The 128643-nt window shown below is 40.1% G+C and overlaps 1 protein-coding gene across 1 annotated transcript; it reads left to right on the top strand.

Annotated features, from left to right (window-relative positions):
- The first annotated feature begins 10294 nt into the window (after positions 1 to 10294).
- On the top strand, positions 10295 to 93988 carry TTC39B (tetratricopeptide repeat domain 39B). The gene is made up of 19 exons (XM_076363397.1): positions 10295 to 10384; positions 36341 to 36375; positions 63827 to 63931; positions 66441 to 66572; positions 68521 to 68597; positions 69700 to 69767; positions 71773 to 71837; positions 72003 to 72108; positions 73538 to 73603; positions 75278 to 75386; positions 76281 to 76348; positions 76436 to 76495; positions 76804 to 76965; positions 78050 to 78141; positions 80298 to 80418; positions 82567 to 82678; positions 86002 to 86119; positions 89058 to 89174; positions 90215 to 93988. Exons 1-19 carry the CDS (start codon positions 10340 to 10342, stop codon positions 90309 to 90311), a joined length of 1755 nt encoding a protein of 584 aa, XP_076219512.1. The 5' UTR covers positions 10295 to 10339; the 3' UTR covers positions 90312 to 93988.
- The last annotated feature ends 34655 nt before the right edge of the window (positions 93989 to 128643 follow it).

Here is a 128643-nt window from a genome sequence, read left to right as displayed (position 1 = left end):
GCAGCTTCTGAAGCAGTCTTGGGATTGTCCTGCACTCCTGGTCACTGTACAACCACTACCACTGCCAGAAGGGCGAGAATGTGAATTGCTGCTGCCATGGAAGAAGCCAAGGCATTTGGTGCTGAGGAGCCTGAATGAAACATGGATCTGTGACAAGTGTTTGGAAATGCATGCTATGCATGCTAGCATGGGGAGCACCGCACTGATTGCTGTCAGCCCGTCTTTTCCCTTCTTTTATGGTGTCTTTCATGACCTCCAGGCATTGACTGATCTGATTTGCAAGATCGAGGATATGGACAGCACTTGGAGTCCCTTGCCTCTTGCCACATGCTTCCTGTGTGACTTCCTTAAACTGATACCATGTAACTGCTCTGCTTAAGCCTTAACTATTTCTTGTTCCCTAAGTGCATTGAGAATAAAGCTTTATGAATCTTATGAAATATGAGAAATGCTTAGAAATTACCTGAAGTGCTTGGTTAAATAAAGCAAATATGCCATAAATTTGGGGCAGATACAAGTGCACAGGATAGATAGACAAACAGACAGGAAAGATGGAAGGACACGTCAGACACACTAATGTAAGCAGATTATGGTAAAGAAAACTATGACGATTTATAACACTTCAGGTAACAATAACTTGGTGCTTACCCTACTGGCCTTCACATGACTTGCCTTGCAGTTTTCACAAGTGAGGTTATTTGGATGCGTAGTCCTGTATAGTAGCTAACTCACTGCGCGTTCACATCTCATGGTACCTTGTTCATGCACCCACATTCTGGGAACAGAGTCGGCGCTTCATGTGCTGGAGCTGAAAAGGCCCAACCTGGTTTAGTCGCATGATGCTGAAGTGTTTCTCTGAGTGACCGCACTAAAGATGTACTGATTTTAAAGATCCAGGAGTAAAATCAGGACTTCTAAAAGTGGGAAATGACACCAGAACAGCTCATACAAAACTGGAAAATGTTCCAAACTTGACCTTCTTAAAAATTCTGAGAGCAGAAGGTGAAATAAAAAGTGTAATTGTTTCTTCCTATTAATGATTCTTATGTTCTTTAGTAAAAAATAATTTTTAAAGCATTTTTAGCTAATCAATATAGAAGCTAGAAACAGGCAAAATGTCATCTTGTCTATGCACTAGTTACATTCTGCTGCATCACAGGAAAACAAATGTGATCTGTTCTCTTAGAAAATTCACTTGTTCAGTTAAAATAGTTTTGTGTGTTTGTATGGAAACTGTAAATATTATGAAAATTCTGAGCTGCCTCTTGAGCAATATGAGCCTTAATTTTCTTACAAAGGACCTGTTCACTGCATCACTGATAGGAATACCAAATCACCTTGTCCCCCAAAGGATCTCATATCCTAGTATGACTTGGACAAGGACACAGTCATCAGGTTTTTTGTCAGAATGCCTGTGTGCCCCAGCCCGCCTATTTCTCAGATGAAAGCTTCTCCTTGTATCTTTCTGTAAATCAAACTCAGAGCATTCAGAAAACATTTTCTTCATAGCTTGTATACAGTCTAGCAATCCCTGACTACATGCTCTTCAACATGTTTGGTATCTTGCTTGTGCATGAACAGAAATTTTCTTTTGGTTATATGTGGTCAGTAAAGGAAATGATTACTTGGGAAATAGCCACCTTTTGTTTGATATTTTGACATCTCCTGGACTTGGGCCACACAGTGCTGAGGATATTAATCAGGCCAGAATTACTTGAGAGAATTTCTCTTTATTGCAAACAGAAGCATCCATCTGAATTCCATCCATGCAGGAGAATTTTTACTGGTTTTATGACTGGATCAAATCAAGGCAAATGCATACCCTTAATACACTGATTTCCCCATCAGGGCCTGCCTGTGGCCTACAGTTAGCATAAGGCTAAAACAAATATTTTCACAAAGAGCATAGCTGCAGGAGAGCTTTCCACAGGATGTATTAGCTCATTGCTCTAGGAAGCCCCAAATCAACTACAAAGACTGTAAATTCACCAAATGCTTTTTCTGCATAGTCCTCCATAAATCCACCCATCCTCAGATCCCTTTTTGAAGTAGTTATCTTTGTGTCTCAGTTCTTCCGTATGGTCTGCCAAATCATTGGCCAAGTGAGCTGCCACGAAGTACTATGTGAAGATTTTGATACAGAACGCGTACTTTCAACTCTAATAGAGGAACATTTGAAAACTGCTGCACACCAATCTGCCATGGAAGCATATTAGTTTGGGCACAGCATCATGCTAACATGCCTACGGGGCTTTTGATTAAGAGTTAAATCGGATACAACCAGCGTAAAGTGTGGACAAGGCAAGCTGGGGTTTATCTCTAAATCTGTTTATTGAATTTTACCTGATAAAGTAAATAAAAGCATTTTGAAGAAATTTGTTTCTAAGTCTTGCATTTTTAGGACTTCTTAAATAACAGGCTTGAATGAAATGATTAAATCATCAATACAGTTAAAATTCAAAGTAAACTCTAGAAACAGAGTATTTGAAACCTACAGTACTTGCATTTAAGTTATTAATGAATACTGTTCACTCTAATAAATATTAGTAGGATAGTACAACATTTCGCATTATTCTTAACACGTGTCATTCTCTCCATTGGCTAATGTGGAATTTTGGAGCCAGAAGAGTCACATTCAAGCTCCAAGAGCTCTTACTAATATACCAGCCAAATGCCATGATGTACTGAACAAGGTTTATGTCCCCAGATGAGACATCTTAGCCTTTTCTCAGCTAAATGTATCCATTTAGCTGCAAAGCACAGACAGTCCCTACCCAATCTGCAGCAAAATCTCTTCACTGAACAGAGGGACTCAGACCTGCCATTACAGTAGGAGCTTCTGAACACTGCAGCCTACATGACAAGAGGAAGGAAGCACACATCTGTTTTGCAGGTCTTTGTTTTTTAGAAAAAGTACCTTTAATGTGGATATTACATCAATCAAGAGGAGTGAAAATACAAGTAAATAAATAAATAAATAAAAATACCTATTTTCCTACAGTGTGAAGGGAAGGCCTTTGGGTACAATTTAGCAATTATAAATTGCTATCCTATCATTAAGTCATAGGATCCTCACCTGGAGATACAATTCCTGTTTCCTTGTGGGAACAAGAACATTGTTATGTATACGTGACGTTTTGAGTTTAGTTTGGGGAATTTTTTTTGGTGGGGGGGGAGGAAGGGGATGCATCCAGGCATTTTCATTCCCTGATGACTTGGACACATAACAACCATCTGTTCAGATAGTTCAATCCAGAACATGTTGTTTTCAGAGCAATGAAAGAATAACAAAATGAATAGGCAAAAGATGTAACATTTTCTGGCAAACACAACTTTGGAAACTTTTGTTAGTAAGGCAAAGAAAATTTCTGTAAGGTGAACTTAGACTTTTTTCCTTTGCTTTTTCTGGTACAAATAGTACAGTATGTGAAGAAAAAGCACATGGAAAGGATTCAGCTACATAAATTATATCATTTCAAAGGTGCAATTGGCTCTAGTTACTAGAGGATTTACAGGTAAACTGCTCCATTTCTTGAAGCTAATAAAAGTACCACATGACAAAACACGGTTCAGACTGTTAATAGGACCAAAGGTTTCAAAGGGAAAAAAGAGCCAATTAAAAATTATCCCTATTAAACAGCAGCAATGCACCAAAATCCTTAAGGGTTTATTTATCAAGACATTCTGTGAGAAGAGGTGATCAGTCATTCACAATACACCATGAAAACATCAAGCATCATGCTAGTATCAGGGGGAGTGATGACACATTAATCTCTTTTATTTTCTAAACAAATACCATAACTTAGTGTGGCTTTTTATATCTTAAAAAAAATGGAGGGTTGGATGAGAACAGTTGCAGGGGTCCTTTCTGACCTTTATTACTCTATAATTCCCTGAAACATGCACTTTGACAAGAGGCTGGGAGGAGGAACATCGAAATAGTTCCAATGAAAATAAATAAGATGAAATGTAAAGATAAACAGGAGGAAGCTTAGAGAAAAGACTGGGAGAAGTACAGAGAATATCTTGCTGAAATAGTAAGAAACTGCTTAGCTGTAAAGGAGAGGAGAGAAGGGAATAAAACTGCAAAGAGATGAGACATAGCATACCAAGATAAATAAACCATCTGCTGTAGGACAGGAAAGGGTTAATCGCCTGGCCTGATGGAAGGAGTTCTGGGTAGGCAGGGCCCCTTAAGCACCTGCTAGAAAAGGGCCTTGGTTGGATGAATGAGCAGAGGAGGAGACAAGCAGAAAAAAACCAAAGGGAACTTTTCAATTTTTTTTTTGAGGGGGAAAAGGGAATGGAATGGAATGTCAGAGAGTGGGGTGGGGTGGGATATGCATGTTGAGAAGAGAGAATGCTGCTCAGTAAAGATATCATCAGGAGAAGTTTAGGTGATGGGATGCTTACCTGCGCTTCCAAATGTAGTAAAATATCAGCTAGGTCTTTGGCTTTGTTGTCACAGTAAATTGGGTGACTTTTAAATCTCCTAAGAGATAATAAATGCTGTGGTGTTTTGTTGTTGTTTTTTTTGTTTGTTCGTTTTGTTTATTGCTGTTCTTTACTCTGCATGGCTTATCGATTTCCTGATGTATCATGCTATTGAGTCTGACTCATTACTCTCATGTTTTGCTTGGCGGTCTGTATTTATGTGGTGTGTTAGGTGTTCTCTGTTAAGGCATGTGTATAATGCAGTATAAGCAACCTGCTCTAACCTTGAGCCTCGCTGTACTTTCAGCCGTGGGTGGATCAGGTGACCTCCTGAGGTCACTTCAAACCTGAAGTATTCTGTGACTTACCTTATTACACTGTTGTGAAAAGTGTGCACTGGCTGTGGATACATCCAATTTAAATTGTGTCAGCCGAAGAATAGCTTGACTCTGCCTGGAGCAGGAAAGATGTGGTATGTAAGTGTTGGGGGGGGGTATGCCTGTTTCTAGGGCTAAAAAAATTTAGTCATTCTGAGTGACATCTTTTAGGGTTCTCCCTTAAGAAGGTGGTAAGGGGATACACAAAATAATCCAAACATAGCCCATAAGTTAGAGGTGGCACCTGTAGAACTGTTGCTGGAAACTAGTATGCAAATAAAGTCTGTGTAGATACATCAGTAAAAGCACTAGAGGCTGACTGAAAGCTAGGTGCATTAATTCCATTATGCTTTCACTGAGGATCACTTATACAACCTGTCTTAGGTACACGGAAACAAGTCACATGGTAATCGAGGTAAACCACCGTACCTTGTCCAAAGTTCATTACTGTCCTTTCCCTGGCTTTGGGAATGAGGCAGGGCTTCCCTAAGTAGAGGAAGCTTTCCTATGGGGATTCTTCACGGTCCTGTTTATGCCAAAATGTCTGGTAACTGCCTCATCACCCCACTTCTCGTCTCAGGCATGTGAACTAGCAGTTCTGTATGTCTTTTCACCACTACAGTATTTGCTACATGCTAGTATGGTGAGTGAAGGGAAATATGGCTGCCTGACTGAAAGTAATGGTGGCTCTACTTCAAGATGGCTACCTGATCTGGGAGTTTGAAACCACTGTGGCTCTCTACAAGTGCCTAACAGAAGGTGAAAGTCTAAGTATTTAAATAAAAATACTGCATCGATATATTTGTCGAAGAAATAACGCTTAGGTTCTTCACTTCCAAATAAAGTTCTTGAGAGGTCTAACAAACAGGATTTAGATGAAGCAGCTTATTGAGGGTTGAAAACATTCACTCCTAACTGTAACAGCCCAGTATTTTAAGCTTTATTTGATGCCTGTATCTGTAGTCTCTGCAGTACATGAATACTCTGTGCCATAGTACTGTCTCCATGCATGCCAAGGTGTCTTGGAGAGGCTGCTTTCTTTTATGTCTTTCAGAAAAAGTGTATGTTGGTGTGCTTGTTTCAGTTCCTTATGCCCTTTTGTTGGAGCCTGAGGCCAGAGAATGTATTTTGAGGAGACTGACTTTCCTTTTTTTTAGTGACTTTTAACTGTTGCATTTACTTGACTAGGTGGGCTGCTCTGCGGCTTACAGCTGGGTGTGGGAAAACAGGTGCTGGGACCGAGAGTTAATATTCCTTCTAGAGACTAAGGTAAAATCTGAGACTTGTTGTTGCACGGCTGGTTAGTGGCAAAGGACCGTGTGTGTATGTGTGCAGGAAGGGGGCAGGTGACAAGAAAATAATCTTATAATCGGTCTTAGCCTTCTCATACAACTACACGTATGCATCAATGCACTCTCATATGTTTCAACTCTAAAGGGGTTACTGCTGTTGCTATAGTAATTTCTGAAACACTTTGTGAGCCACAGACTGACTCAGCTTATGGGAGGAAACAGTGTTTTGATACTGGTCCCTGCTAGGAAGAGGCATTGCTTCATCTTAATTGGCAAAATTAGTGCTGGCTAAAAAAAAATAATTGCCTAGAGGTTATGGCATGGCTGTTACAATCTATAAGGAAGTACACCCTCATCAATTTTTCTGTCTTGGCTGTTACATCTTGCTTTTGTTACAGTTTTTTTGTGAATTAGTATCTCTGCTAAGTTACCACAATTTTTTTTTTTTTTTTGCTTAGCAGGCTTCTAACTCAGTGCAGCAGTAAGAAATTTCAGTCTCTTGATCTTGAAAGGTATTCCTCAAACATGGTGATTTTTACTCTCAGCAAATCTTCCACAGTGTATTTATGTGGGTAGATTCACATGCAGTTTGTACTGCTCAGAGTACTCATTGTTCTAATCAGTAGTTTATGAAACAGTACTTCTGGAACTAGGTGGGACTTGGTTTCTGTCTTGCTCACTTGCCCTACCTCCATCAGGGAATCTGCTAATTGTTTAATGACTGTTATCTACAGTTCTTCTGTTTGGGTGAGTCTGAGAGAGTCTAACCCTACTGGAAAGTAGCTGCAGGAGTGCTAAGGCAACTTCCTAGGCTTCTTTTACAGTGGGCCTATTCTCAGGGACTATTTTCTAGTCCTCAAGAAAACTAGAACAGTACCAAGTGTTTATACCGAGGTTGATTTTATTCTTCTATATTATCTGATCATGAGGGGCAGAATAGGGCTTTTCATCCTTGTCAGATCTGTATTTGATTACAGAAGCTCAAAAAAACCATTTCTTTTTCCTCATTGTCCCATGAATTCTTATAATGAGGCAAAGTCCCAGTGAATAGTTATACTGCAGAAGGAAACACTAGCAGACCTATCAAATATCCAGGTAGTGTCAACACAGCAGCATGCAGGTGATGGCTCTGAAGATGGGGGAAATTGCAGGCAAGCTTTTCCTGGGTGGGAATTCTATATAGCTATGCCAGCCAGAGGGGAACGGTCTCTCAAGGTCTTGCCTCCTCTGTCAGATCTCAGCAAAACCCTTTCAACATGTCCACTGGAATGCTCTCTGAATGCTCTCTAGAAGATTAGTAATCAGGTCATAATCTTCCTAATTCTTGCTGCAAAGATACCTACATTCAAATTGAGAGAAACTAGAGCTGGCTGGGAACTGCGGCAGGCTTCTCTTCTCAGAGGATTAAGACCTGTTAATTCTTGTCCATATTCCTTCAGAAGTTGCATTGTTTTGTTTAGTTTTTTGCAAATGGAAAACTGTAAGAGGAAGAGGAATTTGCAAGGCTTTATTTTAATGCTTAAATTTCAAGGGAGAAGGGGAAGAATGATTGAACTGATTAAAGCCAATGGGGTGTGTGTGTGTGTGGGGGGGTGGTGTGTGTGTGGCTTTGAGCTGCCCTTTTGACTATTGTTACAATGACTTAAATGGGAGCATGCCCTGTGGCAGCCTGTCAAAGACCAAGCAAAACTCAGTAATGGTTCTGCCATTCACAGGGCCTGTACTCAGACTTCAGCAGCAATTTTCATGCCTTAGCTACCTGGGTCAGGAACGGTATGATGTAGTTATCTCTACCATGATTATTTTAGCATGCATCTTTGTTCTGACCAGAGAAAGGTCACTGATAGATACAGACTTAAATCTGCCCAAGAGAGTATATATAGACTTGGTGGGGAGGAAAGAATGCAATAATATAAATGAAACCTATCAAGAGCTAATCATGACAAAGTGGTGTTGAACTAGACCTCGGTCTTGAACTTGCTGAGTATATTAACTGAACCTCTGATTCATGCAGTTAGTCTCCGACACATAGAGTGACTACGAACTCTGCACATTGGTGTGATTTCCCCCAAAATCTCTAAAAGCGCTGGTGCTATAGTCCATTAACAGTTTCTACAAGAACCTAAGGGATGAGGCTAAGTTTTTATCCTCTGTAGCTAGAACTGGCAGTGCATAACTGTCTAGGTGTGTGGCTCCTACAGAATGGTGTAAGTGGTTCTCATCTTTAAGGACTGTGTTTCTAGAACTTGGAGACCTTATGTGTTAGCTATCCTACTCATGTATTATGTACCCCATAGTATTCTGTTATAGAATAATACTGGTTAAAAACTGTTTTTGAAACGGAGGTAGTCTGCTGCTCTAAGCAAAAGGACATCTCAAAGGGATTGCCTTTGGAGCTGAAAAATAGAAAGGGAGTAATGTTTTCAACAGAGAATGGTAACTTGTATAACCCTTGTGAACAGTAAAAATTCTGATGTAGTGGTAACATGTTTCAGGTGGAGCCGCGTGGGCAGACATGTCTGCTGTGAGTCAAATACAAAGCATGCATGGGCCTGTCTACTGTGTTTGCAGTGCTGGTATGTTTCATGTGCTTCAGATCAGTCCTGGAGTAGTATATTAATATCACTGGAGTATCTTCCAACAAGTTGCCAGTGAAGAAACATACTCAAGTGCAATAGGAGTATGGGAGAACAGTGTGTTCGTGACACCTTAACTAAGAAGAGTGCAATCTTGCAGGACAGATGAACACATTCAAGTTAGGTTTCCCTCCCCCTTTTACTTAGCTCAGCTGGGGAAAAATAGCAGAGTGGATACAGCAGTACAGTCTACGTAAGACTAACGGGGACACTTAAGTTGCTAGCCTACACTGAAAGCCTGTACTTCTGCCTCTTCTTAGACTGGAGGACTTTGCTTATCTCTAGACTGTAATCCCAAATCTTGCAAAAAGCTCTCAGGCTGTGTCTACCACCTAGTTAGCTGAATCTGTTCACTTCTCTTTCTCTCCTCATCTGCCTCTGGTTCTAATCAAAGCTAGTATATCAAAACTATTCATATTTTTTAACAGGGGCTGTGACAGAGAAGTAACCTGTAGGAAGTGGAGACGGGCATCATGCTACCTACTTTTTAGTAGAACTTGACCTCAGCTGGCAGAATAGGGAAAAGTAGAAACTGGTAGATTTTTAGCAAAGAGCATTATGATACTGTGAACTAACAACAGGATAAGGCAGGGTGGGGGAATTGAACAGTCCTTCTCAGAGAGCTGGCTGCTTTGCAAACTTTCTTCTGAAGTGGTAGTCAGCATGGTGATGAAGCAGCTCTTCCACAGAGCCTGGTCACAGGGTGCTGAAGGACTGTAGGCGCCAGTTTCTCCAGGACTTCAGGTAGTGAATGCCTGGAGCGGACTGACAACAATGGACTCATCGGGTGGCCCGCTTGCACGCAGTGCTGTCCGAGGTCCCTTCAGCCGAGCTCCACAGCAAACACAGCAGCACAGCCCGCGCTTTCCTTCCTCTGCAGCAGCTGGCCGGGCTCCGCGGCAAGTCAGCGAGGAGGCTGGTAGTACCCAGCACAGAAACACCGATCCGGCGGTGCTGGTTCAGGTGTTCTGGGCACCGTTCAGGTAACTGAGGGGACTGCAGGGACACTGAGGGATCGTAGGAATGACTGGACGAAGCTTCACTGCACTTTGGCCGGTGTAGCTGGTTACGGTGGCGCGGGGCCGCAAAGCCGCAGGCCGGCTGGACGTGGGGCGGCAGGAAGGAGCACGGTCTCACGGAGAAAGGAGACCTCGGGATGAGGTGGGGACGACACGCCGCTTGCCCCAGAGGCCGAGCCGGCCAAGCTCGTCCTACCAACGGTCCAAGAGGCCGGGACGGTGTCAGGGGCACCCCTCCGCCGCCCCGGCCGTGAGGCAGCTTTGGAGGTCGGCCAGGGGTGCCGGGGTCGGGCCTCAAGGGCAAAGGGGCGGCCGGGGCGCCGCCCGAGCGCCAGGGCGCGACCGGCGGGGGCGGGGCCTGCCATGCAAATGAGGGGGCGCGGCCACCGGAGTTGGGGGGCGGCCGGGTCGGGGAGGTGGCGGCGGGCGCGGCCCTGCAGGGACGTTGGGGGGCCGGGCGGCGCGGCCGAGCGCGGGCGGCCGGGAAGCGCGGGGGGCGGGGACCGCTGCCGGGCCGTGGGGAGCGGGACGAAGCGAGGCGGCCGCAGTCATCCCTGCGCGGCGGGCAGCGGAGCGGGAACATGGCGAGCGTAGGAAACGGCGCGGAGGAGAGCGGCGGCGAGGAGGTAACCGGTGGGAGGCGGCGAGAGGGCTCCGGGCGTGCGAGTCAGCGGTCGGTCGTCCCCTGCCGGCGCGGCGGCGGGGGGAAGCGCGGGCGGGGGCCCGGCTCCGCCGGCATCCCGATCGCCCACCTGCCCGCGCCGCCGCCTGCCGCCGCGCTGGGGCCGGGCGGGCGGCCAGCCGGGCGGCCAGCCGGGCGGCCGCCTTTTCCCAGGGCCGGCCCGGCCGCCGGCGGAGCGAGGAGCCGCCGGGAGTTGGGGAAAGTTGTCCCGGCGGCGGGGCCGCGGGCAGCCCTTTCCCGCAGCCCCCGCCTTTGTTTTTATTTTTATCTTTTTTTTCTGTTTTCTTTTTTCTTTGAAAACCCAGCTCCGCGTCGGAGCTCCGCTGCTCCGTGCGAGCTTGCTGCGCCGCCTCCCCGGTGCGCGTTTCTCCCGGCGGCGGGCGGGAGGCGCGACCCCCGCGCATCCCCCCTCGCCCGGGCGGCGCCGGGCAGGGGGGGCGCGGGGCGGGTGTGCGGGCAGCACCGCTGCCTGCTGCGCGGCGGGAGGTCCGGCGGAGCTGCGCCGCCGGGTTTTGCTGCCTGGCGGGGACGGGTCGCAGGGAGAGCCTTTACTGCCCGGGTGGTCTGGGAGGGTGCCCTTCCTCCTTCGTAGGCCCCGTGTGCGTGGGATCTTCCACGGGCGGGTTGGGCAGGGTTTGTGGCTGGGAAGTGGAATCGGGTAGAACAGATCGGAGTTTGTAATTTCCCTGTTGTTTTGGTTAAAGGTCCTTTAAACAGCCCAAACGCAGATCCCTTAAAATGATCACCTGAACTTTTAGACTTTCTTCGTATCCTCGCAGTCCAGAAAAATGCGATAGCAGAATCGTTGGTAACACCTCTCAGGAAGCTGCTGGTAGTAAGGGATCTCCTAGACCAGCTTTTGAGAAGGCTACTGCAAAACCGAGGCAGTTTTAACTGGAGGGTGCTTTTAAACTCGGTAGGTCGCAGTCCTGGCATGCGTATGTGGGGATATTGACTTGATTTCTGACTGTATAGTCTAAAATGAACGATTTCTGTGTTGCATACATTCGGCAGCTTCTTCAAAAAGACTTGTAAGGCGTGCCTTCGGCTGAACTTTGTTGAAGAAAACTTATGAATCATATGATTATGTAATAGTTTTTTAAAAAAAAAAACAAAACTTGTTAAGATGAACTTTGAAAACAGGTATGTAACCAGTGCCCCGTTTCTGAAGTGAGGCAGTGTTTCAGGGCAACTGACAAATGTATATGTAGGACTTGGGATGCTGTGTAGTTCAGTTGAATCCTCATGTTTTGTATTTGGCAGTTGCAGAAGCCGTTCTTGGAAGAGATGATAAAAACCAGCTTGTTCTTTTTCTCCGTTGGAAGGTGGGGAGATACACTAGTCTCTATTTCAGAGCGTGTTACAAAAGTTGCTACTTCCTAAGGTTGTAGTGTGGAGGCATAATGTGAAGAGGATGTGAAATGCTTAAATCTCATTGTATACTGAAGTGAATCACCGCAAAATCATAGAGTGATCTCTGCGGAGCTGAGTTTTGTTTCTGATATAAGGAGTAGTACCAGTGAAAACAAGTTACTAACAAACTGTTGCTGCTCTCAGCAAGCAAGCAGTTGAAATTCACAATTGTTAAAACGGGTATTTAGCAACCTAGTTGTAGCGCAGCTGCTCTGTGTGAACAATAGGGAAGACTATTCTTCACAGTTACTATTCTTAACAGTTTGCTGTTAAGTGTCAATGCTTTATCAGAGGAAAAGAAGCTGGCATGCAAACAAATGGAAAGTTAGGCATAAAAGCACCTGGAAGAGGCTTTATTTGAGCAGTACTCTGTGAAAAGTGCAAAGCTTTTTCCAGATGAGCTTGAAAGACCTCATGCTCTTTGCAGAGGCTTGTGCTTGGTTCTCTGGAGTCTGAAACAGACCACAATTGGTAATGGAGCAAGTGCTTGGATTTTTCCTGCTGAGATCCCAGAGTTCAGGAAGGGAGGGCAGACAGTGGCTTGATCTTGGGAAAAGTCACTGCTTCTGTAACAGAAGTTGTCGAGGCCACTGTAGGCTGCCTTTGCCTACAGGTTCACCACAATCTCTTTACTAATAAGCTAGATGTGATTTCAGCACTTCAAGCACAAGATAGTTGTTTTTAAGTGTCTTAGCTTTTTTTTTTGAAGTATGGTTATGATGTTGCGGAAGGTTACTATTAGCTTTGTTCTTAAGAGCTGCATGCATTAATAATGTTGTTTGCATGCAACATGGCGGATGGGAACTCTGCTTCCTGATTTAAGTGTACATGCTTAGTGCTATATGAACATAGCTTTTAGCATAGAATTTTGCTTTGCAGAGACTTGTGAATACGTCTTCATCCCTGAAGCTTTGAAGAAGGATATGTTAAGCTAAACCTTGAAGTTGTTTCCTGCTTAACAGGACACTGACCAGCAAGAATCCTGCTTCTAAAGTCAAAGCTTAAGGTAGCAGGTAGCTGCCCCCTGCTCTAGTCCCTGATGAATAAAATTTGTGGTTTTCCTTATGCTTTTTGCAGCTCAAGGAAGTGCCAGATACCATGTTTATCTATGTTTAATTTATTAAATTTTTGCTGATTTATGCCTCATTGTCCTGCAGCTGTGGTTTTCCAGTGGGCATGGCGAGGAAGTGGTATGAAGTGTAAATAAGTCTTTGGTTTTTTCCCCCAGCTAATGCAAGGGTAGTAGTCTGGTGTGGTGTTGTTTGGTTTTTTTTTTTAAAAAAAACCACCAACAGGAATTGGAGACCTAAGCCTAAGAGGCTGTATTAATGAGATAGTGTTATGGGTATACTCATCTGGGAAAACAAATGGTTTTCCTGTGCAGTGTTGCTTCCTGGGTGTTTGAGTGTGTGGGGCCATCCTCTACTAGGAAGCAGTTTCCTGGATGCTATGTGATCAGAGTAAAAGTGCCCACCTGTGGTGTGCCCAGCTGTGAACTCAGAATGTGATATGCCATTGGCATTTAAACCACTATATGACACTGAATTCACCTACTGGAAGTACTCGTACTATATTCTTTTGGAATAGGTTGCAAATCTAGTACAGTTATGCTTAACTTTAAGGGCAAAATAGCACTCCCAGCCACTGCAGAGTCTTCAAGCAAAACTTTAAGCCTCTCTGCATGCGCACCCCCCTCCCCCCGGTCTAAAGATTACTTAAAATAGTGGGCCAGATCTGCTTCCCATTAAGTTCACTCTGTGCTGCCCTGGTTTTTCAAAGTGTTAAAGCCAGCTTAATTGGTTACTTGGGGATTCCCTATCCATTAAAAAAAAAAAACCAACAAAACAAACCCAACATTGGCCTTTGTGCATGTGAGGGTTGTGGTGAGACAGAAAGGATCGTGATCAAGAAGTATCTAGATGCTAAAAAAATGCCTTGTTTGGCCACAGTCAGCCAGACTAAGGATTACATGCAGATCTGAAAGTGATTGGGTGCCCTTGCTGTGGTTAACTCTAAGGCTTCTATTAAGGACGGCTTGGCCAATTCAGCTAATCTGTGCCTCAGCTCTAAACTAACTTACTAAGGAAAATTTAGGTAATGAAGGTCTGATGATGCATGCTATACTCTCTGGAACTGCCCAAGCAGGGACAAACACTAGCCTGGCTTTATCAGCCTAGACAGTTTATCTTCAGAGCTAATTTAAAAAAGAAACCAGCATCGTCGTTAACTCAAAAGCTTGTTAGTACTCTGTTTAAGTACTCAAGCTTTTCATCCACTGCTGCAGCAGCTGCTGAAGTTACAATCAAAGAACTTGCTAGTAGTGTGCTGCTTTCCACCAGTGGCTTGATATAATAATGTACTTTGGAATAAATTATAGAACCGTGCAGCACTGGCTGTTCTCTCTCTCAAGTTTATGCTGAGGACTGTTCACCGGTTTTGTATGGTAATTCCAGCCTGGAAACAGAGTCTCAGTGGTGAGAAACAGTGGTAGCTGTACTCCCCTGGAGACTTTGAGAAGCTGGAAACAAGCCACTAGGCTGCCTTTTTCACATTAAAAAGTGAAGAATATGTTGGGAATATGGGGTTGGGAAGGGGTAGTGAGGGCACTTCCTCTCATGAAGGATGATTGTTTTTAACACATTCTAGTCTGATTTGTATGGTTTTGTCTCTTTGAGAAGTAGATCTTGCTCAGCTGAAGAACGTAAAATTTGAACTCCTTTTGTCAGCTTATTCCAAAGGCTTGTGCTTTGGCACATGGCTCATCTTTTTCCTGTTCCTGTTTTGGCCTTTCCTGCTCTCAGAGCACACCTACATCTAAGATGAGGAGCGAGCTATTCCAGCAGCACAGATGAGAAAAGGACCATGGGAAAACTAAGCATGGCTAGTGATTTCTTCTTTATTTAATAAAAATTAGGTTGCTGTCTCTGCTTCCAAGGTTCTGAGGTTCTTTATTTCAAATAAAACTTTGTTTTACCCTTGGGTGTACCTGTTGAGAGGTACTATTTTTCCTTCTGACCACCTATTCAAGGTAAGGATGTGTACTCCAATTTTATATTACCTATATTGTTCTGAGATGGCTGATTTTTATTGTTCACATTTTTCCATTTCTTACTTGGCTTCCTAGAGCTTGCTTCATTCATCCGTTTGAGCCCCTTAGTTGACTGTGACCAAGTTTGAAAGTGGGGTAGATAAAAAAAAAAAAGTGGCTTAAGTCTTTATTGGTTTCCTGGAGGGGAAAAGGAAGTGAATGTAATGTGTTCCAATTAAACTTTCTTATTTAATGTTCATTTTGGTTAATCAGTGTGGTGTTCCTCCTCAGGGTGAGGGATAAAAGATACAGGGGATATGGGAAAAGGTGGGGTTACTGTGGAAAACGTCAGATGCCTCTTAGGGAGGCAGAGCTGACAGCTAAACTTCTGGGAGAGCGAAGTAACTATGAAGTGAAACTGTTTGTATGTTATAATTTGCCTTTACTTCTCTTTTCTGTGTTTTTTTTTGGGGGTGAGTGGTGAAGTGGTGATATGTATTTTGTATATAGATGGAAGAAAAAGCAGAACAAAGAGGAAGAGTCAGCTTTTTTCTTAAGGTTTTCTTTTTTCTTTGTATATTGAACTGCTGCAATTCTGTTATGGAAAGCAGCATCTAATATCTTTTAATGAAGCCTTTACTTTGAGCAGTGGAAGTTACTGTCCTTATGGGTACAGCTGTCTTGGTAATTGTAGCTAAAAGGTTGCCATCCGCTGTATGGAAAGACTGCTCTACTTCATACATAAACTTAAAGGGGGATAGATTGCTTCTTGTAGTTCTAGTAAATCTGTGTGAGAATTACGACTTTGTGGAAACACGTTTGTTTCTGCAAATGTATGTTCCTCCTTTGTTGACATTTTGGTGCCAGTATACTTGGAAAAACCTCTAGACCTGATGGGCTTGTTGGAACTGCTAGAGGTAAATGACTTGGCTTGGATAAAGGTTCTTGTTGGGCCCCTCTCTTGGCAAAGAGGTTGCATGTTGAAAGAGAAAAAGAACTTAATTGCTTCTTGGCAGACCACGTGTGACATAGCAGCATGGACCAGGATGACTCAACATATGAGTAGGTGATAAGCATGTATGATCTTATGCCTCCTGTCTTGTTAAGTAAGTTTCCTATAGCTTACCTAATCAAAAGGACTTGCAATAGCAAGGAAAGTTTCAAATAAGTAATAGGGCATTCTCTTCCTGTGTGGCACCAGCACAGAAGGTGGAGATAGAATCATAGTTGCTGGTGACAGGCCGGCAGGAATACAGCTTGACAGACCACATTTATCTGGTGGGCAGTGATTTTCACACATGCTGTTTCTTCTGGGTTAAAAGAAGCAATATTATACTTGAGGGAGCAGAAATGGTGGATCACTGCTCTCATTTTGAAAAGAGAGCAAAATCGTGCAACTAAAGACCTGAGAGTCGGCTTTGAGGTGGATCTGTGCTGCTGTTGATGTGTGTTCTAGTTAGAGCCTCGATGTGTCCAAGACCCTTGTGCCATAGGTGGTCAGGTGCCTGCTTAGATGGTCAGAAATGTGAGAATTTGTGCGAACGCTAAAAATGTCATCTTCTGCTTTTTTTAAGCCCTCTCAGGTTCAAAAAACATTTCAGCAAAGTCAATAGTAAGTAAATATCACAGACCTTTGGACTTATGCCCAAACACCAGGTGCTAAAAGCAAGATTTTCTTACCAAGTAAGTGAAGACTTGCCTGTCATCTTATTCTGGAGTAAGGAAGCAACACTGTTACCACACAGTAAGGCTTGACAATCTAATACCTCAGACGTAGCAGCAGTGATATTTTTTGTTATGATGCGGTGAGTGTATCATGTTTTTATTCCACTTCTCTTATGCATTCACTGTGCAACACAGTAATAAGTAAACTTTGCAAGCCGGTGTTTGGGTGTGCAGTACTGCTTTGATTTCTTCTCGTCCCCAGGAGCCAGCATCACAGGCACTCTTGCTCTTCAGAAATCCTCTTGTTGAAGGATGTACAAGGACAGCATGTTGTCAAAACAGAGGGTAGGTTTGGAGGAAACCTGTTTCTGAAGACAGTAATTTCTGTGTCTGGCACCTATTGGCAGTACTGGTTGTTCTAAGAAGTGTAGTGTTTAGTAGGTGAGTAGTAATACTTGGCTGTAACTAGTAGTAGGTGGCCAGAAGAAAGAAGAAATATTCTATTAGCTTTAGTTGAGGTAAGTGTGATTATAAAGGTAGAATATGTCACACTGGCTTTTATTTTCGCCAAGAAATAATGGACTAGGAAGAAGATGTTTTATCTGGGTTCTCTCCCTTAGCACTGTTAATACCCAATCGAGTGGGGCAGCTAGCTAAACTTGTTCTCTGTCGTGTTTTATTTTTTTTTCTTTTCTGCAAACTTAGTAAGCTTCCAGGGCTGGAGCAAATTACTATTTTCATTTTTTTTTAAAAGAAGTATGAATAGTAATTCACTGTTAAATGGCTACTCTGAGGTCCTGTGGCAAAACCTGAGCTTGCTGCTGAAAATATTGCGGAGATGTAGAGTTAGCAGTTGTGGCTTTGGTAAAGAGGCTTTTTAGATGAGGCAAGCTTACGCAGATCTTTAGGGTTCTTGTAGCTCACCTGGCTAGACGGTGCTGAAGAAACATGTCAAAAACTGAAGTATTCCACGTTCTCTACAAAACTCTTTCCCACTTTACTTTGGGGAGATGATAACCTGTCGTGAAAACAGTTACAAATAATGACTTTAAAGAGTCATAGTACATGAAGTGAAGCTTAAGTGCGTCTTGACTTCTTTTTAAATAAACTGTAGCATAGCTGAATACTTCATGAAGTACAGTTAGTTAGGGCCTTCCCAGCAAGAAAAATATTTTGAAAAGTAATCCTATTGACTGCATTGAGGGAGAACGGGGGGGAGGGGGTGTTTGAGCCATTTTAATCTAATTATTACATTATTATATCCTTACATCTTTATCATATATTAACCATGTTAATTATTATGTTCTTTGTCAAGGGAAGTGTGAAAAGCATAGGAACTAAACTTTGGAGACAAACCAGTTTAGCTAAATTTAAGTGTGTGACTTGGACCAGAGGAGGAGCTTTAAGGTAAGACTCAGTGGCTTAAATGTAGTATTAAAGAATATCTAAATCTGTGCCTTGTTCAGATGGAGAATCTTAACATGAAAATCATGTGCAACTCTGGAAAATCCAGTTAAACATACCTGCCTGTGTACTACTACCACCAAAGTAGCTGGCTCTGTTAAGCTGTGTTCTACTGAGCTTAAGCAAAGTGTCTCTAAAACCTTGGGAAAGAGAGATTCAGCAGCAGCTCAGTGTCTGTGTCTTTTAATGTAATTTGGATTAAAGAGCTATATATGGCTATAGCTCCCTCTATCAGTGGAAAATATGGGGTAGCTCATGGCCAGTCACTTCTAGAAGGTGGAATGATTAGTCTGACACTTTCCCAAAATGCTGCAACTTCTGCTATATGTGAACTATGTAAATTCAAGTCATGCTGAGTAGAAGGGATGGCACAAGTTGTGTAGTTAAGTTTCAGAGTAAACATATTTCTCAGTAAGTGAACACTAAAGGAGTGTTAAGGTCCAAGTAAAAAAGAAATACTGTGGTGGGCTGTTTGGAATTCCGTTTTGCTTATTTGAATGGTGGGATTTTTATCTTCCATTTGAGTTGATTAAGTAATATGTTCGGAGTGGAAGTGCAAAGTAAATGCAAGTTGTCCCAACTTTGTACTTTTTTGGCAGGACGCTATACTTCTGTTTCCAGTTCACAATGTCACAAATCAGGTCCCAGGTAGGAGGATCCTCCTGGAAGTCATGCTCTGTATTTATTTTCTTCTGCAGTTCAGAGTTCTACCGTGGAGGACTCCTTCTAACCGCTTTCTGAATTAGCGCTTGTTGTAAGTTTGTACATTGGAGTAGTCAAAGAGTGAGCTTGCAGCTTTAAGTAGTGATGTGCCTGAGTGAAGTGTAGGATGCTCGTGTCTCTAACAGAAAGTAGGCAAGTACTTGCTGGAGAGACTGTACAGCTCTGTGTCCATGGTGCCTTGCTTTTGGGGTTTCATGCTGAATCAACTAAGTCACTCAGTTTACAGGTGTGTCATCAAAGGTAACTGCACTGGCACAACTGAAGGAGTACTAAAAAAAGAGCGTGGGGACAAGGACTAGAGATTGGGTAGCAGGAAGGGGCTTATGTGCTTTCTCTGAATGGTTTGAGTTGCAACCATGGGATGTAGTTTATAGTCCATTTTAGCTAGTTCCTCTACAGAAAGCAGCCCCACTGGGCCAATGGGATTTGTGCAGTTGCCTTGAATTCCTGTCAGTGTTTGTGTGTTCATGTTCCTCCGGTGGAGCAGAGACGGGAGCTCACCTGGCATCCCTGAAAGAGCTCACTTTTCCAGTGTTGTTAACATTTTGGGCTGGTTTTGCTTTTTTTTTTTTTTAAACCCATGAAACTTTTCTGGTGTGTGTTGCTTTGTGTTTGTAGAAGTCTTCTGCTGTTAAAAGGACAGTGCAAGAAGGGGAAGCTGAGGTTACATCTTTTGATGGCAACCCAGGATACAGGGCTTGCCTTCTCAGTTGTCTCTGAAGCACGCTCCTCGTGTCCTTGACTGAAATCAAAGACAAAGCTTTGTGTTTGGTCTTTTGTGTCTGTTTTAGCTTTGGTCTGTACTGTAGGGGCAATAGAGCATGCAGGTTTATGCTGGGAAGGTAAACTTCATATGAGTTTTGTATCTGTGTAGATCATAACCTTGCAGTAGCAGTTGGTCTCTTTAGATTATGTAGGCAAGTTCTGGAAACTACTGAACTTCAGTTTTAATAGTTGCAGAAATTGGCCTAAATTGTATCTTTCTTACTTTGAAATCTTGCCTTTTTGGTAAGTGTTTTTTGCATGGTCTGAAGAAGTAATTAAAAAGTCACATGTGAAACTTTAAAAAATTTTGCAACAGCCTTCACAAATTAATAAAAACTTTCTAGTATATAATGACCGTGGGCTATAGTGAAAATGGATACGGATACCAGCAATGGGCAGAGATCAGTTCTGACATAAATAGTTCCCTGGCAGCCTGGAATAATTGTCTGGCTGATACTTCTCCTTCCATAGTTAAAAGAGGTACTCTCTGCCTTGTGTAACGTGTTCGTCTTTTCTGGTTTTGTGTCTCTGGGTGCTGACGGGAGGAAGTGGTGTGCAGAGGTTCAGTGCTTTGGATTGGACCGTGCGGTCATGTGGGATTTCCTTTTGCACAGTGTGAGTCATGATGGCCAGTTCACCGGACACTTGCTGCAGTGTGGGCTTGGTGTAAAGGAATCAATGCTCTGATTGCCCGTGAGTACGCAATGCAAAGCACCAAAAGAGGGCTATAACCCTCTCAGGAGGAGGAGGGAGTGTGTGTGCATGAGTGGTTGCCTAGAGGCATTGACATACTGTAACCTTAGATTTGTGGTAAAGTGACCCTTTGGGCAGAAGAAGTGACCAATCTGGTAACAACTGTATATTTACTCTGTCCTTATTATTGCACTCCAGCTAGGACTTCCAAAGGCTGTAAGTTCCTCGTGACATCAGTAAGCTGTACAGGGAGTGTGCATGTGGTGGGGGAACTGCACCTTTCTGACAAGCTTCAGTGTGTAAGTAAACATTACGACTTCTATATGGGGAAATGCATGCTGCTTTCAGTGCACCTGTGTAGTCTATGCAGTGTGTCTCTTCTGGATCCTGCAGCTGCCCTGCAGTGCCTGAGGAAATACCATGCTCCGTTTGGGGATAGACGGGATGAAGAATTAAAGTAGGGGGAGTCTTGACTGACGAAGGAAAGCCACAGACACTTGACAGGTTAACAAAACTTAAGGGGGACATTAATAGGTTAACTCTTACTTTACGCTAATGAAATTTGAAGGTGTGTTTAATTGTGATTTTTTTTTTTTTTTTTTTTTGGTAAGGGTTATCCTCATAAGTTCAGATGAGAATGTGTTCTCTTTGTGTTTGTCTGTAAGTAGCCTAGGAAGAACTAACACTTCAGCTTACTGCCTGGTTAAGTCAAGATCTGATTCTGCTTAGTATAATTTAATGTGACACTTGGTCTGAATGTGACACTGTATTTCTGCGTTAGGTGTTTGTCTGTCTCTCTTTCTGGTGGAAAGACAACAAACTCTCTAGAACACAGGTATAAATCAGCTAATAATTAGTTAATTTTATACCAGTAATGAAGTTAAGTTGCTGTGTCCTTAAAAGGATGCTTTTCTATTAATGAAAAAAATCTGATTGTTTCTGGGAGAGATGGAAGGTGGCCTGTGTCTGTCTTGCACTGGGGGAACAAGCTGTGCTCTGGACAAAAGTCATTGCTTTAATCCCATATTGCAGACACTTCTAACTGTAGATAATGTTGGCTTCTAAAGCTCTGCTGTTTTGTTATTGCAGTTAGTACTGCTGGTGGATCAGAAGATACCTGTAGAGACTTTCAAGTTTCGAAATGAGAACAACATTATTGTAAATAGGGTTGTGGAATTACTGTTATTGCAGTAAGACCTTCTTTTAAAGAAAATGAACCAGTTAAGAAAAGTCACTTAAATTGCTTTTCGCTATAAAATAGAACTTTGTGGTGCTAAATGTGCAGCAACTGCTCTTGCATTCTGTACAAATGAGTAACCAGCTGTGTAGTCAAGAGGATGTTTAACCTGAGGGAGAGAGGGGGAGATTAATACCCAAGATGCTCATATTAATGTCCCTTTCATATTTTTCTTTTTTTGATTAGTTATAGGCAAAGCTGGCACTGAATCATCTTTAATATGAGGTAAACATGTTTTGTTCCCCAGCTTGGGGTCATCTCTGAAAAGTATTAATATCAGCAGTTCCAAGGTGGTGCCTCTGTAATGAGACTTATTTAGGATTGTTGATTACATTGTAATTGGTAAGTGTTCTGGAATGTTGCCAAAATATCCCTCTAGGGGAACTGTAATTTGTAAGAGATGATGCTTTTGTCTGGGTAAGTCTGTAGTAGTGCATGGTGAACCTGTTACATAATTAGGATTTTTCTTGGTAGATTTAGAAATCTATGGAAGTAGTGAGTATCGAGCATCTTTGTTTGAAATTGCCTGGGAAAGTTCAGGACAACACAATGTGCTCTTCCTCTTAGCTATTTATAATTTACCCTTTTTCCTTTTCTGGGCAGTGGTCCCCACTGTGTCTACTTCTTATGCTGAGTCAAGGCTGACTCTCAACGTCTAATTGCAGCTTGACTTACACTATGTCTTTCTGTTTGATCCATCCTGATACGTGTGAGATTCTTCTTTTTTTTAAAAACGACAAAATTATGTCAATTTTTTTTTTTTTTGGTTGGAGTTTTTTGTCTTCAACATGGTACATTGTGTGACAAACAGGTACATTGTGGGGTGAGGACAGAGAGGCCGGAACTGCAGTTTTGCTGATTCCTGCTGAAAGCCACCCATGCTTAACATTAACTTGATTGTGGAATTAGAGACCTCATCAAAGCTTGGAAACTGTTGTATGCTAACAAGAGATCTTTGCTGGGGAAGGGCTTGGAAATTTACTAAATGCATTTAAATCTCAACCTCAAATACTTTTTTTAGCATAGTTTTTTTTTCTAAAAAAGCACCACCAAACAGTGACAAACCTTTTATGCCCAGGACTGACAGAACTGGATGCTAACTCCTGTGATGATGAGAACATATTATTAGTAATTCTGATACTTTTTTTTTAAAATGTATCTAATGACAAACTGATGGAAAACACTGATACTCTTCTTGCTTGTACTTTCGTAGGTGACTGTTTCTCTTTGTGGTACAAGCACACTTGATGTTCTACTTCAGAGACCTCACATTCTGTTCAGAAGTGCTATTGGTGTGTCACGACACTAAGATAAAACTGCAAGCTTCTTATTGTTACTTAAAAAGAAATTATTTGAGTCTTGTTCTTTAAGCGGCTTCCAGTTGTATCAAATACCAGGCAACAATAATGGAACTGTCTGTGAAGTATGTGAATGCTCTAGCAACAGCACTCCCTTATGCTGGTCACGCAGTCCTTTTTTACAGCAGATTGTAGTATAGCTGTGACTTGAGCAGTTCTTATTTTCCTGGTTGGACTAATCTGTGTGTGGTTTTTTTTTTTTTAAAACCCATAAAGTGCATTGTTGTGTGACTTGAGATGAGAAGTCTGTGGAAGTATGACAACTGAAGTTGCATTTAAATGAGATCTTTAGAAAACCTCCTTGTATAAGCTATGAAATTCTTCATGGTAGATGAGACATCACTTGTCCTGAAAAAAATTATACTGGAAGAGTTCCAAAGCCTACAGCCATGGCATCAAGCATTACGCCATCAAAGCATAGCTGATACCCTTTCATCTAGTGAAAGTGATGGCATTTGTTTCTCTTTTGAGCACTGGAATTGGGGAAAAAAATCAATGATTGATTCTTTGTTATGGCAAGCAGGTATTTTGGAAAGATGGTCTTCAGCATAACTCTCAAGTTGGTTCATGGCTTTTACAAGACCAGAGAAAAGATTTTTTTTTTTTTTAATGCAGTTTGTAGAGTCTTTTTGACTTCCCACACTTGTTTATTACAAGATTAAGCCTTGCCTGTCAAGAAATATGCACGTTTCCATACTGCTTGAAGGGTAGAGCTGTTCTTACTTTTTGCTCCTACCACATGTTTTGACTGGTGGCTTAAAACCTTTGAAATGGTCTTGATTTATAATCCGTTACAGCATTAGATAGTTGTGTTTACTACCTTCTCAATGCTTTTTGTTTTACCTCCCAGTTCTTTAGCCCCCTGTTCTTGAGTACTGGTTGGTTGTAGTTTTTTGCTGTCTCTAATGTTGATCACCTGGGTCAACAGCTCAGTTCAGGTACAGCTAACAGCACTCCCACTAAAATGTATGTATTCAATTGGGGGAGGAATAATTTCTTGTCTTTGGTTCTGAATAAACCTGAATAAAACTTGACATCTAAGGATTTAAGATTTTTGAAATGTTCGTTCAGTAGCTAATACTTATGCTTACTAATGAACTTTGCAGGGCAAAAATAGAAGTTGTAGCATTCAAATAATGAAAGAAACAGCAATGGAAAATATTTTTACTTGCCATAAAATAACTGCCAGACAGTTTGGTCAATGGTCATGGTGGCAACATATCTAATGTGCAAGCAGAAAGCGGGTAAAGTTAACTGTATACTGTTTCCCATCCAAGGCCGTTTGTATGGAACAAGTGATTTAAGGCACTTGTTTTCTTTCTCATTCACTTCTCTCTGCTTTTCCAACTGATGGAGAATCATTTTCAGTCAGCAAACTGAAAATCTTTCAATAGTGGATTGGAGACCTTGCTACATTGGCTGTTGTGGCTTCCAATTCTGCTACAGTGTAAAGTGCTACACTTTTTTTGAGTGTCCCCCTGTAACATAATGCATAAGGCAGCCTAGATGAAAACTGTCAGGTTTTGCCTCATCATCCATATCAGGAACACTGAAATATGGGAATAAAGGTGGGAAGGTTAGGTGAGACTGCTGAACAGATCTACTGTCGTGAGAGTGGAAGAATCGGGGTTCTCCAGCTCCAAAAAGAGCACAGATGTGTTGTCTGGTGTTTGTCAAATGGATCTTCCAACTGTGGTTTTCTTTCCTCTTCACGGTAACTTTTATTTTATTTGACAGGTTTTGTTGACTCAAATGAGTGCAAGTGGGCATCTTACCTCCTTATGCACTAGGATCGTATCTCTTGAAGTGATTCTGTTAGCAGCAAACTGTAGTGATCCTTTGTCTAGACTGAGCTGAAGTTTCTGTGAAGGTTAGCCGTCATGGAAAGTTAAACTTGATAAGAGATGGCCAGTTCTGGACTAGAGTGGGTGAAATGTCACTAGCTGTGAAATATTAACTTTGCCAGAATTGATAAGACCAAGTTTTTTGATTTGAGTCGCAGGGAGGCTAGTGACTTTCAAGTTGCTCATGCCTTGGCTGTGTACAAACAAGTTAAGAGAGTAAACGTTCGTTCTGTTTCTGATGCTCTCTACCTAATGCCTTACTTTCAGTTAGTGTCTGAAAGTACCCTCTGCTTGTGTCTCTGAAACCTCTCATTGTGTCTTTACCTCTTCTACTGAATGAAAAAAATTAACTGAATAGTCTATTTGGAAGCTGTTAGAAGTTTGCTAAATGTTTGTTGCTATCCAGATGACTGGAAGCAGGAAACTCTTTACCAGCTTTGTCTTTCAACAGTGGTATCTCATCCATGCTGTGTCCAGTGTCCTGGAAAATACAGATGTACGTAGTACTTATTGGTTATGGTTATGTGTCGGAAGAATTAGGTCTAGAAAGATGTAATAAGGGTCTTGCCAACTTTATAGACATAATAAATGGCATACTAAAGTTCCTTTTGATTTTAATGGGATTTTCTGTGAAATGATTGAATGATGACACTGAAGTTTTTATAAAAACTTTAAGGAGCTTGACACAAATTTTTTGCAAGACTCGGAGGCGTGTCTGCTGCAAGAGGAATTAATTTGATTGAATATTCTTTCTTACGGCTAGAAATGACAAGCTTACAGTGTCTTCCCTTGTGTAGTGTCTCTTTTGAGAAGAATGGTTGTGTGTTGCCTCTCCCTTCCCAGTCTCCTTAGTAGCCTTCACATTCTTCTCAAATCACTCTTCTTACAGTATGAAAAGGAAGATGTATCCAGCCAAGGTGCATCGGTTTCTATTTGGCTTTCAGTTTAGAATTGCTTGGCAATCAGTGTTGTCCAATGAAATTGATCAAGAATAGTGACATACGCAATCTCTGCAGAGATTTTCAATGAGGAGTGTACTTTGGCGCATTTGTACTGGACTGGGAACTCCTGATTGAGTGTGTGGTTTGTTTGTTTTGTTGTGTGGGGGTTTTTTTGTGGTTTTTTTTTTTTCCCTGGTGCCACTCGCAAATATAAACCTACATGACACTCCTTTGGACTCAAGGGTTTCCAAGGGGGTGTGTGTGTGAGACAGACAGGAAAGATGGTCAACTAACTTAAAAATGAAGGAAAAAGCTTTATTGCAGCAATGATGCTACCCTATTCCTCTGGCTCTTAGAAGTGCTCTTTGTGTAAAAACAACTGCATGTCAAATAGCAGGAAGGTGCCAGTGTAAACAGTAAGGGAAGCCAGCTTGGTATTCAGCCAACTTTAGCTGAAATTGTACTCTTGCTTTTATGTGCAAAATATTGGATATGAATCTGAACATGAATAACTGTTGACAGCCGCCATTTGCAAGTCAATTAAAGTGAAGTATATTGCCATCCTTTACTTGCTGAGTACGTAACTGGATCTGCTTATTTCCACTTTTCAGTCATGAGGGAGAGGTGTCGTTTAAAACAGCACAAGCTCAGTCAATTCTGTTCAGAGCAAGCAAGACTGATGTCAGTTTACTAAAGTGTGACTGCCTTGTGCCCCGTCATTAGAGGTAGGTTCAGAAAAGCCTTCATCTTGTTGCTCCCTCTGGTATATAACTGGTCCAACCCACAACGACTGACATTGCTGAATGTAATTCCTTCAGTTGATGTTCATTCTCAGTCCTGCCCTGGTTTATACAGTGTGGCTGGTACGCTGTTTAAGAGTAATTGTCCAGCTTGCATGCAGCTGAAGGCAAAGTAGGAATTGTCCACTTTTTAAAACATGTTGATTAGTTGCACTTAATTATGGCAGGCACTTTCACTACAAACATCTGTTCTCTATAAAAAATGGCGGGTGGATTTTTTAAGACTCAATATTCATATGTCTTCTGGTAATTTTGGGGTGACCAGCTGCATTGAAAGGCCACTGCTTTCAAGACTAATGGAGAAACCTTTGTTCTTGTGGGTACTGACATTTAATTTTTGAGCTAAATGACACTGAAGTTTGTTTGGACTGCTAACTGTTCAGCAACTCTTTAGTTAACCAAATTTCTAGTAAAGCAGGGTTCTACCTTACTAACTCCTGTTTTCTTTTTGGGGTGTAGGTTGTTTGTGGGTTTTTTTGTTTGTTTGTTTGTTTTTTTTTTGTTAAAGCATGGCCCCTGACGAAGTCACCCACATTAGTAAAGATCTTGAATGTGGCATACTGTTCTGCGTGGATGAGATTGAATAAGTAAGTCTGAACTACCAAGCTTGATCTTTGGCTTCGACAGCTGAGGTTCTTCATCTGCAGTGGAAAAAATCTAGCAAAACACAGCTCCTCCAAAACAGCCATCAATCAGTCCACTCAGCTCTCTGGAAAAACACTGATATTTTATGCAAATATTCTTGAGAACAATTTTTAAAAAGCAGATGCATTCTATTTATAGTTCAAACTAATAAGTTTGAAATAATAAGTAAGCACAAAAATATGTGCATTTTTTCCCTTTAGAGAAGTGAATTTCATTTTTTAGTTTTCATGTAAAAATTCGTTGTACCGAGTAGAACAGAACTTGTGCATTTCAATTCAGTTCTTGCTGTGTCAAGGCTATTTCTGTCTCTGTGAAGGGGACATCATTTTCCTCTTTTATAATAGCTACATTGCCTCCTTCCCCTTTGACCTGAGTGTTTTTCATGTGTTTCTGTTCCTAGGCTATGAATTGTTAATACCAGGATCTGGTGTCACAGTGGCAACTAAAGTGTGTGTAGGTGACAGAGAAGAAGGGTTGGGGATGTATTCTCCTCCCTCTACTTCCCCCAGTTGTTTCTCTGCCAAGACAACATCGAAATGCCTTTTCTCTCATGTTTCCTTTTTTTTGACAATAAGCATTAAGATGTAGTTTAATTCCCAGGTTACTTTTCTTTTCTGCTAGTTTGTAAAGTGGACTGCTCTTTTCTGTAAGATATGGCTATGTTGTCATGAAGTAGTTGTCTAATGAAGTTGTATCTAGAAAGTTGTGATTTTTAAGCTCTTAATAGTGCAAAGTACTGTCGGTTCTGAATAAGTATTAGGAATTGAAAAGCATCTATGTTTTTGAAATGAAAAGAAATATGAATGTTATTTGGCTCATCAAAATGCTAATTCTTTACATCAATACTTTATGAATTGGCTCAAGATAACTGATACATTAGCTTCTGAGTCCTGCTGTAATGCTGGGAATTACTTTCTCTCTTAACATCTGGAAAAATACGCAGACCTAGGTAATGTTTTCTCATGCCACTGCCCATTTGAGCAACAGTTGAATTCTGTCCTTATGTGACACAGTCATCTGATTGTTAGTATGCAGGAAAGGTGTCCATAACAGATTATGTTTCATAGGTCAAGTTCTCAGAATTGCTTGTCTTTTTTTAGTTCGTGCAGGTTCTGTCTGAAGTTTGTAGATGTGTGTAGACATGTTACCTGACTTCTCTTAGTGCAGATGAGTAAAACCCCCCAGTTTCCTTAGCTGAATGTATTTTTAACTGAGCAGTATTACAAGCTGAGCTTTCACAACTTTAGACCAGTGAGCTTGCACTGTTGTTCATCTCCATCATTCTTTTTTGTGAAGCAGTCATTTCTGATACTTGATGCTTCAGTGGAGTGGTTTGGGGGGTGGGGGGTAGGTGTTGGTTAAAGCAACAAAATCAAATCCATGTAATCTGTGGAAAAAATATTTTGTGTTACAGGGAGGATGAGCATATTTTGCTGGGAAAGCGCAGTATTCAGAAACTACTTAAAAAGAAATCTATACATACATTACTGTTTTGATTCTATGAAAGGGATTCTGACAGTAAATTCGATAGTGTGAAAGCATCTTTGGCTCAAGTCATAGCCTATGAGTTGATTTGAACAAATTCTCCATAGAGTAATGTCAGAACTACAGATAATTGCTCCTTGTGTAACAAAAGCCATCAGTTTTGTGAAACTTGGCTGGTGTCAAACCTAGTAATTTGTGCTTAGCTGAACTGTAATGCTGTGTTCTTTTCAGACTCTTAATTTGGAGACATGAAAGACAGTGTCCATGGTTATTCTCACTGGTGTGCTCCAGTAGTTAGCGCTTTGCTTGAAAAATGTGAATTTGACGCAGCAGAAAAAAGGCATGATGTTTACAAGAAACCAAAGAGGTTTTGCCTGGTACTGATTTTGTTTCTGTGAGTTTGTTTATGTGAGTCAGAGATAGTAAGTACTTCTGCTGTCCTGCATTCGATGGATCAAAAAGACTGAACTTTGAACTAGCTCTTACAGTAAGTCGTGTTCTACCTCTTGAACTATTTTCATGGGATCTTTTCTGTTATCTTACATACTTACCAACATTCAAGAAGGCTGAACTCTAGGAAGGTACAAAATTTTACAGTTTTTATCCTCTTGGTGTTGGACGCTAAAACTTTGTTTTCTACTGTTTACAGATTAATTTAAGGATCACACTAGCGACAGGAATTCGTATTGAATTTCTTGTCAAAATGACCTTTCAGTCTTTCTTGGGATTGTTGCTTTCCATAATAGAACCTCAACCTGTGTGTATGATTTCTTTGATTTTTACATGTGCATCTCCTCATTTGAGACTGACTTACTCAGTGATCCCAGTCACTTAAAGGGAGTGTAATTTTTGTTATTCTGATTTGTATTCCACTAATTCTTTATGGCTGAGCATTTCATTAGCATTATGTTCATTTCGAGAGTATTGATTAAAAATTGTATTGAACAAAAGAAGCCTTGGAGAAATTCTGTTAGAAACAATTTAATTACGGTCTTCCACTGACAACTGCTTTTCCTCTTGTTTGTTCAGCTAATTCTTAATGTAATGTATGTTATGTTAAGATACCTTTTAAAAACTAGATCAGCATAGCATGTAAAAAAAAAAAGGGCTTGTCAAGTCTGAAGTGTTTGTCCTTCCAGTTCCTTCAACCAAGAGTGGTTTTTAGTATACTCAAATAACCATTTTTTTTAAACTGTGTCAATTTTGCTGTAATTCTTTGTTAATTAAATATAATTTTTGTGGGGTTTTTGTTTGGATTTTTTGTGGTTTTTTTGTGGTGTTTTTTGTTTTGTTATTTTTTCCTGAGATTGGTGTCATGTTAAGCAGTTTATAGTAACAGAGGTCTTTCAGTTACTTGTTGCTTGCTGTGATGCTAGCTCTAGGCTATTCTAGCACTTCTTTGGCTGAAGTTTCAGAGTCTACTTGAAAGACTAAGAAAATCTCAATATTTTTATAATGCAAATGCGAAATGCTTGAGTAGAGAACTGACAGTGGACTTGTGCAGCTACATGGGAGCATGGCTGACTCCATCTGGGAGTTCTGCTAATTTTGTTGCTGTTCACTCAGGAGATTTTCCAGCTTCTATTAGTAGTTCTCAGTTCAGTCAAGTCAACTAAGGGGATAGACGATATGTTGTCCTTTTGTATCCTTGAGTAATATTCTTAGAAGCTTGCCTATTGCTATAACATCCAGTAAGTTTTAAATGCCCAGTGATTTTTAAGTTATCACTCCTGTGGGCCTGGAGTTTAAAGTTTTTAGCCACTAGTTTCTTTGAATAATTTTTAATGTAGCCTTGGCTAAGGAGAAATGAATATTTACAAAGTTGCATAATAGGAAAGGGGAAAAAAAGTGTATGTACTTAGATTTTGTTCAAAATACATATTTTTTTAAATATTCTGTCCCATTTGGTAATAAAACTGTGTGGTGACTGACTTATAGAAACTGTCTGGAAACTGGTTCTGTTGTAGAAACAAAGATCATATGGAAGGCCTCTCTCCCGTAGTCTCAGTGCATAGTATGAGTGTTGTAGATCAGTTTCTTCTTATACCTCCCCCATTCTCTTCCCACAGTCACATTTTTTTCCTGTATTCAATATTAACAAGGAAAAAGATTTAGTCCATACTCCCACATACAATGGATATGCTATTGCCCTTTCATCTGGGTCTGGACAGCTTTAGTCAGAGGGAATAGGGTGCATTTTCCCTTATTTTTTTAGAAAGCTGCTTCTGAGCTTGTCAACTAAGTTATATTTAAACTCACTAAAGTCCTGTGAGATGAATCCCTATAAAGATTGATAATTTTCATGTGAACGCAGTGCAAGGTGTGTTATCCTTCCTGTTGTGTTGAGAAATTTTAGACCTCTCAGTGAAGCCTCTTTCTCTTTATGTAGAATCCAGCCACTGACTTCCAAACTGGCGACTGTGCTTCCCATGGGCAGGTGCAGGCACAAAGTATGCAGGGCAGCATGGCTACTGGCAGAGGCTGGGTTTGCTGTGCATTGTTTTCACCTAGCATTGATTTTTTTTTTTTTTTTTTTTTGAGGGGAAGGATGGTATGGGGCTGAATTACAGAAGACAAAAGAGGACAAAAATAATTAGATGTGCCCATACTTGAATAGAAATTTGGACAAAAGCATCAGGACTAAAAGCATCAGGTCTAAAAGCATCTTAAAGTTTATCTGCTTGCTAAATATGTAACTGTCTTCATAGATTCCCGTGCTTTGCAATATGTTAATATGTGGGCTTTCCAGGGAGGGGAGTTACTGTTAAGTTTATGGTTCTTCAAATCTTTCCTTAAAACTGTGCTCTATTTAGTACCTAGAAAATAAATCTGAGAGGTAAATGTGGTATAGCAACAGTATTTAGTTGATAATAATACTGGCTAGTATTATTTCACCATTATCTTGTGTGGTCTCATTTGCCTGTTGAATCAATGTGCAGTCTTAGTCATGTTATGTTGATATTTTTGAGATAAGGTGGGTTTTTTTTCCCTTGCCCAATCTAGTATGGACTCCAAATTATGGCTAGTGTTCCTAGATACTATTGGTCTTAGTTTTCTGAAGTTATGTTGTTATCAGTGCGGAGAATCTAGATGGTTAATACCTTACTTGGTAATCATACCTTGTCATAAATCTGGATTTTAAAGGAATAGTTTAGATTGACCAAGTTTGCCTACTTTGAAAAGACCAAGTGTTTAAACGCTTAGCTTGACAAAACAATTAGCAAACTTAAGACAATAATTTACAAAGAGTCACAGGATATAGTCTAAAAGTTGCTTAAAGTTAAATGACTTACGATGAATGTGGAAGAAAGGAGTTCACTTTTGATGCTAGGATTTCTGTAATAATCAAGGCAAGCGGTTGTTTCCGCTTTCTACCAGTGTATTAAAACAAAAGTACAGTCACTGATAAACGTCCTATAGTAGTTTAAGGGTCTCACTTGCATGTTGTTTTTCATGAGACTTTATAGGTGAACTGTGGTCTGCTGTGAATGGTTTCTGCTCTCATTGCTAAAGAGTACGGGAACTTTGGTCAGTTTTCCTGCATTAATACACTGCGTCCTTTTATGTCTCTGTCTGACTTCCTTGGATTTGCAAAACATTAATATCTCTAAGTTGTGTAAACTTAACTCTTTTCAAACCTGCTCATATCTTGAAAATGATGCATCAAAACCATGTGAAATAGTACAATAATCAACCAGCAAAAAATGAAGATGATGTAATTCAAGAAAAATTATTTTGAGACAACTTTTTTTTTGTCAAATCTTGTGCCAGTTTTTTCCCAAACTTGTGGAAAAGTCTGAATCGGTTTTTGTCATGCCATCTAGTGGCAGTTTCACTTACATTCATGTGTTTTAAATTCTTGGATTGATGTGTTCTCTGGAAAAGGTAGAATAAAAATCTGTGGGTTGCAGCATTAGCCAGCATTATGTACAGAGACACGGTTGTTAACTGTTTCTCTTGATACCGACTTCCATGTTAATATATTTCTTTTTTTTGAGTAGAATATCTGAAAAAAAGCTCTGTTGCCCTTTTTGTGGATTTAACTGCAGTTTGTGTTTCCTGAAGATTTCTGCTGAATGTCTGTGGCTGTTATAACAAGGACATACTGGAGCAGGACCTTTGGGGCTTGCTGCAGGATGGACCTGAGTCAGGTGAAGTAAATGAATGCAGGACTGCATTAACCTCAGTCTAAGTCTCTCCAGCCATGTAAATAAAAAAAATCGTATTCCTATGCTAACACTGCTAAAGTGTAGAGGTCACAAATATGGCTGGTTTAGTTGCACGTGACTTTAGGCTTGAAGGAACTTGTGTGCAGGCTGTCATCGTTGCTAAGTAAAACTATTTAGCTTGAATTAAGTAATCTGCTTTGCTGTAGACTGGAATGGACAAGCACCTCTGGAAATCGGTTATGGCATTTCAGCTGTATCAGCTGGAAGTTGCGGTGTTGGGATGAGCAGTTGAAGATGGGAACTTTACGAGGCTTTAACCAAATGTGCAAGAATGTGTCTGTCCATGTTTTTGGGCTGCTTCTGTACTCTGAAGAATGGATAAACTTTATCAATCACTTGATTTTTTTTTTTTAATTGACATAATATATATTATAATACAAGAAAGCTTGTATTTATATGCATACCTATACACGTGTGTGTATTATACAGCTTGAAGTCTTCAAGATGTTCTGTATTTTACGTAACACTTCACTATTAATTTTTTTTCTCTTCTTGAACAGGCTTAATTTACAAGTAAATTTTAACAGACTACTGGAGAAAAGTGAATATGTTCTGAGTACTTCTGAAACCGTTTTATATCTTGGTAGGAACGTGATGAATCCCAGAACTTGATCTGGGAGGAGCTGTTCTGGGTACTTCAATTGCAGTCTTTTCCCTTACATTTTAGGATGATACAACTTTTTTTGCTGTAATAGGCATGGAATGGAGTAGAAAATGGCTATGCTTCTCTTCTAGTGCCTTCAACTTTCTTCTATATATAGGGAATCTGTGAGAGTCTGTAGGGCCAACTACAGATTTGTATGAGACAGTTAAGGAAATGAGAATAAGATGTCAAATTGAATGCCTTCTAATACCTGTTTTGCATGCAGTGGGAATGGGAAGGCATGGAGAACTTCAGAAATATGATGCCTTTTTAATTTTTTTAGCACAGAAGGAAGTGACCTTCAGAAATGTTGTTTTTAGCTCCCTTGAGGAATCTCTTGAGAGACCATGATTATTCCCTATGCTTTGGTATGTGGGAAATATACCAAGTATACCAAGCTTGTACTTCATCTTCTAAATGTTTAGACATGCATTTGACCAGTGTGAATAGCAGGGAACAGAATTCAGTAGGAGCCAGGCAGAGGAGGCCCTTATCTAGACAGAGTGCGAATTATCTTTCCCTTTCTTCTTGTACATAGCTGCTGCTCTCAGGTTTGAAAAAGCAGGCAAGAGGTTCACGTCACAGATAATTTTACATCTTGGTGTAAATTTCTGATTGTTACTCTTCTTTATAAGTACTTGACAGGTAAAAGTACCTTGACTTTTGCTTGTCAAGTTTGTTCTCATAGGAAAAACGGAGGTGTGCCTAAAAAGCTGTCAGTGTGTTCTGTTTATTTTGCTGAATTTCTCCTCGTCTCTAGAAGTGGCTCAAGGAAGCAAACAGTCTTCAGAGAAGCTCTTTATTAGAAGACTGATGACTTCTATCAGTGTCTGGGTTGAGATATGGGTAACAAGATTTCTGTTCAGGATGTTTTGTTCCTGTTGGTTTGTGTCCAGCTTTTCAAAACTCAGTTCAGCTCTCCTCACATCAGGCTTCATTTTATTGGCTGCTTCTGTGTTGATTACTGTATTCTTCACAGTAGGTCTTGTTCTGCCTACTGTAGTATTGTCAGCCAGTAAATTTAGCTTGAAAGAGAGCATTTGGGCAGTCTGTTAATATTTCTTTAAATACATTCATGTTACTCCTTGGCAGTGGCAGCTGCAGGCAATAAAGAACATGCAATTGCAGTAGTTCAAAACTGATGTAGTAGCATATTCTATCTGTGAAGGACGATGAAAGTCCTGTCCTTTTGCCACAGTTTGTTTTTTTTCCTGAACAGAAATTTTTCCTCAGTTAAAAATGCAAGTAAAGTAACATTTTCTGGAGGGTGGATCACAGTCATGTAGCATATTGCTGAATTTGTCCTGTGGCAGAGAAACAGTATCTAATGCATCATTATAATGTTTGATTATTTATCAGTTGCATTTTCTGGTGAGTGCTGAGAAATGCAAAATTCATGAAGCATAGGTCTGTCTTCTGAAGTATTACTGAATGTTAGCTTCAATCTCATGTTACCATACTTAAGCTAAATACCACTAAAACACTAATCCTCCACCTCACTGCCAGTGAGTCGAACAATATTCCAAGTGTGTGCATTGTCTTAACTGAGTGGACAGCCTTGAAATAAGCTGCAATTGTTTTAGCAAGGCACTTAAGTTGTTTCTTTTATTAGTGTTGGGTTTGGTTTGAAAACTTCTTTTGGAAGGTTTGATGCAAGCACTGTAGTGCTTGTGTCATTGGTGGTTACATACCCTGAGAATGCTGTGTGAGATTTGTATTATCTTACTCCTTTACACACCAAATTCCTGGGATTTGTTAAAAATTGGAACAATCTGTTCCATCATGCTTCCAGTTTTTCTGGTGGAAAGAGCAGAAAGGACAGTCATAAATAGGAAATAGTTTCTTTTAGAGGAGTGACTGAGTAAGGTAGCAGTCTTTGGCTTGGAAAAGAGATGATTTGGATGATATAACAAAGGTTTTCAAAATCCTAAGTGTCAAGGTAAGAGCAAGCAGGAATTGATTGTTCACTGTCCTCCAGTTCAAAAGCTAGGGACTGTTAAAGAAAGGTAGTAGGAGCCAGGTTCAAGTAGAAATGATTATTTAGCAGAAAATGGGTAGCAGACTTGTGAAATTCCTTACTAAGGTTATGACCTCATGAATAAAAAAAAGTCTACATGGGATCAAGGGGAGACTGGACCGGTACTTGGAACAGAGATCTACTGAAAATCACCAGATGGAAAAACCACATCAAGGCCTGGAATTCCCTGAACTGCTGAAGGCTGGAAAGTGTGGGGTGGAGAGAAGTATGTAGGAGGGAGGGCTGCTTGCCCTGTTGTCTCTGCTACACACTTCTACAGACCAATTTTGAAAACTGGATACAGAAATAGATGACCCTTGAGCTGAACCATTCTGCCCATATTTACATTTGTGCATCTCTTCCTTTATTTTAATTTGAAATTTGAACCTGGGTGGAAAGAGGTTTGAATGTAGGTGGACAGAGACATCCTCCAGATGTTTGGACCAAGCTGTTTGCATAACTGCTACTAATGTGTGATCTGGCTGTATATGCATGCTATCTGTAATGCATCTTGGACCTAGTATATATACTCTGGCCAACCTGCATATCAGCTATATGCTTAGAACACTTCATTTTTTTTTTTTTTATTTTTTTTTAATGTGTAGATATACTGGTCAGCTAGTGCATCCTGGATACGTCAGATGTGCTGCACAAACTCCTGAGGCATAAGTCTGTATTGCCTTCTGTGATATATATGGTGGAAGTCCATATATATCTGTCTGAAAAGGAAGAGGTCTTTGGTTTAACTTAACTGTAGTCTGATGTGGTAGGCCCATAGGAAATGTATCTGTTTGGGTAATGATTTGCACTGAAAGCGTAATAAAAAGCCAGTAGACTGAATATTGTGATTATTACTGTATGTTGCAGAATTAAGTGCTATCTGGTAATGGTAACTTTCTGCTGTTCCAAAACATGCACATTTGATTGAAACAGGTTTTTTTCTTTTGCAGGAAAATTTTGAAGATGCCTTTGAAAACATCCCTGTGTAAGTAGAATTTTTTTTAAAATGTGTATGTTTTTATTAAAACTATTTATACAGCAATGAAATACTGCATGCACACCATTCCAGGGAAGCTTCATTTTATATGCACTGACTACATTCACATTTTCCAGAATAGTTAAGGTCCCCAAGAGTTGAGAAATGGAAGTGTAATTAGGTTGATACATGTGATGAAGTATTTGTCAACAAATGTGAAAGTTGTAAAGAATTAAAAATAGCAAATTTAGTAACTTTTAGTTACATACTGATGGCTCTAGACACTTCTGCATTGTGAAAAATGATAGCTCAGCATTAGTGAAAAAACTTTGGATCACACATTATGCAAGACCATCTAAGGAAGATTTTCAAATGGAAATTGCTATACCTCATAATGTACTGCTGCACAGATGTTTTTTCCCTAATGAAGTGAGATACAGTCACTTCTCTGGCATTAGATTTCATGCTGAAGCAACACCTTACTTAAACTGTGATGGAAACAGATGATGCTGTTCGTAAGTGGTTTTAGTTTTTCTGTAGGATTTTATTGCATTTTTGTGCCATGCAGCACATGAGAAGGAGACTCCTAGTGATATCCTCAGATTGCTAAAACACTTCTAGACCCAGTAGCAGTAGCTTTGGACTGAATTTAATTGCCAAAATCTCCATGGCCTTGGCAAACTATACTTCACAGATTTGCCAGACGCTCTATTTGTATCTTATGTAGAGTAGTAAGGTCTGCTTTCTAAGTAAAACTGTAGTTGAAAAATCAAACATACAGCTACCTGAGACTCAAAAGGAAGGAAATAAGAATCTGATATATTTATGTTGAGAACTTTTCATGTTAATGATTACTTTTTCTTCCTTTGACTCCCTAGCAGTTGCTGTATGAACAGATAACTTCTCTCTCTGGCCCTTGCTTCTCTTGGGATAGGGAAGAAAGTGACTCTGTAATATTTACTTTATGAGAATATTTATCCAACACTCATTCCTTCTATGAGAAGATTGTTTTATTGTTTTTATTGATATCTGAGCTGGGCATGGATGTTTATCATTGGCATATAGAGCTTTGATTTGTTCTTCCCAAGTCTCTCTTTTGTGATCATAGCTGTCATACAGAGACACTTTTTAGTTGTAGAAGTTAGACTGCTGTTAGTTTATTCTGGCTGGTATTGCTTCTGTCTGTAATAACCATTATGTAGAAAAGTAAATGCGGGATGATGGAGAGAATATTAGTGGGACAGAAATTGTGTTGTTACTTGATGTCTCTAGTTGAACAGTTGTCACTGTGGTTGCTGTCCTTGTCCACTGGCCAAAAATACTATGGCTGTGCTGTTATATTGTTGACTGATTCTGGTACATGTGTATTCTAAAACTAACTTTCCACTTGTTCAGGTTTCACAGTCTTTAGTTCAGCCTGTTTCAGTAACGTGGGACCACCCACAGGTTCTTGTTTGGATGGTCTTGCACAAGCCTAGGAGAAAGCACAGTGTGAGTAACTGCATTCCTTGAGCTCTTACTCATTGTTGCGGACAGAGTGAGACTGCACTGCACTTGTAAGAGAGAGAAGCAACAATACACTTTATTGATAGAAAACAGTGAGTTAAAGTGTGAGTTAACAAAGTTCAATGGTAAATGCGACCGAACAAGATTCAATGGCAAGGTACACTTGATTATTTACTGCATAGAGGACAGTGTCAGACAAATCTGTCAGGGAGACCCTCCTGTTGAGTCATGACGTTCAGAAAGGACCCCCTTGCTTTCTAAACTCCTTCTCAGAGAGGAGTGTAGGCGCAGCTGGATCCAATCCTAGTCCCAGACTTGGTCAACGGTTTATGTCTAAAGGATTACATATGCACAATTAATCCTTTACATCACTTAGCTAGGGCTTCAAAGTTTACCACGCTGTTAGTCACTTGCCCAGTATCTGTTGCGGCAAGGAATCTCTCAACCTTGAGGAGTAACCTTGAGAGGCGTCCCTACTCAAGGGGAGATCCCGCTGTGCAGCCCACTGCCGTGCAGGAGAGCTCAACGAGCCCTGGGCTGTCCATTATTTATAGAGTAAGGTGATTGACTTATAGTCATATTTGCATACCAGCAAGTCGTTTGGCTCACTGCTCCAGACAGCCCTTGGCTACTGTGTTGCCATCCTTCCCCAAAGTCCAGCATAAGCTGGATGCAGCCACCATGACCCCCACCAGTGGTCGTTGCTTATGCCGGGGCCCGGGGGGGAGCACAACGCCACACTCATCCCTGCACGTGTCCTCATGACCTACTTACCTCTCCCTTCACCCAACTGCATCTGTGTCCTCCTTACTCCTGGATGGTCAACGAGTAGCTTGATTTTTCAGCAGGCCAACAAAACAGAAAATCAAGTATTATACTGTAGTCTTTCCCTCAGTAGGTACCCTTCAGGTATTCTGCACTGTCTAGATATTTACTTTTGTCTCAAGTCCACTGCTTCTCTGTCAAATTTGGCTGATTGAAACTGGCCAATCGGTTAAAATATTAAGAGCACGGGGACACGAGTGGAGAGTTGGCATAATTGTGTATGTTGTTTCCTTTGAAAACGAGGTTCATAGAGAGGCAGTTCAGTTTGTAAGTGTTTGAGCAGTAAGAGTAGGATAATCTCAGGTGGAATACTTGCTGCTGATGACTTGCTCTGTGTTTAGACAATTAGCTACTCTGTAGTTATGGAAATTACATAGAAATGTGCATATTATTTTGTATCTGGGCAGGATTCTTCACTTGATTAGACTCTCTCCTTTCTCAAATTCTTCAGAAGTTACAGCTATTTAAAAAAAAGTGCCTAAGGAACTGAAAAAACCCAAACCTTGGGACTTTTTGTGGAAGTCTTAAATCTTATCTTCCATGAAACTCTTTGATTGTAATTTTCAAATGACACTGGTAGCTCACCTGAGGGGAAGCCTTTCCCAAATCTAGTGCCACACTGGTTATTCTTGACCTTTCCCTGTCTAGAATTAATGGTAGTTTTTTCTATTAATAATACAGTAGTAGAAATTTGGAAACATTACTGCAATGAAACAATGAATTACCAGAGGTTCAACCTTTTGGGAAGCTGTATCTGGTTTTTTGATTTTGCTGTTGATAACATTTGTCTTAAAATTTTCCTATGTATCAATGTTTCAATCTCTTATTTTGGATAAGAAAGTGGCATTGTTACAGCTCTGTGATGATATGCCTGGCATTGGTTTGAGTGGCTTATTGCAGTTCGGTTATATCCAATTGAATTTAACTAAAATGGACCTTTTTTTATAGGGAGTTGTGTCTACAAAGACTGTTGATGTTTACTTAGGAGATCAGATGTTTCAAATTCTGTCAGATCAACTTGTTGGTTTTAGAGAATTCAGAAATAATGTGTGAGAACTATGTCTTCATAGTATTTTATATACCACTCTCTAGTTCTTCATGTAAAATATGTATAGAGTAATACTGCTCTGTACATTGCTCCAGTAAATGCTAGCAAATGGTTTTGCTAATCTAACTTGGCTTGAACTGGCTTTATTCCCTGAGTATTATTGCTTAACTTGTAGATACCAGGTTGTGCAGGTTAGATGTTAAAAGGGCAATGAGTTATCTGAATAGGGTAAAATCCTTCCCTAAATCTCTAGTGCTGGCTGTTGTATCTGAGGACAGGTCCAGGAGGAAATCAGTCTCTGCTTTGATTGTCTAAATGGATTAGATTCTTTATCTGGACTCTTTTGTGATCTTTTACTCATGGTGGCTACTGTAGGTATACACAGCAACTCCAAAACAGTTTTTGTAATGAGCCCAAAATACTTGCTTTGTAGAAATGTGGAGGGACTATTAGATGGAGTTCCACCTGTAAATGCTCTTCTTTACTTACTGGTGCTAAAGCCAAAGAAAGGCTATTACAGTAGGTTAGTCTGCCATTTTGCTTAAAGCAAGCAGTAGCATTTCACCTAGTATCTTCTCTGCCAAAGAGAGTTACTAAGTTTTGAAAGTACTGGCTTGGCGGTAACTTCTGATATAGCATCTTCAACCTTACAAAGAGGATAGGTGGGATATATGTGAAAGTAAATTTGCCATTACATGGTTGTGTTAACTCAGAACTGGTTTCAGATTGGCATATTCTGTTGTAAAAGGAACCGAGTAACTGGAGACAAATGGTTCTTTCTGTTTTGGAAATCCAGGCCTGGGCCAAGAAGTTTTGTGGTGGTAAGCTACTTTTTACCAAATATTTCCCCATGTTTCCACTGGAGTGTCTGCTTACTTTAAGTTTTGGGCAAATCTGTTTCACAAGGTAACCTAATGCTGTTACCTACCAAGCATCTACAGGTTCAAAAACGTACATGGATGGAATAGATTTATATGTGTTTTGTTCTTTTATTTAACTCTTGCTAAAAATGCTTCATCAGTACCTGAATCATATTGTGGAAAAACTATGAACTCTAATTTCAATCTTACTGAACAAGGTAATTCTCAACATCTATGACTTTTTTTCCTATGTATTTCTGCTACCTTAATTTTTCCCCAAATTATGCAGAAATTCTTTTTGTGGAATGCAGAGATCCATGTTTTCTGTTGCCAGAGTATAATTTTGTAAATTATCTCTTCTTTGGTTTTAGAAGAAGATTAAAAGAGGTTTGAGTTGTCAACAATTTTTAACCATCACCATATTATGCCTAGCATATACTGACCTTGTCACTGCTATTTTGATTTCTGTATGTATTTTGTCCTCTGAACTTCTCAATTTGTTAGGAACTTGTGTGAAATTTTAATTGTATTTGGATTTCCTCCCATTTCATTTTACTTGCTGTTCCTTAAAATGTCATCTATATGTGACAGGAATAAGTTACCAGTAAATTATTTAGCTTTTCCATGGTACTGGATGGCATGCAATCTTTTTCTTTGAGGTAAAGGCAAGATGGTGTTTTCAATTACCACCCCATTATCAGAGGCTTATGCAACAAGTAACAACATTTAGAGTAACTGTATTATGGTAGCTGCCTGGGTATGTTTAGAAGATGCTTTGTAGTTGTCTTTGGGAAGAAACATAATAGTCTGCCTGACTGCTGCAAGCAGTTCATATGCAGAGGAAGTCTTCATGTTGCACTATTTGTATAGAAATTTCTGATGCCAGACCTTGAGTTATAGCATCAGTGGAAAGATAGCTAGATCTCATTTAAACACATTTAAAAAATGAAATAGTGAAAAGGTGGAAGCTAGAACTCTGTAGAAAAGCAGACAGATGATTTCTGATGAATAATGAAATTCTTAGCATTTTCTATCTTCATCAATTTCAGCAGAAAGAGGCATATTTCATTGCTATACTATTATTCCTCTTTTGCATTTCCTTTTCCTACCCAAAGCTGGATACTGTTAATCCTTGATCCTACCAAAGCAGCTCTGTGTGGTATTACTGGGGTGATAGATTAAGGGCCAGAAGTGTTTAAGGAAGTTGGAGCAGGTTATCCTTGTAATCTTAGAAGTGTAGTTAAGATTTCAGTTATACCTGCACATGTGTGTGTTTTGTCAGTGAATGAAATTGAACAGCTGAGGAAATGGCCCTAAATTCAAATTTGAATTCAGGGAGCCAAAACTTTTAAGAGCAGTGCTTGTCTCCGTAAGTTTGAACTCAAATTCTGACATTGTCTTGAGATGGTGAGAAACAGGTGTGACAATTTAAGTGATCAAAGTTTTACTTTCTTATGTTTGGTCCTCAAGGTCAAGGGGAAAAAAAAGTCCAGTAAAGGTGACTTTTGTATCCAGTAAAAAATATTTTCGTAGCTAGATAAATATGAGACAGCAGCTACTTTATATTGTCAGTCTCAAGATTTGGAATAGCAGTAGTGAGACACCAGCCTAATCTCGCTAATCCTTCTCTACCCCAAACAGTTCTTAGATTATAATTTGTTTAAGTTTGAGGGGTTTTGAGTGGGCAATAATTACGTCATTCCTAACTCGTCCATATTTATTGCAGCTACACCTTTTGCTTCTGGTTTAAGATTTCTCTGTGTGTTTGTATTTGAGTAGAAGTCTTCAGGCCACGTTGTGCAAATCTTTATATTGGTATCTTCTGTTGACTTTGAAATGTGCTATTCCACCTCTGTCCGTAGCTGCTTAGAAAGCAAGGAGGGGAAAAAACAGGAGAGGGGGGAGAAAAAACAAACAAACAAACAAACAGAACATCTCAGGGACATGCTACACAGAACTGCCCGAAACTCTGCATCTCTTCCACACCATGCTACTCTCTTGCAAGCCTTCACTGAAAGGCTGGCGCGCACAGAAAGATATTACAGCCTGGTTTTCTGTGATCCAGTGTTCGCCAAAAGAAGTTTGTCTTAACTGAGCTTAAATATTTAGGTTGCTGCTTGTGGCTTGCTCTTCCATGAAAAATAAATTAACACTGTGGCAGTAAATTCACATATTTTTGGGGTGGGGGTTCCTGGAGACTTCTGGAGTCTATTAATTATTGTGTTGGAATCTCAATGTTGTGCTGGAATGCATGATCTACTGATCACATCTGTGTTTTCTTCCTTTAAATTTCTTTCAGGAAATCAATGTTTATCCTGTGCTTTAATAAAGACTGTATAATGCTATTTGCAGTCATGCAACTCAAGAATTGCCTTCTCTGAATAACTTCAGAGACTTTGAAAAGGGATGTAGACTCTTAATGTTTTGGATTGGTGGTACAATCTTTAAGTTGTTAGTGCTTTAGGTAAGAAAATGAAAAGATGAGCTCTAACTCATAGATGAAAAAAACCCCCAAACTCGTAGGTTATGACTTGCTCAGATATTGAGAAGGAAGATTGTTTTTAGGGAAAAAGGATTGAAAACCAGATTTGCCACGTTCTTTTTTTTTTAAACTATCAAACGAACAAAAACCTCCCTGGTCTCTAATAATGTCCTCCTGTTGGTTTGTCCTCCACCCCCACCCCAACAATCTGAGTGGAAGGTGGCTTGAGGGTGTATTAGTTGTTTTTTCTCTAAGACAATCCAGGGAAAATCTTTTGAACATGTGTTGATATTTGCAGACAGAAACCTTGCTTTTGTCAGTTTTGTGGAAATGTGCTCCTGACTCTTTCTCAGTTTTTACCAGGAAATACTTTCTGAGGCCTCAAGTGTGGCCTGTCTGCAACTTACGCTGAGTTAAAGACAGAACATTGTATGTTTTTGAGTGTGAACTGAGTTGATTTTTATGTGATTCCTCAACCTTGATTCAAAACTGGTTTACCTTTCATGTGCAATCAAGGTGAGAGAAATCCTGGCACTTTGACTCTCCCTGCCCCAAATAATAAGCACAGCTTCCAAATCACGTGGTGGAGAACTCTGATATCTCTGAACTCCTTGGTCTTTAGCACTATCAGGCACAATTTCAGGGAAGAGGTTAGAAACATCCTGATTTCAAAGGTGCTGTTGTCCATAAGTTACAGCTGTCCATCTCATCTCTGTCCTGCAAAGCCTGTCTGACCTGATCATAGCCCTTGGTTTCCTCAAGTGTTTTAGGAAATACTGTGCAACTCTTTTCTAGTATGTTGCGTTCTTACTTGTATTTTCAAAAGTAAATTGTTTAAATAGATTGGTTTGAAGTATTACTGCTTTTGTTACTTAGCACCCATCTGAAATGAGTAAATGCAAATCTACAGTTTCCTGCATTGTGTTTTTAAAGGCTTTCTTTGAGGCATTTTTCTGAGTAAATCTCAGTTCATGACAGTAAACATAGCTAGGAATAGGTACTATTAGCCCAGGTGGTACAGCTTTAAAGAACACTATTAGAAGGTAATGGTGGAGGACATAGTTTAATTTTCTGCTGCTTAGCTCCCATGTGCTGAGCTTTCCCATATCTCATCTGGAGAGATTAGACCAAGGGGACGAAACTATCTCTGTTGCAGCTGTTTTGCTTCTGACTCCTGCTTTCTCCTATTGCTGCTGATATTCATGAATATAACTGTTTATTAGCTGCCTCTTTGTGCTATTGATTTATTTTGGTCATAGGACTCTAGCTAAAAATTTGGATTTCTGGGGAAAAACATGTCAAAGGCTTAATTAAAAAAATTATGTTGATTTGTTTGAGTACTATCAAATAATGAAAATCAAACATGAGCTAGTTAGTTTCCTTCGGTGATTCTTGCTACCAGCTCTTGTATGTTTGATCTATTTTTACTGCAGTTGCTTTAGTATACTTTTCTGTCTGATTTTAATTGTAGCATCTTTTTTTTTTCCTTCAGGAAATGCTGAGGTAACTCCCTTTTTGCCTTTAAATATAAATCACTTTGCGTTCCTCATGTCTCCATTTTCTCCGTGCAGTTAGGAGTGATGGATTAGAATTAGGCTGCAGCACAGATTGGGAAAATCTCCCAGCATCCTCTTCCTGCAGAGGTATCAGCTTCCAGCATTGACTGTAGCTGCTGCCACTCTAACTGACATTTCTTTTGAATTCGGCTATGGATGGTGCCTGTGATGCCAGCTCCTGGCTTGTGAACTTTTATCCTTTTATTCTTTTTGCTTGATAACTGACTAATGAAACCTCATGGATATTGAGAAATAAAACAGAATCAGTTTTCTCTTTATGCTTTTCTTCTGTGGGTTTTTTGTGTGTGTGCAGTGGAAAAAGAACAGAGTGAAAGAAGCCGCACTTCTTTTTGCATAAGGACTATATTTACGTACCTGAAGTTAACTGAATTAATCCTGTAAGTATATTATCTCTGCCTACTAGTCCCTGAAATCATGAATGCGGTAGTCAGATTTATGGGGCTTTATCTGTGAAAATTTACTTTGGCGGGCATGTTGAACGCTTAAACTGCAAAAAATTTTTTTTACATGGATTTCCTTGAAGAGGAGGCAAAAATTATATATTCATAGTGGGTTTATGAAAAAATTGTTTTTCCTCTGCACTTGGCAGTGGTGAACAATGCTTTTAGAGAACAGAAGCTTCTCTGCTGATGTCAGTGCTTAATCAGCTCGGATGCTGTAGGTTGTAGAACACTGCAAGGTGTGTATTTTGGGATGCCATTCTTTAAAATGTGGTAGTTTAAGGACAGTATCAGACTTGTAGTTATTTTCTCCATTTATAGAGTATGTCTTCTACTCTTGGTAGCTGCGCTCATTTAACCATTTGAGGTTATATAATTTTTGACTTAAATATAAATAAATTATTTCATGGGATGCAGTTCTGTACTTTCGATGTACTAAATGTTAAGTATAATACAGCGTGCTTTTAGGGGTATTAGTAATTTAAGGTCTCCAATATTAGCGATAAGTTCACTGTGTAATAAATTGCAGTAAATTGGTTTGAAGTTAAGGAAGAGTGTCTTACTAGGATCACACTGTCCTAATTGTCTCTTTGAATCTGAGCCAATATTTGTGTGACGCAGTGTTAGTCCCATAAAGATCTGGCCTGATCTGGTGTCCTACTTGCTGCATGATTTATTTCTTGTTTTCTCCATAGCAAGATAAGTGGAATTTTTATTCATTTTGTGTAAAACTGTCAGTAAACTGTCATTATTATTTAAATATGTTAGCTCTTTCAGGAGGATCTTTTTTCAACCTATTTTCTTGTCAGCATGTCTTATTTAGACCTACTTTCTAAGGGAAATGTTGAACAGATTAATTTTTTTTTTGTGAATCTCTCTTTAGCTATATCTACATATTGTATATTAAGTTTTGGCAGTATCGCTCTCTGGCGTATTCAGGTGCTCATTTTTCTACACAGTATTGCCTGTATTGACCTCAGCTGGATTATTTGATATAAAATATTAGTTTGATAAGGGGTTTTCAAACACAGTAAATTCTCAGTTTACTTGCAAGGATCTCATGTTAAAACATACATCTAAAAATACTGTTGAACCACTGAGTTCTATTAATAAATCTGATAACAACCTTTTATAGTGCTGTGCGTTTCCATTAGTGTCCAGCAGAACAGTGTAAAGCAGATTTTTCTCCTACCTGCAAACCGACACTGACACTGCTTTGTTTTTTCTTTCTTCTCTGTCAAACTGGTGACTTCTAAATACCTGTGATCTGATTGTTTTGCTGCCTGTTTTTAGGATTACATATATTTTGCAATGCTGTGTCAAATTCATGCTGAAGTAGCTCGATACGCTTGAGTAGGATTATTTCACAGTCATTTTAGTGATCAGATAAACTGTATGTGCATATTCAGGTGGGCAAGTAGTAACCCAGGTAGTTGTCATGTCTTGCTCCCACAATATGGCTGATTAATTATGGAAAATTTGCGTCTTGCTTATTGTACATGTGCAGTGCAATTCACTGTTGAATGTAAAGAACTTGGTGTCAGATAAAGCTGCTGATGTTTCCTTTTCCCCTCAGGCTGTAAAAACACCTGACTTGCAATAAATTGATTATTGGCTTACTGAATCTGATGAATGGTCAGTCCAAAACTGAAACATTTGTGAATGGTCTTTTTTAAATAGTATTTTTTTTTAAAGGAAAGAAACAAGTGGCTAGAAATGTAGCCTGCCTTTTTGTTTTTCAGAGGGGCAGACCGTGATGTTGGCAATGGTGGGTGCTGGTCAGCCAGTATGATGAGTTTAGTCTTGGCACTATTTCCAGTGGCACCTGAGACTCAAGCAGATGATAAACTTTGCCTTGGTTTTCTTCCTTTGTGCTTATTCATTGCTTTGTTGCATCTGTAGAGTAGTAATAATATGTGAGGATACAGTAATCAGTATCTTCTTTTGGTGTTCAGATACTGCACTGATAATAAATATATAGCTAAGCAAATTCCATGTTTTCAGTAAGAAAGACCATCAAGAAAGTTCCTTTATCTCATCACCCCTCCCTGCTCCCTCAGTCATGTACATAAAGTAAATGTTTGGAGACAAAACCTTTCGATCATTTGTATTCCATTACGAGATTCTCATGAAGCAGCACTGTAGGTGCTGGGCTGCTTTCTAACTAGAACAAAGACAGTCCTGTGCATGCCCCCAAAGTTTGAGATCACAAATAAGACTCACATGCAGGATGTAAAGCAAAGAAACGTTATCTGTCTCCTGACAGGTGGTGGTCTGACATTTAAAGTTTAAGGTCAGATGAAACTTTTAAGAAGGAATTTTTGTTTGTGTATAAAGTTTTTGGTGTGTTTGAGGGTTTCTTTAATGCATTTCATTCATAAGACAGTATTACAAATATTTCTATTGCTGTGAGCAGCAATATAATTCCTAAAATAAAACAGTTGTCTCCTGTAGCTAAATATGGATCTGTGAAGTTTAGAAAAGCTAAAGTTAGAGCTTGCTTTTCTAAAAAGGAAGAGAGGGCAAACATCCCTCCTAAAATGCCAGCAGCTCCCCCCGCCCAGCTTCTGATCTGTGAGGAGCAGAGCTTTATCTGCCTTCCATCTGCCTCATTGTTAGATTACATGTGTCTGGTAAGGTATAATGATTGATCAATTAAAATGCTCTCTTAGTGAAATACCAATAGTCTATGAAAAGCTGTCAGTTTGAACTTTTTTTGACAATGCTAAGGTAGAGATAAAAACTGTAAAGTCATTCTCAGCTCATTTTCATGCATATCATTTTAATAATTGTTGATTTTCAGCTGGGGCAACTGCCTTTTCTTCCTCACTCAGTTAACTCTTCCCTTCTTACTGTCTCTGTTTTTCTGAGAGCTCCAACTCCTTTCCACAGCTGTTCCTTTTGAAAAATACGGTTTTGGTGATTTCTCTTTATTATGTATACAAATATATAATATCAGCTAGCTACTGTTTCTTCTTTTTGCTCTGCCACAGCTGTAAGATGAGGGAGAAGAAAGAATTTAATTTAAAAAAAAAATACCAAACCAAAACCAACAATAAACAAAACCCCCAAAAAACAACCAAACAAAAAACCCAATGCTATTAAAGGAGAATGCCCTAGTGGTGAGATTGCTTGATCATGCAAAGGATAGTATAGGCAGATCCCTTGGTATTGCGACAACAATCCAGGGATTTACTGATACAGACTTACAAATAATTGGCTAAATGCTACTGTCTCAGCCAGGTAGTATTGAGGAGGAAGGTACAACCTCACTGAACTGAATTGCCTTGTAGCGTTGTGTTTCCATCCTCTGCGTTACCGGTTCTGTGGGTGGATAAGTGTTTCCAAAGTTCAAGTGAAAGCTAGTACCCAGGAAGGGCTTGGGTAAGAACAAAGCTGTTTGGCTCTGCTATAGAATGTCATTTTAAATACAGTGTGCAAGAAAGTCCCAAGGGAGGAAAAAGTGAAAATAAGTGTGTTACCCTAATGGTTTTGCCAAGATACTAGGCCATGTAAACTAGTATTGTTTACACTAAATTACCATTGTTAGGGGGTGTGTGTCTCTTGTGTGTTTTTGGGTGGGGGTTTTTGATTCTTTTTTTGTTTTTAAAAAACTGCCTGTTTTTGAATGGATCGTAATATCGCAAGCTTTTGGAGTAATTTCTGTCTGTTTGCAAATTTGGCTAGCGCAGCACTGGATAGTTTTGCTGCCAGTTGGGTTTCCTTAAATGAATGTTTAGCACACAGACTACAGCATGCGTTGGTGAAGTTCTGAAACAGTGAAGACACTACGCCTTCAAAGGAATAAAGTCTGTCTTGCATCAGCATGAGATTTTTTTTCAGTGCTTCCCATAAGCTGATAACATTTCCATTGAATATGTAAACTACACAATTTTATTTATCTAAAATTCATGCTTCTCTTAAAAAGGGATGTGTGCATAACGAATGTAGACTTTGCTGTGGAGGTGAAGTATGACTAGTGGATTTACTGTACAGGTAAAAAAAGTTAGCATTTGCTATACTGATCAGATAGCTGTAGTTTGTAGACTTTCTATATTATGAAGATTATGGAGCGGTTCATCTTGAGGGCGCTCACAAGGCATGTGCGGGACAACCAGGGATCAGGCCCAGCCAGCACAGGTCATGAGAGGCAGGTCCTGCTTGACCAACCTGATCTCCTTCTATGACCAGGTGACCCGCCTAGTGGATGAGGGAAAGGCTGTGGATGTGGTCTACCTGGACTTCAGTAAGGCCTTTGACACCGTCTCCCACAGCATTCTCCTAGAGAAGCTGGCGGCTCACGGCTTAGACAGGTGTACTCTGCGCTGGGTCAAAAACTGGCTGGACGGCCGGGCCCAGAGAGTTGTGGTGAATGGAGTTCAATCCAGTTGGCGTCCGGTCACGAGCGGTGTTCCCCAGGGCTCAGTTTTGGGGCCGGTCTTGTTCAATATCTTTGTCGATGATCTGGATGAGGGGATTGAGTGCTCCCTCAGTAAGTTTGCAGATGACACCAAGTTGGGCAGGAGCGTTGATCTGCTCGAGGGTAGGAAGGCTCTGCAGAGGGACCTGGACAGGCTGGATCGATGGGCCCAGGCCAACTGTATGAGCTTCAACAAGGCCAAGTGCCGGGTCCTGCACTTCGGCCACAACAACCCCATGCAGCGCTACAGGCTTGGGGAAGAGTGGCTGGAAAGCTGCCTGGCGGAAAAGGACCTGGGGGTGTTGGTCGACAGCTGGCTGAACATGAGCCGGCAGTGTGCCCAGGCGGCCAAGAAGGCCAATGGCATCCTGGCCTGTATCAGAAATCGTGTGGCCAGCAGGAGTAGGGAAGTGATCGTGCCCCTGTACTCGGCACTGGTGAGGCCCCACCTCGAATACTGTGTTCAGTTTTGGGCCCCTCACTACAAGAAGGACATTGAGGTGCTGGAGCGTGTCCAGAGAAGGGCAACGAGGCTGGTGAGGGGTCTGGAGCACAAGTCTTATGAGGAGCGTCTGAGGGAACTGGGGTTGTTTAGCCTGGAGAAGAGGAGGCTGAGGGGAGACCTCATCGCTCTCTACAACTACCTGAAAGGAGTTTGTAGCGAGGTGGGTGTCGGTCTCTTCTCCCAAGTAACTAGCGACAGGACGAGAGGAGATGGCCTCAAGTTGTACCAGAGGAGGTTTAGATTGGACATGAGGAGAAATTTCTTTACTGAAAGAGTGGTTCAACATTGGGACAGGCTGCCCAGGGAAGTGGTTGAGTCCCCATCCCTGGAGGTATTTAAAAGATGAGTAGATGTGGCGCTTAGGGACATGGTTTAGTGGGCATGGTGGTGTTGGGTTGACGGTTGGATTCAATGATCTTAGAGGTCTTTTCCAACCTTAATGATTCTATGATTCTGTATTAATGATAATAGCCTAGGATAGGAATTGATTTATGTAAGTTGGAAATAATTTTAAACTTCTAGCCTTGTGGCTTAAGATTTTTCTGTTGTGTGATTCTAAGTGGCGTTGAAGTCTGGGTTTTAGATGAAATGGTAAAACAGTTTGCAAAAAGTTTTCTGTTTACAATAGAAAAAACTGTTGATCACATGGTCTTATATCTTTCCCTGATTAATTTAAACTAATACATTGGTTAAGAATCCTTTTTGTTCATGAACTGAAAGTGATTGGCGATTTAAAAATACTGTGATCCCTTTAATGTAAAGGATTTAATATGCTTTAATTTGTTAGCTGCAAGAAACATCTAAATGTGAGAAAGGTGACTCAATTTGATTCCACCTTTCTGAATTGCTCTCCAGATGGGAGGAATGCATAGCATGCATACAGGTAGAAAAAGAAAATCCAGCCTCATGGAGGCTTGCCTGATGCACCTTGGTTTTTCAGAGCCTGAGTCCTGTACTTTTAACCAGCAAGATACTGCAAGATGTGTGCCAGCACTTAGCATAGTGTGGGGGTGAGGGGTGTGTGCAGTTTCTTACTCAGGTCAGTAGTCCTCAGAGGGAACGATACCTGCTCTGCTTTCATGAGGGTTCCTTAGATTCAGACTTGATACAGAAATTGTTCCTGAAAGTGATGCATCTCTGCTTGTATTTATTTTAAAACCAAACCAAAGTCCCACTCTTGTGAGTTTTAGGAGTAGTCCCTTGTAAGAAGAAGAAAATCCAGTGTAACTAGAAAGCTTCTCTCTTTGTTTTTATAAACTTTTCCTAATCATAGAATCATTGAGGTTGGAAAAGACCTCTAAGATCATCGAGTCCAACCGTCAACCCAACACCACCATGCCCACTAAACCATGTCCCTAAGCGCCTCATCTACTCATCTTTTAAATACCTCCAGGGATGGGGACTCCACCACTTCCCTGGGCAGCCTGTCCCAATGTTGAACCACTCTTTGAGTAAAGAAATTTCTCCTCATGTCCAATCTAAACCTCCTCTGGTACAACTTGAGGCCATCTCCTCTCGTCCTGTCGCTAGTTACTTGGGAGAAGAGACCGACACCCACTTCACTACAGCCTCCTTTCAGGTAGTTGTAGAGCGCGATGAGGTCTCCCCTCAGCCTCCTCTTCTCCAGGCTAAACAACCCCAGTTCCCTCAGCCGCTCCTCAGAAGACTTGCTCTCCAGACCCCTCACCAGCCTCGTTGCCCTTCTCTGGACACGCTCCAGCACCTCGACGTCCTTCTTGTAGTGAGGGGCCTAAAACTGAACACAGTATTCGAGGTGCGGCCTCACCAGTGCCAAGTACAGGGGCACGATCACTTCCCTACTCCTGCTGGCCACACGATTTCTGATACAGGCCAGGATGCCATTGGCCTTCTTGGCCACCTGGGCACACTGCCGGCTCATGTTCAGCCAGCTGTCGACCAACACCCCCAGGTCCTTTTCCGCCAGGCAGCTTTCCAGCCACTCTTCCCCAAGCCTGTAGCGCTGCATGGGGTTGTTGTGGCCGAAGTGCAGGACCCGGCACTTGGCCTTGTTGAAGCTCATACAGTTGGCCTGGGCCCATCGATCCAGCCTGTCCAGGTCCCTCTGCAGAGCCTTCCTACCCTCGAGCAGATCAACGCTCCTGCCCAACTTGGTGTCATCTGCAAACTTACTGAGAGAGCACTCAATCCCCTCATCCAGATCATCGACAAAGATATTGAACAAGACCGGCCCCAAAACTGAGCCCTGGGGAACACCGCTCGTGACCGGACGCCAACTGGATTGAACTCCATTCACCACAACTCTCTGGGCCCGGCCGTCCAGCCAGTTTTTGACCCAGCGCAGAGTACACCTGTCTAAGCCGTGAGCTGCCAGCTTCTCGAGGAGAATGCTGTGGGAGACGGTGTCAAAGGCCTTACTGAAGTCCAGGTAGACCACATCCACAGCCTTTCCCTCATCCACTAGGCGGGTCACCTGGTCATAGAAGGAGATCAGGTTGGTCAAGCAGGACCTGCCTCTCATGAACCTATGCTGGCTGGGCCTGATCCCCTGGTTGTCCCGCTCATGCCTTGTGAGCGCCCTCAAGATGAACCACTCCATAATCTTCCCCGGCACCGAGGTCAGGCTGACAGGCCTGTAGTTCCCCGGATCCTCCTTCCGGCCCTTCTTGTGGATGGGCGTCACATTGGCAAGCCTCCAGTTGTCCGGGACCTCCCCCGTTAACCAGGACTGCTGATAAATGATGGAGAGCGGCTTGGCGAGCACCTCCGCCAGCTCCCTCAGCACTCTCGGGTGGATCCCATCCGGCCCCATAGACTTATGAGTGTCCAGGTGGCGTAGCAGGTCATTGACTGCTTCCTCTTGGATTATGGGGGGTTCATCCTGCTCGCCGTCCCTGTCTTCCAGCTCAGGGGGCCGAGTACCCTGAGGATAACTGGTCTGGCTGTTAAAGACTGAGGCAAAGAAAGCATTGAGTACCTCAGCCTTTTCCTCATCCTCAGTGACAGTGTTCCCCCTTGCATCCAATAAAGGATGGAGATTCTCCTTGGCTCTCTTCTTGTCACTAATTTATTTGTAAAAGCTTTTTTTGTTGTCTTTAACGACAGCGGCCAGGTTGCGTTCTAGCTGGGCTTTTGCCCTTCTCATTTCATCTCTGCATGACCTAACAAGATCCCTGTACTCTTCTTGAGTCGCCTGCCCCTTCTTCCACAAGTGGTAAACTCTCCTTTTTTTCCTGAGTCCCAGCAAAAGCTCCCCATTCAGCCAGGCCAGTCGTCTTCCCCGCCCATTCTTCTTACGGCGTACAGGGACAGCCTGCTCCTGCGCCTTTAAGACTTCCTTCTTGAAGATCATCCAGCCTTCCTGGACCCCTTTTCCCTTCAGGACCGTTTCCCAGGGGACTCTCTCAACCAGCGTCCTGAACAGGCCAAAGTCTGCCCTCCGGAAGTCCATGGTTGCGGTTTTGCTGCCCCCCCTCCTTACTTCACCAAGAATGGAGAATTCTATCATTTCATGGTCGCTAAGCCCAAGATGGCCTCCGACCACCACATCTCCCACCAGTCCTTCTCTGTTAGTAAACAGCAGGTCGAGCGAGGCACCCCCCCGGTAGGCTCACTTACCAGCTGTGTCAGGAAGTTGTCTTCCACACACTCCAGGAACCTCCTAGACTGCTTCCTCTCTGCCGTGGTGTATTTCCAGCAGACGTCCGGGAAGTTGGAAGTCCCCCATGAGAACAAGGGCTAGCGATTGAGAGACTTCTGCCAGCTGCTTGTAGAACGCTTCATCCGCCCCTTCATCTTGGTTGGGTGGTCTATAACAGACTCCCAGCAGGGTATCTGCCTCGTTGGCCTTCCCCCTCATCCTTACCCATAAACACTCAACTGTATCATCATCACAATCGTTGAGCTCTAGACAGTCAAAACACTCCCTAACATACAGGGCCACCCCACCGCCCCTCCTTCCTCGCCTGTCCCTTCTGAAGAGTCTGTAGCCATCCATTGCAGCACTCCAATCGTGAGAGTCGCCCCACCATGTTTCTGTGATGGCTACTAAGTCATATCTCTCCCGCTGCACAATGGCTTCCAGCTCCTCCTGTTTGCTGCCCATGCTGCGTGCATTGGTGTATATGCACTTGAGCTGGGCTATCGATTTTGCCCCCAGCATTGGCATGCTACCCCTAGGCTCATCTCTAGTGAGCCTGGTTTTATCCCCTTCCCCCTTCGAACCTAGTTTACAGCCCTCTCAATGAGCCCTGCCAATTCATGAGCAATGATGTTCACTGTAAGTCTGTGGATTGTAATACCAAGGACTATGTAAGCCTTCAGCCACCCTTCACTGAACTATCCTGAACATAAAATGTAGACCTAACAGAATATCTCAGTAGGATTGGCAAAAAGCTTATTTTATGTTAGCCTTCGCTTCATGTCATAGAACTGTTGGTCAGTATTTGTAATGAGGAGTGGTACCACCTGCTGCTCTCTGGTAGGTAGGCAGTACTCCTACAAAGCATCTCACTGTTTATCTGATGAGATTTATACTTGTGTTGCAACTTGGTGTCTGTGCAAAGGATTGATAAAAGTGATAGCAGATAACATTGTCCATTAGCAAATGATCCAAACTAGATTTTGGCACATCGCAAAGCAGAAGAGTGAAGTATTACTGTTGGCTCTTATATGAGTGATGGATGAGAGGGATAAGATGAAAAAAATTTTTCTTCTCAAATGGCTAACTTAACGGTGAGGAGTACTGTACTTTCAAAATACGAAGAAAATTATTTGAAGAGGTATTTCCAGATAGCAGAGCTAATAGCTGAGTTTTCTGTATGCTTGCTCAGGTACGATGGATAGACATGGATGTATCTTACTGTTAATGTGAAAGCAGTTGTTATTGAAAATTCCAAATCTTTGCAGTTGCTAGCTGCGCATATAAAAAGAAGGCCAAATGCAGTCCTATAATAATTTTTTTTTTCAAGGACATAAACATTCAAAAATGTTCATAAGGAGGTGAGCAATCCTGGAAACATTTCACAGAGATAAGAGCCCACCATCTATTTGGAGGAACACTAAAGAGGTACTAAGAGTCATAGTTCAGTGATGTTTCCTTAAACAGACAAGGTAGAGATGTTTCGTATCTGTTACCCATGGACAGAGATACTAGTTTGCTTTTTCTGCTTAAAGCTTACTGGAAGAATCTGACAGCGTGCTGAGGCAAGGTGTTGAATCACAAAGGGAATTGGCATACATTGGTAAAGGATAAAACAATTGACAAAAATAAGAATTCTGGTGTTTGTATTGTTATTTTATAGGGCTAGGCAGAAAGAAAGTATCTGTCATAGTAAAGGGTGACTGTGTTTTCCCTTCACTGAGACTGGAAAGAGAGGAGTAGTAGTAGACTACTACAGGACTTCCTATGCTTGAATAGAAAATGACTGGCAGGGATCAAGAGCTAAGAACCTGTTCATTACCAACTTCCTCATTCTTAAAGCATGACTGTTGAATATTGCAGAATTAAGAATGGAAGTATCCTTGTTCTGGTGACACACTGCTAATCTGACGCATAGTTCAACACTAAAAAAAAAAGCAAAAAAGAGGACGCCAGGGACAGAAAGTCTTTGTGCTGCAGTTAACACAAAGTGTCTGGGTCATTTGAGTTTAACAAGTGATTGGTGATGTGGTGGTGGCAGTTTTTAAATGTTTTGGATCTTTGCTAAATAGTAAGACCAGCCAAGAGGACATCAAGTACATTTTGGCATGTAAAGCCATGCAAGACGTGAATATGAAGCGATGATTTAATGATATCTCTGTAAGCTGTAAACCGTGACCTTTGATACTGTAGTTTGAATACAGCTTTTGATCTTGTCTGGGAGAAAGTCTTCCAGGGAGACAGTGGGTTCCAGCCCCCCCCCCAGGACTCTGTTGAAGGCTTGAATTTATTTTATTCTAAGCATGCATGGCAGTACACATCAGCACAGAGCTCAGTGCCACATATGTGGAAAAAGCATGGTGTGCCTGCACAGTAGTCCCCTCAATAAGGGAGGGAGGGGGAGAGGTATCCCATCAGCTAAAAAGCCTGAGAATCACCACTGTTCTTGGATATTACAAAGGATTGATACACTTAAAGTAGGGCAGCGTTCAAAAATACCCTGAGCCTCCTAGCCAAGAAAATGGAGCTATTGAGTAGATTCTGGTGAGGATCAGCTGCTATTTACCGTTAAGAAGTTATGTCCTGGCTATTTAAGATGTATGACAAGACAGTTCCTTTTTTGACATGGTAGACCATAAACAGTTAAATGAGTTTTCTAATTAAAGATACTCATTACTACAAAGGGAAAGATCTACTTCAGAAAGTATAGAAACTGAATAGAAAGTATATTCTGAATAGCGACAGTATCAGATTTTGACAGTATATTAGCACTATTTGACTTGCTGTGGTTGACACCCAGAATGGTTTTCATTTGAGTTTAAGCAAGCAAATGCCGCTAAAAGATTCTTCTTCTGATGAAGCTTCTGTGTTAAGGGTCACTTGTTTGGTAAAATATTTCTTGGGAAAGTGTTCTCTTGGATGTAATGCATCTTGTTTCTTGATCCTTATCATCAAAGTAGCATCCTCTCTGTGTACCTCCCAATTTTTAGAAGACCTTATTTTCAATCCTTTTGTTTCAGATGTGCATCTTAATGTGGGTATCTTAAAACTAAGTTGTTATTGCTAGTTTCACATTTCTGTGGGTTTTTTTCCCCTATAAGTTTTGCTTTGCTCCCACTTCAAGTATTTTCAGTAACTGTAGCCCAGTGAGACTTCTGTTAGCGAGAACAGTAGCTGTACAAAACCAAGTTGCTGGCAATTAAATGTTGTTCATCAGATGAGGCTGATTATTTTGGCTATGTTGTAGAAGAGCCAACAAATGGCTTTAGAAATTCAAAAACTAAATTCTGCGGTCCCTATTCATGCAAAGTACTGCTTGCACATTTAAGTCCAGCCAATGTTAATAAAGTGATGTGGAACGCAGTCCTAAGTATATGATTTAAAATGTGGAAAATATAGATAGATTAAAAAACTTTTCTGCAATTCTCTTGTTTCTAGCTCCTGAATCCCTTTTCAGGAGAAGTGTTGGTACATCATTGCACCAGGGGTGATTGTATTAAAAGCTGACTAAATCTCTTGCAGATATAAAGACAGCAGCATGCACCAAGTTAATACTTAACTTCAGCTATATAACTACCTTTCAGGAATGCTCTTATACTGAGCCCTGGTGTGGATAGATAGGTATTATTGTCTAACTCGTTACATGTTTAAATAACTTTCTTTTAAATACTAGTGCAATTACTTTTTTAATTTGTTTTAGGCTAGTAGTTACGCTTACTTTTTAATTAATCTGTAGGAAAAAAAGGAAAGTGGCTCAATAAGCCGTAAACTGTTTTGAGATTTGAAATTACTAATGATCTTGCTTTGTGTACATCCTGAGGATTGTCATCCTAATAGTGAATATTCCAATACATCTCAGGGTTTTCAAGTCAGTATTCTTATTCTTTGTTTCTATTGCAGCTCCAAGTATTTGATTAGAAGAACCTACTTAAAGCTGCTAATAACTTCCTTATGAACAGTATATCCCCACTGTATTGCAAGATTTTCATCAGTAGCTCAGCACCAAGCCACATAAGCTATTGATGGAATTCAAAACACTCTTTTTACATAAAAGTAGTTTGAAATAGTAGTGAGAAGATACCTTTTCTGAACACACAGCATTTTTTTAAGTTATCCTTAAAGTACCTAGGCAGTAACACAGTGGTGTTTTATTCTCCTTGTAATGTGACATCGTTATCTTTGTGTAACACCCAATATAGCACATTTTTCTTTTAGAAGTGAACTGTATTCACTGGGTGTAAAATCCATAGTAATTTCACTGAAGTAGTGTTAATTTAGTCTACTCCAGGATAAATTAAAGCACATGCTCATCTGAGGTGATAAAATGTGTTAAGTTTCTGTCAATTCTAAGAAACTGTATGTGGAGGTAGGGAAAAAAAACGAGTTTGCTGAAATAAGACTGAGTCAGAAGGAGAAGAACTTGAGAGTGTGAGTCAGCATTGCTCACTGAACTGTTCATCAGTCTGCTAACTTGCTGTAGAAATTGGTTTGTGATGTTTTGGGAGGAGAGGAGAAAATGTGCTTTTTCTGAGCCTCTGCATAGAAATACTCCTTGTCTGCCAGTGAAGATAGCCAAGTTGCTTCTGAGTCAGTATGGTCCTTTCTTCTGACCTGGTATCAAGTTATGAATCTGAGTTGGAGTGATTCCTTCTGGTTATGTTCCTCTGCTGCAGGATGTAGGAAAACGGTAGAAAATATATGTGAAGAGCAATTAAACAGGAGTGAGAGTCTTTGGTAGAGGATGAGATTCACTTATCAGAAATCAGTCTGAGAAAACTGGCTTCCCAAGTTTTATATCTGAAGTGGCAGAATAATTTCATAAGCTTGCTTGATGTAAGGAACAGTAAATGTTCACAGTAAATTGTTGTAAGGAATACTGTTTGCATTGTCTGCAGGCTTTGGTCACACATAAAGGCAGCAGCGCAGGAACTAGTCTATAACACAGGAAAAGAACATGACAGTAAGGTGCTGGAGAGATCTGCTGCTTACCCATTTAATAGGAAAAGAGAGTTTTGACAGGGTGCCAGGGCTCTGTTGTTTTAAGAAACCTTGTTTACGGAATTGTTTTACAAATACTGACATGTACCCTGGTGATGCTAGAGTTGGTGGTATGATGGTGTTTGGGAGCCTGATGGCTAATGGTCCTCTCTGATAACAGCTAAAAAGCCAGCATGTCCATGGCTATGTTACACAAAAAAAAGATTAGATTTTCCTTCCAAAGGAAGTTCCAGCAGTTGCTGATTGCAGGGTAGGAAGTGTGCAGATTTACAGCATACAAATAGTATGAACTATTGTTCATGAACTATATAAGAAACACAGAAAAAGTGTTTCTTTTCACTAAGTTGAGGCCTAGTGAAGCAGTGGAAACAGGACATTGCCCTTAAATCTTGACCCTTGCATTTAGAAAAACGGTACAGCGGTGGGGTACTGTAATTATTTATTTGCTGTTACTTCTCACATGAAGTGGCAGGAAACTTTCTTACTCTTTCTAGGCTGAACCCAAATATTTTACAATTAAGTGAATAAAGTAGTGATCAGTTGCTAAATTACCTACTGTTATGAATGATCCACCTTCCCTCAGATTCTTTTATGAACTATGTGATTATACATCTCTCACTTGCTGTTCTCTTCCCTCTTACTTCAGATGACCGTTCATACTTCCTCCGTACTGCATAGCAGGTCATCGCCTCGTGTTGGATTTTTTTGTTCCAATAGTTCAGAGTTCTTGGCCCATCTAAAAGTTAACAAACATGCTGTGAGGGGAGGGGACCAGAAGGTCCGTCTGTCCTCTGCAGTTTTGAAGATTTTTTTTATTTATTTATTTTATTTTTTTTTTTTTTTGCCCCACTTAATATGGCCACTGGGATTTGTATTGGAAGATACCTGGAAGAGGGCACTGCTTCGATACTAGTCGCAAAATAGTTGTGGTGCGCAAGTATGAGAGAGTAAAAACTCATTCTTGCTGTCTAGTAGATCTCAACTTTGATTACTGGATTTTTTTAAGACAATCACTGCAAATTTGGTATTTACAAAAGAAAATCCCCCCCTTTCTTTTTCCCTTCTTGAGAAATTATTTGAAAGCAACTAGCCATTTTTCCTATCAGGAAAGGCAGAGCAAATGGAATGTGTAATCTAACCAGGCATGGACTGAGTGAAATGTAGTTTCCTAAAAAGCAAATGTGAAATGAGGCTATACAAGCATGGGAACACATGGTGGTGATGGCATGTTATTGAGGGACTAACTCAGATCCTTGCTTGTGTACCAGAAAAAAAACGGGCCTCTAAATCTAGCTAAAAATCAGTTCTTTGAAAATAATTTGTTAGCAGACGGTATTCATGGAATCAGCTGATAAAATTGAGCATTTTGTTACAAAACTTTCAGTCATTATAAATGAGTCTTTTTTTATTATTATTTCTTAACACTGTTCTTTGGAGGGCATACTACTTAAGACATTTAAAGAGGCCATGTAAATGTGTACATTCTCTACTACTTATATAAATATTTTAATTTGCACAGATTTGTTTACATATTCAGAGTCTGCACAAAAATACAATTGCTTTCTTCATATTTGTTTTGATAAACATTTTAATTCTGCTTTACTGAGTAGGAAGTGTAGGATCTTAAGCATACTTTTTTCTGATGATTGTTGTTAATGGGAAACCTTTAACCAGTTGAGCAGATTTAGTGTGAAGTGCTAAATCCATTCTTCTGCCAAATAGGCAGGTGGCTTTATAATCTAGACTCTGTGGTTCTCTTGATCCAGGCTCTGGAAAGAACTTTACTTTGGGAGTATGAAGAGGTGTTACAGGCTGAGGCTTTGGCAGGTATCCAAACTAAATGCTCAGCCAAGTTACTTTGTTTTCTGGATTTAGAATCTAGAATGTGCAAAGTACTAAATGAGTTTGTGGTTGGCCTTGATAGGTTGGGTTTTTTTTTCCCTCAACTAAATTATAGAAGGTGTGAATTTGTGATGTGAGGAGATAGAGATATTCTGTCTCCTACATGGTTTTCTTGGTCTATAGGTTCATTTTTTGGGAAGGAAAGATGGAAGGTGTCTCTGTATCAGAATTGTAAGCCAATTTGCGTTTTGGCCTGTAAATCCATGCAAGACATGAACATGAAGTGATGATTTGCATTTACAATTTAATGTCTGATGTTCTGATTTTTCAAAGATTGTTCAAGTTAGATCTGAGAAGTGCAAAGTCCCCTGTTAATTTCAGTGCAAGTAGCATCATAAAGATAAAAAGCTGTGTCCACTGAAACATGAAGAAGAAAGTTCTTAAACCCTACGTGACCTACAGCAAATTGCTGCTTTCTGATAAAAAATTCATATGCTTGATATACCATTTTCCTTTTCCCCTTATCAAGGAGGAGCCAAATAGAAAGAATTAATTGGGGTATTTGAGAGACAGAGGGAAAAAGTAAAAAAAAAAAAAAAAAAAGAGATTAAGCAAACTGTATTAAAAGGGAAAACAAAAAGTTTGCATGTTCTTGTTGAATTCATAGTGAAAATGGTGTCTCATTTTGTAACCATCTTGGAACAATGCTACTACTCTTTTTTTCCATGTCTCTTGAAAGGTATGTTTCAGAAACTCTTGATGTAGTATGTGTAGCAGGGGAAATTTGAAAAATATACCTATGGATTTACTCAGAAATACTTCTGTCATTGAGTAGCCTTGATTATCAACTATCTTGCAAAGATGAATCACACAGGCTTATATACCAAAGATTTAGGACTTCGAAAATGGAAAAAAAACCCCAAACAACCCACTTTAATACAGTTCAATTGTAACACTTCAGTTAAAGTAGTCTCAAAGCTTAAGTTTAATAATAAAACCAGTGAATTTATATTTAAATATGCAATGTAAAGCTTTCTGAATAAAAATAAAAGACCATAATATATTCTTATAATTAATGGAACTGCCTTGTAAAAAATGAATGTTTAGATAACAGGTTAAGTAAGATTAGCCAGTGTAATCTGCATTATAAATTGTACCTTTATGTTCTATATTTTCTAGTGCAGTCTAGGGTATGAAGAGTGGTATATAAACAACAACAACATGCTGACACTTTTTTGTCTCCTTGCAGCAGGAGAAAAGATACTGCTGTTGCTTTATCTGAAGGTTATTTATTTGTTATTGGAGCTTGTGTATTTATACATAGACCTAAGTAAACTTGCTGTACAATAACTTCCCTGAAATACTTCTAAGAAAATGGGAAGGCAATTTAGATATCTAGCTTAAGGGGTATTTAAGTGAGAGAATGTAAAACTGATAGTGGCAATGGGACAGTATGTTGTTGGTGACATACACCAGCAATGAAGAGAACACAAATGTAGTAGATTTGCTCTCCAGTAGCCGTACACTACTAATCAGTACAGGCTAATAAAGACTTTGGTACCTGTACCTGTACCCTACACAGTAGGGCAAACGTGGGCTGCGTTGCAGTGCTCGTTCCCCAGGCCCTCACATAGGACTAGATGTTGGGGTGAAACCTGGGGTGTGATGGGCTGGCAGGAACCCTACGCACGTGAGAAGAGAGGCAGCCACTTTGCTGGTAAGACTTGTTCTGGTTGACTGGATGGCCATGGTGCCCCTTCTCTGCTGGTGTGACAGTGGTACTTTTGTTGGACAGCTGGAGATCAGGGCTGTAGGTTGCATTGAGAATATGACCTTTCCTGCAGTGTGTGTGTGCGGCTGAAGGATGTGAAAACTTAGCGAGTGGCTAACGGTAACAGTGGAAGCAGAGCTGCAAATGCTTCAGATTTTAAGAACTGTAGGGTTTTGCTGCATAAAATTACATAGATCTTAAAATTGTATACATAATAAAGTTGACTCTCAGTATTGGAGAAAATAAAGGTATTTAAATTGTATTTAAAATTGTTGGTAACAGTCAGGTAAAACTGCCGGATTTTGACTGTTGGGCAATTCACTACTCCATTATGAAGGGCAGGATTTGCCTTTTGGTATGTGCAATAATAAATATCTAGTAGTTGCCAAGTATTGAGTTAGAGACTTTATTTTTCTACAGAAGGTGAATTTTTCAAGTACTGCCACTAAAAAATGACAGAAAATAAAGCTGAAAAAGAGTTTTGGGATGTCGTCTAGCCTTCTCACAATTTTCTGCCCCAGAAGGGATACAAAAAATAGAGCCAATGTTCTTAAAGCTTTTGGGTGATGGAGAGACGAGGACGGTAGGGGAAGTTGGTGATTCTGTGTAAAAACAAACAAAAAACACACACACACAAACAAACAAAAAAACCTGTCCAGTCATATTTTCATGTCCCCTTTTTTCTTGGTTTGTTTTCTGTGTGTGTTACTGTCAGATTTGGAGCAGCTGCACTCCTTTGTCATTTCTCTTCTTAAATTTCTCCTGCAGGGTTCTTCTCTTCTGGACAGCACTTTAACAGATCATGTCTATGAGATTAATATTACTTATTACTGCTTAACCTTACTTGGATAAAGCCCGTTATAGAGCCTAAACCTCTTGTTGAGCTGTAGACAGATTATCTTTTCCAGATCCAGCTGTGTACATAGCAGGCTGTGTAGCTTCTACCTATTCGTCACTACCATGAATGTCCAGTTTGTCACCAGTTCTGCCCATGGAGCAATTTGCGAGTGCTCCCGAGTCTTTCAGGCAGAACTGGCCGAGGTAGCGGTTTTGTTAGATGGCTTCCTCTTAAGCAAGTGAAGGTGATTTTACTTGAATTGAATTAGGAGGAACAAAAGCTTTTGGCATAGGTGTGGGCTTCTGACAGGACTATTTTTGGCATAGCTGTTTGCAGAGTGGGTGTCTGTTTACTGCTTTCTCGGACAAAAATACTATTTTATCATTTCTCTCAAGATTTAGGTCTGAATACAGAGCCTGAAACTGGATTTATACTGACACATAGAATTGAGAGCTTGGACACGGTGATAAGTTTTGAGTATTTTGTGTTATATAAGTAGCAGTAAAAATGACTCCATTCCATATTGACTGGTAAAAAAAGGACAGCCATAAACATCACTTAAATAAGCAAGGAGGGCACACCCATGTAGCATGGATAAAGTGTTAAACACATGACTTGTTTTTGTAAAGCTAGATTTTAAAAACGAGTAATAAAATGGCTATAAAAGACCTGTGTTATGTAAGGAAAAAATATTTTAATATTTTGACTAAACTAAGAATCTTTTTTTAGGGCATCCAAGATGGATCTCAAGTCTGCTCTGGAAGAATGTTCAATGGCACTGAACTTATTTCTAAACAATAAGTTCTCTGAAGCCCTGGAACTACTTCGTCCATGGTGAGGTCCTGTTATTTGCTGAAGTTACTGTAAACAGATAGTGTAAAGTATGCTATCTGGTAGCTGAAGATTAATTTAAGGTCTCTGAAGATAGTAGTTTTCATTTTTTCCCTTTTGTCCAAAAGCATTTCTCAGTATCTTTGGGTTTTAGCAGTGCACTTGTTTCTCCTTAAGACCATCACAAAACTTGTTAGTGAAGCACTGAATTGTTCGGTTAGAGTTTATCATTCAAGCTGTCTTTCCTCGTTGCAGAGGGGAAAAGCAGGGGAGCAAGACCTTATCCAGTGTATCTTTGGTCAAAGAATTTGTACAATGGAACTGCTTTTGACAGGACAACAAAGCTGGAACAAAACTCCAGAATACTCTTTTTGTTGCTTTTTATATTACGTTTGAGTTACAGTAGTGTTTACCCTTAAAGCCCACCTTTTGATCTTCTGACTAATTCTGCCTATTCCCCTGTTGTCTTTGCTCCACTGAGAAGAAAAGCATGGCAGTGCAGATACAGGGAACTAAAGAATACTGAAAGGTTTGTAGGATAAACCTAGCTTACCTGTGACTGTGTGGGGAGGCAATCTGGATGACTGTTCTTTAGGACTGGGATCTGAATCCTGTTCACTGTTCTTTTCCTGTCTGTGTCTCAAAGATGCATATGGTGTTGAGGAATGTGTTAGTAGAGCAAGGTAAAGTTCCTGCTCTGCAGTTTGGTGATAGTAGGACTGGATTAAGAATGATGGGTTGGTGGTGTCAGGTCAGTAGTATGGACAGGTGGAAGAACACCATTAAATGAAACCTTGGGAGGAAGACACAGCTATCAAGTGTTTGCTTTTAGTGGTATGGAGAGCTCAAGTGTAGAGGAGGTAGGCAGGAATAACACCGTTTCAAATTAGCTATCCTTACACCCAAGCGCTCTTCTCTGAGCATTGTGCAGTGTTATTTGTAATAGAGCAATGCTTTGAGAAGGCCCACCTGCACTTGTGTATGCTAAAACTATTTCTGGATAGTATTGCAAAATACTAAGTTCTGTATGCAAGGATTATGCACGTGTGTATTACTGAGTACACACACATATACATTACCCAAATGTTTTTCTATGTTTCATATATATATTTCATTTTGTGTTGTTGTAAAACAAAGAAACCTTGTTTCATACAATAGTGTTTTTATGTACAGTGAAGTATTTGTTTTAGTTGACATTTGCTACGAAGAAAAAAAATATTCTAAACTCCATGGTTTTGATGCTTTCAGTCCCTGGCAACTAATAGACTTTGAGCTTATTATATAGCATATTCAGCTAATCTTCAGAGGAGGACCTAGCCTAACAAGGAAACAAAAAACCACATTTTAAAAAAGAAAAAGGCCAATTGTTTTACTGAAATTTTACTGAAATCAGTCTTTTAATGAAAGTTAAACTCAAGTCTTTAAATAATGTAAAAATTTTAGGGAAAGTGTTGATATATTTAAGAAATAAACACCTAGCCCAAGGGTCTATCTTCCTTGACTCTGCTCAAAGTTTCCTGTCTTCAAAACTACATTTGGTGGGTGGCTCCTTGATTTAGGGCGAAGCAAAAAAGTTGAGGAAACTGGAGAGGATCCAACAGAGAGCTGGCAGCATGGTTAGAAAACTAGAACATATGACCGATTAAGATTGTGAGAGCTGGGTTTGTTTTAGTTTGGCAAAAAGGAGACTTGGGCATTAATCTAATAGTGTTCTGGAGCTACTGAGGGGGAGTTGCAAAGACAGAGACATCCTTCTCCATAGTGGCAGATGGTGAGACAAGAGGCAGTCACCACAAGTTGAGGCTTGGGAGGTTCAGATTGGACATTAGGAAAAAGTACATTGATAGTACAGTACCAGAGAGGCTGCCAGAGGGGTATGCAGTCTTCATTTTCTTGAACCTCTTGAAACTTGGTTAGGCAAAACCTGAGCTCACCTAATGCAACATTGGCAGTAGTGCTGCTGCAGCCAGTAGGTTTGAGTGTATGACCTCCTGTAGCCACTTTCCAACAACTTTTTTTTTTTTTTTGATTGTGTAATTATGTTGTGAAAGCCAGGCTGGTTCAATGTAGGCTTTTATGCAGGACTGAGCATGTGCATACTGACTTTTTTGTGACACAAATGCAGATTTTTGTGTCTTTGGATCAAGTAGTGATGTTAGAAAGATGTCCTTACTTCTTATGTTAAATGAAAGCAGACAAAGGAGTATTTATGTCACGGCTTAATTAGCTAAATTAGATTTGCCAGTGGACTATAAATGGGATATAATTAAGTGCAAATGTTCGTGTAACCCAGTTTGGATATTTTCTGGAACTTGCTGCCACAGTATCCTGTGGAGGCAGACAAGTAGCACCTGGTGGAAGATGATACTTGCTAGGTTATGTTCTCATGTCCATGACTTTCCTGCTTTATTCTTCTGTCTTTTCACAAATTAATGCAAGTGTCTCAGCATTTAATTTTGTATTGTAATTTAAAGTTTTACTTAAATGCAAAAGATTTATATGTTTGCTCTAGGTCTAAAGATAGTATGTACCATGCCCTTGGGTACAGCACTATTTTAGTTATGCAAGCTGCTATGACCTTTGAACAGCAGGATATACAAATGGGAATTTCTACAATGAAGGAAGCTTTGCAAACCTGCCAAAGGTAAGCCCAAGCAATGAACGTTTATGAGGTACTTAATCCACTAGTGTTTGTTGTAAGATATCCCAGCTGTCTGTATGCTTTCAAAGCAGGCTATTGTCAGTGTGATAGTGATCCAGATTTGGAAAGGTGGAGTAAGTCTCACTATCCAATTATTATTGGTAAGGATATGTTTCCTAGTATTGCAGAAACAAGAGACTCCTTGGGTCTGGGCATGTGTAGCCTCTAAAGTTAGTTAAATGGTTGGTTGCGACGTAACTATTGGTTACGTACATGGTTGGTTACATACATGGTTGGTTGCTAGGTAGACCTACACATAAGCTGACACTACATGATTGAACTGCTTGAGCTATTTCAACCTGTCACTTTTTGTTTTCCAAGGGATCAACAATTTAAAAGCTCCATATTTTGAATTTTCATTTTCATCATTAAAATGTTCTTTTTTTTAAAAGTTGTTTTCAAAAGGGGACCCAATAGTCTAGTCGGATTAAGCTTGTACTGAGGTTTCTTCTAAAACCAAAGCAATTTTTTTTATTACTGTTACAAATGTAAGTGTTAAGTTTACCTTAAAATTAAAGGGCTATTATTCCCATCAAGAATGATCTGAACCTTTTGCTTCTGGTCTTGCTTAGAACAACAATGAAATAGAATAGAAAATAGAAGTTATTAGTGACTTTTATTTTTTTAATTAAAAAAACCTTAGAAAATGGGTTGTCAAAGCTAAAGTGCTTAAGCCTCTGACAAAAACAGAAATGAGTGCTTTATTCTGCTGTACTGGTTCTTCATCGTATTGGTTAGGCCATAATTTATCATGAATGGTCTCCAAAGAAATTATCTCCAAATGTTGTTAGTTTAGACATTTAACATCACCTCCTTAGCAATGACAAAAAAAAGAAAAGGAACCGGGACAAAACTATCAGATACTACCTGAAAAAAATAAAGGGTCAGCAGTTTCTGCCTCTTTTTCAGGTTCCTCTGAACTATGTTGTTTAGTATGTCTGAAAGTTAGGTGCCTCTTTGTACTTCAGATAGTTTCAATAAGGGCCTCCATCTCTGCAGGATGCAAACTTTTATGCGTAAGTGCTTTGGTCTAGTCTGTCACAAAACTCGTAAAAATGCAAGATAAAGGCAATCAAACACTTAAAGGTGAAGAATTGCCAGAACTACATGTGCCTTAACTGACCATTTTCTGTGTATGCATTACGGTAACCTGTAGTGTCATCATCTTGTCAGGACCCTGTGCTTTTCAGTGTGCAGAATAGTGTAAACAAACAATAAGCCAACGCTTGGTGTTTATAATTAATGATTTCCAGGTTTAAAAGTATGTTCCTTTTCTGAATGTAGAATTGTTTCTTTAGCTTCTTCATAAAGCTGAGTTGTTTGTAAATAGCAGCAAATTAATTTTTGGAATGCTGTACTAAAATAAACTAGCATTTTATAACATGGACAGTTGAGATCTGTTGAAAGTAAAATATGTGACTGTTTTGGCGTCATTTGGCATAAAATGCCATAAAATACTGAAGTATTTTTGTTTTCATTTATGTTGAAAACAGAGCTCCTTTTGATTTTTCACTTTAATTCTGAGTGCAAGTTTAAGAAATGGAAAAAAGTAATTCGTAAAACTTTCAAGTCCAGTTCAAGTGGCTTGCCCAGTGTCAGAGAGACCTCTGCAGCTGGTGGGTGGAAGTGGGGTGGAGGCTATTGTACACTTAAAGTAGGTTAAATGCATGCTTGGAACATCAGTTCCGTGCTTCTGAGCCTGGACACATACCAGTGGCCATGATTAGACTACTCAAAGAATTGCAGCTATTGGCAAATCATCACTTTACTAAGAATGTCTATAAATTGTGGTTGGAAAGGGTTAAGAATTATAAATAATTAAGTTCAAGTTTGTGTTGAAATGTCACTCATGCTGTGTGGGTTTCTTTTCCTCCATGTACAACTGATTTAGATTCAGGAAAAGAAACACAGTGGTGGAATCCTTGTCCAATCTAGTTTCTAAACAGTCAGTGGATCAGTTGAGTGAAGGTAAGTGGTTTATAATACTGATAAAATAACAAAGTGAAAAAAGCTCAAAAACACTAGCAATGTGTACAAATATGCTTAACTTGGCCTAGTGTCTTACAGTAAAAACCAAACAAACCAACTGTATGGTGTTTTTTTTTAATTTGAATGCAAAACTTCTCAAAATGGGGGATTCAGCCTAATTTTTTTCGGTTCTGAGTGTGCATGGATTAAGAAAGGAATGCCTTTCACAACACATTATAGGACTGAAGAGAGATTTCCCTTTTTTTTTTTTTTAAAGACAGCTCCCAAAAGTTTAAGAATCGTTGATGCTGTGGAATATGTCCTTATTATTAGTTGCATTGGAATCTGAGTATATTAACAAGTTTTGTGCTTGTCTGTTTTGCCTTAAGGTGTTTTGGGAAATGGTATCAGTGCATTGTTCATGGCTCTGAAAATGCTGATCTCCTATTTCTGATTCGGGCAGAATCAAGTATGCATTTTTTTCTAACCTGACACAAAAGAATCCTGTTTAATACTGGACGCGTCAAACTCACAGCAGCCTTGTGCATGTGGCTGGTCTTGCAGCATGGGTGCAGAGTAACTCGTGTCATGTGTGTTAAGTCAAATATACTTTAGTGCTGCATGAGGACAGAAAGTCTGCCCAGGGCTTTTGGTTTGTTGAGCATGACTTGGTGAAAACCTGTTCATAATGTCTTCCTGGACTTAGGAAAAGCCTGAGCCACAGTGAGCGTTACCATTCGTCTGTAAAAGTTTTTTCTGAGACGTGGAAAGAGGGTTGGAAGACCTAGTTGCTGTAGGCTGATATTTAAACTTAGGATCAATGGAAAGTACAGGAGATCATCCACCAGAATGACAAGTAGCTTTTGCCCTAGGCTGAAGTGAGCTCTGGCAAGATCAAAGTTTTTGTCTGAGGAGAGGTGAAATAGAAGACTTCTATTGGGATTTGTGTGTTACAGCTATTATTCAGCAGTTATCAAAACAGCAACAGCAGAATCTTGCTTTTTTTTCTTTTCTTGGCAGCATTTTATTTATTCCATTGGCCCCAAGAAGAGAATATTGACAATGCTTTGCTAACAGTAAATAACTTTTCTTTCTTATATAGAGGAAATGCATGCTGAAATCTGCTATGCTGAATGCTTACTACAGAAAGCAGCTCTCACCTTCGTACAGGTAAAGTCAATTGTTTATTTTGTATCTCTGTGTAGCAGTTTAATGGAAAGATGTTAGTACTTGTAAAATGTAGTTCCCACAATAGGTAGAGTATTTAAAACCCCAACTTTTTCCTAGTGAATGAATGTTATTTCATGGCAGTGATTGAAGTATGGTAAATGCTGTGCTACCCAGCAAAATTCTCTCTTTGTTTATATGAATAACGAAAGATGTTATTGATACCCAGGAGCCAAAAACCTAAGGTATATTGCAGTCTTATACAGATGGTATGTTTAAATGACTTGCATCACATCTGACAGTGTTCAGCACTTGTTTAAAAAGATGTTCAAGTATGAGGAAATGTCTTGTTTGAAAGTGCAAGTCTTTTTTCGCATGAAGAGGCTAGAATGTTTCCCAACTAATAAAGCTTCAACTGATGCGCACTTGTCTCCAATTCAGTATCACTCTCCATGCACTTTTGACATGGTGTCAGGAACAATATAGTTACAAATTATTATAAAATGAGCATGCCTTAGCGTTGCTGAGGTAATAATTCAGTCCACAGGAAGATCTGCTGTTTAATACTGTCTGGTGCTTCTTGTTTAGCTTGGGGTTCAGGGACTTCATGCTACAGTGTTTTCAAATTTGATTTGAAATTTGATTCCTGAAAACAGGAGTTGTTATACTTTTTTACATATGTGAGTGTTTTACAAATGTTTAATGAATGTATTTTAGATAATCCCTTCAGATACAAATTATGAGGAAGAAGTGAGGCACAAAGGTACTAAGATCAGATGGATCTAAAAAGTTAATTTGGCAAAGCTTTATAAACCGCTTAATACAGTACTATGGCCAGAAGTGTCAGGAAATAATATTAATGGAATGCCAGTCTTTCCTACAACTGACTTTCTCCTTTACTAACCAAATGGAAGCAACCCTCTTTTTTTGTTTTGTTGGTGGGTTTTTTTAAGTGTGAAGAGAATTTTTAAACAGTTGTTGAAGGAGGTGAGTTTAGGACTGTATAAAATGAAAAAAACCTTGGGGGTATACTTTCTCTAAAGCAGCACCTTGCTATCTACCATGTCAGAGATCCATTGCTGTTGACTATAGTACCCTGCTCTGCTGATTGCTGTCATGCCCCATATTTTTCATCCTTGACTGACCTTGATTCTTCTGAGGGGGATGATGATAATGAAAATGTAACCATTCAGAAAGAGGTAGCAAGAATGCTTGTACTAAAACACTTGCGTTTGGGTGTTCAGTATTGCAGACAAAACAATTGAGGTCTTTTGAAATGGTGACCCTTTTATGGAAGCCAGAATTTCCTTTGGTTGATGAGTCTGAGGCTTTTTTTGTGCTTTTTCATTTTCCACATCATATATGCTGTCCCCAAGTATTTAAATGTGCATTTCTGAAATGCCTGCACACGTTCCCCTTCTGTGTGAATTCTAAGAGAGAAATTCTGTCCTGTTGAACTGTTAACCATCTTGCTTTTCAGGAATTTATTTGTGATGGCTAGTACATTGTGGCTTTACTTTGATTTTTCTAGATGTTAATAAGTACATACGTTGGGTAGTACATGTGGTTACTGTTGATCAGGAATGGGAATTCATCTGTTCAGGGGGTTCTTTGGTTTGTCTTCTGCCAGGTCCTGGGCTCACTTGTGTGTGTCAGAATCGGTATTTCAAAACTTTTCTAAAAAGTTCCCACAGCACCATCTGGTGGAGAGCTTTCTTGGTCCATTTATATGCATTGGAAATTCTGTTAAAAGTAACTCTGACTTTTTTTCATTCCCCTCTTAAGTTTTAAAATTTGTAACATGCGCCAGAGAAATGTTTCCCTGACAACTTAAAGCAAGTGTTAACTTCAGTCTTAGAGATGAGTCTAATAACTGAAAAACATTTTTAATATTTCCAATGACCGTTAAGTTACAAATAAATGTAAATGTAGCTGGAAGATTTTTATGTATGTGTTATTTGTAATAGCTGAATGCACATTTTTGTGCAATTATATTTTTTTCTTCCAGGATGAAAATATGATCAACTTTATCAAAGGTGGCCTCAAAATTAGGACGAGTTACCAAATATACAAGTAAGCCATTAGAAAACACTTAGATTCAATGTTGGTATAAGCAGGTGCAGTTGCATTAATGCCTCCACAATAAAAAGAAATACTTTTATAGCAATCATAGAAATTATATGAAGTATAAGCATTAAGTCATGTTTCCCCTTCCCTCCTTTTTTTTCCTGCATCAAGAGAATGTCACCAGGTGCTACAGATGACTCAGGGGAACAAAAGCAAAAATGAAACTTACTACCAGTTTGAAGGAGGAGTAAAACTTGGAATTGGAGCATTCAACTTGGTATGACTTTTTCAGACTACAGAAAGGCCATTGGGATAATTCTGTAGGTTTCTTTCTTTGCAGAAACAGTACTGTAATCCTGTTTTAAAAATTACACATTTGTAAAATGGAGACACAGGCTTTGAAGGTTTTATGCAATATGAAAACAGCAGCGGCTTTTTGCATGCATGCCTTCTGGGATCTTTCTACTAATCTGAATTGTGTTTAATTCCCTTGGACTAATTTATATATGTATTTCTTAAGAGGAAAAGCAGCTACATCTACCTGTGTGTAGCAGGAATTTTTATGATACTTACGCTGTTGATTACAGGATGCCTGGAGTGACTGCTTTTTTTATACACACCTATGTATACCATTCTTTTGCTTCAGTGGCATACTGTGGATTGGCATAGATAATTACAAATTCAAAAGAATGAGCAGTAGTTTACTGAGTTTGGGCATCCACTAGCATTTGCGGATGCAGGGTTTGTTGTACTGGGTACATCCACTAGTGTGTTTCTTTACAATTTACTACAGTTGCATTTTCACATCTGTCATTGCAATGGTGAGAGTTGATTTCTGCTGGTATGTTAATTTCTGTATCATTCAAGACTGGAGCTGGCCAGTTCTGATTACGGTCAGAAGAACTCAGGTCTATCTGCACCTGTCAGTCTTTAAAACCCAAACAACTGGTAGATGTCTGTGTTCATAAGTGCTCTGACGTTTCCTGTTCTTCATGAAGTCTCCCCAGTAGGAAGCTTAACAGAAAAAGTGTCTGCTGGGCAGAGTGTATTAGGGTGAATGGAGCTTTCAAAAACTGACCTTCAAATAGACCTTCTTGTAATGCTCGTTGAAAAGGTGGTTGTGACCTTTAAGTTTTCTGTTGTGTAGGATATGGAGAATGCAGTTACAAGGGGAACAAAAAGTGCATGTAATAGAGGGCTAAAGGATGATAACAATAGCTAGTATTTCTAAAACAAGTGTGCTTGCTGGTCTGCTAATTCAGTGCTCCCACAGTAGGAACAAGTAGAACTTTTGTGATAGCATTGTGTGATTTGATTGGGAGTAAAGGAAGATGACAATTATAGACTGTGAGTACTACCAAAATAGATAATACTTTTATTCCAAATGACCCACAATTTTCAAACAATTCTGATCAGCTGAAGACAGAAAAATCTGTCATTATCTGAAGAAGCACAGCTGGACTCTGTCTTGCTGTTTCCATGCTGGATGATCGTCAAAAGTCTGAATTTCCCTGAAGCTCAGACTGATTGTATATTGTTGATCATGCATGTCTATTTTCAAGTTCTTTTGTGTTTTACTTTTTCACTAATGTGTAATGGCATTTAACATAGTAGCTGGCATTTTTGGTTCAAGTTTATAGTGGTTTTACTTTTTTATTTAAATGTATGTACATTTTAATCTTATTTTTGTTTGAAATGTATTTCAGATGCTGTCGCTTTTACCAGGAAGGATCCTCCGACTTTTAGAATTTATTGGATTTTCTGGCAATAGGGTATTGGATCTGATATTTGTTTTTTCAAATTAGTCTTTTCTCAGATAAAGACTGGATGGATTTAACGTCATATAGATCATTATACTTTTAGTGTGAAATATATTGTTTATCAGTATTTTAGTGTTGTTAAAAAGATGAGAAGTGGTCTAGATGATGCAAGCATAAAAGCACATATAGTGCTGATCTTGAACAACCATGGGAAAAGACCAGTCTGCTTCAGAGGGGGTTTTCAAATTGCAATTTCCTTTCCTTTTGCTGATCCTTAAGGAGAGGATATTAGCTTTCTTTTCTAGCCTATACAGTCAGAAATTAATGTTCCTCATACCAATAACTGAGGGGAGAGTCAGTTCTACATTTTTCTACCCACAATCCCAGCCCATTTCTTTGGGAGAAGGAATTTCTGAATATCATGTGTCATTGTTGAATCTCAGTACGTCTTTTTCTCATGGATGAGGAAAGTATTTGTAATCATGGCCTTGTTTTTGTAAACCTAGCCTTGTTTTGTAAGTATCTTACTGCCCTTTAAAACCCTTTTTGACACTGATAAGAAATTAAAAAAACAAAAACCAAAAAAAAACCCCACAAACCCAAACCAAACAAAGCAACCCACAGAATTATACATAACTAAACTTCAAGTTACTAATTGGACAAAGTGTCACCATATGGTCTTATTGCTGTTAGCTTGTCCACAATTACGGTTTTGCTTATGTAAAATTAGACTTCAGTAGAGACCTGTTCATTCTGTTTCTTCCTGTGAAAGACCTGGTTCATGCTGAAGCTGTTCCATAATACACATATTTGCCCTGGCTGAAAAGGCAATAAAAGCTGAAGGGAAAATAACAAACAATTTTGAAGGATCAGCACATTTTTTTGTATGGTGCTTGAATTCCTCTATAACGCATCAAGTTGCTATGCAATAGAACTCCTGTTAAGTTAATATTTGTTTTGAGGCAAAACTGTTAAAATCTGATACGTTTCTGAAGAGCCACTGCTCTTAAGCAGGGAAGCTCTGAGCTCATCTCAACAATCCCCCAAGCAGTCAAGCTGTCATGTAATGGACATAAACTGGAAAGGATGAGAAGTTTCATGTGTTAAGAGCTGAATAAGTCTCCATGAATCTGGATTCCTTTTCTCAGCACACACGAATTCCATTGTAGCTTCTGGAAACAGTGTCTAGAAGTTGGTGTGTTAGCAGAGCTAATACTTCGATCAGAACCTCAAAATAGTGGCTGACTTGATGGAAGAGAATTGAGGATAACCAGGGATTTCTGTGAAGGAAGACTCTTGCAACATGTAGCACTGGAACGGTTGAGAGAGCTTCTCACCAAACATAGAATTAAAGATGTTATTCTGAAGGGCTCATAGCCAGAAAATAGTGGGGAAGGGATGTAGACCTGTGTGTCTGCATGGTCTGTGTGGTGTTCTCATTTCACCAGAGCACTGAAATGCATGGGTAATTTTATTCAATGTTAGCTTAATCTTCTCCTTGCTGAGTACTATCAGCTGTGGTAGTACTGTTTTGGTAGAAGGTTCTGTTGGATCTGAGATAACAAAGTGCTAAATTAGGAAATACTTGTATCTGAGAGGAAAACTGGATTTGAGGGAGCCAGAAACTATTAGTAGTAACTCTGTATACTGATAGTTAATTCTGCATGTGTTTGTGATGTTTCTTAGGAGTTGGGCCTCTGTCAACTACGAGAAGGCGCATCTGGCAGCAGTTTGAGGGCCATTCTGTGTACTTTCACCCTGTTGGTTTATCATACTTACGTCTCCTTAATCCTTGGTGAGACCCACTGTGTAGCTGTTTGGTCATGCTACACATGATGATAGATATTGTGATTTTTTTTTAACTGATTTTCGAAATTGTGGCCAACTAGCTTTGTAACAGGAGATTGTTGTATACTTAATTATGATCTGAAATGAGTATCTCTGACTGACAAAACTATGTCTGCAGAAACAATGAGGGTAGATACCATTATACCAACATCTTGTTCCATTTACAGGGCTGTCTCAACATGCAACAGCAAAACATCACAAACCACTTTTAAGTTCAGACAAGTCCTTATCCATAAATTAATGTCAGATATTGTGAAAACTATCTCCAGAAAGAAGTCTGTACTCCCAAACAATTTACTTGGAAGTTCAAACATGTAGAGAATTAATTGCTTTTGCCACATGGGGCTAAAAGTCATCATTAATTCTGTATGCATCTTTGACATACATTTTCATGTTCTTTTAGTTTGGAAGTGTTTTAGTCCTTGTCCCTCAGGCTCATCAGGAAATTAAGGAGAACTTCATTTCTTTCAGTATCACCTGTACTTCATTACTGAGCTCAAAATTGGGAAAGGAGGCAGCTGAGGAATATTTTCCTAACTTGCTAAAGCAATTTAAAGGGATTTAAAAATATAACTAGGATCTGTAATGGAACAGTTTAAAGAATATTTGTATATTCTATTCTGTTTCTACTTACAGACATTTACTATCTTAAAAGCACTTAGTACCTTCAGGACAAGAACTCAGTTTTATAGAAACACAATGTGATGAAATAATTCTGCTTTTGCATAAAAGCAGTCATCCATTAATCTATTCATGCCATAATATGATTTGGAAACCAAAATCTTAATCTGTGAAACTCATTTTTTTAAGTACATTGAGGTTGGTTTGTTACGTTTTCTAGGTACAGGGGAAGCCAACCTTGAGGAAGCAGACAGTCTCCTCGAACCCTATCTCCAGAAATTTCCAAATGTGTGTATTCTCAATAAATTTTATAACAGCAATGTAGTTCCCTAAGCTTAAAATAGTAACTGGGTGTTTTTCTCATCTCCTTTCAAGGGTTCCATTATGCTATTTTATGCTGCCAGAATAGATATACTGAAAGGAAATTTTGAAAAGGTAAATCAGTGTTTTCTTTTTAAGGTTTTTATTTGTTCAGTGTTCAACTTGGGGAAAAAATATCTAAAAGTAACTTATTTTAGTTGGATGGATAATTATGCTCTTACCCCTGTTCATGTTCAGTGTCAATATTGATTCCATCTCTCTCCCTCTGTAAGGGAAGACTGAAAGGGAAGTTTATCTCATTTTACTAGTCAGGTGTTCTCCACTTGGGTGCTAGGAAAGGATTTGCTCTGTAATTAGACATGGCTCTCATGTGGAGCTGTAGTTGAGCCAATTTTCATCATTCTTACTTAACTACATTGTAGGCGCAGTTGAGGTTCCAAGAATGCATAGCAGCCCAGCAAGAGTGGAAACAGATTCATCATCTCTGTTACTGGGAGCTGATGTGGTGCTACACCTATCAGCAGAACTGGCTTCAAGCATATCGGTATGCAGACCTGCTCAGCAAAGAGAACAGGTGGTCTAAGGTAAATGGGTAGGTGGATGTTGTTATGATATACGTGTAGCCTCTCCACAGTTAAATTTGCATTTCAATTCGCACAGTAAGTGTACTTTCTGCTTTCTTCTGAAACCCATAAGCAAAGACACAATGGCACCGAAATGGTAGGTTTAACTGGGTGGGGTGGTTAAGGAGGAGTTTGAATTTCACATTCTGAAGCACCAGAGCCATAACTAACAATGCTTCAGCCCCCCTAAAAACCGAGGTACTTGTAGAGTTGTGAGAAAGAAGAGGGAGAGGAAAATGGTTAACTTGCATCTCAAGTCAAGTTCTAATGCTTGCTAAGAAAACTTGGCTGAAGAAACTGTGTTTGTTAGTTGATTATAAACAGATGAGAGCACACCTACTCAGCAGATGCTTTGTGACATGAAATGAGAAGGCTGCTGGAGACACGGTCTCACGAGAAAAGTTGGTGTATCTACCTTTTCCTTGTAAAAATGTTTCTTGAAGTATGAACCAAGCACAATGTGCAAATAATTTTTGATACATCATTTTTGTCCGTTCCTTTCTAAGGTACTGTTTTATTATGTTTATTGGAAAAGGGGATGCATCCAATTCTTGACAAAGGAGGAAGAGAACAGTATATTCAACGTGAAGTGCAAATGTCTTGAATAGAATTATGGATGTTTCTTTTTTCTCCACAAAGTCCAGCTATTGAACTTTCCTTGAATCAGTACTCAGATATTTTCTTCTGTTTTTTCAGGCATGTCTCTACACGTAACAGATCATATAACAGTAATGGACTTTAGAATAGTTACGTCATTTAACCTCATCTCTATATCAGTGATTTGCATAATAAATTGTCCTGTTCTTTGCAGGAGACAACCTTTAGCATTTTCATTTATTTAGAATATTAATAAATATGTTGAAAATAAAATTATAGCATAAATTATGTGACAAAGGAAATGCTAAACTTCTATAGTTCCACCTGCCTGAGAATTACTGGAAACACTTTGCTGCAGCAAGCAGGGTGGGAGATTTGAGTCCTTAGTGTATTGACTGAACACAGCAAATTAGATGTGGTAATATGTTGCTATTTCTTTTTGAAATAGGCAATGTATGTATTCCAGAAGGCAGCAATTCTATGTATGCTTCCAGAGGATGATTTGAAAAGGACTGGTGAGGACATTGTATCTTTATTCAGGTAAACATTTATAAAGCAACTAGATGTGCAGTCTTTTTCCCCCATATAAAAGTTTTTGACTTGAGTATCTTAAGACAACAAAAGTTGAGTATCTTTAAGACAACAAAAAAAGTTTTTACAAATATATTAATGATAAGAAGAGAGCCAAGGAGAATCTCCATCCTTTATTGGATGCAGGGGGGAACATTGTCACTGAGGATGAGGAAAAGGCTGAGGTACTCAATGCCTTCTTTGCCTCAGTCTTTAACAGCCAGACCAGTTATCCTCAGGGTACTCGGCCCCCCGAGCTGGAAGACGGGGACGGCGAGCAGGATGAACCCCCCATAATCCAAGAGGAAGCAGTCAATGACCTGCTACGCCACCTGGACACTCACAAGTCTATGGGGCCGGATGGGATCCACCCGAGAGTGCTGAGGGAGCTGGCGGAGGTGCTCGCCAAGCCGCTCTCCATCATTTATCAGCAGTCCTGGTTAACAGGGGAGGTCCCGGACAACTGGAGGCTTGCCAATGTGACGCCCATCTACAAGAAGGGCCGGAAGGAGGATCCGGGGAACTACAGGCCTGTCAGCCTGACCTCGGTGCCGGGGAAGATTATGGAGTGGTTCATCTTGAGGGCGCTCACAAGGCATGAGCGGGACAACCAGGGGATCCAGCCTAGCCAGCACGGGTTCATGAGAGGCAGGTCCTGCTTGACCAACCTGATCTCCTTCTATCACCAGGGGACCCGCCTAGTGGATGAGGGAAAGGCTGTGGATGTGGTCTACCTGGACTTCAGTAAGGCCTTTGACACCGTCTCCCACAGCATTCTCCTCGAGAAGCTGGCAGCTCACGGCTTAGACAGGTGTACTCTGCGCTGGGTCAAAAACTGGCTGGACGGCCGGGCCCAGAGAGTTGTGGTGAATGGAGTTCAATCCAGTTGGCGTCCGGTCACGAGCGGTGTTCCCCAGGGCTCAGTTTTGGGGCCGGTCTTGTTTAATATCTTTATCGATGATCTGGATGAGGGGATTGAGTGCACCCTCAGTAAGTTTGCAGACGACACCAAGTTGGGCGGGAGTGTTGATCTGCTCGAGGGTAGGAAGGCTCTGCAGAGGGACCTGGACAGGCTGGATCGATGGGCCCAGGCCAACTGTATGACGTTCAACAAGGCCAAGTGTCGGGTCCTGCACTTCGGCCACAACAACCCCATGCAGCACTACAGGCTTGGGGAAGAGTGGCTGGAAAGCTGCCCGGCAGAGAAGGACCTGGGGGTGTTGGTCGACAGCCGGCTGACCATGAGCCGGCAGTGTGCCCAGGTGGCCAAGAAGGCCAATGGCATTCTGGCCTGTATCAGAAATCGTGTGGCCAGCAGGAGTAGGGAAGTGATCGTGCCCCTGTACTCGGCACTGGTGAGGTCGCACCTCGAATACTGTGTTCAGTTTTGGGCCCCTCACTACAAGAAGGACGTTGAGGTGCTGGAGCGTGTCCAGAGAAGGGCAACGAGGCTGGTGAGGGGTCTGGAGCACAAGTCTTATGAGGAGCGTCTGAGGGAACTGGGGTTGTTTAGCCTGGAGAAGAGGAGGCTGAGGGGAGACCTCATCGCGCTCTACAACTACCTGAAAGGAGGTTGTAGCGAGGTGGGTGTCGGTCTCTTCTCCCAAGTAACTAGTGATAGGACGAGAGGAAATGGCCTCAAGTTGCACCAGGGGAGGTTTAGATTGGATGTAAGGAAAAATTTCTTTACTGAAAGAGTGGTTCAACATTGGGACAGGCTGCCCAGGGAAGTGGTTGAGTCCCCATCCCTGGAGGTATTTAAAAGACAAGTAGATGAGGCGCTTAGGGACATGGTTTAGTGGGCATGGTGGTGTTGGGTTGACGGTTGGACTCGATGATCTTAGAGGTCTTTTCCAACCTCAATGATTCTATGATTCTATGATCTTTGTCTTGCGTGACTTACTTCCTACTTATAACCATCAACATTTCAGTTTTTATCTTTGCTTTTAGCATCAGAATATTAAAAAAGCTGCTTTTATCAGCAAACATATGTCCTACGGTCTAAGTCGTGTGAAACAATTTAAGATGTTATACTTCAGAGGCAAACAGCAAATCTTACTAAATGAAATAAGATGAAATAAAAATTACATAAAGCAACTTCTGTTTTCCATTTTCCCTCCTTGTAGACAAGTGGATGGTCTAAAACAGAGAATTGCAGGAAAATCTATCCCAACTGAGAAATTTGCAGTAAGGAAAGCTCGACGCTATGCAAGTTCTCAACCAGTGAAGCTGATATTACCCGCCTTGGTATTTATGCTTGCTTTCTTTTCGTCCTTTTCAAATAGAAAAAAAATAAGTATAACTCATTATACAGGGAAAGAATAATATTATCAGGTAGTACATGTCTGCATTTTTTTTAATTACTTTTTTAGAGAATTATTGCACTCATGCGATGGGATTTTTGTGAAATGTACTAGGGGCTGGATCATGCTACCAGCTACTAGCAGTCCAAAACCAGAGCCAGATTTTTCATGTGAAAGTTTGCACATACGGAGAATGATTGCTGTTGCCACATCAGGCTGAAAGTCACCTTTCAGCTAGAAACCTGCATTGGGTTTCTAGCATATGTGTTCATGTTCTTCAGTTTGGTAGGATTTCAGTCCTTGTCCTCCAGACTCATTAGGAAGTTAAGGAGTACTTCAGCACTTTCTGTTCTTCTGGTGAAAATGAAGAGTGGTGTTTTGGTTTTTTTGTTTTTTCTTATATTGAGTCTGACTAAAATGTGCAGAAGTTAATGATACTTTACTAATGCTATTCTAATTTCCCATGCTTTTAACTTCAGAGGCAGTAGTAGTGCACAGTCTATGTGTGCACAGCAATGATACTTTGCGTGTGTGTACGCTAAAATTTTTATACATGGATAATTTAGCAACAACTGAAGATGAAAAACATAATTTGAGAAGGAATTTCTTATGTTAAAGCTCATTGATATAGAAAGAGGAGTCCAAAGAAAATTAATCTGTCAGTTTTAAAATTAATTATATACTCAATTATATATAAAGACCAAAGTAATAAAGTTGTCTTGGGCTTGTATAGCATAATGCTATTTAGTTGTGAGTATGTATCTTTGGTCTTGCTGTCAAATCCAGTATCTTTTCATTTAAGAATTTTTCCATCATGGGTTAAGTAAAAATAAACTGTGTGGTGTTACTGCAGTAAGCATAAATTAGGCAGGACTACAGAATTGAAACAAACCTAGCATAATGTAGTTGATAGTGTCAATAACACTATTTCAGACTTTGATAGAACCAGTTTTTTTCTCCCTGTGAAAACCCACGTAGTTACAGCACAAATGTAAGCGAAATATTTCAACAATGTATTGTGTCAGCTTCAGAATGACATCAGGCTTCATATTTCAGAGGTGTAATTACAATTCAAATACTGTAGAACAAATGATACTCTTGTGTTTGCGATGATTAAGTAAAGATTTCACGAAGTTTTGTATTGGTTAGCATTAACTCTGTAAACATATTCTCTTTATGTGTTACAATGTGATAATATTTAATGCATCGAAACAAGCATATTGCTTACTATTATACTGAAGCATCTGGGAAGCTTTGTGCCAGGATTTGCCTTGATTTCTTTTTTTAAAAGTAAGATTTTGTAGGAATTATATTGGAAGTGTGTTGTTGGATGTATGTACTGGAACCACATTTTTATCCAGAAAGTTTTATCAACTTCCAGTGTTGCTCCACGTGGAAGGTAACAGCCTATAGATTATAGCATCTATATATAAATGCGCACGACTGTGTGTTTGGGTGCACGCATATATATACTGTATATACATGCACACACCCACAAATACACACACAAATTTATCTGTAATCCTGTAGGAAGTAACTACTTTAAGCTACTTCTGCATATGGCAGAGCCCACAAGTTGAACCCAGAATACCCAGTTTTGCTGATGTGTTACATGGGTGATGGTAAACTATCACATGATAAAATCTGTTCAGTTTTGGTTTTAAAGATCTATGAAAATACATGATAGAATCCATTAAAAAGGTGTCAAAACATTCAAAACTTAGAAACCCAGGTTAACTTTGCCCACATACATTCAGTGTCATTTTGCGTCCCCTATGCATAGATACTCTTATGCAACTTTAATTAAATGATTATTAAGGCAAATGTGATTGTCTTTGTCGGTTACGTGCAAGTTTACAATGTCCTGTACTCCTTGTGAGTGGTTATTTGAAGTTGTACAGATACTTTTATTCATGGGCTTCTCAACAGTGAGTCTTTTGGCTTTGAAGCCTTTCATATTGTTTAAAAGAAGTTTTTGTAGGCAGTATTTTTATGTACTCTAAAATGTTCCATAACAGCCTTCCAAGGGATACTCTTTAGTTAAATATTTATACAATTCCATGAGTTTGTCTTGTTTATTTTTTTTTTCCAGGAAATGATGTATGTCTGGAATGGCTTTGCAATTGTGGGCAAAAGAGCAGACCTCACTGAAAACTTACTGGTAACAATTGAAAAAGAAGAAACTGCTCTACAAAATGAAACTAGTAAGTGATCAGTTGAGATGGAATTAATAAGCTGGTAAGAAGTGCTGACATTTTTCTTTGCTTCTGTCTACTAATGTTCTGTGAGGTAAGCGTTGACTCAGGCAATGTGCTATTAAATCTGAGTATAGAAATTTCGGAGCTGCATGAAAGTTAGCGGTGGTCCTTCAATATGTTCTTTATCCGGCTTGATTGGTGCTGCAGAAAGATACAGAAAACTCGAGGATGTGAGGTTATTATTTACAGAACTTAACTGATTCTTACTAAGACATTCCAGTCTCTGAGAGCATTCTTGGAAAGTAATCCGCTAATTTCTTAAATGCCTGAAAAACACTTTTTCTAAACCAATTTACACCACACTTTAACTTTACTACAGAGGACACATACTGAGCAGAATATGACTAAGTATAAAGGAAGTAATGAAGTAGTATGCATGAGTCTGGTTTTTTACTTTCTGGCAAAATGAAACATGTTTGCTAGTTGTAAAATAAAACATTTTTAACAAATAAACTTTGACCATGGCTTTCGATCTTGATGTATTTGAAGCATAGATGTTTAGGATAATGTTTAGAGAATCGGTCCATATTATTAAGTTCCTAGAGGAACTTAAGTTCCATTATTACAACAGGTTTACTGCAGAAGTGCCTGGCTTTATCAGGTTTTATCAGGCGAGTGCTGTCATCTGTCATGTGAACTTCTCAGTAGACTTCTCTTTTGAGTTCTTCTAGAATGAATAAATATTATCTTTTCGCACATGAAACTTTTTTTAATGGTAATTCACTAAAAGTAATTTCTATTGGACCCAGATTTTAATCACACTTATCAACAACTTAGCAAAAGTTACTTTTGCCACATGATTAAAACATTAATTATGAAATGTAAAAGTACATCTAATTATGACTTACATATAAACTGAGGTGATGCATCAGACATTGTACAAGGACATATAAGAAACTCATAGTGGTAAAGTCTGGATGGTATAACAAACTAAATGAGAGTGACTTGCAATGCCAAGACTGAATTGGGTCCCTTAATTTTTTTTTTTCTACTGTTCTTCACCTTTCTGCAGAATCAGTAGTGTGCCTCTTAAATCTTAAGTGTTTTTCCTTTTTTTGTTGTTGTATTAAAACCAAAATGTAGCAATATGCAAGACGTGCAAATAAAGTAATGTTCCCATGAGTTCTGTGCGGAGTGTTCTGGCAGAAGCTGTTGGGAACTGGGGGCTGTATCATGCAGAGGCTTGTATTGTAAGTGCTAATCAGTTGTAACAGTGAAGTAAATTTCCTGTCAAATTCCTAAGCAGAGATGCACAAGGTACCAAAATAAAAAGAACAGAAATAAATCCAGAATGTTTTTCTTATGGAAATATGCAGTTTACAAATAGGATGTAATCTGAAAGTATATTTGGTTTTTATGCTTTCTATATCTTTTTTAGTAATAACTGCAGTCAAATGTAGTTTTGTTCTGGACTTTGCATCTGTGAGCCTGATTTGCTTTTAAAGATATGGACTCAGACAAGATAAAGACTGATTACCAGAATTGCTGCTGAACTGAGACCCAAAGAAAGTGATTAAGGCTATTAGCAGAGTGTGGCAAGGATACAATATTATTTTAAGAGACAGCTATCAGTACTAGATAGCTTGAAAGGACTGCTAAGGTGCTGTAAAGAAGTGTGTTAATTATACACAAAGGTCATTTAGGGATTGAGACTTCTTAGAGAGAGCTGTTGATACTTCATTTACTTCAAGTGAACAGGCACAGCAAGGAATCTGTCAGGGATTGAAAGTGGTTTTATGTTGTATGGAGCTGAAAATAGAGATGGTAGAAGGAACAGATGAGGGACATTAGAAATGATTTTTTTTTTCCCCTCAGGATTTTTGGAAATCTTATTTTTCCACAGTTGTGTCATCTCCAAGATATAAAAAGGAATTTGTAATTTCAAGAAAAATTCATTTCTTGTGTGTTTTATAATCCTGATAATGATATTTCCCCTGGAACAGAGGACTGCAGGAAGGTGGTTCTCCCACATTTATTGCAAGGTTGTCTGTATTAAATTGGCCTGTGCATTTACTGTCATTTACTGTCAGTGTTTTGGCATAATAGCTTTCCTTCCTGTGGGAAATACCAGGGAGATACTAGATGAAGTTGTTAAAGACTGGCAAGCTTTTACCAACATCAGTGCTTGCCCCGAGTAATTTCAATGAATGAGTCCTTTAGGAGACAGTCACATGAATCCAATACCTTACTCTAGCAAAACAGGCTAGAGGGAATGCAAAATACTCGCCCACTGCACTTCTACCTGTCACTAAAAGTGCAGTCTGTCAGTTATTATATATCGAGACTTTCTGGGTTTAAACACAGACAGAAATAAGCCTGAATGTAGTGGCAAAGCACTTCACTGAATTCTAAGATGCTTTAGTCTTGCATGTTTCAGAATGGTAGGATTTTTTTGGCAGACTACTAAGAAAAAAAATAACATGACCTTAGAGAGCTGGTAATTAGTTGTAAACAACATGATCTGAAGGGAGAGTGTTTTGCTTCCTGAATTGTTAATGTATGTGCCGCCATCTGTCTATCCATACGTGTGTTCTTTCCTTTCTTTTCCTTCCGTGCACCCAGCAAATGCTATAAACCAAGGCAACAAAAAAGGACCACACTTGGTAAGGTTATATTTCTGAATCGCTTCTCAAAAGCTTTTTCATCTGATATTTTTAGTCCTATTGAACATAAAACTTCCTTGAATTTTCCAAATGTTGTACACTACTAATGAAGCTTCTTAATCATTAGAGATGATGGGAATACTAATAAACATACTTTCTTGAATTTGTACTGCCAGATAATACTTCCATAAAGTTTTGCAGGACAGAGTCCTAGCGTGTTCTTGTGCTTTTTACATTACTGGAGGTCTGCCAGTGCTCTGCAACCGGGGAAGCTATTAAGATAATGTGGTGCGGAGGAGGTTTCAGTCTCATTGTAGGTTTTGCTTCCTGTTTTAAATGTTACAAGTACAGAAATCTTTAACTGATACCAGTTTATGCCTGCTTTGTACTGACTTCCAGATACAGAAGACTGGGGAATATCTGGATGTTTCAATCTGTTCTTATTTCTTCTTAGTCTGTATCTTTAAAGAGAAAGATACAGATGTTATGCTCACATCTTCTTTAGTAGACAGTATTTAAAATTGTGCTTGAAGGTTATGTATGTTTTGAGGTATAAAATCTGAGAAGCAAGGTCCTGAGTCTGAATACATATTCCCTACTGAAAAATCTAATTTTCCTTTTTGTGTTGTCTTCAAATTGTTTGATGTATCTCGCTTTTACTTTCAGATCGCAGTGAATACTATATGGATGATGTGTGCATGTTGCAGTTACTGAAGGGCCTCTGCCTGAAACACTTGGGAAGACTCATGCAAGCTGAACTGTGTTTCAGTAAAGTAATTCAAAGGTAAAAATAACTTAAACAGACTTTTAACCTTTATATTTTGTAGCTTTGGGTGAAATTTCTGATACTCCTGTAGAAGCTGTCATGTTAGAATTTTGAATAATTAAACTTCAACTTCCTGTTAAGGAGCTGGAATTAAAATACCTCTGAAACTAGTTGGAGAACCACAAAACTTTGCTAATATTTTTCTCTAGCAATAACATATAGCTTTGTGTAAATATGATGTTTTAGACCAAATAAATCAAACGGACTGGTAACGCATTTATCTAAATACATTTGGAATTAGTATCTTTATATTTGCAGAACTATCAATATAAGTAAAGATAATTCACATGGATTTCCTGTTTTTCTTTCAGGATTTAGTACTTCAGTAGTTAATGCTTCTCTAGTATATGAGAAATTGTTGTTGTTGATACTTGTTTCAGTTGAAAACTTGAGTTTCCTGTGTTACAGATTTATTAAATGCTTTAGGTGTCAGATCCGTATCTACTATAATAACTTTTCTTTATATAATATTGAATCATGTACTGATTGCAGCTGTAAACTTTTTAGAATTTTTAGAGTAATTAGGCTGAAAAAGCAGTTTTTATACACACAATTTTTCTAGTAAATAATTCAGAAAAAGTAATATTTAAGGACAATTTGTTACATATAGTTCTACTGCTTGTTATCATTTTCTTGCCATCTCGCCTTCTCTTGCCATTTCTAAGATCCCAAATGAGTTTAGTCAAGCACTTCGCAAGTTACAGGGCAGTGGGTTTTGATTGGTTACAAGTTAAAGGAATGCTGTTTCTGAAAATCTTGCTCCAAAGGTAGTTGACACAGTGGAGGCTTTTAGAGCTGAGACATCTCAAAAATCTTCAGACAACACTTCTTCATAAAGCAGATATTTTGCATGGGGAGGAGGAGAAGTTTTCTGGTAAATTAAATATCTACATTCTGGTCAGCTTTATTCTCTATATTTCTTGCACTGCTACAGTACATTAAGGCTGTTTATCACATAAGCAGTCTCCCTGCTTTAATACACACTTTCTGTGCATCAAGACTTGTCTTGGTGGATGAGCTGCCTAGAAGTGTTGCTCTCAAAATGTTGAGAGCTTTTCCAGTGCTTGTTGTGAACATTTTCTTTCTGCAATATTGGTTGATGTTATTCTATCCAGATAAGAATCAAAAAGTTGATTATAAAAGACACAGGAAAGGCCAAGATATGCAATGCCTTCTTCACCACGTTCTGTAGTGGCAAGATCAGCTTTCAGGAGTTCCAGATTCATGAAACCTGTGGGAAAGTCTGGAACAAGCAAGAATTACCCTTGATGGAGGAGGGTCAGGTTAGGAAAACTGTGAACAGACCAGACATACATATGTCCATGGCAACTGGGCATACCTAGGTGCATAGGACGTATGTCCATGAGTGCTGAGGGAGCTGGCCAATGTCATTGTGATACTCCATTATCTTTGAAAGGTCATGGCAATTAGGGAAAGTTCCTGAGGACCAGAAGAAAGCAAATGTCACCCCTATCTTCAAGAAGGGCAAGAAGGAGGATCTGGGAAACTGCAGCCCAGTCAGCTTCTCATCAGTCCCTGGGAAGGTGGAGTAAATAATTTTGGAAACCATTTCCAAAAGCATGAAGGTGATCAGGAGTAGTCAGCATGGATTTATGAAGGGGAAATCATGCTTAACCATACTTACAGTCTTCTACAATGAGATGACTGGCTCAGTAAATGAGGGGACAGCAGTGGATGTTCTTTATCTTGAGTTTAGAAAGGTTTTTGACACTGTCTCCCACAATATCATCACAGACAAACTGATGAAGTCTCAGCTAGATAAGTGGGTAGCGAGGTGGATTGAAAACTGGCTGAACTGCTGGGTTCTGAAGGCTGTGATCAGGAGCATGAAGTCAGCTGGAGGCCAGTCACCAGTAGAATAATGCAGAGTTCAATGCTGGGGCCAGTAGTTTTTAACATCTTCATTAAGGACCTGGATGATGGGACAGAATGCAACCTCAGCAAATGTGCAGATGATACAAAGTGGGAGGAGTGGTTCATAAGCCAGGTGGGTGTGCTGCCATTCAGAGCAGCCTTGAGAAATTGGCTGTCATCATGAAGAAGAGAAGACCTGAAAGGGTTACCTGAAGGGAACATGGGTTTTATTTAAAAAAAAAAAAAAAAAAGACAGACAGACACAAACTCTTCTCAGTGGTGCCCAGTGACAGAATGAGAGGTAATGGGCACAAATGGAAATAGAGGAAATACTGTTTAAACATAAGGAGAATTTTTTTTTTTATTGGCAAGTTGGTCGAATATGGCACAGGTTGTCCACAGAGACTGTGGAGTCTCCATGCTTGGAGAGATTTGAAACCTAGGTGGACACAGTCCTGGACAGGTTGCTGCTGTTGACCTTGCTTTGAGCAGGGGATTGGATGATCTCCAGAGGTGCCTTCCAGCCACAGTGATTCTGAGAATTTCTTGTATTGAGGAAAAGTTGAATTTTCTTACTTCTCTGCTGATTTGTTCAGGCAACCTAGGGTAAGGGGGTCTCAACTCTGTGTGTGGGAAAGAAGTATTTGTATTATACTACCTAACTTAATGAATGTTGTTTTTATCTCATTATCTTTTTGGATGGTGGTTTTTTTTTTTTAACTGTAAGTCACACAATAGGGTCCCAGTCTTGGAATTGTGTTCATGGTAGTTTGGGTAACATACCACGATACAAACTGGAAGTAGGAAAGAATAACTTTTTGCTCCTAGAGGTCATGTTGGCAGTATTTTATGTCCACTCTTTACAGGTATAATTAATGTGCACAGAGTTAACCAGTAAAAAAGGTTCCAGAGTGTTTTCTATGGCCATGTGCTTTTACAGGCAGTGATTGCATTTAAAAGTTAGCTGGTCACTCAAGGAAAGGTTGTAATTAACAACTTCTGTGTTTTTCTGGTTTTCTAGTGAGAAGCAAGTAAAATATGATAGTTACTTGGTGCCATTCACCCTGTATGAGTTGGGTCTTCTGTACAAACAACAGGATGAGAGAGAAAAAGCAATAAGATACATAGAAACTGCAAAGTAAGTGGATTTTTTTATTTGTATCAGTCTGTAGATGAGGAATAACTGAGTAACTTTAGCAATGGAGGCATGTGTGTTTTCTTCCTGCCATCCCTTTGCAAAATACAAGTAATTATAAATCTGTGTTCTTGACTTGGAAAAGTTGTCTGATACAGTTGAATTTTACAGTTTCAAGAAACATTATCCTTAAGACACAGTTGAGTAGACAATATCAAACAAGACACAGTATGAAGGCAAAAAGTTTCCTTTTCATTTAGGCTTCAGTGATGCTGAGGCTCCACTGCATGCGTGGGATGGAGCTGGGGAGTGCAGAGAAAGGATCTATACCACCTCTGTCCCAGAGAGCAGCTGGGGGGGCTTATGTCTGCTGCAGTAAAGGTGTTAGTGGGAGCAGGTTAAAAGCCAGTACGCTTCTGACCACCTCCCTTTTTCCTTTCACATCCTGTCACAGAAGAGCAGTAGAGAGCTAAATTTACTGCAGAGCAGCATGTTTGCTTCATCTGCAGATTTTAGTATGGGGTAGAATTTGCCTCTTGTGTGTACAGTGAAGTATATCAACCATGCAGTAGTGTTGTAAATGTGAGTTAGAAACAATCTCTTAAAACCTTTTTAGAAACATAGTAGTTTTTTGCCTTTTTTTGATTACATAATGTGATTTCCCTGTGTTTTATTACTCTGGCTGAGTTGTGTTTTGAAGCTGAACATACACTTTCAGCTAACAGCCTTTCTTTTCTGTAGTCTTCTAGCTTGTCTTTTCACAGCAAACTTCAGTAATTGGGAGGGCTGTTGAAAGGATCAAAATAAGTGAAAGAGATGCTAAGACATGGATTCAGTTTATCAGGATATTTAATTGTTAGTACTGGTATAAGTCTCTGCTCAGTTTGTGCATGTAGGTTTAAATGTCTCATAACTCAACTGTGTATCAACCTCTTTTCTGTTGAAGGAATGAAGGCTGTTAACTTCGGTACTTCAGTGCATGTATGAAGTAGAAACAATCCAGGCCAAAAATGTTTTTCTTAAAATAACTTTATTGTTTGCAGAAACAACTACAAAGAATACTCCATGGAGTCCAGGTTGCACTTCAGAATTCATGCAGCACTTGACAGCTTGAAGGTGTCACCTGCTTCAACACCTTGAATGAGGGCGGCTGCTTTTCATGCATAAAATGCATACAATAGCCTACACAATCTTTTTGCAATCTTTTTTTAATCATGAAAAAGAACCAATCTAATGATTGTTTTCTGTCATCTGATTTGATGTATGTCATTCCTTCTTTTTCTGTATAGCGCATATACTATATCTACTTGATACTTTAAAGAAGACCTTATATTTTGTTTCATAAAAATAATTTAATATTTGACTTGAATGGGGATATTTTAAAAAAAGTTGATGGTGCAATAAAGTTTAATTCAAACACTTTATTTTTTTATATGAAAACAGATGCTGGTTATGCAGTGGAACTGGTGATAATTTCTGCATTTTTTGAAGGTTTGATTGTCTGCAGTACGCTTGAGACCTTTTTGCCTCGAACAAAATGCAATGTCTGTAGATAACCTTACCCACATTTGGCATAACATATTCTGAAATTTGTGTTCCAGAGGAAAAATTCATCATCTTTGACTTAATTTCATTTTTGGAACAAAATGAACCTGTCTGAAGTGCAATATTTTTACACTGTCAGATAAAGTTAAGCAGGGCTACAAGTATAATGTCTTTGCAGGTTTGTTTCATCCAAAGTAAGTGGTTACAGGGGATATTTTTCAGTCATAGAAAAGCAGGGCTGCTAGGGACATTAAGAGATCATGTATTCTGTATTCTTGTCCTAAAGCAGAATCAACAGTCTTACGTACTTCCTGACAGACTTGTTTAACCTGTTTTTTTAAAAAACAACTTGCACTGAGAGAGATTTTGTAACTTACACAGGATGTCTTTCCCAGTGGGAAAAGACTGGGAAATTTTTCCTGATGTCTACCCCAAATAATTCTTGGAACAACTGAAACTGATTGGTTCCCATCTTCCCTGTCATGGATCTGGAGAAGGGATTGTTCTTTCCCTTTTTTGAAGCCATCTTTTAATATTTGAAGACTAACCCCCTTGTTGGTATTCTCTGTTCTTGGATTCCAACCAAAATAAATTAAAAAATTGCAGAATTTATTTATTTTCCTAATAATGGGAATAACTCTAATGCAAGTTGATTGTGCATCAAAAAGTGATTCCACTTTTAAACTTGGAGTTAAGAAAATGGATATTCTAATCACGACTTTCTACCAAAAATGTGTAGTAAAATTGATACATTTATAAGTGCATGTGTTTTTCTTTTCACATTAATACGTGAACAGCAGTATCAAATTGAGTTTCCCAATTCATATATATGCAGATTCTGCTGTCTATTCTTAAAAATAAGAATACACTTGATTTCTTTCACTAATTATTGCAAAACCTGCCCATTTTCATATTTTATTAATGCCAGTATATTTACTTCTGCACAGTAAATTCATAGTAACTATGCTCCTGTATGTGATTCTTTGCCCTTAACTCCCACCCAAGAAAAAACAGAACAAAAGAAATAGGTGAAAAATGTGTCTTCAGTAAATGAGTAACTGAAAGTTTCTAACTAAACAGTCAATATAATGTAAATGCTATAGTTATACTTCTCAGGTGACTGAGAGCACAGCTTTCTTTTATGACTTTATAACTAAGAGTCATTTAATTGCATATAAATCTGTAATACAGTGGCATACTTACAGGTGAAGCAAGAGTTAAAAAATATTAGCTAAATAAACATAATGGGTCTTTCAAAGTGGAAACCTGATCCAAAGTCTGTTGCCTTCACTGGTTTGGATTTGTGCCTATTGTAAATGCATAACTAAACTATTGTGTAAAATTATACACATGTAGGTTTGAAGCTTAGATACCTGAGACACTGAATCACTGATAAAATGCAGCATGCTTATTCTAAAATACATTCTATTGACTGTAGCTAAAGTACAAAAGATATTTGTCTTTTTGTCAACAGATTAGCATATGCTACCAACTGACTTCTCTAATTACTTGCTGATTTATACATATCTGATTATAAGCTGCAGGCAGCAAAAATAAAATGCTGTACATTATATTTTCAGACAATACTTTGAATACCTCTTTGGGTATTTACATGTTCACTTTAGGATTATTTTGGTTTAATCTGATTATTGGATTGTAGCAATCAAATGGGACCAATTCATTTTCTTGTGAAAGGTGGTGAAAACAATTGCCGGTAGAACTTCTATAATTTGTGTTTCAAATAGTAACTTACTTTACAGAAGAGTTAACTGGGACTACAGATTCTCAGGAGGGAGCATAAAGTAGTCTCCGATCTCTTTTTTTTTTTTTTTTTTTTTGTGGGGAGTGTCTTACAGTTAGTATTTTATGGGTGATTTGGGATAGAAATAAAAATTAATAAAAAGTAAACAGTGAGCTTCCTTAGAAGCTGATTTTTTGAAAGTTTTGTACAAAGTGTCATGTAGCAGTGTACTTTTTTCAGGGATAATGATACTGACTGCAGAGAGAGTAAAAGAGAATTTTGTTTTCTTCAGTTCAGCCTTCCAAAGTCAATATTAACACCCTGTGTATGTTACACTGTCTCTTTTGGGATCAGCCTTTTTGCATTCATGCAGAGAACAGGCATATCAACACAATTTTGCAATACTCTCTGTAGTGTTTTGATGCCTTGAGGTCCCCAGCCTAAGTACTATTTACAGCTCGTCTCCTTTTCTGTGCTGCTCTTCCAAACTTGTTTGTTAAAGCCCGATTGATCAAGATTCTTAGCTTTATTCTGGATTTTTTTTTTCCAACTTTTTAACAGTGGAAATACAAATGTGTGAGTGTGATTTGGAACCCTTCACTTAAGGTAGGTCTCAGCAGAGCTGTAGAGATGCTTTGTCTTCCAAATGCTGCAGAAGAAGCGCATGTCTCCCTGACACAATGCGTCACTGATGCAGTATTGTTTTAGTACATTATGTCTAAGTTAAGTGATTTGTGGCTAAGAGTTCGGATGAAAAGTCTTCGGCTTTTTTTTACCTGCTGTATACTGTACTGGGTCTTAAATACAATGCTGATTTAGTCTTACTGCTCTTTATAATCTTCACCTCACTTGCTCATGTCCCATGGGAATTTTGAATAATGTGCTGAAACTTTGAAACTGAGCAAAGCTGAGCATTTACCTATGATGCTATAACCTCCATTGACAATAGTAGTAATTATAATATATACAAGAGCAAAGCTAAATCCTTAGTTTAAGCAAGCTTAAGTTTAAGCAAGTGATATTATGACAAAAGGTCATTCTGATCTTTCTGATAATAGATGTATATTTTTTAAGGTGAGGAATAAAGTAGCCTGGTTATAAGACAAAGCTTCTCTTTGATTAAGAATTGTCTACTTAGAAAATATTACAAAATACTTGTGTCTGTGCATATCATTCAAATGTTTAGTCTATTGGTGAAAGATCATTGTATTAATGGTTTTTAAGTCCTAGCTCACCACTTTTTATCAAAAATCGAAAGAAAATACATGTTAAAGCTGATTAAAGATTGTTTTATATCTGTTCTAATACACACGGGTAGCAGCTGTATTTAGCACCTTATGGCCAGAAAAATGTACAATAATCAGTTCCTGTTATGTTTCTAGAACACCTTGCCAACTAACATATAAAAAGTAATTTCCTGAAACAAATCCAACTTAGACTTTGCAATTATTACTAATCTTAATGTTTAATGTCCTTTTGTTTCTGTATATTCTTATACTGCATAGTTCAACAAAGAATATTTATATTTGCACTGGTGGTGCGTTTTATTTGCTTCTAAACTATTGACGTTTGCACATGTTCATATCTAGTACTTGAGTAAAACCAAGGTCAGAACAATGGAGGATGAGGGATGATGAAGTGCATTCTGGTTTTAAGAGCATGTAGAAATGTTCATTGTGATGCACTGGAACAGATCCTTGCTTCAGAGGAATAAATCACATTTTATGCTTGTGCTACTGAGTGCTGAATTTGGCACTGTATTCTAATTGTGCATAAAGAACCTTCAGCTGAGATTTGTCAAAACAGTATCAACAAGGCAGGCCTGATCTCAAGTTTAAACACGCTATCTTGGGCATATAGCTCTTTTATACAACCTGTCCAGGCTGAGAGGTTGTACAAAGCTATCAAGGTCTAGGATAGAATAAAGGGTCTTTTGAAATGTAGATAGCAAATATAAAATAAGCTACTTTAGTCTTAATTTCTCACCAGAGATCACATAGTACCTTTAAATGGTATAAAATACAGGAGTGATTAATAACTAACTCATTCTGTTATCAGTTATGTCATTAAATTCAGTGAGAACTAGACAGAGGATTCTTTTAAAATCCCAGCATTACAAACTTGCAGAGTATTGAATACAGGAAGTACACTGAATAGAAGAATGAAAAGACACACTGAAGAAAGATACAAGCACAAAAATAAGAACTACATCTGCATTCATGTATTTGGCAGAAGTTATGTTACATTTATAAGTCTAAGCTATAGCCATCTGATCAGGTCAGCACTTGGACTTCCTGTCTTCCAGCCAAGGGAAGGATATCAGCAGTGCTGGGACCTTAGCTCAGTTTGGTGGTTTGTGGGTTTTTTTGTTGTTTTTTTTTTTTTTTTTTTTTTTTTTTTTTAAATCTAGTCTTGTCATTTACTCATTTTTTAATAAATCCTGTAGGAGACAGCTTCATAAAGAAATTTAAGCATTGCAGCCCTGAACTTTGTAGAAGAGTAGCCTCTGGAAAAAATCAGAGCCTATGGTTAGCATAGCAGATTCAATGTTTAATGAATGCAAAATTACATATTCTCCTTTTTGTAGAAGTGTAAGCATGCAGTTCCAGTCTGTGGGGAAGCACATGTCAGATAATAATAATAGCTAGGAATACCTTCCTAGATTTAGTCACTCATTTAAAGAGATAACTTCTTCAAATGCATTAGCCATAGGAGGTGTTTGTGGTCTGTGCCATGCTTTTGTAACATAAAAATTGTAGTTGGAGCATCCAAGTTGAGTGGGCAAGATTAAATACCTACCTCATCTGAAGCCATAGGATGAAGAATACTCAGTGTTAATGATGTGCCACTGCGTGGGAAAACTGTTAAGGTTTTACTGAAATCCCACTTGAGAGGTTAACATCCTTATATACTTGAGCATGTAAATGTGGATCTCGAAGCTTAATTTCCTTACTGTAAAATGGGTATAGGACTTTTTTGACATGCTTAAATGACCTGTTCTTACTACAGTATCTAAAATCAGGGTGGAGGGATATGTAAGATTAGGCTAATGCTACTTACATAGCTTATGTTAGGCTTAACTTGTTTCAGAGCATTAGGAGATCTTCAGAATTAAACTTGATGTAGAAAAGAGGGCAGTATGGATTTAAGTATGGTTTTATTTTTAATACAGTTTTACTCAAGGGGATAGAGCTTATGTCCAGGAAAAACAATGTCTAAATATGCTGAGGTATAGGTATAAAACTTCCATCCAAAACACCCAACCCGCCTTGATTAGATTATTTATCTCTCTTTTAAGAGAGCTTCTGTATTGCATGCATTGATGAACCTACTTAAACAATATTCTACAAAGGAATCCAGCTGTAATTTAAAATTTTATATGGCTTAGAGTGTGCATGCTTAAGCTTTACTTTGACAAGATGCTTGCCTTAAATCTCTTTCCAAACTCTACAGTCACATTAATGTAATTGCTTCAAATCAATTTGCATTTGTTTTTACATAGGAACATTCAAAACTTCCCATCATTGTTGGCAATGAGAAAATGTTAGATGTTTTTTCACCTACTATTCATTGTTTTATACACTTGGATAGAAGACCAATTGAAAGAAAAGTTTACACTTGTTTTGTGTGTAATACAAATAAAGTTCAAGATCGATTTCTTTTCACAACCCAAATGGAAAGTGTTCCTCCTGTATTTTACATGAATTTTACTAGGCTGTACATATTCTGTGGAAGCAATTTATTTAATTCCACTCAATACTACAAATAAGATGATAATCATTGTGTCTATTGCATAATGAATCTTTGAAGTGGTAGCTGCTTTAAATCAGATTCTTGTGAGCTGAAAGAAAAGGAAAAGGGCTGAAAGTGGAACGTGTTGTGGGGAGTTCAAGGTCTCTATAGAAGATGAACAGTTAAACAGGATGCTACTTAAAATGCAGTATACTCTGGAGGTCAATGATCCATATGTTTTAGCATCTAGTGAATATGAAACAACTTACAGAATATGCTGTGGCTGTCCTTCAAACTAAGATTTTAATACTTTAAGCAGAAGAAAATAAACAAACCTTGCCTGAAAATTAGAATCTGCAGCCGGAATACTGTGTGCTGTTGAGTAATAAGAGTTCTGCTTATTGAACAAGTCACCCTCTTAAGGAAATCTGAAGAAGAGCCAAATAAGCTAGCTTCACATTCTGGTAACATGTTGTAAGTGAAGGGTAACTGCATTGATACCTCTGGGATTTCTGGAGTCAGGCAATCGAATTAAAATCAGATTATATCTTTTCCTGTCTAAACAATTCCAGTGCATAGTCTTCAGTGCCACTTGGTAAATTGGTGGGCCTTACATTGTGAATGTTCCAATTTCTATCTTTTTCTGTTAACTTATATTAAAACTGCTGTGTTTTTTATTTGATATGCTGCTCAAATAGTATGTTGCATAGAGCTACCAATTGGTTTTGGGTCTACTGCAAAACTGAATTTAAATTTTAGTGACTGACATTGGCAGGACAAAAGTGGAAAGTTAACTCCTGCTTTCTGATACAAGCAAGTTTCCTTAACTTCAGGAAACTTACCTATGCAACTAAATGAGATTCTGCTAGGTCTACCAGTCTGAATGCCCTCCAGTGCATCATCTGGAAATTTTGTCAGGGTGGACTTTGAAAACTCTTATATGCCCAGTGTTTCTGGTGTGTGAAACCCACTTGGAACAGTGAGAAGTTTGTCGGCAGCTGTTTTCCTTCTGGACACTTCTGAAGCTAAAAAGGAAAAACAGAGCCATCGCTTTGCTTTTATTTTTCTTCCTTGAATTTTTCATTACTTGCCTAGGACATCTGGGTTGGAATCCTATTCTTACCTGTCTGCCTGACTGTCTGAAATTGGTAGCAGAGCCTTCAAAGAAAAACCTTTTGTCTGTCATTAGTATCTGTGCTTCCCTGGAATAACGCAGAACCGAGATACCTGCTTGTCTTTGCTAGCTGTAGCAGTTGCCCCCATTCAGATGGGAAAGAGGATAGCCATTAGGAAAAGGTCAAGGTAGAAAACGCAGGAGAAATTTGGGTGTGAAGGATAAGAATGGGGTAGAAGTAGGGATATATTGGACAGGGATTTCTGTAGCACCCAAACCATTAATGTCATGTTAGACTGTGGGACCAAACAATGATGTGAAAAGGTAAAGCAAATGTGATTGTGATAGAAAGGTGTCAAGTAAGAAAAATTAGAGTGCAGAGTGATCACTTGGCTGGCTAAAAGGAGGCAATATGATCCAGAGGTAATGCAGAACAAAACATTTTTTTGTGCTTAAGAAAAGAGCTGATGAGGATAGACCTCCTGTCAGGCCAAATTAGGGAGAAGGAGCTATGGAGAGTGAATTCTGCTCTTACAGGGCCTCTATTCAAAGGAACAATGTACGAATTGCAAACTAAAGTTGATATACAGTAGTTACTTTGAAGTCTTGAAAGCCTTCCAACTCCTGAAAGCTAGACAGTTGCTGATTTCATGTAGTTGGGAGTTCCCTGTTGACAATTGCAGAGAAAGGCTGTTTTGAGTTCCTGTATGAAGGCTTTCTGTCTGTCATCAGTACAGCCTGAACAGGATTCTGTGCCTGTGCGAAAACCTTGCAGAACTGTGACTAATGGCCATTTCTTAGGATGCCAGATGTCTGAAAAACATACTAAGTTGTGGAAAAAACATGGAAGTTTTGTAATGCCAGATCTTAAACGTGTAATGGTTTTAGGTTTTTTCCAAGTTAATTGAGAAAGTTTGTTTTTATGAATTTCTGACTGACTTGGCAAGACTTTATTTAAAATTCATTGTGTTCATTCTGGGTTAGAACTAGAGTCATCTACATACAGATGTGAAGTGGGATTCGTATATCCATCTGAACTTTGGGGCATCTGTTGTAGGTGTCCTCAGAGGACCTCTGGAGAGAAAAGTTTAGGGCAGGTGTCTCAAATGAGGATCAATACTGATCAGACTTAATGGCTAAATTAGATTAAATTAAATCAACTGATATGAAAATAGTTGGTCTTAAATTGTTACTTGTGTTGTCTTCAGTGTAAAATTAGAGGTTGGGGGGGCACCTGTCCCCCGCCTTGTAAGATGCTTCAGCTTCACTGACACTAACTGTAGTAAGAATCCTAGTATAAATGAGTTGCTGGCAGCTACAGATGTTCTTAACAGTCTGAAATGCTGCTCAGCCAAGTCTAGTTGTGTTATGGACATCAGCTGTAGCCAGGGCCAGTGCACGATTTTCCTAGAATAAGCAGCTTTCCCAAAAGCACTGTTCTTAAAACAGGGTTTATATAGACTTCATAGAAACTGTCTGTTCTCCACTACAGCAGAGTTTAATACTTGCATGCATTTTGAGGGGATTAAAAAAATAAATAAATCACTTAGTGAATTAATAGCAGCAACAATTTGAATAGAAGATATAGAGAATAGAGCCTATCATCCTATAGAAAAAGCTAGAAATGAGTTGATAATAGAGTGCAGCTTTTTTCAGAATCCTAATAAAACAGTCTTTTCCAAATTTTTGAACAGCTGTTTTAGTTAATGTTCTGTCAATGGTCCTATAAGCTCTTGCTGTTTAATTACCTTTGAAATCTGTAATGTTTCTGGACCTTTACACTTAATTTTGAAGCTGTTCTCCTGTGGATTGTGGGAGTTTTTGACACAGAAGCTGATATGACTACAGCAATTGTATTTTTCACTACATAATAAATTGTTTCTATCCAAAAATGTGTGCTATCTATTTGGAGGTGATTGTCTGGCACGTTGAGGGGGATGGTTTACCAATACAATCCAACCAAAGAGACTGTCCATTTTACAGGCTAAGAAGGAGTTTTAATCCCTTGTTCTTTCCTGACTTGGGTAGGTAGTCAAAGTTTTGGGAGACCAGGATGCCTTCCATAAGCCACTGAGAAAGAGCTTGAACTCTTTTTATAATAAAAAGATGTTTATATCTTACCAGTTGACTTCATGAGAGCAGCTTATGCTAACATGCTTGCTGTGACCTGGATGATTTTCAGGCTAGGTTATTTAATTTTAAACCATCAGTGAAACACTGGGGGGGAACAACATCTCTAAGCATTTCTGACGATAAAATAATACAATTATAAATGGCATAATAGTTATATTACATGTCCAACTACTACATAAAGCTAACAATTCTTCAGCGTTCAAATTCCCTACATACCTTATGCTGATATGCCAAGACAGCACCTGGGAGGGATGAGTACGTCCACAGGGGGACCTGCTTAGTTTCTCTAGATGGGGCATAAGGGGATGGAGAGGAGGGCGGGTGACAATTTCTTCTTTCTACTTTGCCTGATAAATCTATGTTTGACCAGCATGTGTGTGCTGGGAGAGTGGGAAGTTCGGGGTCTTCCTTTCTGGTTCTGTCCATTAAGTAATTTTTCTCCTCCTTCCTTCCCCCCCTCCCCCTCCTTTCTTCCTTCCTCCCCCCCTTCCTCCCTCCCCCCCCAGTAATATTCCTGTGGATATTCATAAGCTTTTGAATTAAGAAAATGAAATGCATTTTTGATTGGACTTCAATTTCAATCTGTAACAGACTTGGTTAGGGAAGTGTTTGTCCTTTAAGCACCTAAGATATTCCATGTACAATTTTAGGCATCTAATGATACCTAGCATTACTATAAAAAGCATTTCTTGTTAATGATCTTGCCGGTCCAATCACCTCAGATTAGGCTTTTAGTTTTTTAACCAAGATTTCCAACTCTATTAGCCTGTGTTTATTTTCTGTTTTTGTTTAAGATGGCACTTGTTTGTCAGCCAGGGTCTTAGGATTCCAGAGTTTTACTTTTTGTTGCTTTTCCCTACACCTCCTTTGTTCTTCAATATTTGTATTTTACATCATATGATTTGTTTAAGAGCAGATCTGAAAACAGCTGTTTGCTAACAATCACGATACTGTGTCTGAGCCTTTTAAGGGACAAATTCCAGCCTCAGATACATGCATTTTGGTTCCTTCAAAACCAGTGAAATTGGCTCTCATAGACTTAGGAAAGGGCTTAGTTCTAAACAAAGTAGGATAAAATACCCAGCAGTGGGGAAGATTGTTCACTGCTTATTTAGTCACAAAGTGAAGATACCTTAGTGACAGCTGACCCTGACCACAGGCCACTTAAAATAATTTCTTCTGAGGCTTGGAGGTAGGGGTTTGAGCACTATGCAATTCAATCCGAGCAGACAACACAGAGGACAGAAGTATCTGGCTGGAAAATAATAGTTACTGAACAAAGTTTTGTTTCCTCAATCTTACTCTGTAGGTACCAACCTCTGTAGGGGACAAGAGGCCCTTCATCATAGAATCATTGAGGTTGGAAAAGACCTCTAAGATCATCGAGTCCAACCGTCGACCCAACACCACCATGTCCACTAAACCATGTCCCTAAGTGCCTCATCTACTCGTCTTTTAAATACCTCCAGGGATGGGGACTCCACCACTTCCCTGGGCAGCCTCTTCCAATGTTTCACCACTCTTTCAGTAAAGAAATTTTTCCTTACATCCAATCTAAACCTCCCCTGGCGCAACTTGAGGCCATTTCCTCTCGTCCTATCGCTAGTTACTTGGGAGAAGAGACCGACACCCACCTCGCTACAACCTCCTTTCAGGTAGTTGTAGAGAGCGATGAGGTCTCCCCTCAGCCTCCTCTTCTCCAGGCTAAACAACCCCAGTGCCCTCAGCCGCTCCTCGTAAGACTTGTTCTCCAGACCCCTCACCAGCCTCGTTGCCCTTCTCTGGACACGCTCCAGCACCTCGACGTCCTTCTTGTAGTGAGGGGCCCAAAACTGAACACAGATTTCGAGGTGGGGCCTCACCAGTGCCGAGTACAGGGGCACGATCACTTCCCTACTCCTGCTGGCCACACGATTTCTGATACAGGCCAGGATGCCATTGGCCTTCTTGGCCGCCTGGGCACACTGCCGGCTCATGTTCAGCTGGCTGTCGACCAGCATCCCCAGGTCCTTTTCCTCCAGGCAGCTTTCCAGCCACTCTTCCCCAAGCCTGTAGCGCTGCATGGGGTTGTTGTGGCCCAAGTGCAGGACCTGGCACTTGGCCTTGTTGAACCTCATACAATAGGCCTGCGCCCATCGATCCAGCCTGTCCTAGTAGATCACTAGTAGACTTTGCCTTCCTTTTTGGACTGATGCCATCTGTGGGTCTGGACCATCCCAGGGTTCATATCTGGAGGAGAGAAGCTGGGACGGGTGGTGGGGGGTGGTGGTCTTGCTCAATGATAATTTCCTGCCCCACTCCTCTACATCTTTTGCCCACCCTCAGCAAGACCCAGTTATCTTCTCTCTCTTCTCCCGATTCTATGAAGACTCAAGCCTAAGTCAGCTGGTTTCTGCACAGCCCTCTTCCTCTGCTAGGTAAATGGAGGGAGCAGATGGTGTATGTACAGTCCAGCAACTTGCAATGCAGGGGAAGAGTGCTCCGTGTTGAAGACAGAAGCACCAGGGATATTGGTGTGTACCAAGGGGAGCAGCCCATGCCCTCGGCACCTGGCTTTGCCTGCTGTGGGTTCACATTCCCTCCAAGGTGGCTGTGTGTTGAAGTGGCCCTGCTTAATGGCAGGGAGACATTATGAGCAGGGACAGGTGAGACAACAAACAAGATGCCAAACACTGCAAGATGTCCCCATTAAAGAAAAAAATCCCTATCACAGACCTGCTTTTGGCAGCAACATATTTACAGGAGACCTCAGGCTCACCAGACCTCAAGCTTAGTCTATCTGGTAGGTTGCTGCACACAGGTAGTATGGAGGGATCCTTCTCGTGGCGGGGCAATCAACAATCGCATCTGCTGTCTGGGGAGCTCACACTGGGAACTGGGGAAGTGGAGGAACTACCTAAGTGGTTTCTCTGGTGAGGCTTTCCTCTAAGCAGAGCACCCCAGGCTTGCAGGCTTTCCAGGCTTGAACTGCAGTGTTGGCACCTGGATGGACATGAGTTGTTCTGCCAGCAGGCATTGCATTAGCCATCTCTCTTGCACTTGGAGCATTTAAGCTGAGACAGCAGTAGCAAAAATGACACTGTGAGCCTGCTCAGCTGGAGAGTAGGAGATAAAGGATGGCCAGAACCAGCCAGGGGGCCAGCAGAGAAAGCCAGCTTTTCTGCTGAATGTGGAGCAAGCCACTACCAGTGAGAATAACCTAGTCATGGTCCCCCACCTCTGCGTTTAGGGCAGATAAACCCAACAGCAGAGCCTGGGGCTGTCCCAGCCCCAAAGAGTGGCCAGGACCAGCAAGGACACAATGTTCCTTCCCGCTGTTCCCTGCTCAAGCTTTGCAGGTGGAGCTGGTTGTGATCAGGATGTTTACTGCTGTTCATGTGAAATTAATGGGCATGCTCACTGTGTGTGCAAAAACAGGGCCTTGACCTTCTTCCATAAATTTCCAGACATCTTAACATGCTGCAGGCATTCTTCAGACAGATGGTATGGATGCCACCCTACACTTGTTGAACAGGGCAATTAAACAGGGTAGATATGTGAAGAAAATTATAGCTTTAAACTTTCCTACTTAAAAAAACTGCACAGCAAGTACTATTTTTAACATGTGAGAGGGCATTTCTGGTAAGGCTTGTGGGTGATGTGGCACTTTTCCAGTGACAGATGCAGGTGTTGAAATTGGGCTGGTTAGTAATTAGGCTTGATCTTAGTCTTTAAACTGCTCTGTCTTCCAACCAGTCACCAGAAAGAAATCAGGGGTGAGGGACACTGATTTGTCTCCTACCATGGGGGTATGGATGGTTGCATCTTTACCAAAGGTTAGGCTTTGCATGGGAAGGCAACTTCAAAAAGCAATTAAATAATTTAAGTTTTATAAAAGTGGTGTATCATTATTGGTCAGAGAGAAGAAAACACATGAACAAAATATTTCTAAAAGGAGGGAAGCATTTTGATCCAGAGGGGCTTTAGGACAGCTTTATGACTGGTCAGACAAAATCTGAATAAGCTCCCGGAAGAGACGCCAGTGATGCTCCTGCTGCGGGATGCTGGGGGAGAGGCAGTGCCAGGTGGTACCCACCAGATGGTCCCCGGCCAGGGCTGGGAGGGTGCTTCCCCGGGCTCCCTCACCAGGGAAAATACCCTAGTCTCCCTGATCACAGCAGAGGCAAGATCGACATAAGTACAGCACACACTGCAGGCTTATTGCGCTGCCCCAAACTCCTGGGCAGGGACCCTGGAGCATCACCAATCACATGATTTGCAACCTCTCACATTTGCTTTTTCTTTCCCTCTTATAAGTTCATCCCCTCTGCTATCCTTATCTCATCCCAAGTAAATAACCTACATAACCAGATCCCCACTTCCCAGAAGGGAAAGACTCTGCTCCCCAGGGAGATTGATGGCTGCCAGGAGCTATCCTCACCCTTATCAACACAAACAACAAAGAAGGACTCTGAAATTGCAGAGAAAAAAGGGGTTGCTTTTTACAGGAGCTAACTGAAATTGGGAATACAAGATGCTGTGGGAGTTACTGCTCAGGATATGAAAGAAATGGCTGTAGACCTAACAAGATTAGCAGAAGTTGAGAAATGTGTGCAATGTTATTGAGAACAATGTTCTGATCGTTGGAGAAGCAGTTGGAGGACTGAATGCAGAAAGTTGCAGGTTATAGAGAAATGCTATTCACAGAGGAAACAGCAGTCTCAGAAGCAAAAAGTAAGATCTGGAGACTAAAGGCATAATAAAAATCCTATCGGTATCACCAAGATAAAACATCTTTAAAAACTGGTGTCATGGGTTCGTGGTTCCACAGCTGTAAACTCGTCATTGCCGTGTTGGCTGCAGATGCACGAGGACATGACAGGGGACACAGCCAAAATACAGCTGAGAGGACACTTTGACATGGAGGTCTGTAGTCCTGTAGACACAGTATCTGGCACATCCAAAGCACAGAGCTTCCATATGGGACTGGACAAACTTATTTGCACATTTAGAGTGTGAAGGGTAACGACATATCTGAAATTACATCAGAGGGGGTGGTTGAGACAGATGGAAATTAATTGTTTTCAGACTTCTCAGACTGTCTTGTGCATTGCTCATTTGGATCTCATGCAATCCACACTTGGGGTCTGTGCCCATTTTGGATCAGAGGAGGAGCAGAACTGAGGTGAGCACATAGACGCTGAGCCTGATGCTGGGACTGGGCTTAGGGTCCTGATGCATTGTGTCCTGCTCCACCCACAGGAGAGAAAGCAAGCGTTGCAAAACTTTGAAAATCTGTCATTTTCCTACCAGGGGATTCCAGGTAGGTGCCCAAAATGAGAAAGGAATGTAAAACAACAGGAGCTACTGAGAAAATAGCTGTGCATGCTGTGACCACGGAGGGCAGCATAAGCAGAACCCAGAGAGGCTGCATCTCCTGACTGCCAGCACCTTGCTGTGCTTGCTACCTTGCACGAGAGCCAAGAGAGTTAATGGAACTGTGTGACATGGAAGAAATAAAGACGACCTGCAAGAAATATTAGATAATAAAGCACCAGGACCAGATGGGTATGCGGCTGATTTTATGGGACATTCTGGGACAAATTACTTCCAATTGTAAATGAAGTTTGTTAAGGCACTTAAGAAACAAAATGTTTTCCCCTAACTTAATTTAGTCTACCAGGAAGAAAGCCAAAGAATCTGTACAAAGAATGTACAAATCTATTTCATTATCTTGCATTGACTACGATAATTTTAAAAGTCATTGCTATTAGATTAGGGGCCAGTGTTATAAGATTTTCTCAGGACAAATTTGCTAGAAGTCACTGCTCTCTTAATCACAGAGTAAAGTGAGTACTATCAGCTTTGCTGTAGCATTACAATGTGATTGACCAGGAGTTCTCAGCAGGGGATTCAGTTTACCTCCTGAAAAAGGAAGCCACTCACTCAGCCAATCACTCTCTCAACCTATATATTGGAAGAGCAGCGACTGCCCTTTTCTGCTGCTGCTCTGGGAAGCGGAGCACACTCACCTTGCATGTGTCAGAGCTGCCTGGCACCTTGCACTGCTGGCCCCGTGGGCTCTGCACAGCCCCGATGAGTGCCGGTGTGGGGCTCTTGAAGTGCTGACACAGCAGTTCACAGCAGTGGACACCAGCTCAGTGTGTAGTGAATTATGCCTCTTGTGTGGAGCTAAAAGTACACTGTGCGTGCAGTAATTCGGGTAGAGTAGCATATGCCATTCTTGGTGCCTTGCAATAATAATCATGATTTATTGCCAGAAGTAATTCTGGTTTTTAGGTTGTGCCAGTCAAACCTGGATTTTCTGTCTGTGTAAGATGCAATATATCTGCATATATATCCATGTGGGTGATACTCTGCAGAACCATTTCTGTCAGAGGTGATGTTTTTGAACGACATTAGCCAGTTACCAGAATTTGGGTCATTGTTCAGCATCTTTGTTGTACATGTATTTCATGTACATCTCTGTATTAACATGTATCCATATGGTATCAGTTGTTGTGGTGTATATATACACATTCATGCAGATACATACATACACATATGTATGCTTATATATATTTATGTATTTATATATGCTATTTAAACATGTATTTGAAATAAATGAATAATTATTCCACTTAGGCATAATTTCATATAACAACGTCAGCCTTAGAATTATGAATTTCTGGCTCCTTGCAGAACACTTCTTCTCTCCCGTTAGTGCTTGCTTTGTAGTTGCAGCACAGGCACTAACACAGAGAGGTTTGTTGCAGGAGGGGAGTACAGCTGACTCTGGAGTCTGAGCATTCCTCCCCTCAGAAGGCCACAGGGTCACTGCCGTATGCTCGGGCAGAGGTACTCATCTGCTACAGATGTAGTGCAATTGCTTTTGGTGCAAGATGTCCCTGGTAGCTCTGATAGTCCTTAGGCTTTCCAAATTCAAACGGGAGCCGACCTGGGAGCAGCCAGGGCTGATGATTTCTGCTCCAAAGGGAGGGAGATGAGCTCCGCTGTGGAGCTGTTGCTCTCTGCTGTGCAAGGCAGCAATCTCATCTGCAGACGGAGAGTATTATTTTGATGAGGCTTTATTTATACGCTGATGACCAGATGTGAAGGAACACCAGGCTGGTCTTTAAGCCTTCTGAAGCTTTTACATTCCGATTTTTTTTTTTTTTTCATGGCTCCATTAAAGGTTTTAACAGCATTTTCAGTTTTATACATATTTTACCTACATGAATTTGAAATGAGAGCAACCCTTTCATGGTCAGTGATGTCTCCATGACCTGTGTAAGGACTCAACACCTTGCTCTGGGGCTGTGTATATGCTGTGCATTTCACACAAAAGCATACTGACAGATTTTCTAAACCGTAACAGATATTTCTAAATTTTAACAGGTAGTATGTCTCACATGCCTCCTGTTGTAAAGACAGACTCTTAAGTTTCTTAACGGTACTTCTTATAGGCCTTGGAGGTGAATAAAAATTATCAATATAGTTTTAGAAATGGCTACAGTGTGACTTTTTATTACTTAGCAGTTTGTGACTTAGGACATCTCAACACCTTGGATCTCTTGGAAATTGTATGTTCCCTGCAGAAGCTCTGAGTCTCTTTTTTCAGTCATTTCTAGGTTTATAAGACAAAATCCAGGACTGATTCAGGATAAAACACTGTCTCTAAGGCTTTGTGTATAAAGGAGGAGGAGGAGAAGTATTTCTGTTGTTTAATCGATCCACTGTCAGCTGTCTAGAGGTGTCCAGAAGACTTTATGGCCACAGTCTCCAAGAGCGAATGTGACTATATCATATAACGGCTTCAGCACTTTTTTTTTATTTTTTTCCCTTTTTTTCTGGCGTTGCTGTGCTGTGCTTTCCTCAGTAGGTGGCAAACTTCACAAGCCATAGCTGGCTGGATTTTTTTTGTAGGCCTTTATACCTCAGATAAAATAGCATGTGCTGGGAAAGCTTTGCTTGGACCTCATCCAAGTAATATTTGCTTTCTTTCACTTGCAAAAAAGGAGCCATTATTGCTCCTAATTCAATAATTTTCTTTTCTGGGCTGATCTGTGAAAAGCCTATAGCTGCTGCAATGGAGTATTTACTTTGTGTGTAGTGCTCTTTGAGATTGTTGAGTAAACAACAAGGAAAATGCCCTTTTTTTGCTTTTTAAAAAAGAAACACCTCACATCAACTCCATCCGTGAAACACAGGCCTGGTTTGTTGATACCATAGAACAATCATTAGTTAAAATAAGAAAAAGCACTGTCATTTCCTTCTGTATAATAAATATCCTCTGGTGCTACCATTTGTTTAGTATCATTATTAAGTGCGAGGAGAGCACTTAGCATTCTTCATACCATAAAACCAAGGATGACCTTCAAGAAACTTAAGAGGTCCCTCCAGCATATAACTAAAATGACTCCCATGTTTCAGCAACTGTATAGTTCAATTTCAAGTAGTGATACAGAGCAGGTAGCTGAGTGGTACAGAGAACAGGATCTGCCTTAGGATCCCAGCAGGTTTTCTTTTCACCCATGGACCGGTAGCATTTCTACTAAGCATCAAGTGGGCTTTGCAGAGGAACTGATGTCTCAGGAGGCATTTGGAAGGAAACAAAATGGATGTCTGATGCACAAAGGCATTAAGAAAAGAGTTTAAAGCATAAGGGGCTGTGGCAGGCTGGCCTGACTCTTATCAGAATCTCTAGAAGTATTTGCCATCACATTCACAGTTGTGGACTTAATTTGCATACTGTGTTGTATAGATGCTTGTTCTGTAGTGTGTCTCACAGTAGGAAGACAGAGTGAAGAAAATTGGAGAAACAAACATAAGGAGCAACAGAGAGATTTTAGTACAAGATTTGAAAAGAACTGGAGAGCTTCCGTAGTTGGGAGGACAGTTCAGTTGAAACTGTTGTTGCAGCTGTTAGGCTTACTTTTAAAAATACTGAATTTAGACAAAGAACAAAGGCCCTCTATTCCACAGCAAGTAAGTCCTCTGTGGGAATGTTTCTGGGTCTGTGAAGGAGAGATTTCTTGCTCATTAGCAAGAATGAAGTGTGTTGGGGGGGAAGATTGAAACCAGTTGGACTGGTAAGGTACTGTGTTCTGAACTGGAATTTGCTTTTCTGAGTGGTCATGATGACAAGCTGTGCATCCAGGGGCAGGTCGTTTCATTACTCTGTGCCTCTGTTTATTTGCACTGCCAACCATGAGGTCCTGAAACAATAGAATTGTAGAATCATTAAGGTTGGAAAAGACCTCTAAGATCATTGAGTCCAACTGTCAACCCAACACCACCATGCCCACTAAACCATGTCCCTCAGCACCTAATCTACATGTCTTTTAAATACCTCCAGGGATGGGGACTCAACCACTTCCCTGGGCAGCCTGTTCCAATGTTTACCCACTCTTTCAGTAAAGAAATTTTTCCTTACATCCAATCTAAACCTCCCCTGGTGCAACTTGAGGCCATTTCCTCTCGTCCTATCAGTAGTTACTTGGGAGAAGAGACCGACCCCCACCTCGCTACAACCTCCTTGCAGGTAGTTGTAGAGAGCGATGAGGTCTCCCCTCAGCCTCCTTTTCTCCAGGCTAAACAACCCCAGTTCCCTCAGACACTCCTCATAAGCCTTGTTCTCCAGACCCTTCACCAGCTTCGTTGCCCTTCTCTGGACACGCTCCAGCACCTCGACGTCCTTCTTGTAGTGAGGGGCCCAAAACTGAACACAGATTTCGAGGTGCAGTAAGGGTTGTTTTAAAATCTGACATCTGCTTTTTGAGCTGGAGGGCCCAATCCTGTGGGGTTCATAAAAACTGAGGAAAGCATTTTGGCTTTCTGTGGGAGAACTCTGCTAATCCTCTCCTCATCCTTGGATCAAGTCTTTACTCTCCTTTGCACCCCTGCCCTTGTATTTCTTCATCCTCCCACCTGCATCCTCAGTAAATCTGCTAACATAATCACCTGGTGTGATCATTTTCACAATACAATACCCTGTTTCTATCTCCTCATTTCTGCTATCCCTCTACTCTTGCTCTGCATGTTCCCCGTATAACCTGTTGAGCCCGTCTGAACATGTGTTCCTCTTAATCTTATTATCCTCCAAGGTTTAAGGTGAGATTTCCTCTCCATGCTCTGGCCCTGTTGTTTCCTCCTCTTTTTTTCCATGTGCTCTCTGCATGCACCCACCTCCTCATTTTTTCATTTGTGCCCCCAGTTTGTGATATGCAGCCATCTTTCCTGGGGGAAAACTGGCTCCTAACAAAGCAAAGCAAAACAGTAGGAGCTCATAGTCTTCCTGAGTAGGCATAGGCATCTTTATCTTAGCCCCATTGGGGCTAAAATGGGAGACTAAGACTCACTTCAGTAAGGAAAAACATTACTGTATGTGGGAAGAAAAGTCCAGTGTAGCACTGGGAGGAAAATATGCCTCTCCTAATCAATAAGAGGGGCCCAAAGCACAGCAATGGAGAAAGGTTTTGAAATGGTGGTCCTCAAGGTCTGCCTCTGACTGTCCTTATAAGAAGAAAAAAAAAGCTTGAACTTTATAACTCACCACCTGGGAGGAAAGTGGTGAGCAAAGATAGTGCCTGGTTATCATGGTTTGTCATGTCTGCAAGCATCTGGGACACCAAGCCAGAAGGGAGACCATGTCCTTTCACGGTGATCCCTTGCAGCCAGCTGTGGAAGAAGAAAGAATAAGGGGAGCTCTCTTGCTCCAACCTGGCTAATGCAGTCAGGTTGTCAGGCAAGATGAAGCAGATACTTTAAGGCATGAAGAAAATGGACATCAAAGCCAGAGAGTTGCAAAAATGTTGGGGATGAAATTCAGGGAATGGTGGAAGCAGATTGAGGTGCATGTGCCGAGCTGAGTGCAGAGAAAGAAGCTGGTGAGGAGGCATGTCCACTGTGGAGCTCATGCTGAGGAGAACCACGTCCTTTGGGAAGCCAAGCAGTGAGAGTCTTGGGAAACAGAGTATGATTTATAGGGTGGAAGGAGATGGTGGGGTCACTAGGGGAGAAAGAGAGACTGATCATAACTTAAAATATTTTCCTGACTGTTTAGCTGAAATATCCTTACCTGGCCACTTACGTCCAACCAAAAGTGCTTGGTTTCTTTCCCTCTCCACTTCTTGCTGTCCCAACCCGAGTCCTGGCCCAGGGTCCCTCTGAGACGGCTGAGCCGAGGACTGCACTGACTGGCAGCACAGAAGGTGCTGCATCACCATGTGTGCCTACGCCGGGCTGTGCACGTACTTATTGCTGGGCAGTGGGCGGGAGCGAGGGGAGGTGCACGGTGCAGAGGCTGCAGCCTCGGCTCCTCGTGGCATAGCACCGTAGCTGCGGGAGGCGTCAGCCCACCCAGGCTGCATCAGCACTGGAGTCCCATATCTCCTGCTGTAAGGGAGCATCAGGCTTCAAGGGTTTAGGTCTGCCTCCTCTCACATTAAAGCTGCTTGAGGAACCTTGAAAGTCTAAAAAAGGAGAGAGAAATTAAAAACCCTCTTAGAAGACAATTTTTGTCAAGTGTTGTAGTTTCTTGTTGCCTTTGCTATAGAGGATGAATTTTTCTCCATCTCCTACCCCAAAACAGGCAAATGGCTGGTCTGAGTCCAGCTCAGATGTCTTTGCGCGGTTACACAGTCTGGATACCTGTGATCTCTAGCAGCACACATACCCTGTGCTTTTAGGAAGTAGCTGATTGATGAATGCCTCTTCAGGAAAAGGGCTTTTAAATACTCCTAAAGGGGCAACATGGTGTCAAAGGCATCTCAAGAGGAAAATAATTACTTTTCCCCTTGTTTCATTTTAACTACACAACAAAAAGTTAAAAAAAAAAAGGGTAAATATTTAAGGAAAATGCAAAGTCCCACTGAGGGACCTTTCATGAGGATATATGGTACCAATGAAAAGGAAAAGAAGAAAGACCATGATCTGCTCTGCTGGCCAAGACAACCAGTAATTCACAAGGGGCTGACTCGGCTGGGCCTCCAATCCCCTGTTGCACAGGCTTTGGGTTGACTTTTACAGCTAACGTTAATAGCGCAGTTCCTCCACCTTCCCAGCCTGTGTCTGTTGGTGGAACAAATTGAAGCAATCTGCACTGCTCTCATAGGTCGAGACCTCCTTCCTTTGCATCCTGCCCTGGCTAAGCCGGCTTGTTTACCAAATACAAGAAAGTTTGAGAGAAACAGATGGGTGTGTAGCAATGTCCTGTGCAATCTGACAGCCTCCCTGCTGGAGAAAGGAAAAGCTCAGTCTGGGCTCCAGGGGGGCTGAAGACAAAAATTGCAAGTAGCAGTGCAGTGGAGACTTTCTCTGCCTCTTTGTGGCCATGTGGTTTGCTGGATGTAATGTCACACACAGTTGAAAAATATTCTAATCCACACTGAGCCTGTGTGATCTTTCTGGATTTTGGCACACAGATGTTTTTTCAGAACAGGTGGTCAGGTTAAAAGTACATGTTGTGTTTGACACATGTGGCTCAGCCTGTGTACGGAAAACACAAAGTCCACCAAAACCCACTCTGCTTTGTGCCTTTCCTGAAGCTGCATACCAAATTGTCATTTGTAATTTTCATTACCCGTAACTCTTTACAGTCGTACTGTAGCCACCTTTTCTGGTCTGTATGCTTGGAAATATTAGAAACAAAACCTGTTAAAGGCAATGATTGTCCTTTTCAGTGGAATTATGATGAATCAAATTGTTTACAAATTCATGTTTTGGCACAAGGGAAAGTGTTTGTAAAACTTGTAACACTTCCCTCGTTTCACTATCTGCTTGGCTTCATGCTTGCAGCTGCTATACTGTTTTGTCAGTATAGCTTTGCATAAGAAAAAGGACCTTAAGCAGATGCAATACGAAATCAGGCTTTGTCTTTTCTTTTAACTACCATTTTCTCTAATTGTTTATTTACTTATCCAGTCACTTGAGCTTCACCTTGTTTAAAAATGTCTAGGATTTGCAGTTCCTCCTGAGCATCAGTGATGTGTGTGAATTAAAAGAACTTTCGGAGCAAGACCCTACTTTGCTGCCAGAGTGGCCATATGAATTCCCCATTGACTGGGATCTTCGCAGGATACAACAGTTAAGCAAGGTTGACAAGAATCTCTTCTGATAGTATGTGGGAAACCTCCCTGGCCTCTAGCCCCTGCTTTCAGCTATTACCTTTTCTTGGGATAGCCTGCATGTAGTGGTTGCTCTGCTGCGGAGGATTCTGGGAGTTGAAGTTGAGTGCTGGTAGGAGGAAATCTAGCAGTTACCATACCAGGATTATTCATTGTTAATTGTGGCAAAGTAAAACACAAACATTAAGGTCTAATACCAACTGTAATTTTGGAATAATTAAGGTGTCGCAACACCAGTTAACTAGATAAAATAAGTAAGAACAGAGTCAAGCTAGGAATAGAAATAACGAGGGTAGCTTAGGCAAGGAGAGTGCATTTCACATTTCTAGTTTTCTGTCAGGAAAACTTGATTGTTGGCTTTTTAAAAGCATTGTTTTGGAGGCAGTGGATAGTCTAGTAGTCCAGCTATCCCCTCACCTTCTTCCTGATGCGCAGCATGAGGGGAATGAAATGGAAAAGATGAAAATAGAAGGCAAAACATTAGTTCCTCCTGCAGTCTTACAAAGAAATGAGGGAGAAAACTCAGCTTGATAAGGTCACTCTTGCCAAGGCTTCTTTTCACAAAAGCAACCTGCCCTGCTAGGTAGATGGATCAGGTCCCTGCAGTTCTTCTGCACAGCACAGCTGAGATTGAAATGTAGCTGAAGCTGAAGCATTTTGTTGCTTTTCTGTGCAGAATCATGAATTTTCCAGGAGCTGCATCTGAGGAATGCATTTGAAGACTGTGGACAAATTCTGCAGTGCCCACAAGGAGGCAACTCTCACACCGCTGTGCAAAGTGCAATGGAAATTTCATAAAGATTTATTCTGAAAGACTCCGAAATCCCAGTGTCAGGCAAGGAATTTTACTGCTAGTGGATGCCTATCTGTGAGGTGAAGACAAACTGTCGATAATTTCTTGTGATGTTTAGCTTATTAGTTCCACCAGTCAGTACACGCAGGCGTGGCAGGAACAGCAAATCCTGCATTAAACCAAGTGAAAAGACAGAAAAGAGCTTTGTTCTGATTTGTCTGAAATGCAGAGAAGATGAAAATGAGAAGGTACACAGCCCAGTTTGGCTTATTCCATCACTAAGGCATTCCCATAAAGACTGTTTTTGTAATTGCACCTTCTCTGCCCCCTCATGGAGTTACGCCTTGGGTGGATTCAGCCCGCCGTGACTATTTTTGGATTTCCCTTGGTTGTTCTGGTGCATCAGCAGCTGTGGTAGCTCTTTCCCTGGATAATCTGCATAGTTTTATGTCAGTCTTCAGAAAGTGAGGCAGAGGTCACTGGAACATACAATCTCATTTCCACAATGAAAGGCAGCTTCTGGCAAGAGCTGCAGAAGCTTTTTTCCAGCGATCAAAAGTGGTGCACTGATTTTTTTAGATACTGTCCATCCAATCCATAAGTCTTGCCTACCGATTTTTTCAATCTTGCTGTTTTACTGGTGCAAAGGTTAGAGTTCAATAAAGTGCAGAGATTCTAGGGACTGGAACAAAACCCCTAGATATAAAAGAGTCTGGAAGTTAGAAAACACATGACTGGAGACAGAAGTCTTCCACCTCTCTATATGCACTGTTTGAACTTGGGCAAGTCAGTGTTCACCTTTCTATTCCTGTGTGTCTCTCAATGAGGATAAATGTAAACCATCTGTGGTGTTACTTGTTGAAATATTTTACATAAACTAAAGAGATATTTTCTTGGTTTAGGTCAACAATACCCACATCTAGAGATCTACACCTGTCCTAAACTCTCATTACTAAAATCAGAGTGAACTACTATTTATTCAAAGCCACTGATTCCTCTCAAAGAAACGTAACCTGCTCCTTCTTTTCATGGTGTAAATCCTTCATAAAAAGTTGCCCAATACAGAATGCAGAAAAACCCTCATGCTGTAAAATAATTGTCTTAGGATGGACCAATTTCCAATTTGCTCTGTGGTAATAGAGTAATAAGAATGATCTCAAGAAGATCATTCTAGGGACTTGCTGATTACCTTTTCCCCTGTTGTAGCTCCAGAATTAATCTTTTCCTAATAATTTCTTTCTTGCTTCAATGCATTAGAAAGGGAATCTGTAGAAAATGACCTGGATTGTTTATGTACTTGATACCTCCTCAGGTTCCTGAAATTATTCTTGATTGTATCAGTCTTTCCTCCACATAAATCTTCCGTCCTTGTGGTAACAATGAGTGGGTGTTTCACCCCTTCTGATCACATCTCTGACTCTCGGCGCCAGTGAGGTGGAAAGCACACGCTCACTCTGCTTCACTGAGAACTCCCCTCTAAACCGCTGAATTGTACTTCAGAAAAACTGCCCACTCTTCCTATCTTATTGCTCCCTTTGACAACTTATCTTGCAGCCATTGTCTGCTCTGTTTGATCTTCTGGTATCTATTTCTGACCCTAAAATTGAACTAGTATGCACAAATCATAGCTGTCTTGCTCCCCCTGAAACTTGTACCTATGTAAAAGGCAGGAAGAGCAGCCACTGGTTCCATCCTGTCCAATGCCATGCTCTTCAGCATGCCTGTGGCTTGTCAGTCAGTGAAGTGAGACATGTACATACGCCATTCCATCATGGGCTTTACTTTCTCTGTCAGGTCAGTTTTGCTCCCAGAAATGTAACATCTACCATCTTTTGTCTTGCTAGACTAGGGAGGGCTTCTGACTTCATCCTCTTTTGTCCTTTGCATTCTTTTTTGCTCCACAGCTTATCAAAGTACTGACTGGACCTCAAACATCATTCATGACTCCTTCACCACCATCATGATCAGTCTAGCTTTGTCTTTTGCTATGCTGGCATCTGCAAATGTTTCCTTCTTATCCCCTCTCACCCTAACCACATTCCTGTACTTTTTATCTCTCATCTTCACCAGTTTTCCTTTTCACTGCCTCGACTTTAACCATGTCGCTCAATTTTAAGGCTCTCCAGCAGAGCTGTTGCCTTTCTCTCAATGCCATCAGCTCCTGAGCAGAGCCTACAGGCTTGCCCAAGTACCTCTTTTGTATGTTTTTTCACACAGTTGTTTCTGCATGCTTAATAATGCCAATCGTCTTATGCACAGAACACCTCCTTGCTTTAATTTTTAGTTATACCTTCGTTCTCCAAAAGCTCATTGATTAATACCATCACATATCATTGCCTTCCTTAGTTAACAAACAAACTGAAATGCGGTAAAAAACATTAAGGGAACCCCCATTGTTTTTCTCTGCTTCGACTGCTGAATTGCTATGTGCTTTTTCAGCTTTTGCGTGGCTGCCTTCTAATCCTTGCCCCCTGACCACGCTGTTTTAGCTTTTGGGAACTGTAAAATATCTGATAACAAAAGTGATGTGTCTGCTCTGTAAGAGGATCCTTGTCTCAGGAGTAGAAAACAGCTCAAATATCCTCTTTGCAGAGTTCATAAAAAACTGTCTGATGCCTTTTTGTGGAGCATTTTGTCTGGAATGTCTGAGCAACACTGCCTGGCTCCAGACATTTCAAAATCTTTTGCTGTATTCTTTGGTTCATCATTGTGATTTTAACTTTGTATAATTCCTTGGCCTTCAGTCCCACGAGGTACTGATTATTCTGACTCCTTTTCAAAATTTATTTTCTTGCTGCTTGAGTATAGCTTTTTATTTTCACTACTAATGAGCTACATCACTACATTCCTCTTTAAATCCTTCTTCTTTGGTATGTATGTGAAATTAATGGCTTTTTATAAATAAAAACAGATTATGTTCCTTCATTTTTGGAATATATGAATTTATATGCAACATCTTATTTCCTGACTTGTAACGTGTCTTAAATTCTTGATGTTAGTGCAATAGGAAAAAAGACCTCTGTACTTGCGTGCATCAAACCCTTGCAGTCTTTCAGTGGAATTAAACATGTGGACTAAATGCTCTAATGTACCCAGAGTGTGTTTAAGGGCTTGGCCCTAAAAAAAACTTTCACTTTATCCTCACTTCAGGGATAGTCATGGGCATGGAGCAGCTTTCAGGTTGGTGCCCCAGTCAGTGTGTCCATTTCATGGGCTTTTAACCTCCAGTTTCACATTCCTTTGATGTTGACATTTGCACCACCTACTCTCAGACCTGGATATTTCCCTTTCATCTAGGAAATCTCTGTAACACCTTCTCACCTCCAAACCTTCCTTTCAAGGAAGTATGTAAGGGTCTGCAAAAATGAACCCAAATGCTGCTGTATTGAAACACATTTCCATTCACCTCTTTCACGGGACTGATTCTGCTGCCATTCCTGGAAACTTTGTCTTTGGTGTCCTGAGTTGTGATAACACAGCTGTTCAAAGCTTGGTGTGAGAGTCCAAGGAGGCTAACTTTCCCTTTTTATCTCCCCCCAAAATATTTTAGACTAAAAGAGAAGACAATAGGGACAGGAATGTGCCATATGAAAGGATATGTGCAATGAGCTACAGTCTTATTTTCTAAAAAGTGACCTCCTAAACAGCCTTGCTTTTATTTACTGTGTCTCAGTAACTTGCAGAAACTATTTGCAAGGTACCTGGCCAGTCATTTGTAAGCTGAAAGTGTGGCAAAGGACCACTTTAGCTTTGTAAGCAAATGTACTTGCTTACAAAGTAAGAATGAACTGCTGACCCATCTGGTGTCCTTTCTCCCATGTCCTCAGTTTCAATAAATATTTTCCAGTTAGTTTTGAATGAAAATACACAACTAGTGACAAAGATAACCACTGAGTTTTACAAGAACCTGTGCTGATAGCAAGGTCCTAGTTTTCACACCCTGCTCTTTCTTCTGTAGACAGTGGAGCACTGCAGTGAAAAATATGTCTTCCCTTTTCACAGGTGGAGAAACTGAGGTACAAGAAGGAATGAGGTGAGTTGGTTAGGACTGACCAGCAAGCTTCACATGACTCATGCCAGCACCACACAGCGGAGTACGGGGCAGTCACAGTGAAAAGAAAGAGGGTTCAGGAGCCCAGACTGAACATAACCAGCTTAGTAAAGCTAGGCTGCCCTTGGGTTTTTAGCTTCTTCATGCAATGTAGGATTTACATGCTCTGTAACCTTTCAGATTCATGCCCAAGAAACAACACAGCTTTCCAGCTTCAGTCAGAGCTCAACCACTGCTGTAATCTCTCACAGCTGTGGTGAGGGGAAAGGAGTACCTACCATAAACTAGAGAGCCAGCCTACATATTTAGCTAAAATCCTTAGCAAAGCTTCTCCACTGCCTGCAAGTTGTTTTGTTTCAGCACAATGTAAGTGCAAATTCATTAAAAATTATGAAAGAACCTGGCCTTTATCACTTTACATCTTACAAAAAAGGTTGCAATGTCTTATTCTCTGTGTTCCCCGGTATGTTCCACAGCTTTTGTGAACCAAAAACCACTTTACAACGGCATGTTCTTTAAACAGTCAATTCTGGCCATGTTTTTTTAATCAAGCATCTAGCAGAAGACCACACAGGGAGCTGAGTAATGCAATTCAAAGGGCAAGCCCTTAGTGATCAGGGCCCCCTAAAAGCCAGCGAGACCTCAGAAATGAAAGCTGGCTGGAAAAAAGTCTTGATAGCCCTTAATAGACCTCACCTCAGGCCTAATTCCCCATCTGCTTGCAGTTGTAAAATCTGAAATTAGGTGAGCTCATCTTGCTGCTGTGCTGTGATCTTTTTGCACCAGCAACCCAAGTGTGTCACCAAATGTGTCTCAGCATCCAGGTGAAGCCTGGGGCAGCAGCAGGATTAGAAACCCACAATCAAGGTGGAGGGGGTCCACAGTGGTCATGATGACCTGCTCTGGTGTGCCCCCATCTGTCATGTGAATGTTGACTGTGATGCAAATACTGAGTATTTTCATATATGTCATAGAATCATAGAATTGTTTAGGTTGGAAAAGATGCTTAAGGTCATGGAGTCCAACTGTAAACCTAACACTGCCAAGTCCACCACTACACCATGTCCCTAAGCACCACATCCACACATCTTTTAAATACCTCCAGGGATGGTGACTGAACCACTTCCCTGGGCAGCCTGTTCCAATGCTTGACAACCCTTTTGGTGAAGAAATTTTTCCCCAAAAAATTGTCTTAGTGATAACCCAGGTATTTGAGTCTCCTCTCTCACAACATGTGTTACTGTCTGAGAGAATTAATTGAGGTTAATACTCTTATAAGCCTTCACCTGTGACTATCTTTCACCAGCTGTGCTGTTGGTTTGAATGTATGTCAAAGTAGCATTCTTATTTTAGATGTCTTTCCTAAGCTCTGATATGTTTTGTTTGGCTTATTGTGCTTTTTTTTAAAAAAAAATTGATAATCCTCATCCTTCAGTTTATCTATTAGCTGTGCAATCTCTGCAAATTCAGAGTAGCAATCAACTGATTGCCAGTTTTCCTTGTGAAAAATTTAGTATGCCTCCTGTCCTTAGCTGTGGCATTTCTGGGATTTCGTGATCCTGTTTTCTCTCTCACTGGGATATCTGATCTGGCTACGTTGTTGGAATTTAAAGCACGGAAGCACAATTGCAAGCAACTTATTGCTAGTCTGGTTGTAGTTTCTCTTGTGCTTTGTAGTTGTTATTCACAGCTCAATTGGCTGCTCTTCATCCATTAGTGATAGAGATGCATCTTTCAGGTAATGAAACTATTCGCAAGGCACCTGGGCAGTCATTTATAAGCTGGAAGGCTGGCAAACAACATTTTTAGCTGCCTGAGGGATTTGATTATTGAATTCTCTCCTCCAAAGACCAGAAAAAGTCACTTTCCAGAAAATCTGTGGAGGAATCAGGAATCCTGTATAGGTTTAGAAGGAATGTCACTAAATAAGTTTATAATCCCATGAATGCCAGTAATTTCTCCATTGGGAAGAGGTGTTCTAACAACTGGTTTTAATTTCTCTGGAATGGCTTTGTTCAACACACATTCTGTAAAAAACCTCAGTTTTCCACTGCTGAGGTGTATTCTTTGGTGTTCACCTTTGTGGGATTTCTCTCCATCAGTTCTTGTGTCCTTTCTTAGGGTTTTTCTGACCATTTGAAGTAATTATTTTCTAATTAGTAATTATTCAAAATATATACAGTTATTCATGGAAACACCTGATGAACAGAGTCAGTGTTACATTTATAACAAGAGGTACATTAGGAGTAACTATTTGAAAGGCAGACTTGTACAGATCTTTTTCTGGGAGAAATTGCAAAACTTGTGTTGGTGCATTATGGTATTTGTTTGATTGACCTTGCTTCACTTTCAATTCTGGGAAGTTATTACAAGAAACAACTTCACAATTGCAGTTTCACAAGTTAACACTTGCTATATGAGGTCTTTGTTGGAGCTCTTAACCTGCACACCTTGGTGAGATAAGATTTTTCAGTATTATTAATCTTCCTGATTTTGGCCAGTATATTTTACTCTAAATTTGCCATGGACAAAAAACATGCACCCAGTTACCACAGTTAAAATGCAGGATAATGAGTTTGTCAGGTTTGACCGCTTATAGTTTTCTGACCTGCCATTATGTTGCCTTAACGCTTCCTGGGTTCTGATATGAAAGACAAAATTTACAGCCTACAAGCCCTGTATTTAGCCAGAGTTTGTCCTGTTCACCCATCAGTCTTTGGTTTCTTCTTGTCAGAATTGCATTTTCTATTAAGCAGTCACAGGTCAGTCAGTCATCCAGGAAGACTGGCAACATCATCTTGCAGCTTTCACTCCCTCAGCTCCCACTGTCTGGAGGTCTTGCTGGTTGGCTAATAAAATACCTTTTGGTCTGCAGAGTGGAGAAGGAGGTCTCATCGGTGTTGTTCTTTCATTAGAGCGTGTAGATATTATTCTCTCACACATTCTCCCAATTCCAGTGTTAGCTGGGAATCGCTGCCCTCTCTGTGGGAGTTCTCATTTTGTTCATTGCATGCCTCTAGCAATCCCTGCAACTGCACTGTAATCTTGTTTGGATTTGTTCCTCAGCTGATGAAGTCCATGCTGTATAGTGCAGCTTAGCCTTCCAACAGAGATACTTTCGCGGAAATTGTTACTGGGCCTATCAAAATTCATGGCATCTATAAGTCAAGTAAAACACAACAATTTCAAGGTCTGTCACAAATGGGTGCCTTTTTATGGCAGATACTTTCACTGTGCACTAATGACTTAAGAAGATAACATGACAACTGGAGTTTTCACACAGAAATCTTCAGAAGAACAAGATTTCCAGTGGTGATTTCCTGGTTGTCTCTGAGCAAGACCGAGGTTGGACTTTTGGAGGTATTTCTGCGCTACCTGTTATTCACAGCCTGGCCTGTGATACCCATCTGGAAAAGTTCAGAAATATTTAAGGCAATAACATTTCTTCTTATTAAAAAAATTGGGGTTGTTTGAATCTATTATAGGAAAAATATCACCTTTAACTAGTACTGAGCTCTATTTACAGCCAAGTCTGGACCTGCCCACAAAACACAGAAGGGTGGGGTGGGGTTGACATTCCAGGAATCTTCTCCTGTGGTTTCTTCCTGCATCCTTCATGTTTTGGAGAAGCATTTGTCCAATGTCAATGGCTCTGGCAGATGTACATGTCCTCAGAGAGGACACATGATGGGCAGAGAAAAGACATGGTACTCTGGTTGGTATGCAAAAGCATACATTTCTGTGGTTATTTTTTAGCTGTGATTTTTGTCTATCAGTTTGTTTTCACTTATGATTATCTTTAATGGATATCTTTTGAAACTAAATAGGACCTGGAGAATGAAGGCAAGCAGATTAACAAGAAATGGAGAAAGAAACTGTTGTTTCTTTCTAAAAGCAACTTGAAAATGGAGTTGATCAAATGAACACTGCCAAGAGTAGCTATATTTTCTGTTTTAAGTAATCCTGCTGCAATGCATTTGAGTTGTTGGTGGTTTTTTTGGGTTGGTTTTTTTGTGTTAGGTGTTTTTTTTTTTTTTCATCTTTTAATTTCAGAGAGCAGAGAAGGTTCCTAAATGCTGTGATGGAAATTTACTGCAACTGGACAATGACATGTTTATGTGACTTTGCTTTTTTTTTCTTTTAACTGTCTCCAGATGTAAAATGTCCACATAAAACCAGAAAGATTTATTCAGAAAAAGTGCTGGCTAAACATGCTCTTTCTACAATAGAGTAAACACTGCCACTAATAAAAAAAGGAACTAAACCCCTGTTATTAATGGTTTTATGGAGAGCTACTTTTTCTTCTCATTTTCATCTTAAAATTATATTTTTCAAAAGACTGCAAAAATATAATGGATCTGCATTGGATCTGTGCAGGGTCTCCATCCCAGGCTCCACCTCCTACAGTGCCAAAAATGGATGCTGAGGAAAGAGGGTAGAAACAGAGAGACGACTACACAACATTTCAGCCTTTTTGTTCCCCTTCCTGCCCTCTGTGTTGTCCACGCCTTCGGTCTTTTCCATTCACATTTTCCTGAGCCAGAAATGGTTTCTGTCTACTTTTGTAGATTTCTTCTCCATTAACCTGCATGGACTCCACTTCAATGTATATAAAATGTTACTTACTGAAGGGAAAGCCCAAAAGGGGACCTTGTTATCTTTTGCTGAAAACTTTGACAGATTTTAGCTGCTGACTTTGAGATTTTCAATAAATGTTGCCTAAATTGGACTAAGGGTTTTGTTAGGGTGGTGAGCTCCATCCACTGTGTCTTAGCCATTTCTGGTTACGAGTTTAGGTCAAGTGCATTGTTTTAGCAATGCTGCTTGCTTTGAGAAGCTCTACTTGACCTGTTTCTTTGAGCAAAAAACCTTAAAAAGGGCAATTGTCAGCATGGCAAACACTGGTTACGGAGTTGTTTCGCAGTGGTGTTTTCCTAGGGCTGACGCTTGCATTTGAACTAGAACTCCCTTATTGCCTATGCTGCTTCTCTCTTTAACATCAGGTAAGAGGTGGAGACTGGTTCCTGCCTGAGTCTGTTTGCAGGCTGTACATGGACAATTAAAAACTGTGAATTGAAGCTTATATCTAGCAGCTCCCAAAGGCAATGTGGCCATGTACTGCTTCTAAACAGACAACCATTGTATTCCCTGGAGTCCTTTTTTCCCAGATTCAACAGGCTGGGGAGGTGTGGAAACCCACCAAAGGGTTTTGTTTTTTTTTTTTTTCCTTTCTGTCAACTGTATGACTCTGGAAGAATTTCTCCATGGATAGGAGTGTATGGCACACTACAATAACATTTTTTTCCCATTAGCTGTAATTTTCAGTTTCCAGATCCAGTAAGAACTTTTGGAGTTGTTTTAGCTCTTGCCAGGTAAGATATTGCCTTTCCCTCCCTTTGCCCTTCACCAAATGAAGCTGCCCGAGGTTTAATATTTCCTTCTCTGACATGCTTTTTCAAGAACTTTTTTAACTGTGAAAACCATATGTTCCATGTCACACAGATGACCATTAGCCAAGCCAAGCTGACTGCCGAGTGCCCTGGAGCCTGTGAGGTGCTGTGTCTCTGGAGATGTTTTCCTTTTTCATCGTTTCAGTATCTCCCTGCCTTTTGCAGGGATCTGTCTGTAACTTACAGCTGGTTTAACAAAGAGGACGTAACACAGCTGGAATTTCATCTTCAGCTGCTCTAGGAATAAATCACATCCTAGGCCCCCTTATCAGCACAACACCATGAATGCTGTTACTGACACAGAACAAATTGCTTTACCACTGCACCAGACAAGCTGTGGGCAGCGATGTGAACCTGATATGCCCTTGCACAGTCCATGCTTGAAATCTCTCGAGTATGTATATAGATTCATCTGAATGGGGAAGAAAAGACAGCCCTTTAAGACAATTTACTACGACTAGGTTGCGTTCACTCTGTGGTCTTAATATTTTGTTTGTTCTAAGTTTGGGAAAAAAGAGGAATAAAATGCATCAGTGCACAGGACTTATTTAATGACCTTCAGAATCATTAAGTGTAAATGTAGTAGGGTGCTTAGTCAGGATTTTTTGTTATTAATGAGAAGCCTGTGTCAAATTGTTTTAAAGGTAATGAATTTTGATATTAGAATGCATAGTTTTTGTTATTGTCCATTTTAGAAGAAGGTAATTCTGGGTCAGAATTAACTGGACGACTAAAACTCTCTGGCAACATCCCAACTATTTTGTTTCAAGAAAAATTACATTTCTGTACAAGCAGAAACTTTCTCTAACCATTTGACAAAAACTAGATGTAGTGCTAGATAAAACCCTTGGACAGGAGACCCACTGAAGACAATGAGACCCCAGATAAGCAAAGTAGCTTAGCAGCTTTTGATGGCAGAACATGGCCTTTGTGCTTGCTCCGGAGTGGCAGTCTCCTCAGGGCAGGAATATATCAGCCACTTAAAAACACATCTCTGATAATGATATTCTCTGATTTTACAAATTTTTAAGTGTCTTCAATACATTTCCCAGGGATGAGTGCGAAGCTTCTGTTGCATTTCTTTTCTCCCCCTTTTAAGTTTTAGTGGACTAAAAATGTGATGCAGGGAGGTAAAAAGCAAATCTGCGTGTGAGTAGATTTCTCCATTGGCATGGAAAGCAGCTGTTGCCTCTGGAATTGATATGAAGCTCCCAAGGAGAGAAGAGCAGACAATTCATTCCCTGTTCTGCCACCTTTCTGAAGCTGTGCCCTGTAAGTCAGAGACTGCAGGGGGGAGCACCCCAGGAACTTTGCAATTCTCCAGGAGATTTGCATTTCTCCAACCCCAGACTCAGATCCAAACTCCATGACTTGGACCTGTCACCACTAGGAACCTCTGCTATTTCCATGGAAGCAAAGTCCTGCAACTAAAAAAATAATCCTTACATCCGCATGCATCCATACGTCCGTTACGTCCATAACGTTTCAGAAGTGAGACAGCAATGGATTTGGTAGAAAACCTGCTAGACATTATACCAGACTCCTGTTTAACTGTGAGAGAGGTCTGAGAAGAAACACAATCACCCACAAAGGCTGATGGAGTCTAGGGATCCTCTTGCTGAGAATGTCTAAGCACCGATATGATCGCACCATGTATTGAATAGCACGTGTATTGGCATTCAGTACCTATTGAATAGCAGCTTCCGGCAACTCTAAGGTTGCAGCTTTGTCTCTCCGTTAACTGTGGCTTACTTTTAATAAAGAACAGTTTACACAGGTATGTGTTCTATATTAACATACATGTGTTCCTAATTGTATTCTGTAAGTCTGCCAAATATTTACTTTTAGTTATTTTAATCACTTTTGGCTTGTCCTTCCTTTCAGTATTTCATTAACGTAGGATTAAAGATCAAGCTAATGCTGCCTGCTTAATGTCTAGCTGAGAGCACAGAATGTGGCTTAGTTTAGTACCTGTTGGGCCTTATTTTAACTTTATTCTGTGCACAAAGCTCAGAATAGATTTTGTTAAGCCTTATAGAACATGGAATTTTTGAAGCAATTAAATGCTTCTCCAGGGCAAAACTTTAATTAATAAAGTGCAATGCACTGGAAATGATTAATGGAGCCTTTACTTGGTATGTTTTCTGGCTATCTTGTGGGCTTAAGCATCTGTCAGAAGAAACACAGGATTTTATTTTTTTTTTACTCTCCTAAGCCTCTGTATGCTGAGAGTTACACCAGAGGTCCTAACACCGTTTCTTTGTCACTGTTACCAAACGCATGCCTTTGCATCTCCCTCTGGAGAAAATGGTGAATGAGCAGTGTGGTAAAAATGACGGAGGCAAGTCATATGCTGTATGCTTTGTGAACCTGCATGTTCGGTCACCCTGAGAAAACTGCTAACTTTCACTAAAACAATTAAAGTATATTAAGATATGATCTAAGGGAGATGTGCCTAATATTTCATGGTTATCTGTGATTTCAGAATAGTCTGGGAGACACTATAATAATACTCTACCAGCAGTCTGTGGTGAGAGGAGGTCTCAGTGCAGTTTGTGTAAATCTAGCTGTCTCTGGCTATGCAAATCATGGAGTAGTTTTATTAGCTCCGACTAGATAATGTGACTTTTCACAGTTTGATATTCTGGCAAGGTAAGTCAGGTAACACGTTCAGACTTCATTTCTAAGAAGACATCTCACAAGAGGTGTATACTGCAACCAGTACAATATGCAGAGACCACAGTCCTGGAGAGGATTAGCTATGGCCATCACACCAACTGGGTGTGATTTGAAAAAATGGAAGGACTCTTTTTGTACAACAGGAACCTAATGTTACAGTCACAAGAAACTGATTCAGAAAAATGCAAGGATTAATAGCATTGCTGCAAGTGAAATGTATGTGCTTTTCTGCCTACATTTAGGTTTGTCCCCCTGCTTATTTTGCTCTAACTTCCGGGGCTACTGTAGAAATAATGAACTGAATCTGGTGACTCCTTCAACTCTGGAAAAAAAATCTACTAGTGGTTTTGAAAAAAGAGACAAAACCACGAAGGTACTTCATTGAATACTTTTTTAAAAGCAGAATATGGTTGGGATGATTAGTCCATGTGAAACTTAAACTGGATATCCTATTAACAAGTGCTTTTTCTTCAAGAGGATACTATGCATCTGTCTTGACTTGACAGAACTGTCCTTCCTATTCTGTGGGAGAAGAGATCTATCCACTGCTCAGGAATAAAAAGGAGGACTATAAACATGTTTACTTTATCATCCCATGTTATCAACATGTCACTTTATCAACCTCCATTCTTCTTGCTCCAAAACAAACATCTTCCAGTCAAGTGAGCTTTTGTGTGTTCATGAGCAGCCATGCACTGAAAGGAGTTTACACAGTGAAATCTGAGTAGTAAACAATTAATTGTTTTGCATAGGAAACAAAAGCTTTGATACTATCATTATTACATTATTTTGTGGTGGACTGAAATATAACCCATAAAAGAGCTTTCAAATCAGCTTTTTAATCTATTTTTCAGCTTTCCTGGCTTTTAAAAAGAGCTGACCTCCTCTTCTCAACCCACCTCTCTGTTTTTAAGATGAGTCTTTTTTGTTTTTTTCTTTCCTAAGGAGCATCAGAATTAGTTACTCTGCTCTGTGCTTGTTTTGGTGAAGGAATTCCTGGCCCGGGAGAAGGCTCACATGTGGCTTGTCAGAATGTATTCTTTGATTGACAGGAAGACATTTCAAAGTGTTAGCCAAACCATTATTACAAATCAGGATAAAAAGCTGTTAACAGAAGCTTAAAAAAAGCTGAAAAGTTCCCAAAAGTCTGTTTTTAACATCCTTTTTCCATGGGTTTTCAGTTTGTTCACTCTAGTGAGAAAATCATTTTGTCAGTTCCCTATATACCTTAAAGCAATTTGTAGCAGCCAAGACCTGATGTTCTGACCAAAGAGGAGAAGAGTTTCTGCTGCAGTAGACCTCTTTCATCCCCAGTTTCTGTCTCTCTTGTACACTTGCATCTTTGCAGGATTCTTTAAAGGAAATCTCAAAATTTGAACTTCTTTTTCTTTTTTTCATATCCCCCTAAATGAAACGGGAGTGGAAGGACAAGAACAAAGAAGCAGGGAAAGTAAGACTGCAAGCTAACAAACAAAATACTACTTTGGCATTCCTACAAAAAATATTCTGGGCTGGCCCCTGACCCCTGAGCTCCTTCTGCTCATGGCAAAAATTGTGGGAAACACTTTTCTCATGGGGAAGGGGTAAATTTCTTCCAAAGTAAGCAAATGCTTCAGCAGTGTAACAAGCAAAGGGTCATGAAGCAGCATTAGCCAAAGAAATGTGGTTCTTTGCAGTAAGTAGTGTTAAGTTTAATTTCCTAAACAATTAATTTCTTTTCCTGTTAAACTGTAAATGATGCAATGGGTGTCAACTCTGTTGACACTTGCAGTTATTAGCAGTTTGTTTTTTTAGGGAACTTTCCTGTCCTGCTCCTCCCACCCCCCCATCTTTCAGAAATACACTTTTCAGTATACTAGTATCTCGTTTTAGCAAGGCTGAGAATGGCATGCTAATTAGTCATATGGATGGTAACACAGGCCTCCTAATCTTATGAATATATTTGCTGCAGGGAGTGAAGAGAGATTGTTCTTATTATAGAATCAAAATATATTGTGCAAAGCCAGCATGAATAGTTACTCTGGCAGTTACTTTGTTTATGGAGGGTGATATACATGCTCCATATCCTGTCATCTTCAGTATTTGGCAGTGCTCTTAGCAAGAACTGGTTTGGTTAATTCAGCAGGATGCAAACTTGGGGCCCCTTGAATTGTGGATATTCAAGAAGTCACACTCTCAGTTTCAGAAAGGCATGCTGAAATAGAGTTGGTCCCTTTAAATACATTTAAAGACATTTCTTATATGCAATTTACTTCTGTTTACATAAGATGTTATCTAGAGGATGCTGAGAATTTAAACATCACTGTTCATTTGTGCTTACGGTAAAAGCTGATTGTAACCATCTGTCGTAAAACAAACTCGGAAAGGGATGACCTTTCTGGTTTCTAGTTCTTGCCCGCCCGAGCTCAGCCTGGCAAAATGAGAGAGCAGTGGAAACACTGTTGTGTTGCTGGGTCCTGGCTGAATGCTAGATAGCATAGGGGGGATCCCTCAACACGTAGTGCAAAATGAAGGTAGGCATTTCTGTTTGACGGTACTGTGCGGTTGCACCTAGTTCTTTAATGCAATTAACAATCCATTTGGCATGTTTCGTGGCCTTGGCAGGATTTCTGCTTTGCTTGCAAAACAAGGTACTGCTAATACTATTTCTATTGAATTGTCGATAAATGGTGAGGCTTGGATCCCCTGATAAACTCTGAACGGGCTCACTCTATTTCAGTGAGGCTCCATGCGAGTGCAAAGATCCTCCCAGACAATGTTAATGCATTGCAGGACTACAGGTTGGACACTTGACCCACAAGATAATAGCTGTTTTGACTAGTGTTTAAAATGAAGGTAACTGAAGTTTTCTAAACAGAAATATTTTAGTTTTAATGCACATTGCCAGTAAATAGTTTGAAATGTACAGACTGTTAAAATACTGACTCTGATCTTGTTGTCAAGTCTCTGTTGGTGTGACATTGTCACCTGAAATCCTTAACACCTGGTACCAGCAGTTTGGAGATGCCAGATGCTCCGCACCTCTGCAAATCAGAGTATCTCATGGTGACATCCAAATGCAGGACTGCAAATTGCCATACACAGGAGTTTCATGGCCCTGTCTGGTACTGACAAGACTAAGGGGAATT

The sequence above is a fragment of the Aptenodytes patagonicus genome, chromosome Z (assembly GCF_965638725.1).
Source record: "Aptenodytes patagonicus chromosome Z, bAptPat1.pri.cur, whole genome shotgun sequence".
NCBI lineage: Eukaryota > Metazoa > Chordata > Aves > Sphenisciformes > Spheniscidae > Aptenodytes > Aptenodytes patagonicus.
This window is presented reverse-complemented; position numbering and strand designations above follow the sequence as displayed.

Bases quoted from the DNA above. Each gene is read 5' to 3' on its own strand.
- TTC39B (XM_076363397.1), top strand. From the start codon at position 10,340: ATGGCGAGCGTAGGAAACGGCGCGGAGGAGAGCGGCGGCGAGGAG. The intron at 36,376-63,826 runs GTAAGTAGAATT...ATCTTTTTTTAG, and splicing joins GCCTTTGAAAACATCCCTGT to GGCATCCAAGATGGATCTCA. The intron at 82,679-86,001 runs GTAAGTGATCAG...TTTTACTTTCAG, and splicing joins TGCTCTACAAAATGAAACTA to ATCGCAGTGAATACTATATG.